The sequence below is a fragment of the Phoenix dactylifera genome, chromosome 3 (assembly GCF_051530095.1).
Source record: "Phoenix dactylifera cultivar Ajwa chromosome 3, Ajwa_hap1_PhDact_Kaust_v1.1, whole genome shotgun sequence".
Classification (NCBI taxonomy): Eukaryota; Viridiplantae; Streptophyta; class Magnoliopsida; order Arecales; family Arecaceae; genus Phoenix; species Phoenix dactylifera.
The window spans coordinates 41,806,902-41,911,943 of record NC_143192.1 but is presented as its reverse complement, the minus strand read 5'-3'; the positions used below and the strand labels follow the sequence as shown (position 1 = coordinate 41,911,943).

General features: G+C 39.7%; 7 protein-coding genes and 3 non-coding genes across 17 annotated transcripts; 7 read left to right on the top strand and 3 right to left on the bottom strand.

The window, feature by feature from the left end:
• Positions 1 to 2,022: 2,022 nt before the first annotated feature.
• On the top strand, positions 2,023 to 10,680 carry LOC103718489 (DET1- and DDB1-associated protein 1). The gene is made up of 4 exons (XM_008807343.5): positions 2,023 to 2,309; positions 6,894 to 6,954; positions 10,235 to 10,296; positions 10,382 to 10,680. The coding sequence occupies exons 1-4, from the start codon at positions 2,223 to 2,225 to the stop codon at positions 10,469 to 10,471; spliced, it is 300 nt and encodes a 99-aa protein (XP_008805565.1). The 5' UTR covers positions 2,023 to 2,222; the 3' UTR covers positions 10,472 to 10,680.
• Positions 10,681 to 17,070: 6,390 nt separating this feature from the next.
• On the top strand, positions 17,071 to 35,384 carry LOC103718488 (CAAX prenyl protease 1 homolog). Of its 2 annotated transcripts, XM_008807341.5 has the most exons (15): positions 17,071 to 17,375; positions 20,203 to 20,350; positions 20,601 to 20,685; positions 20,775 to 20,870; positions 22,722 to 22,787; positions 22,936 to 23,034; positions 23,231 to 23,344; positions 23,570 to 23,680; positions 24,635 to 24,697; positions 30,361 to 30,453; positions 31,017 to 31,130; positions 32,976 to 33,047; positions 33,190 to 33,255; positions 34,031 to 34,156; positions 35,211 to 35,384. In XM_008807341.5, the coding sequence occupies exons 1-14, from the start codon at positions 17,345 to 17,347 to the stop codon at positions 34,148 to 34,150; spliced, it is 1,278 nt and encodes a 425-aa protein (XP_008805563.2). In that variant the 5' UTR covers positions 17,071 to 17,344; the 3' UTR covers positions 34,151 to 34,156; positions 35,211 to 35,384. The 2 variants fall into 2 exon arrangements, with proteins under 2 accessions (XP_008805563.2, XP_008805562.2); XM_008807340.4 differs by lacking the exon at positions 35,211 to 35,384 and having other exon boundaries at positions 34,031 to 34,548.
• A 2,021-nt stretch (positions 35,385 to 37,405) lies between these two features.
• LOC103718486 (pentatricopeptide repeat-containing protein At1g11290, chloroplastic-like) lies at positions 37,406 to 40,322 on the top strand. Its single transcript, XM_026809027.4, has one exon. It carries the CDS (start codon positions 37,576 to 37,578, stop codon positions 39,664 to 39,666), a length of 2,091 nt encoding a protein of 696 aa, XP_026664828.4. The 5' UTR covers positions 37,406 to 37,575; the 3' UTR covers positions 39,667 to 40,322.
• A 4,938-nt stretch (positions 40,323 to 45,260) lies between these two features.
• On the bottom strand, positions 45,261 to 49,153 carry LOC103718485 (putative serine/threonine-protein kinase At1g01540). Its single transcript, XM_008807337.6, has 7 exons — positions 48,063 to 49,153; positions 47,361 to 47,465; positions 47,096 to 47,218; positions 46,231 to 46,401; positions 46,014 to 46,143; positions 45,717 to 45,926; positions 45,261 to 45,569 (listed from the first exon to the last, which is right to left on the bottom strand). The coding sequence occupies exons 1-7, from the start codon at positions 49,034 to 49,036 to the stop codon at positions 45,468 to 45,470; spliced, it is 1,815 nt and encodes a 604-aa protein (XP_008805559.5). The 5' UTR covers positions 49,037 to 49,153; the 3' UTR covers positions 45,261 to 45,467.
• A 2,009-nt stretch (positions 49,154 to 51,162) lies between these two features.
• On the bottom strand, positions 51,163 to 57,974 carry LOC120107193 (2-C-methyl-D-erythritol 2,4-cyclodiphosphate synthase, chloroplastic-like). Of its 2 annotated transcripts, none has more exons than XR_016399900.1 (4): positions 55,321 to 55,741; positions 55,086 to 55,216; positions 51,931 to 52,217; positions 51,163 to 51,387 (listed from the first exon to the last, which is right to left on the bottom strand). XR_016399900.1 is itself a non-coding variant. In XM_039120367.3 (4 exons), the coding sequence occupies exons 2-4, from the start codon at positions 55,667 to 55,669 to the stop codon at positions 51,984 to 51,986; spliced, it is 714 nt and encodes a 237-aa protein (XP_038976295.2). In that variant the 5' UTR covers positions 55,670 to 55,928; positions 57,610 to 57,974; the 3' UTR covers positions 51,801 to 51,983. The 2 variants fall into 2 exon arrangements, 1 of the variants encoding a protein (XP_038976295.2); XM_039120367.3 differs by lacking the exon at positions 51,163 to 51,387 and adding an exon at positions 57,610 to 57,974 and having other exon boundaries at positions 51,801 to 52,217; positions 55,321 to 55,928.
• Positions 57,660 to 67,322, bottom strand: LCBK2 (Diacylglycerol kinase family protein). Of its 3 annotated transcripts, XM_089929688.1 has the most exons (13): positions 66,925 to 67,322; positions 66,767 to 66,843; positions 66,296 to 66,349; positions 66,122 to 66,181; positions 62,181 to 62,258; positions 62,025 to 62,071; positions 61,885 to 61,925; positions 61,191 to 61,275; positions 60,989 to 61,103; positions 60,756 to 60,878; positions 60,570 to 60,670; positions 59,642 to 59,721; positions 57,660 to 57,974 (listed from the first exon to the last, which is right to left on the bottom strand). In XM_089929688.1, the coding sequence occupies exons 1-12, from the start codon at positions 67,073 to 67,075 to the stop codon at positions 59,649 to 59,651; spliced, it is 1,005 nt and encodes a 334-aa protein (XP_089785814.1). In that variant the 5' UTR covers positions 67,076 to 67,322; the 3' UTR covers positions 57,660 to 57,974; positions 59,642 to 59,648. The 3 variants fall into 3 exon arrangements, with proteins under 3 accessions (XP_089785814.1, XP_038974625.1, XP_088574583.1); XM_039118697.3 differs by lacking the exon at positions 59,642 to 59,721; XM_088718457.2 differs by lacking the exons at positions 59,642 to 59,721; positions 66,122 to 66,181; positions 66,296 to 66,349 and having other exon boundaries at positions 66,925 to 67,206.
• Positions 67,323 to 72,834: 5,512 nt separating this feature from the next.
• LOC113463489 (small nucleolar RNA Z199) lies at positions 72,835 to 72,914 on the top strand. The gene has a single exon (XR_003387778.1). It is a non-coding gene; the product is annotated as a small nucleolar RNA Z199 (small nucleolar RNA).
• Positions 72,915 to 73,018: 104 nt separating this feature from the next.
• Positions 73,019 to 73,097, top strand: LOC120107196 (small nucleolar RNA SNORD18). The gene has a single exon (XR_003387777.1). It is a non-coding gene; the product is annotated as a small nucleolar RNA SNORD18 (small nucleolar RNA).
• Positions 73,098 to 73,203: 106 nt separating this feature from the next.
• On the top strand, positions 73,204 to 73,298 carry LOC120107198 (small nucleolar RNA R64/Z200 family). Its single transcript, XR_005509102.1, has one exon. It is a non-coding gene; the product is annotated as a small nucleolar RNA R64/Z200 family (small nucleolar RNA).
• A 10,812-nt stretch (positions 73,299 to 84,110) lies between these two features.
• LOC103718482 (protein SPIRAL1-like 5) lies at positions 84,111 to 96,159 on the top strand. 4 transcript variants are annotated; one of them, XM_089929687.1, is made up of 4 exons: positions 84,111 to 86,679; positions 95,141 to 95,339; positions 95,421 to 95,698; positions 95,784 to 96,159. In XM_089929687.1, the coding sequence occupies exons 3-4, from the start codon at positions 95,477 to 95,479 to the stop codon at positions 95,856 to 95,858; spliced, it is 297 nt and encodes a 98-aa protein (XP_089785813.1). In that variant the 5' UTR covers positions 84,111 to 86,679; positions 95,141 to 95,339; positions 95,421 to 95,476; the 3' UTR covers positions 95,859 to 96,159. The 4 variants fall into 4 exon arrangements, with proteins under 4 accessions (XP_089785813.1, XP_088574582.1, XP_088574580.1 ...); XM_088718456.2 differs by lacking the exon at positions 95,141 to 95,339 and having other exon boundaries at positions 95,424 to 95,698; XM_088718454.2 differs by lacking the exon at positions 95,141 to 95,339.
• Positions 96,160 to 105,042: the final 8,883 nt, after the last annotated feature.

The window sequence follows — 105,042 nt, the reverse complement described above, 5'->3', positions numbered from 1 at the left end:
CCAAATTGAGCATGATTTGATAATAAATATGGGCTCGTTTGGTTCGCGGAAAGCATTTTCCTTTCTAAAAATATGATTCCTGTAAAGCATATTTCTAGGAAGAAGATGCATAGAAAATTACCTTTGGCATATTTGGTTGACCATGGAAAAGTGACAAATTTCCAAATTGCTTATGTTTGGTTGACCATCCATTTTCCTAGAAAAATTATGTATAATTTCTATTATACCCTTAATAAAAATTAGATATTTAATGACTCTTTAATGCTGAAGGGCTTTTTTGGAAAAAAATAAAAATAGAGTAACTTTTCTATGTTTTTCATGGGAAAGACTTTTCCATGAAATGTGAGAAGCATATTCTCATGGGAATGCAACTTTTCTGTCTCTCTTTTTTAAAAACTCCAACCAAACAAGAGGCATTTTATTACTTTCTCGTTGACCACTTTTTCCTCTTCTTTTTTCGCAAACCAAACGAGCCTTATATAGCTTTCATTACCAATTGGTTAGGAGTTGTAGAGGAATGTTGAAATATCCGTTCATTGCGGGCCCTCCAGAGGAACCAGGCAAGACATGCCATGAGGTGTCTCAACCCTTTCTCTGCCTGGTTGCAGAGAGCTTGCTCCAATTCCGGCAAAGAATTAGGGTGAAACCTGACCCCAGTTATGACAGTGAGTTGCTGCCATCAGGCTTTTGCAAAGGAACATCTCAGCATCACATGATGGCAATCCTCTACCGCAGTGGTACATAGATCACAGAACTGATGCTCTAGGGGAAGAGTATACATAGCTGCTCCTTACAAGGCAACCTTCTCCACAATAGCTTCCACCAAAATGTTTTTGACTCTCATTGGCACATCTGACTTCCAAATCCATTTAAAGGAGGTGTTCACAAACGATGCATTTGGCTGCTTAAGAATTGGATACACTTCTACGATCACACCAAAGACCCTGTGCAATAGGAATAGTGCAAATCTGTGTCATCATATCAACTGAGAACAAAGAAGCCAACAAATCTCCATTCCACATCCAATTAGGCGTTATAAGTTCTTTAACTAACAATGTGCCATGGTCACTATCCATGTTAATTCTTTTCAAAAACAATATCCATCTTAACGAACGTAGGCCAAGCCACTAATGGAGTTGGGGCTATCTTTGTGCCACGGCCCTTTGAATGCTCTGTTATCGTTTGTGCTTCAGACTAAATCTTAATTTATAGAGGAGCGGTGAGAGTCAGGACAAAGGGATTTTAGAATTTTTCTTGAAGGTCTTGATTTTGATCAGGATTTCCTTTGTCCCAGTTCGTGGCTGAAAAGCTATATTTAAATATACCCAAGCGATACATTAGAAATATGATTCATTATGAATAATTTATGGAGAGCAATAATTCTAATAAACACCTCGAAAGCATCAATTAATATATATGCCCCAATCGATTGCCTTCTAATAAAATATTGACATTTATAATAGCAAGGACATCGAGCTCTAATAAAATATTGACACATCATTCACAATGGCAAGCCGATGTGCGCCGGTGCAAGGCAGCTGAATGATTTCTTTTCACGCTTTTCTGCGTTTTATGGTAACCCTTGGGGAAAAAAAAATATATAATAACCCATCCAGTGCTGCACCAATAATTTGGCAAAATAAACCGTTGGATCCCGAAAAGTCCGCTTCGAGATTTGTGCAGCGGATGAAGAGGAAGATTGGAGTATTCCGATAGCTGTGCAAGATGCGATCGAACGGTTGATTCTTTCTCACAAAAAAAATAAAAAGACCGAGTGATGGTAAACACGAAGAAGTGCGTACTTTGACGCACTAGTTTTTGGACACGCAAGATCACACCCATCCACTAATATGACATCCAGGAAAGACAGCGTGGGTGAGGCCCGCCTGAGGTCTTTCTCCGTTCTTCAAAATTGGTGCAAATAGATCCATAACTAATCACGAGAAAACCGCATGGCTGTCCTTAGTTTCATCTGGTCCCTTCTTTCCCTCTCAGGTCTCATCTTTCCCCTTTATAAAAGAGTTCTTGGAGGGAGAGAGTTTTCTCCTCTGTGGGCGAAAGCCGAAAGGACGAGTAGAAGGACTAAAAACTCGAGCGCGAGCGAGCGAGAGAGAGAGAGAGAGAGGACCTCGTTTCTGCTCCCAGTGCCAAGCCCCATTAGTTCTCAAAAGGCCTATATCGCCTGAGCGAAGTTAAAGGGTGCTGCCGTTGAAGAATCGCAGATGGGGTCTCTGCTTGGCGACTGGCCCTCCTACAATCCTCACAACTTCAGCCAACTCCGACCCGCCGATCCTTCTGCCCAGCCTTCCGTAAGCCCTTCCTCTCTATTTGATCAGGATTGTTTCCCTCTGTCATCTTTTTTCTAGACTTCTTTCTCTATTTGATCCGGATTGTTTCCGTAAGTTCTTCCTCTCTATCGAACCGTTTCAAGATTGCTGTGTTGCATCAAATTCTTTATTTGGGGCTCTGTTTTAAACCTTTTTGGCAAATCTTGTGAGGTTCTACTAGAAAACCTTTAGCCGGCCGTGAAGGTTAGTCGGAACCGATTTGGATTCGATTGAAGAAGCTTTCCTCTTGGATTCAGATTTATTTGTACTTTGCAGGTAGAAATTATATTATGTTTTGGAAGAATAATTAGAAATTGCATATTGAGCTTCAATCAGAGAAGAAAAAGGTTGAGGAACAAATAAACGAGTGCTGGAACAAACAAATGTTCGATCAACCGAATCACCAAAAAATTTTCTTATTTAGATTCCTTTCAGCTAGTACTGATAATTTTTGCTTTTCTGGTAAAGCTGAACATGGCTGCATGTAAGCATGCGTGCGTGTGTGTTTTGATATGTATACATCAGCCCCCAACCATTGTTTACTATCTTCCACAAGAATTGCTCTATGCAAAATGTGGACATGGAAACTTCTCCTTCTATGCTGCTTTTATGTGGCGCGCATCCTTATCATGGGGTTTTCTCTTGTGTGCCGCTTCGAATATGATTTCTGCTTGTTACTAAATGAGTACAGCCTATGCTAATAGTAATGCCTAGGCTTACTTTGATAATGATCTCACCATCTGTTGTCTTTGGTCTCATAAAGCTATGATTTGGGAATGTTAGTAAACAGCCCAGATCTCACACCCCTCGAGATTTCATTAGGATCAAGTCCATGAGATATTAGTGTCAAGAGCATGCAACAATTTGGATTTGATCCAGCTAAAGAGCTTGCTTGCTCTCCAAACTCCTTAAGCGAACATTTTAAAGAACTTTAAGAGTCATTAGAAAGTACCTAGGTGTCATATTTAGGGTCTTTTGACTCCTAAATTATGATGCCTTTACTTACCTTTTTGGTTGTTATTTTTGAAGTTTTGAATGTACTTGGAGTTTTAGGTTGATTATGAGTTCCTTCTTGAGCAAAGTTTGTTGGAAGAGTCTTGAGAGACATAATAAGCAAGATTAGAGCCCTTTTAGGATTGAAAAATACTTTCACGGTGCTTGTCAAAAAGTATCATGAAGAATCTAGCTGTCGTTGCAACCTGACACATTCAAAAACCCAGATTTTAAAGTGCCTGGATAACAGTGATTTAAAGGTGCTGTGTGGTTGCATGATTAAGGACAAAGTGATAGAGAACCAAATGAGATGGTATGTGTGTGCACAACAAAAATATGAGGAGTCTTCGTAAGGAGAGTTGCTTGAATTCATATTAGAGGGTCTAGAATGAGGAGAGGAATACCTATGCTTACATGGTTCGAGTAGCGAGAGTGCATTCAGAAAATGCTTATAGTAACACTGGAGGACTATTAATGTGGGTTTCTTGATTTGTTGGACACTTGAACCCTTCATCATAGTCCTTAGCACCAAACAATCCAACTATCATGTCATCACCATTCATGTCAATGTTATTACTTCTATGTGAAAGTCATTAATTCTCACTCAACGTTTTGCAAAGTGATTAATAGTTTTATCAAACTAGAGAACTATAGGGCCAACTAACTATATATGATCGTACATCTTTGCATGTTTAGAAAAAAAAAAGATATTAATATGGCCCACGTAAGTTTTCTTGAAGTTTCTCAGTTGAAATTCCTTGAGAAATCTAGACACCAATCGCTAATGTCGCTTAACACTGCAAAAGATTGTGCTTAATAGGAATAGTTGGTGAATGAGATTAGTCTTAGTTCTTAGATAAGCCATTAGAACTAAATGGTCTTATAGTTAGAACAGATGAAGTGTTAAATTAGCTTCTCATTTTCAAGGTGCCAGGTAAAACCCTTCTGGCAATGAAATGAATAATGCCACTACTCTTAGCAACTAAAATTTTAGCTGCATTGACTGCTTTAAGGGCGAATCATCAGATGCTGTTGAATCGAGAATTCAAGTTAATTGGACGGATCTAGAGAAGCAAAACATGAGTAACATAGAGAAAACCAAGGTAACATTTGAAGTATAGGTGCAGTCAATGGCAATACTACTAGCACTGAGCCAATGGAAAGTATATTGCCCTTTAGTTTCATTACATTATGCTGCCCATAGGTTAAGTGAGTTAGCCAATAGAAGATTCCATATGAGTAAATGACATTGCTCAATGTTGTGTGACTTGTTTCCTTTTGCAAGAACACCAGTCACTTGGGCTTTGGAAGGTAATTTTTTGTGGTAAAAACTCTTTTTCTTCTACTTAGTCATTATTTAGTTTAATGTGTCTGTTTTGAGCATCAAGTAGTGTACTATTAGAAATTGTTAGAGCACTTAAAATCGTCATTTTATATATGACTAGGTGAGGCAAAACCATCATCTTGATGGACATGATGGTAGAAGTTCAGCTTAAGTGGTTTCAATCCTAGAACAGCTCAAGTTATGTGGACACTAGGCATAAGCATATATGATGTAACAGATAGCAATAGAAGTTGATTTTGAACATGTAATTGAGTTGCCACCAAGGTAGTAGCCTGGTGGTAAGGGGGCGATAATTCCGCTCAAGTTGCCCGGGTTCGAAACGCGCGGGCGTCGATTAAATTAGGGGACCGGATGCCCCACGCCCGGCTGGCTTGTTGGCGGTTATGCTTTCCTTCCACTTGTACCAAGGTGGCGCTGGGGTGACGTACCCACACGTGAGGCGGTGAACCCAGTGGGGTGAGCCCACGGGTCGGGGAAGGCACGCGAAACCTGCGACCTGTATCGAACATTCCCTGGTGGAAGGGGGGCCCAGTAATGGGGCTGCTACGCGGGTGGGCTGGTCCCTCCCCCTCTCCTCCTATTTTTGACCAAAAAAAAAAAAAAAAAAACATGTAATTGAGTTTAGATGACTAAATGCCTGGTTTCATGGATCAGGCACGGCATTAATTAAATACAAGCAATATGCCCCGCTATGTAGGGGGAGGAGGAGGAAATCTAACAGAAAATAGTAATTGTAACTACAACAAAAACACCAATATTAAGAATTGAAATAAAAATTAGAGAATAAATAAAATAAAATATCTTGCCATATTGAAGTGTTAAGAATAAAAAAAATAATGGTACTTAGAGCATTGAATAAAGAGTAAATAAAAAATTAAGTTTAAAAGAGTGAGAAAATTGAAAACAAAAATCATATAATATAATTTTTATAAAAAAATTCAAATGAATGAGAGAACTTAAAAAACTATAGGGGCTCGTTTGGTTCGCGGGAAGCATTTTTTTGATTCTTTTAGTTGCTGATTTATGGATCGGATTTCATTCGACCCATGGTTGGGAACTAATGATTGGTTCGGTCCACAACGATTTTGGATTGGTTCATAACGATCAAATTATATCTACTCCTAAGAATATGATTCCTAGGAAGCAGATTTCTAGGAAGAAAATGTCTAGAAAAGTACTTTTGGCATGTTTGGTTGATAATAGGAAAGTGACAGATTTGCAGAGTGCTTATGTTTGGTTGACCATCTATTTTTTTAGAAAAGTTATGTGTAATTCCTATTATACTCTTAATAAAAATTAGGTCTTTAATGCCTATTTAATGCTGAAGGATTTTTTGGGAAAAAAAATAAAAATAGAGCGATTTCCGGCCCATGGGAAAGTAATTTTTCCATGTTTCTCATGGAAAAAACTTTTCCATGAAACATGGGAATCATATTTCCATGGGAATATAATTTTTCCATCTCTTTCCTTTGAAAACTCCAACCAAACAAGAGGCATCTCATTACTTTTCCGTTGACCACACTTCCCCCCCTTCTTTTTCCGTGAACCAAACGAGCCCTAGATTTTCTAGGAGGTGGGGAGGGGGGCGGTGGTTTCACCAGTTGGACAACAGAAGAAAAAGAGAATTAAGTAGATGATGGGGAAGAGAAATAAGGAGTCTTCATTAATTGAATCTATTAAAATGCTGAATCTAATAGGAAGAAAGTTAAGAAATGATTTAGAGAAGGAATGAAACTGACATGGCATGTGGGTTTTTCTATGATTTTTAACCATTGTTATGGTGTTTGGATACAGGGGAACTTTATATGTTGATAGAGACCAATTGTTTAGGGCATCCTGGTTATGCCATTATTAATTTTAACGTGGACTGAAGTGGGAAATGAGCAAGGAATGGCTCTTTTAGGGTGTTACTGTTCATATTTTCTGATATCCAATGCTATGTATGTTAATGGAAGCAATTTTCTAGTCAAGATGTTTCCAAGTTTAGTTCCATACAGTGGACATTCCTGACTTGTCGGTCGTCATCCCACATAATGATATTAACAATTTCTTTAATTGCATGTAGGGTGTACTGAAGGGGCTGTTAGTCATTCTTGTGCACATTATTCACATACTTGGCTGTTGATCTGTAACTTTTGTTGCTAGACTTAGAGATTAAATTTTTTGCACAACCGTTCAAAGAATTTTCTTTTTGTGTTTTTCTGTAACAATTTCATGTATATTTTCAGAAACTCACGCCTGTCACGTATCATCCTACTCATAGCAGGACTCTTCCCCCGCCTAATCAAGGTAATTTCAATGATCTTCTCAGAGAATTAGCTATTAGTGGCTCTTGTTTTGAGACATTGCTGCAAAAATTGATTTTAGATCCTATCTATTTAGAAAAAAAATCATGCAATTGCTTATATATCTCAACCACCATGACATGTAAAATATCTAATTGCCCTTGTCTTTGATTCCAAAAAAAAAAAAAAAGATACAATAGGATACAAGTGCTTTTATTGAAGCACCTATTATTTGTTTTTTTTTTTTTTGGGGGGGGGGGGGGGGGAGGGAGGATTGCAAACATGCTAACTGTCCAAAGTAGTCTATGTTCAGATGATTCATGCTTCAACAATTAGATGCAAATCTGTCTCAATTAACCCATCTGGCTCAAGGGTTCGTACTCCCCACATGGAACTAACAAGGGAAAAATTCTTCTTTAAAGAAAAAAGACTTCTTTTTTTTTTTTTGCTTAAAAATGCATGATTGAGTTGCCTTCAGCATCAAGGTCCTGAAAATCCTAAAAAAAATTTGCATTCCTCCTCAGCTTTTTGGCAGCCTCTCTTCCCAATTGTCAAGCCAGTCCACTGGGTTGTTTCCTTTTGCGCGAGTATGTTATCTCGCCATTAAAAACTGAGATTAAACTATCTGAATCCATTATTAACAACCTGCAGGATATTATTCTTAATAATTTGCATCTGCAAAAAGAAGACTATCTATTATTGAACCTGACTTTATGCAGATGTTCTGCTTTCTCTGTGAAGATGTATGAGACCTACTTAATTGCCCTAGCCTTTGCCACGTGGATTCTCACCTCTTAGCTGCAGTTCTGGATCTTTTTGTGATTGTTTCTGAGAGTAATACCGGATGCTCTATGGTTTTCCCCTTGAATACATAATGTACCAGTCTTTTTTAGCACAGCCTTTCATTTAACAGAAGCTTCTTTTTTGGTAGAAAGGGTTAGTATATTACCATGTAGTTAACTTTTGATATACTGAACCATTACTGTCAGCTGTAATGAGAACAAAAAGCTCCTCTGATATGGCTTACTCCCAAACTAGCTTCATTCCTTTTCTCAATCTAGATACCTTTAGCATATTAGCATTCTTCTTCATTCCTTTTCTCAATCTAAGAAAGTTTGGGCTTGGCGAGCGAGGCATTCGCTACTTCCGAATCGGAGTCTGAATTTTCCTTCTTTGGCACTCCCAGATCAGTTACGTCGATCGGCCATAGAACCAGTTTTTGATGAGTGATAGGTTGCCCCAAGTTCTATTCCTTCCTTAATTCAAGAAGTTTGAAGTTGAAATGGTTGGACAGAAAATCAGCTTCACATAGGATCGTGCCAGAATTTATGCGCTTTCGATTGAAAGCTCCTTCACCATTGGCACTGTGGGCTCATGTCAAAGCGATTGAACTGCCTTAAGAAAGGGCTTTAGCGCGGAATTGCCGTATATAAAGATATAGGTATACCCCATAGCTCCAACCAAGACATTGTTAAGCTAAACCTCGAGAATCAATTTCGTATGCAAACAAGGTATAGCAAGGGGCATGTCTGATGAAAAGTACCATCAGTACGTAGATGAGACGACACCCCCATCGCCCAATCATGCAAAGGCTAGCTTCTTAGTCAGCAGCATATGCGGTAGTAGTATCAGCACATCCAGTAGCATCCCTAGCTTGCTTCCGTAGCCACCGAAACAAGTAGCCAGATATGTATGGAAGATCCAAAGCTAGCATGAGTAGATCCAGGTCTAGATTCAGTCGTTAATCCAGCTGACCAAGCCAAAGCTTCAGCAGTGGCTTTTGTCTATTCCGCCGATCCAGTCGCAACACTGGCTGTAGCGGAGCATACTGTTTATTTATCTGCATTTCCTTGCCTTGGGAACTGCTATGAATTTTTGCTCTCCCACGGTATACACGATCCAAAAAATCTTTTTAACTGATCACATACTTACCCCCGAGGTTGCAAGTACGTACATGAAGAGCAAGGTTTGATTTTCCAGAGGTAGGAAGATGGAAATTCTATCCCATGCCAGTTTCTGGAGGAAATGTTGTTCAACATTACTTGGATGTAGTATTAGTCTAATGATGACGGATTAGATTACATTATAATTTATTTATTCATAAATAATTCACGTGCACTTCACATGCCCCAAACTAGTGTTCTAAGTATTCTGTACTTACTCTCCTATATCAGTGCCTTAACTAAAAGTTCTCTATGGGAATATATATCTTCCAAGCACATGTTCCATCATATGTTATCCACCATTTGGAATTGCATTACTCTCCAACATTTGACTAGGCAGTGGAAAGGTGACAAGGTTGGGCAGTGGACCTGCAAAAAAGTGGAGATTCAAACTTTTGTGCCCATGTAGATATTTTTATCAGGTATTTGGATAGTATCCATGTCCTCCAACATAGCTCTGAGAGATATTTCAGCTAAGCTGCATGTTCCTCTTTCTAGCAATAAAGAAATAGCCATTAATCGAAATTGTAGCATTTCGTCAGTCTAGGAGTTAGATACTGCTCCTATTTCCAATACTTTATTCATCTTCATATTGTTATTTCTGATTAGGACAGAAGGGAAAAAGGGTAGGGATTTGCTAATGTAGGTTTCAGATATTAAAAGAGGTCATCCATATGTAGATCAGGATCCTTGTTTTTCAGAGACATTGTTCCCCATCCAGGACTGGCTTCTCTCCTTCTTGCGGCTTTTAAACAATTGCTTGGATTCAGAAACATTGACTGGAGCAACCTCGTGTTTTCTTATTGTTATCCATATTTGGATATACTAAACTCATCCCTATTCTTCTGGGCACATTGACTTGCAAATCTTCATTCATTCTGAGATCTTATGTTACATAAGGTCAACATAACTAGGACATTCTAGTTTGACAGAGCACTAAATAATGAGAATATAATTGCATTTTACATATGCTAACCTACCTGAGCACAGTCAAGCAGCATGAGTTGGGCAGACTGCCTAGTTTTGCTGAGCTAAGCCTTGTGAAAGACTATCTCCAATATCTTCCTTCCAGTTTCAATCTTCTTCTGCCTGGATCAGTGCATATCCAGCTATCCTATCCCAACACTCACATATGTCAATAGAACTCAATTTTGTTGCATGCTCACATGTTTACAACAATTCTCTAATATTTAAAAATTACTACGTCGCTGTTAGCGTCAGAGCTTTGAATTTCATCATGATCTCTGAAATTTGAGGCATAATATTGATGTCATGTTGTATTACTGAGCAGATATTTCCCATTTTAACAGTTTTAACAGCCTTTTTTGTCCCTCTTTGTAGTCATATCAACTGAAACCAGAAATATCCTTTTGAGACAATTCTATCAGAAGCCAGAGGAAAAGGTGAAGCTACATCTTAGATATTCTTTAAGCACATTTCTACATCTGCTCTGTGTCCTTAATTTCTCATGCTTTATCTATTATGCAGTTGAGACCAAAAAGGGCTGCCTCGGATAATTTGACTCCTGCTCATGGCTCCAAGCAGCTTAGAGGTGCCTTTGCAGATGGTTCCAACTAAGCTTCATCACATGGTCTAGGTTTTTTTTCATATGTCCAGTGTGCCTACTCCTACCTTGATATCTTCATCATATAGCAGTCTTGATGACCATTCTTTTTTTTTTGGTCGATGGATGTTGCATGCTTTGCAGGCATGTGGTGTATGTGAATAGTTATAGTTTCTGAATGGATGAATTAATAAACAGGGAAGTAGAATTCCCATTTGTGATATGTTGCACATCTCAGAGCATTCCAGTGTATTTTTTTTTTCCTTTCTTAGATTGAATTTTAACGGGTTTTTGGTTGTATACCACTTATCGGCATTTAATTTCCATCTGGAAGATCCTTCTAGGCTGTTATGACAATGGCTCATGTCCATGATACTCAGCAATATTCGAAGTACAAGAAGAAATGGTATGTAGGTCAAAGAGGAAATAGGCAGAGGAAACAACTACCCAGATTTAATCTACTAACATTTCATGGTACATCCTTTATGGAACCAAAGGTTAAACCGGAATACAGTCTCGAACTTTTGCAAAAGATTGTAGTAGTTTGATGATGCGGCTGCATTGTTGAAGTGGGGTTTGCCCAATGCTCATACCCCTGCTTGGGAACCGGAGATTTTGGTTTCAATGTGAGGTGGGGCATCTCTAAATGTTAGTTGGTATCCAGGCAATTATTATAGTCCAAAAGCGACGGCACTTGAAAGTCATTGGAAGCTGGATGTTACGGTACAAGGAATTATCGGATAGGGGTTAGCACTTTGTTTCCATTGATGCTTGTCTGCTAAAACTGGGAACACCGTTAGTGGCCGTTCTGAAGGAAACACACATTGATGAAAATTATAATATGCCTTAGCAATTGCCCAAAACTAAAAACAAGCATTCTCCACTGTAACGCACGCATAGGAAGAAAGGCACCAAAATTCCTTCAAGGAAGCATTGTCCTTGAAGTTGATGATAACGCAAAACATAAATCATAATATAAATGCAGGGAAAATAAAAATGCAATCGTCATGCTCGTGCCATATACATAAATAATTAAATATTTTCAGTAACGTACCAATAATTATAAAAAATCGTTATTTTTTTACTTTTTCTGTGGCACAGTTCTCAACCAATAAAATAATATAGTATATAATAAAGGTATAGCCTTTATTCGTATTCGAGATACTGATATTGTTAAATTTTCAGCCTTTGGCAAGGTATGGTAGCCACTGAGATGTTAATTACAATAAAGATTGAACCAAATGTATGATTCCAGCAAAGCACCACCACAACAGTGCATCAGACAAGGCATACTAACTCTTGGATACATAATTTTTGACGCTTGCAATAGTTGAACAAAGTATGAGGATCTGTATGGATGCGTGTTTAGTTTCTTATTGATTATGCATTGCATAGATCTTGGTATTTGTACAGGACTAAAGAACCTAAATAACACCTTCCGTCTGGCTTTTTTGGGTGAAATTCTGGATTGTGACAAATGATATCAGAGTGGACTTGACCCATAGCCTATATGAATTAGGAGACATTGTAACACCGATTCATGAAGGCTAACCATAGATTAATCGTGGTGCTCGTGATTAGATTTTGAATAGATTTAGATTTTTAACGTGACGAGAATGCTAGAGCTTAAGTAAGAAAATATGTGAGAATCCGTGCGGACATGCTTATAGCCCCCATATCGGCTATGCACCGGTAGACCTTGGGTACTTGTACAAGGCCAAGAAACCTAAATAATATCTTTTGTTTAACTTTTTTTTGGGTAAAATCCTGAATTGGGACACAAATTTGATGAGATTGAAGCTAATAAAAACCACAAATGCCTACCAAAATGCAGCCCAAACTTTCGGCGGAGTGACATCGTGTGGTTCCTCTTCCAGGTTGCCCTACGAGATGGCCTCCCGTTGTGATGCATGTGGCCTTTGCCACGGAGACCCCGGTATTTCTCGCCAGTCCACGGAGTAAAACTGCTTATAAAATAAAATATTTATAGGTTCCATCCTTCAAGGATTAAAGAGAAATGAGGTACATGCATTACTTTAGCCCAAAATACAAGGACAGATGCATAAAATAAAATGGTAACGGATATTAATTCTGTGACATTTTGTTGGGTTGAGTCATCTAACCTCGTTAACCCAGTAAGAATTAAGCACCCTCAGTCCTCCGAACATACGACCAGCAGCTATCCCCTCAGAGACTGACCTCAAGTTTCGTCTCTTTATATAACTTCATTCGTGTAATGCTCTGGTTCTTGGGCTTCCCACAAACAATACCCTTTGGGAGTGCGACTGCTTTCTTTCTGCCTCCACGTCTGACACCTGTACATATCCCTGCATGTTATGGAACAGACCAATTAAAAAAAAAATGAAAAGGAGGAAATCCTGAAGACCTAAAATTGCAGTCGATGACAAATATATCTCAAGCAGAGAATAGAGTACGTACAGGTTTACTCCAGCAATAATAAAAGAAAAGTGCATGAAAACAACAACCATAAAACATATATTTATGGAGAAGAACTGCAGTTTTCTCAAAATTTACTTTTAACATAAGGATGACTCTTAAATCTCATCTGAAGATGAGGGAGTGATATGAGAAAAGAAGTCCACTGGCTTTTGATTGTTGCTTAATGTGGTCCTCTATGCTTGTTACTGGGTGGCATTCAAATTTGAGAAAACTGGAAAATGGAACTGCTTTATATGAAAATTTAAAACCTGTGACTACTGCAACAGCCAATTGTCGATAGCTCCTTTTGATTAAGTTACATCATATGGAATACTTACAAATCGAAACTCCATCTCTAAATAGACAACCTATCAGAATTGTGGCTAGCATGCAAGTAACACACTGTTGGTTTGACACCCCACCTTGTTCTATCATGAATTTTTTTTTCTAAGCACATTTCTAAATTCTACCTGATGTCTTGAAGATAGAGTTGTCCGGAAGAATTCTTTTACTTTGATTCCAAGACATCATCAGATAAGACTGGCAATTTTTGGCTATTTCATTTTAGGCACCTCCCTTGCAACAATATGTGTCCACCTTCAGTATGCACTACCAAGCGTGTTATCCCTTGATCCTAACCGAAGTGAGCAGTGTCTCATGTCGTTCAGGGCTTCAACAGTTATCTCCAAGCAATATGCGTCCTCATGCAAGCTGAAAAAAATTATATTATATGTTCTTGTTGTTGCTTCATAAAGTCTTCTTCTTTTCCATGCAGTACCGGATTTTTATACCATTACCATAACCCTCAACTATTTGTGATCGGTTCTATAAATCATTACTGACCAATTATTTCAATAAAAAAATCTGGAATATAAACAATTTATTTTGGATGGATTAAAACAATAGTTATTTTTATTCATTGATCTAAAACCTTTTCTTTATACATGGATTTCATAAATTTACAAATACTTACTTTTTAATTGTTGGGGGTACATGTGCATAAGCACATGCCCTCTAAGTAGCTAAGATATAAATACTCCATGCCGGATGTTATTAAGCAGTCTCCTGAAAAAGGCTTGGCTTTTTTAGCAGTGCCCACCCATTCTGTCTCGCCTGCCTTTCCGTTCCTTCGCAAAGCGCAAGATATGCTTGTCTTTTCTTCCCCAAGAATTTTGCAATCTCTATATCATTCATTTTATGGCTTCCGCCGGTCACCAACTTCGACATGCTTGTCTTTTCTTCCCCAAGAATTTTGCAATCTCTATACCATTCATTTTATGGCTTCCGTTGGTCACCAACTTAGGCCTTTACGACTTGCTGAGACCAGATTGTCTTCGTTTTAGTCTAAGGGGTTGGCGGGTTTGGTCCTTAGAGAGCCTCCTGCAAGCCAACCAAGCTTCTTTAGGAGTAGGTCTTTCTAGCACAAGCAATTTGTAAAAATAGGTAGTCCTTGCTTCTGATCTTCAAGCAGCTAGGAGGAGCTAAATAATAAAGAAAATGCAGCTAGGAATTTAATGCCAGACACCGTGATGGTTGATATAATTTCAACATTTGGTCAAGTACATGCTCTTCCATCTGTTTTTGGTAAAAAGAGTGATGGCTTACATACAATCTTATGAGAGAAATACATAAAAATCCTCACATACATCCTCTGTATCTCCTAGTCCACATAAGCTATGAGCCGAGTTCACTTTGATACCATTTATAACAACTTAGAATCTCATCCAGAAAAATTAATCGAAAGTTATTTTTGAAGTTTTTTAGTCCTATATAAGTATTCAAAAATTCTTCGGCAAATAATCGATGTGAGACTAAATATACGTCCGTATGGATGCTCACACAAACTAACTGGAAAAACTCTCAGTGAATGCTTTATGCTTATGAGATCAGCTGCCCACCGCATGATATGGCGATAGGAAAAGTTTGGAAAAAAAATGGCACATATAGTTCTAATATTTCGAGGTACGGGATGCTAAGAGGAGCCATTGCCATTGATCCAAGCCACCGCAATTTGCAAATCTCTCTCTAAAATAATTCTGTCATATTGAAAATTTATCACGGCTGATCTCAACCCATACCAAGCCCCTATTACTTCCGCCGTAGGCAGTGAATCCATTGAAAGTGGGAACTGCAGCGGCTGGAAGAGCTTGGCCATCCTCATTCCATCTCTTGGCGGCTAATGAGATCGCGTTCCCTAAAACTCTTGACCCGACGACCCACAAGCGGGCCGGACTGAAGGTAACATCCGACCGCGTGCATATGAGCCAGAGTTGGTCTGAGCGGGTTCGCCTGCGTTCACGTCCGCTAGAATTTTACGCCGGCTGTTTTGAACCCGGACCCTACTTTACGATCACCATCGCTTTCCCTTCAATCATAAAAAAACAAGAAAAGAAGGGGTGGTTCTATATACACCCCCCCTATTGCTCAGGACACCCCCCAAAAATTAAAAAAAAATTAAATACTCTCTACACCCCCCATTTGCTAAGGACACCCCTAAAAAATTAAAAATTCCTAAATTACCCCCCACCCTCCCCACCCCCTCACCTAAATTGCTCTCTACACCCCCCAAACCCCCCCCACCCCGCTCTTCCCCTCCAAAACACCTCGCCAACGCCCAAAACCCCCCCGTTCCCCCTTCTCCCTCTCGTCGCCGGCATTCTCCCGATCTCCGACCACCTCGCCGGCTTCTCCCGGAACCACCTCGCCGGCTTCTTCCGAAATTTTTTTTTTTCACGGTTCGTGCTCCGTTCGGCACTGGATCGCCGAACAAAAGGCTTCTGTTCGGCTGAACAGTGCCGGACAGAAGCCTTCTGTTCGGCACTGTGCAGCCGAACAGATCTGTTCGGTTGAGGGTTGCCGAACAGAAGGCTTCTGTTCGGCACTGTTCAGCCGAACAGAAGCTTCAAAGATTCAGCCGAACAGAAGGCTTCTGTTCGGCTGAACAGTGCCGAACGGAGCACGAACCGGGAAAAAAAAAAATTTCGAAACAAGGTGGAACACGTACCTTTGCGGCCGATTCTTCGTCCCAAATCACTAGTTGCTTGTCCATGCTTCGAATGGGGCTTAAATCTCCTTCAAAGATCGCCTAAACGATGTAAATGGATCGAGGGGTTTAAGGGGGGTTTGAGGGGGGGTTTTTTTTTTCTTTTCAAAACGAAACGGAGGAGGAGGAAGGGGGGGTGTACTGAGAAAATTTCAAGGGCAATATGGTAATTACACTAAAGGTTAGTTTGGGTATTTTTTTTTGGTTTTTGGGGGGTGTCCTGAGCAATAGGGGGGGTGTATATAGAACTACCCGAAAAGAAGGGGTGGTTCTATATACACCCCCCCTATTGCTCAGGACACCCCCCAAAAATTAAAAAAAAAATAAATACTCTCTACACCCCCCATTTGCTAAGGACACCCCTAAAAAATTAAAAATTCCTAAATTACCCCCCACCCTCCCCACCCCCTCACCTAAATTGCTCTCTACACCCCCCAACCCCCCCCCCACCCCGGTCTTCCCCTCCAAAACACCTCGCCAACGCCCAAAACCCCCCCGTTCCCCCTTCTCCCTCTCGTCGCCGGCATTCTCCCGATCTCCGACCACCTCGCCGGCTTCTTCCGGAACCACCTCGCCGGCTTCTCCCGAAATTTTTTTTTTTCACGGTTCGTGCTCCGTTCGGCACTGGATCGCCGAACAAAAGGCTTCTGTTCGGCTGAACAGTGCCGGACAGAAGCCTTCTGTTCGGCACTGTGCAGCCGAACAGATCTGTTCGGTTGAGGGTTGCCGAACAGAAGGCTTCTGTCCGGCACTGTTCAGCCGAACAGAAGCCTTTTGTTCGGCGATCCAGTGCCGAACGGAGCACGAACCGTGAAAAAAAAAATTTCGGAAGAAGCCGGCGAGGTGGTTCCGGGAGAAGCCGGCGAGGTGGTCGGAGATCGGGAGAATGCCGGCGACGAGAGGGAGAACGGGGAACGGGGGAGGAGGGGTTTAAGGGGGGTTTGAGGGGTGTTTTTTTTTTTCTTTTCAAAACGAAACGGAGAAGGAGGAAGGGGGGGGGGTGTATGAGAAAATTTCAAGGGCAATATGGTAATTACACTAAAGGTTAGTTTGGGTATTTTCTTTTTGGTTTTTGGGGGGTGTCCTGAGCAATAGGGGGGGTGTATATAGAACTACCCATGGAAGCCGTGAGGCCCGTGAATCGTTTCCCCGATTGCCCCTCTCTCTTTCTCTCTTCCCTTCTCACCCAGTTGCCGAATTTGAGGGCAGGAACAAAGAACCCTCGTCGTCTTTTTGCTGTTCGCCCTCCTCGCCGGCGCGCCCTATTTCTCCCTTTCTATGAGACGCCACACCGCCTGATTTCTTCTTTCCGCCCTCAAATACCTCACTCCCCCCCTTACCGTCGGTTGTGGAGCAGCGGAACCACTGGTAGTAACACACTGCACTGATCTTCTCCTCCACCATAATGGCTCTTCCTTACTTGGAAGCGGTTTTGGGTAAGTTTTTCTTGCTCTTTATCCTTTTTTTTCTTCTTTCACCTAATCTTTTCTCCCTTCGTTGATTCATCCACTGGTTGATGATGATGATGATGATGGTGGTGATAATGGTTTCTGTATTCTTGATTTGATTTTTCTCTTTTCTTGGGTTTTGTAGTTTTTGTCAGGTAGTGCTTTTGGGGTATTGATTTAATTTGTTATGAATGTATGAATTTATCTGTTTTTCCGTTATGTTGTTTTGTCCGTCTCTTTCAAGAAAGTTTATTTGGGGTTTCATAAAATGATGGTTAAGAAGCTGTTGAAGGATCTTTCAATAATGTGAGCGAGTGATGAACTATGTATTAACTCCATCAATCACCTGGCTCAAAGAATCTCCTTTGTATTGGCAGTTTGGCACCGTCGATCACCTGGCTTAACGGGTCTTGCTGCTGAAACTGTTGATTTACTTATGTTGTCTTTTCTTTTCTATTGTGGTTTCCTAGGCAGTCCACCTAACCATCTCAGTGGGGTTTTGCACTGTTTAATTTACCTGGTACTCCATCATAAAACACACACGCACATGGTTGAAGTGGTTAGGGTAGGATTCTGCCTAAAAGTAGTTGTGATGGGTAAGTGAATGATGTCTCGAGGTCGGAATAATGCTACGAAAGGTACTAAAACAGTTGAACCTAGCTGTCACTTACTAATAATGTACATGGGACTTTCAATCTGATGATCATTAAGTTCTACATTCTTGTCTGTGTGGTTAGTTAGAGTTTAGACATTTTTCTTTATAAAAAATGGCATTCATGGAAAACAATGTTTCATGCAATTTAAACAATAAATTTTAAGGAAAAAAAGACTTCCATGAATCTTCAAACCACTTTTCATTGTCAACAATTAAATTAATTATTGCAGCAAAATTATAGAATAAATAACAAGCTTGTTTTTTTAATAGATTGTACCCTTTCAATTTAAATTGTGAACTGAAGCATTATATAATTTACTAGTAATTTATGGAAGGGATCGAGCATGATTGTCTTATGTTCCGAATGATAATAAGATTCCATGACATTTATTGCAGAATTTTTTTTGTTTTGCTCGACATGGATTTTTTTTCATCATGATGGCATGAACTCATTTGATCTTAGTCTTCTTTGATTTTTAATACTACACTACTTTCTAATATTATTTGTTTTTTAGATCATGGTCCACTTCAATTATTATCCCACATAATTTCAAAATATGCATCCATATAACACTCATAATAAATAAATTAGTAAAATTATATGGTAAAATCAAACGAGCTTGGCCTCTGAATTTATGATGGACTAATGGGATCATAGCCAACCACAAATATCCCTTTCAATTTAGTTCAGGTAGTTCTTAATTTTCCTTCAATTAGTCACATGCATCAATAGATTTAACATAAATTGAAAACAATCAGATTTTAAATTAGCCTAGTCCCAAACATTTCATGTAATCATAGCTATTCATCTGTACTCTGTCTCAGATAAGTCATGTCGATCCCACTCCATATCAGTCTATTCTCCAATCTGTTGGTGGTGGCAGTCCTATTCCCTGTCTATAAGAATGGAGATAGAGCAAGAAAGGGACTAGAGCAAGACAGGGAGAAAGCTTGTCGTTGGGTGGAGAAACGAATTCCCTGCTGCGATGGTGCTAGAGATGGGGGAATGTGAAGGACGGAGGCAAAGAAGTAGAGCCAGTGGAGAAGGGTGTTCTTGAATAGAGGTAGGGGAAGAGGATGGGGGAGCATGAGCAGAAAAGTTAAGGGAGGAGAAACCAAGCATTAGTGGACATTACTTGACTGTTTACAATTTGCTTTTCTTAATACAACGATCAATGGTCTTTAAAAGGAAAAAAAACCTAAGGGCCTCTGTTTTTTCGGTCTTACTTAGATCTGATGGCAATAAATTGCATGAATAAAAGTTAGAAAACTAATAGTAACGGAGCCCTGGTGCTAGAAATTTAATATATATTTTATCTCAATTACTTTCATCTGGACTTTTCCTTAAATTCAATGGAATAGAATCTTGACAGCAGTACTATTGATGCTATTGTATGTCATATCTATGCGCTATTAGATAGTGTACATATATGTCCATGTATATGTGCGCATATGTGTTGTAACATAAATTTGACATATTACTACATGGATATATTCTTATCGTGGTTTTTTGTTTGAAAGAATATATGTGAAACAACATATTTATAAAATATAAGAACTATAAGATACATTTTTAACAAAATCTTATGGAACTCTAATCAACAGCCTTTTAAGAAACTTTGACCAATTATGTCAGAAAAGCAGAAAGAACATTATCAATTTAAAAGAATATGAACACATCCTTTTTCTAGGACAAAATTTGACTGCCATGTGCTTTCTACTCTCTGTAGAAATATGATAAATTCTAATCTGACTGAACATATTTTCGAACTTATGATGATGCTTTCAGATCATCATTGACAAGTTCAAGTTCATATTTGAGCTACTCAAATTACAGGCACTATGCAGTGAATGCTGGCACCAGTATAATATGGTTGTACAATGTTGTCTCTGCAATATGTTCTCTTGTGTCCATATGGTTATTATATATGCAATCACCTTTCCTTTGGTTCCTTATAGAAGGTAAATAGCAATGGAGCAGGTGATTCATCATTTATGGTGTTTCATGATAGATATTATCTAGAAGTTGGAAATGTTAGGTTCATAAAGATTAAAAAACTGACATTAAAAACTTGGGACAGGATTTGATGGTTGTGGTTATGGTTCTTGACTTCAAGAGTTGTCTAGCAAGTATCTTAGAGAATACATATCTTTTTGCAGGCTTTATGATCTTAATGTACTTTTTGGAGACCTATTTAGACATTCGACAGCATGCAGCTCTCAAGCTGCCCAGCCTACCGAAACCATTGGAAGGTGTGGTTGGTCAAGAAAAGTTTGAAAGGTCTCGAGCTTATAGCCTCGACAAAAGGTTTGGTTTCTTCATTGATGATTATTCTCTTTTCAGCAGATCTGTGTTTGTGTGTGCTTAATGGCTGATCTTTTAATAGCATTTTACTCAAATGAGTTATGATTCTTGAACTAATTCAATAACCATCGCTTCTTCTACTTGAGAATAGGGTTTTGATGCGCTAAATAGTTCCCTTCATTAAATTATTATGATTACTATTATTATTATTATTATTTTTAGTTTCTCTCTTCTTATGTCTTTTGACTTTCAGCCACTTCCACTTTGTTCATGAAGCTGTGAGTATACTGATGGACACCGCAATTTTGTATTTTGGCATATTACCATGGTTTTGGAAGGTAACTTAGCAGGCCTTGTGAATGTGTGTTTTAGATTTTTCACTTCCCAAATATTCATAATTCATTTTGCTCCTTCTTTTTTTTTGCAGAAAACTGGAGACTTAGTGGCATACATGGGCCTGAATGCAGAGAATGAAATAATACACACACTTTCATTTTTAGCTGGTGTTATGGTTTGGTCACAGGTCTGAATGAATTTTTCCATCTGAAAATATTGATCTAAACATCATTTTATTGATGAAACATCATTGGTGTCGTGTTAGTTTCTTATTCATGCTTGGTTAGAAAGTAACTTTGCACCTTCCCATATATTTTACTCAATGTTCATGATGTTTGCATTCATTGTAATGCCAAATTGATAGGGCGTCCGCGAAAATGTTCATGGGGATAATAGTTTTATTATAGACTTATTGAGAAAAGTAAACTATTGTGGCAATTACCGACATCATCAAGATTATGAGTATGGATCCTTCTTGCCGCCGATTTGGTTTGAGAAACCTTCTTTTTTTGCCAACTCATCCTTTATCACATTTTTTTTATCTGCTTGACATGTGTAATAAAATCTTTATGTGCTTTCTTATGTCTTCCTTCATGCAATTGCCTAGGATTATTCGTCTACTTGATTTGTTTTTCCTTTCTCGCTTTTTCTAATGAAAACTTAATTCATAAGATAAATGTGCAGTTAGACTTAAAAAAATAACTTTCCTTTTATCATATATCTTTGGCTTTGACCATTTTGCATTCATTCAACTCAGAATTCAGATCACTATATTATGCAGAAGTAATGTAATAATATTATATTATCTATGCCAGCATCCGAGCATGTGCAATGTAAAAATAAAAATAATGTTTATGATTATAAAACTAAAACAACTCTTCACATAAAATTTTGAATCCATTGGATGCTTTGTGGTTTTCTTGTTTCTCCTGAGTGGTTTCTTAATTATGCTTTATTGTAACATAAGATAGGATTGCATTGAAAATATTCCATCTATCAAAATTGTTGAATTATAGAAATAAAACAGCTCTTCACATAAAATTTTCAATCCATTGGATGTTTGAGGTTTTCTTTTCTTTTTACCTGAGTGGTTCCTTAATTATACTTTATTGCAACATAAGAGAGAATTACAGTGAAAAGATTCCATCTATCAAACTTAATGACCAAAATGGCCATTAAATTTAGTTTATAAAACTTGTTAGAAAATGATATATTCAAAAAAACTTGCCAACAAATGATATATTAAATAGGAATATTAACAGTTATGATGTGCACGCATTGAAAACTTTCTGCTAATGCAAGAATCCAACAGAACTTCCTTCCTAACAGCCTCCTCATCTATGAAACGCTCGAGCATCCTTGAGATTTTTATTTTTTAACAATAAAGATCCACCTTTGACCGTTAAAATTAATTTATTGGTTCGAGATCTGTTTTTAGTTGTGGATAACACCTAATTCATGTGCAGTGGAAAAAGCAAATTTTTGTCAGCAATTATCCAAGAATTAGTTAGTTCTGGGTTCTCTGGAAGTATGTGTGTCAGATGAATGTACAATTTGTTGAAAAATGAATACCCTTGCATGGAAGCGTCACCTAGTTCGACTTGTATTCTTGACAAGGATATATATATTGTATCATATCCACAATAGATAGCATAGCTGCAAATTTACAGCACGACACAGAGACATGCATTTATGTTAAGTTTATGCCAATTTTTATTGTTAGAGAAGAATCATTTTATGTATCTTATGTGGATTGATGATTAATTGCTGAACTTCAATTTTGTTTATTGTGGAATCATGGAAATGCATCACATATTGTCATTGTAAGCATCAATTTGGTTCCTTCAGGTTATCCTCATTGTACAATTTTTTTCTTTTCGTTTCGCTTCCTTGGCATTTTATGTATGTTAAAGTTGTTTTCGTTAATTATGATGGTTGAGACTTGAGAGTTATAAATTGTATGGCGAAGTTTCAACTTATTTTTTATCTTTTGGGAGTAATGTTTTTTTAGGCTGACAAGTTTCTTGCTACTATACAGATCACAGACCTGCCATTTTCTCTTTATTCAACATTTGTGATCGAGGCTCGTCACGGGTTTAATAAAGTTTGTCCACCTTCTTCTTTCTCTTCATATCTATGCTGCACTTGTTTCAAATTCTGAATTTCTCTAAAGCAAGCTTCTGCCTTTGGTTCTTCCATTTTATCTTTATTGACTGTTTTAATTCTTAGCTGTCTTATTGAATGTTCAACAGCAAACGATATGGCTATTCTTCAGGGATATGTTTAAAGGAATTTGCCTTTCAATCTTACTTGGACCACCAATTGTAGCTGCAATTATCGTCATAGTACAGGTATGGACATTCTGGTATTGACTACTCATAATCTTTGGATATACTTGTACATCCAAAGATGTTTCATTCACCTGCTTATTATGTGGTTTGCTGTGTCCAGAACATTTTACTTCAAACTTTATTTCTTCTGTATTAATTTAGAGAATGATCTGCAATATGCATCATTTTACTAATTCTCTTTCCTCTATTGCTACAGAAAGGAGGTCCTTACCTGGCAATATATCTATGGGCTTTTATGTTTGTGCTCTCCATTGTAATGATGACACTGTATCCCATTTTAATAGCTCCTCTGTTTAATAAATTCGCTCCTGTGAGTATTTGGTTTTCCACACAGCAAATTATTTACCTCATTTTTGCTTTTATATGTCAATTGAGTTTTATGCAATATAAAAAGGAAAATATATTATTTACCCATCTTTCCTTGCATCTCCACAACCGATATTTTCGCCATTGTGCTTAAGTGGGTCGATATCATATCTTTCTGCTCACTACAAAGTGCATATTCCTCATACTTTTATGCAATTATGCTAAACAGCTTCCTGAAGGAGAGCTTAGAAAGAAAATAGAGAAGCTAGCAGCGTCGCTTAAGTTTCCATTGAAAAAGCTCTTTGTTGTTGATGGATCTACAAGATCAAGCCATAGCAATGTGAGCATTTTTTTTCTTTTTCTTTTTCTTTTTTATAAAGTTTGATTTCATGATTTTTAATAGAGAATTATTGATGAAGTAGTATCCTTATAATTGATGATTACTGTGATTATTGATGATTATTAGTATAATCTTATGCTGCATAAAAAATTTATGGAAGATGGCTAAACATGATAATTGTGTGAAATAGGAAAGTAATTCAGTTCTAATTTTTTGTGTCAAAGAAACATAAAAAACCACAGGCAGGCACATTTAGTCATTGAAAACATCATCATCATTCTTGTTATTGTTCTCATCTTGAATATCTTCCATCTTTAAGCCAAATTTACCAATTTGGTATTCTCTGAAGTCTGAAAAGTGCCCAGATACTTTATACAATCAGCCAATCCAACAGGAAGTTATAATTTATAATTATAAATTGATCTTATTGCACTCCACGCTCTGAATGATTTATGCTATACTCAATACTATTTCTTTTGCATGGCAAGTTCTCACTATTACGCATCATTAACTTTGTGCAGATGTCACATCTGTCCATTTCATCTGTTCTTGTTCAGTTCTCTGTGCTGTTAACTATGTTATGGAACAGCTTCTAATGGGGAAGGTGCCAGCATATCCTGCTAGAAAAGTCTCTTGGTGGTGGTACTAGATACCTGGCCACAAATCCCGCCTTTTCTAGGGCTTTAGGGGTGAGAGGGTTTTTCAGGAGAAGGCTCCTCCCTCATTGTAGAGCCACAAACTGCCATTATGTCTTAACGATCATCTTTTGCTGTCATTTTATTGCCCATGCATTGGCATTTCTATGTAGTGTTTTCACTGCTATCTGTAGTGGGTTTCTTTTGTATCATTTCTATGAACTTATGTGTGGTTTAATATATATATATATATATATATATATATATATATATATATATATATATATATATATATTAATTATTATGTTTTATCTGACAGGCATATATGTATGGATTTTTCAACAACAAACGCATCGTTCTCTATGACACATTGATTCAACAGGTTTGCTCTAATCTTGCGAATTATGTGTATGCTTATTTGAGGTTATATAAATAACAAAATAACATTGCTATAATAAGATGACTATCGAGGTTTTTGTTTGATATACATAAAAACCTTTATGTCCGGTCTTTTTATTACGAGTATATATATGCATTTTATTCTTTTGTATGATATCTTCTTAATTTGGGTTACAAGTCATAAAGTACTTATCAGAAAAGTTTTTTTTTTCTTTAGTTGCTGCAACTTTTTGTTTCAGATGCTGCAATATGTGTCCCATTTCATCCTTGAGGATGCGATATAAACATTTATTTTCTTGTACTTGCTTTCGCTAATGGCTCACCAATTTTAATTTTAACAATTTATTCTTTCCTTTCGATAGATACTTGTTCACACTAACCATTAGGTAAGTTGTTTCATGATATTATCAAGTAGGACTCTCTTAGTGCAAATACTTCCCATCCTCTCTCTCATCCCATTCTTGCGTAGGCATGTTTTTCTATCATCCTCCTGCTTGCGCAGCTTTGTAACCAGCTTTTTCTCTCCACTGGAAAAACTAGTATAGTATGTGGAACCTAATGTTGGCCAAAACACCTTGTCATTCACAGTTTGTTTTGCAATTTCAAAGTTATTGCTATGATAAGTTTTAGGGTTTTAGTGCAACATTTAAGGACTAAGTAGAGGGTACAAGTTTTTGTTTTCAGGAAATCATTATTTTCACTAAGTTATTATCAGTAGAATAGAGGAATTAAATTCTTTTTGAATCAAAGTATTTTAACATAACTCTTAGGAACATGGTAACCTAGGTTTTAACCTTTTAGATTCACAATGTATTGCTCTAGGCTTGTTATGATGCTTCTAACTCAAGTGACAACTTTGTGCTGAGTGCTGACTAGTCAGTCAAATTGATTAAGTTTATTTTCAGTGATGGTGAACTCCCAAAGCAAGACCTGCCTCATTTGGCTGTTCTACATTCAGTATGCTTCTTCTATCCCTTCAGGCTTGTGCAAAAATAGGTTTCTTTTATAAAAACCGCAGTTACATTCAAGAATGTTGACCTAGAGTATGTAGGGTGTGATTTAGGTTAGAGAATAAGATCAACTTTGGTCCTGTGGCTGAATTCTGTCAGGCTGAAGTTTGCTGGATTGAACATGTTAAAGAAATTACTATTGATATGCTGGGTCACAGCAGGAGGGAGAAAGTGTCTTTGAGGTTGACAATGGAAAATTAGAAAGTGATAATTAGTATAGAGGAGATATTAGAGAATAGAAGGGAAATTCTAGGAGTAGATTATGTTGGAAAATAAACTTTCTAGCAATCTCAAGATGTTTGAGACTTTGAGTAATATTTGTATGTGGAGTCATCACCATCAAGAGACCTACCATCGTCACCACAAAGAGAGAGAAATCCAGAGAGTGCAGTTAAATTCAATATTGAGCATTTGAAAATGAGTGGCCCACCCTTAGGAGACCCCATTCAAGGTGGCCACTGACATGACTGCCTCTTTTCATTTAATCTCTTATTTACATGCCTAAATAAAGAGTTTCTCTTCTTAAGTGCTAGTGGAGGAATTATAGTGAGAAGATGGCACTTAGATAGTGGATCTTGTTGCTTGAGAATCATAAAAGGGGCCATTCAGTAAGCTCCTTTCCATTGTAACATAAGCAAGAGCGAAGAAATAGAATAAATATAAAAGATAAAGCAAAATTTTGAAATCAAAAGGGATTGAATTTTATTTGTACTGTGTCTAAAATGCCCATAATGCCTTCACAAGAACGGAAGAGACCATCTATCGGTTGCACTTTTCAAATCCAGCGAATAACCTTCCTTAAACCAACAAGCTGAGTATGCTCTTCCGTGAGATGTTTCTTTTCTTTCTCAGTTAGGCAGCAAATGAAAGAAAGACAGTGCAGGTTGGGGAGAGAATGAACGAATTATACAATTATGTTGATTATGCTGGTTGGAAAGAGGGAACATTCGTTTAGACTGTTTGATCAACTCTGATTTCAGTCAAGTAGGGTGGTGATAGGCTGGATTGGGTTCGATTCAAGAAATTTTTTCTTGCATGCTTAACTTTTATCCTTGTCCTGCTTGTCATTTGGTTGGAATTTCTTGACCAGTAGCAAAAGCCATAGGTCAATTTCTTGGACTCCACCTGACATGATCTAGTAGTATCTTACATCATGTGACACAATCTAGTATTACCTTACTTCAGCTTATGGAAGAGAGACTCATGAGAAGAAGAGGCAATCTAGTATTACCTAGCTATTGGACTAGCATCCAATGGCCATAAAAGCCTTCTACACTGATAGATGATTTTAGGCCTTTAGTATTTAGAACAAAAGCCAAGGAAGAGGGAGCAATAAATGGGAAATAATCAGATTCTTCACTTTACTTTTCTTTGAGTTGTGGGCTTCAACTAAATCTTGATCTCTCTTTTTTCCTCTGCTCCTTTCTCCTTCTGGGATTGATAGAAACCCTCTTATTTTGTGAAAGGTGAACTTTATTTTGGAGTAGGCATCTTTGAGTAGAAAAGTTATTTATGAAAAAATAATCAATCAAATATTAATTGCCTATGAGACATCATGTGCATATGAAGAAGTGGTCTAGTATTACTTAGCTATTGAACTAGCATCTGATGGCTATAAATGCCTTCTACCCAAATAGATGATTTTAATCTGTATATTTAGAATAAAAGCAAAAGAAGAGAGCACTAGATGGAAAATAATCAGATTCTTCACTTCACCTTTCTTTTTATTGTTGGGCTTCATCTAAATATTGATCCCTCTTCTTTTTCTTTGCTCCTCGCTCCTTTAAGGATTGATAGAATCATTTTCACAAAGATGAATTATATTTTGGAGTGTTTAAAAGGGGCATCCTTAAAGTTATTTATAAAAAATAATCAATCAAATACTAACTGCCTATGAGATGTCATGTGCATTTGCAAGTGCTTAACACTCAGATGGTGAATTACTGAATTTAATGTGCAAAAGGAAGAACTCTAAAGTCTGTCGATAGAAAACGAGTGCCACTTCATATTTATCGTTGAATTTTATCTTGTCAGAGAACGAAGCATCTTAAGAAAGTAAGCCTTCTTAATGCATGTTAGCAAAAAAATGGGTCATTACATTTGTTGCAGGAACTTGTCAAGCAAATGGTACCATTAGCACCTCAAACTCCACATGTAGACTTCCTCATTGCAGAAGAACAAAAGCATATAGCAGTTACCATGAAATCTATTATATCTAGAGAGACCAACAATGTTTTATAATTTGTATCTCCTCTTAATCCTTTTGAAGTATCATTATAATATGATTCAGTACAAATTGTGCCACTATTAAGCACATTATTGGGCATAGACTTCATGCACACATGCTAGATAATAAGATGCACCAAAACTATCACATAGACACGTGGACCGTTGACTAACATTAACACCAAAAGAATTTTTATGTTAGATGCATACAGGACCAACAAAATGGGAGGGCAAGGAGTGGTGAAAGCAACTCCCAGGACTTGGGAAGCCGAATCTCCTGGTGGAGTGGAGGAAACATCTATTAGGACTTGGAACCCAGTACCTTTGAGTCAACGTTGCTGCATTATTAGCGTTATGCTGTTTTCTCTGTGTTGTTGCATGTACCCCCATGATCATCATCACAAATGCAAGTCGTACAACAAAGAGCCAGCATGCATTAGACTTGGCTACTGTGGAGAGGTGCTATGAAGCAGCGAACTATATAATGGACTCTTTTAGTGTCTTACATGAGAGTTCCTTTTTTATTTTGTTTTTCTAAAGGATATGCAGATAAAGAGAATAAGCTGCATGATATTTTTATATCCTTGCATGCCGTGGTAGAACAATAACAAAACGGTTTGAACCTATTGTTAGAAGTGGGATTTTAGCATCGTAAGAAGCCATAAAACAGAGTTCTTGAGAATAGAAAGCTAGTTGCTCATCCCATGAAAACAAATATAAAAAGTGATGTCACGTAGCAGATGCATCTCATGGGACCTCTAAGAGCTCCAATTATCCACACTCAATGCAGCATTGCCACAAAAAAAGGGAGAAAAAATTGCATGTTGAGAAATAGGTGTTATTATTGATGAGGGTGAGCATAAAATGAACACGCACACATGTTGGGTGGCATCTTCATTTTTGGATTGAAACAGGTTTAGCTCGATATATACTCCATGATGGGAATTTAACAGCCTGTGTAAATCTCTCTCATTCCATGTGTGTGACGAAAGCAATGCAATTTGTGAAGGCTATTAGATACTACTCCATGCCATGTGGCTGTCATCCACATCATGATCGTATTATGATGTGAGGTAACTTAATAAATAATAATACCACATGCATTGTACGTATCATGATGACAATTATTTATGGAATCATGTACCACATTGCATGATCGTAAATGATGTGATCGCTATTGTCCATCAATGTCTCCTTTCAATTGGATACATCACTGTGTTGGGATCATGGCCATCAATAAAATTAGTCATGCATCTCATGAGGGATGAGGACACTGTAGGGGAGCTGTTGGATCCATGACCTTGTGGTGCACATGGACAAACATGAAAAGAAGATGCTGTCATCATGATATTTGCTGATCCTATGTTCATCTCATGCCAGTGCCTATCAACATCTCAACTATGCCTCAACAAACGATTCTTTTTGGCTTTCTTTGCATGTAAAATTTCCACGTGGTATGGACTATTATAACTCTTGATGCTCCGATGTGATTCATTTGGTCATTGCCACTCTTAATCTCCACTCTTCTGTGATGAGCAACTTGCTTTCTATTCCCATGAGCAGGGAACATTATCAGAGTGGTGGTGCAAGATCTAAACTTTCTTCACCATTCCATATAATTCCAAAACACATTATATGTCAAGTGTGGCGGACTTCTTTTGGACAGATTGGCGTTAGGGGAACTATAAGTTATTTTTTTTGACAGAAGGAGAAAAGCAGACCACCCATTTCCTTTTCTTTGTCAAAACTTAACTATGAAGTGCCTAGTCTATGTTAAGAATTCACGATACTAGTTAGCCATATGCTCCTTTGTCCCTTTTTTATTTTTTAATTTTTTTTCTTGGTATTTGCACTATGTGTCTGCATATTATAACTTGACCAAAACGATCTCACAAGATAATATTCATGCTTGTTTCCAACCAGCATGCAGTAATAGAAGTATTAGGACCTTCATATTTTCTGCTGCAGATATATAATACCAGCAGTGCAAGCTGGTCCTCTTGTTTTAAGTATGTTAGCTTGCAATGGCAGTATGCTGATTGTGATGCAAGTGTAGAACAATTATCCATTTCAGCTGATCTAGGCTTTGAAATGTAGTTGTATGTTTATTGGATTATAGATATATGTGCAGTGCATATGCATGCATGCATGCATGTGTGTATTTAATAAGCATCAACTTTATGCACTTTAGGCTTCTAAGTTATCCCAACATTTTCAGCAACTGTTTCTTTTCTGCAATTTAATGTTATAGCCATTACCTTGCCAAATTCCGTATCAAACTTGCAACCACATTTACTCTTGTAGTGGTGACAAGCTGCATGTGTGTAGTTGAAATGCCATTTCCGTTCCTCTTTGGGCACCTGTATATCATTCAGATTACTGAATCCATATTCATATGACTTTTTTGCAGTGCAAAAATGAGGAGGAAGTAGTTGCAGTTATTGCTCATGAACTTGGACACTGGAAACTCAATCATACAATGTATTCTTTCATTGCTGTTCAGGTAATCCTGTTAGCTATTCGTTATAACTTCTGCACTATATCATGTCTAATCATGCTTCCTAGAATGAATAAGTTTCATGTTCAGAAGATGGATATAATATCCTTCCAAGTCTATATACAAACTTTAGGTGATGTTAATGCATGGATAGATACTAGAATGAAGTCATGCACCAAGCTTGCAATTATCGAGTATCAAATTCATATCAAATCACTTGATCCTTCTATGTGCAGACACTGGTATCCGTGTCTTTTGTAGCTTCGGTAGGCAACAAGTACATAAATCTCTACTATTTACTGTAGAAGTGCATCAAAGAGGTATGCACACACATACATACATAAATGCAGACATACATTCATGCATATATACATGCTCACATACGTACATGCATGCATACATGCATACATACATGCATGAATAAATGCATGCATGCATAAATACATATATGTATATATTTGTCTATGAGACTTGAAGAGCACTGAGTTTTATACTAACTAAAACGCAGTTGTGAATATTGAAAATTTACTTATCCTCGTTGCAGAAGTTAATTTTTCATTGTTGAGCAGATTCTTACACTTTTGCAATTTGGAGGATATACTCTTGTAAGGAATTCAAAGGATCTCTTTCAAAGTTTTGGCTTTGATACTCAGCCAGTACTTATTGGCCTCATCATCTTTCAGGTACCTCCTTGTTACTTGCTGTTCTATTTATAAAGTAATCATTGGCATCCTTCTCTTTGTTCTTCGTAGATTCAGTTCTACATGCAAAATTTATTTTTTATCAGTTTATGTTTCTTTTAGTTAGTTTCTATCAGAAGTTATTTTTATGACTTTTCATATCTACCAGTGCATGCCTTTATCATTGATGATAGTTTCTTTGTGGACACATAATATAATGATTATAAATTCTCATTTACTGGATTAAATGAGTGAAAGATTTTTTTCCTTGAACATGGATTATTGAAATTTTTCGATGTCACATGACTCTTTATGATGGGTCAGCTGAAAGTTATGAATTTCAAAATTTTTCTTGTGATGCGGTAATATTGATTGGAATGCCCTGTTGTTATCATGATTTCACTCTCGGTACGGACTTTGTACCGGTAGCTTGCTAGTATTATTGGTCAGTTCGGTACGGAACACCTCTAATACCAACATAATCTATTGTGCTAGAGGTGCGATAACATCTGTAGCATGTTTCTGTACGATATCAAGCCTCCATAATGTAGTAGTACTTTATCGGGTCGATATGGTATACATGGCATCGAGCGGTATAGGTTGGTGCTGAAAACTTTGGTTATCATAAAAGAAAGCTGGATTATCATTCAGTCATGCTGGAAAGGTGGTATATTGCTGATTATTGGTTCAGAGAGAGAGAAAGGGAGGGAGAGAGAGAGATTCTATCAAATTAATCAGATTCCAGGTTCTACTTTCTACCACTTATCTTTATGGCTTTTCTTAAGGAACAAAATCCAATATATTGAATTTTCTGTCCTTTTTTATATGCCTTGCACTAGACCAGCTCCCACATATCGAACACCCTTCCCTTTATCAGACCCAACCACTGCCATGCCCACCCTTGCCTTTGTCCGTTCACTCAATCTACCACCGTACCCCATTCCATCCCACTTTTTCTATTTCTATACCACAACCATCTTTCTTCAACCACTACTACTGTCCATAATATCAGATCCCTTACTAGTTCATCCACCCATCCCATTCTAAGCTCACATGCCGGTAACCTTTCCTTATTTTTCCACTCTTGTATCCTAGAATTATCATCAGTCGTCTTTAGCTTCCTTGCCCGTTATAGTTGCCTACCCCCTTCTATAGATCCCTTGCATGTGTTGGTGTTGGATAATGGTCTATTAGGCATGATTATGTTGGTTACTGCAGATGGTTCAGAATAGTCAGGGAAAGGAATGTGTATAAAGAGGTGGGTAAAGGAGGATATTTGTGTGCTTCAGTGACAACAATTGCAATTGGGTCAAAATGGGAGATGAGAAAGAGGGAGAAAGATGAGCCAAAATGAATCGAATGAAAAGGTTGCAGGGTGGAGGGTTGTAAAACAACGTTTATTTGTATTGAATCTCTTGGATTGCATGATCTAATGGCCTTTGGGTCCTATATGTACTTGGCAAATTCGTTTCTTTTTGTCCTGTTGCTAGCTGACTGAAGTGTTTCTTCTGGCTGTGACTACTCATTGTCTTATCTCATTACTCATCTTAGAATTATCCTTCCAAAGTTTCCCAAGTCAATCCTGCACTCTCCTAGTCTGTAATTTAGTGTGCTTTATTTTCAATTGGCAATGGGTGCTAAGGTGCTCTTTGTATCCTATATAGTCAATTTAGTATTATCTATAAATAGCTTCATGCCTTTCTATGTCTTTTGTTGACTCCTGACTTGTTTGTCAAACAAAAATGCTGTGCAAGTTGATTTTAAGCCAATTCACAGCTTGTTGGTTTGAAGGACATGTTACGGTAGTCCTGTTCAATGCTATTCTAATCCGATGGTTTTGATTTGCAGCATACTGTCATACCCCTCCAGCACCTTGTCAGCTTTGGTCTCAATCTTGTCAGCAGGGCTTTTGAATTTCAGGTATTTTGCGGTCTAACTTTCTTTGCATCATTTCTCAAATCTGTTCAGCAGATGGATTTAGTTCTCAGACGGGCTTATAGTCCCAAATAACTTATTTGGTTATCATATTTACACCAACCCATGGGACTACTATGCTTTCCAGGCTGATGCTTTTGCAAAGAAACTGGGTTATGCCACAGCACTTCGAGCAGGCCTTGTGAAATTACAGGTTTTTTTTTTTATTATTCATATTGTTTGCTTCAGTTAAAAATTAATTACTTCCGAATGATCTAGTACCTAGTCCTCCTGTAGGCCATGACAGTCAAATTGCTATCTTTCAGTTATTTCCTGCTCTTCTAGTCCAGATTTGCATCCATTCCTGTTGAACAAGGATGAGGAGTGCAGGTGGACTGTACTGATTCACTTTCAATCTGAAACTGGTCTTGTATTATTCCGGTCCAAACCCAAACTGAAGTGGATTGAATTAGGCTTGGATTCAAAAACATGACCCTTTCCAAATTTGGATTGAATTTGGATCACTAAATTCCTAATCCAATCCCAAACTGACCAAACTATTCCAAACCCAGGATAATATATATTTCAGAAATTAGAACCCTCATTGAATATAAGAAATTAGTTTTCTTTTCTAGTATAGTTACTCAATAAATTGTGTTGTCAATTATACATATATGGCTATCAATCAAAACTTATGTAGAATGTGTTTTTGATAATGTATACATTTTGCTTACTATTATATAATTATGGCTTGTGTTTTGAATACAAGTTGACCTGAAAAATCCATTGGATTGATAAAATTAATATTAATCCTGATACAGTCCGAAGGGAATTGGATTGGGTTTAGGTTCTATGTTTTGACCAGATTCATAATATGGATTGTATTTTGGTTCTTGCGGCAACTTGATACACTCATCTATATGCATTATATATTCACAGTAATTGACATAAATAATTGTGTTTGTTTTCATTTTTGTTATTACTTTCAGGAAGAGAACTTATCTGCCATGAACACAGATCCATGGTATTCAGCTTACCACTACTCCCATCCACCACTAGTTGAAAGACTCGCTGCTCTTGAAGAACCTGACAGGAAGAAGGAAGACTAGTCTGAGGTAGGTACCTGTGATCTCATTGTCGAACAAGAATACGTCATCTTGGTGGGTGTACAATCCTGAGTATTTTACGGAAAGAACAGCAATCATGTGCTGGAGGTCGGGCATAAATCATTCTCCACTGATGTTGATTTAGAGGAAATCGACCTATAAGAGCCTCTATCAGGAATGTGTTTTATAAGTATCTTCTCCTGAATTTCACTATATTGCTTCTGACGCATGCCATACTTCCCAACTAGGATTCTGTATATGAAATTGCAAATCATTTTCTAATACATGTACCTGCACACTCTGATCAGAAAAGTAAACTCAGCTGCATGCATGTAAGTGAGCACATCTATATACTTAAATTGTTAAATGATTTGCATATTTGATTTTTTATCTTGAAGAAATCATTAGGTGTTCTAGTGCTACCGGGTTGATGATTTTGCTGACATGTTCTTTACTCCAATTTTAGAGGCCTTTGTGATCATTGAAGTTGCTTCTTTACTCCATCCACCTGCTAATTCTCGATTGCAGTTGAGTTGCCCTGACAGATCATTTTGCTCTAGCACATTTGAAGGAATATCCAGAAACCCTTTTTAAGCCTTGCATACTATGTTAAACAAACATCATTTTAGAAGCGTTGTCTCCAGTAAGTAAATGGCTTTGAAATGACTTGAGATTCTCATTTCTAAACTATCCTTGCTGAACTGGGACAAACTAACCTTTGTAAAGGGCTGCAATGAGAATTTGACAATTGGCATAGATGAAATTAAAGAATTTATTTCCCTCAAAAAGAAATTTAAGAATTTACTGTGCACTAGTCACACTAGCTTTGTATCATTTACCAGATTGTGGAATATTGGATGGTTTTGATCCCTTGAACTCAAGGTTTACCATGAAGAGACCTGACGAACTTTGCCTGCCATGAAATAAGGAGAGTTCTAGTCGTGATCGTATGCTTATTTCTTCACTACAAGTTGTGCCATGCTTATCATTTTTTTCTGGGTTATTTGTATTTTCTTCTACTGTCTTGTTATTGAAACGCCATTGGTGTGCTTATTTATATCAGGTTCTAATATTGGTGATCATTGCCTATGGAAGAGCAGCCAGCAATGATGCTTATTTGTGATATATATAAAAAGAGACTGCAAGAATCTAACATCGGTGATCCAAGCTGTCGGACATGATCCATTTTTGAACTGATTACACATTAAATAATATGATTTAGAGATTCTTACCAAAATATATATATATATATATATATTATTTTATATTATTTAAACTATTTTATTTTTTATTACTTAGCGAATTTTTAAATCATACGGTTTCTAATGTGTAAATAGTACAAAAATAGTAAATTATATCTAGTAGTTTGAATCATCGATGGTAGTTCCTTATCATCCTATTATGATCTGACCGTCACTCACTCTCTCTCTCTCTCTCTCTCTCTGTCTTAGTTATATACTTTTCTTCATCCAATTTTGATGTGATGTTGCAAGATATCGAAGGGGGAAAAAGAAACTTCAGATTGGAAAGAATTCATTTTGGCATTATCTCGTCATATGATTTGGAAGTCACGGGCTATAACGCTAGAAATCTGTCCTTGGTTAAATGATCTCTTACTATTTGAAGTTATGGAACTGCCCGTCTACAATCACACTCCCTTGCATTATCTCTTCCTTCTAATATGAATAAAACCTTTGGAGCTTGATATTTATCATGAAATTGCTGCCCACTTATTCAACAAGGTCTTATCAAAAAAATAGAATTGTTTGAGATGAAAAAAAAGCACCATCAAATTTTGGGCTTTAAGACATACAAATAATTTTAAAAAGCATATGTTTTATCATAATAGATATAGGCTTTTATTTACGTGATTCAATTTTAGGATATACTTTTTGATAATAAAATACTAATTAGCTATTGATGCAATGGCTAGTAAACCTTGAAATAAGAAAGAAAAATAAAATATATGACGATCTTATTAGCTTGTGATTACAGATGAAGGTGAACTAGATAATATTCGTTTGGATCCATTTTTGTATCCGAATCAATTCGAATATGGATAGAAATTTGAGCATCCGACTAATATCCATATTCGTAGAAAAAAATGAATATGGATATGGATAAACAATTATCCGATCCGTATTTGAATATCTAATTTTACTTATAACTCTATATAATTTTATATAACATCCATAAACTTTTAAGAAAAATATATAACTACATTAACATACTATTAATTTGATTTACTATTTATCAAAATAATATTTTAAATTTTATGATCATAAAGTTTAATTATCTATATCCATTTAAAATAAATATGAATAAGAATTTTTCATCTAACTAATATTTATATTCGTATCACTATTCGTCAAACAAAATAAATATAGATAGAGATATACTAGTATCAAATCTGTATTCAATCTGGTTTCAGCCCTACTTGTGATCATTCAATTATTAGAATGTTATTTTATGAATTGATATCAATTAAATTTGAAAATCATTAAAATCATATGTTATGTGGATTTAAAAAAATATTTTATAATCATAATGTATATCATGGAAGGAGAAGAAAAATACAATACTAGTAAAATCTAGAAGAAAAAAAAAAGAGAAGATATTTAAAGAGCAACCAGCATGGCTCAAGTTTTCTTCATCGACATGATGTCAACTTCAACTTGTGCACCCAATTGATGAAAAGTTGTTAATACATCAATTGTATCCTAATCACATGTTCTTTCTGTAACCTATATTTTATTTTGGATTCACTAAAGTTGCCTAGTTGGTGGGGTTGTTTGGTTGGATTCTACTTCATTTTTCAGAAAAGATATGGTCATTAAATGAGCTTTTCGAAAAATTTCAGTAGGCTTGCTCATCCACTCTCTAAATTAACTCCTCTCTTAAATAAATAAGCACATAATATTTCACTTTATTCTTATCTTTTTAAGATTAAAAAAAGAACATAAATCCACTTATCTAAAGAGGGGGTAAACTTATATAAATATTAGGAAATATTTGGAGAATTTTTCATTGGCATTTTAGGTGCCTGATATAGTATATAAATTTTGCATTAAAGAATTCACTTACTCATTTTGCTAGAAAAGAATGGATACAATATATACCCAAAGGATGGATACAGGTCCTTCAAAATGGGTCGGGTCGGGTTGGAATATGGGTCAACCCGACCCATTTGCAGCTGGGAAAGTAATAACGGGACGATACGCATAAGTCAGGGTTTTTATTCTGTAATATAACGGAGTACGGAGGCTGCGTGGCCGTCATAACGACCGTAATTTTAACGATGCTCGGAGGTCACCTTCTTCCCGCCTGCATCCAACTCCATGAAATTTTGCGATCAACTTCCCCCCTGATACGGTAGAAGTTCTAAAATACCAATAACATCCATTTCGCTTCCCCCTAAAACAAATCCAATGTCACCCATCTCTTTGCAGCTCCCGCCTTCTCCTCCTTCCCATTCCCGTCCTCCGTCTCACCCAAACAACCTCTTCCTCGACTCAGCTGCTGCCGTCCATCTCCTCAACTCCTCCACTGCCCAAAGAGATCTGAGGCTTACCACCTGCCTTCATGCTGGCCTCTTCAAGTCTGGCCTCCATTCCAACCTCTTCGTCGCCAATTCCCTTCTCGATGCCTACTCCAAGTGTGGCCGTCTGGACTGCGCCACAGAGCTTTTCGACCGAATGCCCCAAAGAGATGTAGTCTCTTGGACCTCCTTGATATCCGGTCACTGCCACAATGGAGCAGCTCATGCCGCTGTCCGTGTCTTCTTGAATATGCTGTCAGAAGGAGCGGCCCCTCTTCCTAATGAGTTCACCGTTGCGGCTGTCCTTCGGGCTTGTGCGCTGCTAAAGGATGAGAAATTGGGGAGGATGATGCATGGTTTCCTGATCTCTAATGGGTTTCTTGGGGATAACTTTGTACTCAACTCCTTGATTGATACTTACTCGAAGTTAGGGTATATAGCGAGCGCTGAGAAACTTGTTAATGGGTTGATCTGCAGGGATGTGGTTTCTTGGACTGCGGTGACCTCGGGTTGTGTCCTCCATGGGATGTTTGAAAAGGCCTTGGTTTTGTTTATAACGATGTTGGAAGATGGCATTCGACCGAATGAGGTGACGATGTTGAGCGTCATTCAGGCTTGCTCGTTGATGAGTGATTCGAGTTTGTTTGGTTGGGTTCATGCTTTGGTTATGAAATTGGAGCTGGATAGCAATGGTTTGGTGGTAAATTCTCTTGTGGAGATGTATGCGAAGAATGCGTTGGTGGCCGAAGGGATAAAGATTTTCTTTCGATTCTATTTCCCAAATGGAGATGTCTGTTCTGATCCTGATGTTGTTGCTTCCCTTGTCCATGGTTGCTCACATTCAGAATCCTTGGAGCGTGGGAGGGAGATCCATGCATACTTGATTAAGATGAATTACTTCCCATGCACTATAATTGCGAACTCCCTCATGGGTATGTATGCAAAGCACGAGCAGGTCGAGTCGGCCCATTCGATCTTCAGAAGAATGGAGAACAGAGATATAATATCTTGGAATACAGTGATCTCATGTTTTGTGAAGAATGGAAGCATTGCAGAAGCTTTGCAACATCTCAGTGAAATCCACGGCACAAGTGGAGGTGCGCTAGCGCCTGATCATGTAACAATGTTGAGTTCAATACAAGCATGCTCTGATATAGCATCGCTCCAACAAGGCCAGATACTACATGGATACGTGATTAAATCAGGCTTCGATCACGATGTATTTATCTGTAATGCTCTCATAGACATGTATGCAAAATCAGGCAGGATAGACTTAGCAGAGCAGATCTTCAAAGATATGGATATAAGGGATCTTGGCTCCTGGAATTCAATGATTGCAGCTTATGGGATCCATGGAGATGGTAATTCTGCCCTCAATGTTTTCGCTGAGCTTAAGAGCAGGGGAAGGCATAAACCAAATGGTCTAACATTTGCTAGTATTATTTCGGCATGTGGTCATTCGGGATCGACAGTGGAAGGCTTTGAGTGCTTCAAGAGCATGCATAGGGACTTTGGTATTGAGCCAAGCATGGAGCATTATGCTGCGGTAGTGGACCTTTTGGGGAGGTCTGGGAAGCTCGATGAAGCAGTGGAATTCATTAAAACTATGCCCATTAAGCCTGGACCATCAGTGTGGGGATCCCTTTTGGGTGCTTGTGTGCTTTATGAGAATGTTGAGATTGCGGAAAGAGCTGCGGAGGAGCTTTCTGTTTTGGAACCAGATGGAAACGTCTGGAGGGTGGCATTGTCAAATGTATATGCAGTGGCTGGAAGATGGGGAGATGTGGCGAGGTTGAGAGCTGAGATGAAGAGAGAGGGATCGAGAAAGGAGGCTGGATGGAGTTATGTTGAGGTTGGAGGAGGCATGGAGAGCTTTAGGTTTGTAGTGGGGGATACAAGACACCCACAAACTGAAAGGATTTATGAAGTGTGGCACAGTATCAAGGAGCACATGCTAGATGCTTGTCCAAAGGCAGTTTGATGGAGTTGGATGGTAAGAATTGCATGCAATCAAGTTTTGTAAAATTTAATGAAGAATTTAAACTAAACATTGTCAAAGTTCTCTATCATATTAGTGATGGAAGGGGGAGGTGTTTTGGTTGATTGAAGAAATGAAGATTGGAGTGGTCGAGAAAGGAGGACATGGCACCATTGAGGTAGAGGAAAAGGACACATGCGTGTTAAGAAAGGGAAACTATAAATGATAAAATGTGACTTAAAAAAGGATAACTTAGAAGAGAGCTTTTCATCACCATCCTTGGAATAGATAATCATCCAGACTACATGAAGGACCGAACGAATTCCACTTTCGGTTTGGACAGTTTTGAAAGTGTAGGTCATGTAAATTCAGATTCAAGCACCTAAATGTTACATGGGGTATGCCAATATTTTTGTTGAGAAGTTGGCAGTTTGTTCCTTGTCGATGTTTGCTTGACCACCATGCATGCATGATGCATCGTTGTACTGACTAGTGAGCTCTGTAGAACTTTTTGATTTGTGTCCATTCTCCAGCCATGCTGATGCTGCCCTGAGGTAGCTTTGGTTTAGTGGACCTCTTGTCTGCAGATAGTATGATGGTGTTTTGTATGGTTGCATTAGAAGCAATTTATGGTTATTGATAATGCTAGATTTCTATTATGGTTGGAGGCTTGACTGTTCTATTCTTTTGTGGATAGGTGGTCAGTTAGGATGGCAAATTGTTCTACACTCAGAAGGATATCATGACCCAGACCTAAAACCCATTGATCATGACTGCTGCCTTCATTTACACGCCTCCGCGCCTTGAAATAACCCTATCCTACAATTAAAACGGGTATAGCCTATCGAAAAATTATTAGATGGACCAGGTCTAGTGGACCGGTTCAAATCGTGGGGCACGTATAAGGTGGATAACAGGATAAATTCTCACCCCCCCCCCCCCCCCCCGGTTTTTGATCTTGAATAGTTTAAATACTTGGGGCACATGCGGATGAATTCTCATCCCTTTTTTGATATTGAATAGTTTAAATACATGGAGAGGTAATCTGGCAGGTGACTATTGGAGTGGTGCACTAGACCTGGTCCATCTAACAATTTTTCTAGCTTATAAGGTATTATAACTGGTTCATCATTCATATTCTTATTGCCTACATTGCGTTCACCATATGGTTGTGCATGCAGCCAATGATGCCTCCTTAATGCTTGAATCTCGGTGCACCATTTTAGAAATTAGTATCGTGATTAGCTGCATGCATGGCTATGCTGGTGCACTTGGTGTAGGCAATAATTTCTCAAATGGTGGACAGATTTCTAGTAAGCTGAGACATCATGTGGCAGTTTCACTCTGTGGATCTGGAATCGTAGAGGATCAAAATTGACGAATGGATTTAAAACAGTGGCACTTGGACAACTGCAAGTGTTTGTGGCTTATGGCAGTATCCCGGGTAATAGTAATGGGAAGGTTCCTTCCTGTCGTGTCCTCTCGGATCAACCATCAGAGTACTTCGTGCACCTAATTATTACTTCAGAGTCTCTGTCGTCATAACAAATGGATGATTTCGTATATATTGTCGACAGAATTATTGCCAATTTTATGCTTCTGTTTTCCGTGATAGGAACAATTTCTACTTCGTCAAGCTATATGTTGTCCACAGCGTTGTTGTCAAGGGCATGCTTCTATTGCCTCGATTCCAGCAAGCTATTTTTTTATAATAGTTTTGTCCCCCTACCCTGCGCGGCCAAAAAAAAAAAATTGGTTATCATCTATAGAATTTATAACCAAAAAAACGTAGTAGTTCGTGTCAAGGGCTAAAAGAAGTAGTTCATTACATATTTATTTATCCATCTCTTGTTTGCATGTGAATAAAGCATGCTTACAGATATTTTTTTTTCCCCGTGCAATGAACTGCTTATTGGAAAACTGTCAAAATTGACCAATTTATATTCCCAAAATATGGAACCAGGTGGGAGATGTAGAACAAAAATCATGTGGCAGGATTATAGAATATCGTATCGGACAGAATTCTTATTTTGCTATATTTTCTCTAGCATTCATGTTAAAGTGAAAATTCAAAAATCAAATAGAAATAGGACTCCTACTACTAACGAAGTCCATCAACCTTATAATTTTTTAAAAAAATAAAAAAAAAATACACGCGCCTAGAGAGTTCGTTCATGGAGAAAGATTGTCTGCACCATTCTTCTTCCTTGTTCAGTCTCTCCATTTATCTTCTTCTTTAGAAAGACTGTCTATCCCATTCATATGGTCTTCCTTCTCCTTCTGAGTCTCTTTCTCCTGCTACAAATTTCTCTCTTTTCTAGAATCTTAGCACCCAAGATTTTATGGAATTTAATGAATGATATGTATATAATTTCTTATATTAGACAAAGCTAGAAAAATGTATATTGGTATTGATGAGTACTATGTTCTGAAAACTAGATATCAATTTATCTAGAGGTGTGTATTAGCTTGCGAGATGATTAATTTGATCACCTGACCATATAGTGAGTACTGGTAAAAAGTATATTTTGAAAACTGTGTCAATTTACCGAAAGGTATGTATTGGATCACTACTAAGTATATATCAAATAAGCTTGCAATCTATATCAAAAAGTCGACGAGTGTGTATATTCTAAAAATAATGTATTAATTTATCTATAAGTATGTATTGGCCTGCGGGATGATTAATTTGCTTAGTGTGTATTATCTAACCATGTAGTGTATATTAGTAAAATGCATGTTATGAAAATTTTATATCAATTTATCTGAATGTATGCATTAGATCACTATTAGGTGCGTATCAAATAAACTTGCAGTATGTATCAGAAAATCAACGGGTATGTATCGCCGGTCATGTAGTATGTATTTATGAATATGATATTCTAACAACTGTGTATAATTTGCTTGAAAGTGTGTATTTGTTTGCTAGATAGTTAATTTGAAGTGTATGCCATTTGACTGTGTACTGTGTACCAATAAACACTGTTCTAAAAACTATATATCAATTTATCTAGATGTGTGTATTGGCTTGCTAAATAACTAATTTGCTTGGTTGTATCACTTGATCATATAGTATGTATTGTAATTTTTTATTTTTTTTATTTTTTTAATCATAGGACTAATGACTCCATTGGTAAAGAAATCTATGACTTTTGGGTTTCTTTTTTAACATGAGTAACGGAGAAGACGTGGCAAAATAGGAAGCCTGCCCTATTCTTTTTCTCTAGTGCCTGCCCAATATATCTTTTGTTCGGAGAAGCATAGCAATAACGTTTCAAGATCTTGGGGGAAACATATGGGAAATGTACCCGAACATTTTAAAAGTAAAAGCAGCCATTATTAACTAGTTCTGCTTAGGAAAAAAAAAAGCAAGAGATAAAATATGATTATCAGATCATTATGTTTTCCCCCTCTCTTTTTTTATGAAGATATTTTCCTCATGTTGAACATTGACCTTTCCCATGTTCTAAATTAAAAAATTCTGCTTAACGTTGTTCTCCCACTTCTAGACTGCATATTACCTCTCAAAACAATTTCGAAAGTTACAACTATGGAACATAGTAAACATACTTAATTGTTAGCATTCTATATTGTAAGTTTCCCATATCACAAAAAGGTGACCAAAGGTTACTGTCATCGTTTCTAGCACTTCTTGTCTCCATGGAAGTTTCCTTTACATGTTATTACTTGCTACAATCTTTTATAACTTCAGTGAGACAATGAATTAACCCTACCAATAATTATCCATTATTTTTTTAACTTCCTGTGGCCAAATGTGGGTGTTGATATCTGAGAAGAGAAATTAATTAAGAACCATCAACTTCTCTAAAGGGGAAGCCAAAAAAACCAAAAAGGAAAACCATTGACAGTGTTATTATTGTTGTTCAGGGTATATCACTGCAATTATATCACCAGCAAGATGATAGCATCATCACACCGGCTGTGTTTCTTGATTAACATACTGCTGACTCGGGGCTATCAGCATTCATTTGTAGTACAAATTTATCTTCTTGATTTAATGATGATAGCAGCACCACTCCCAATTGATTCCCAAGAATTCTTCTTATTTCAATATCATCATCGCCAGTTGTGACGGAGATCGCGAATTTCTCGTAAGCATCATCCAATCATGAATATGTTGAAACCTCAGTCTCTGGGACCGCAGGTTGGAGACCTCTTCGATCGCCATGTTTGCATGAAAAACTGGAAGCCAAAGTTTTCCAATAGAATTACTAATCTCACTTTCCGTTTGGCAAATCTCGTGACAGCCCGAGTCTCATCCTTTATGTTCTCTTCTTTTTGTCTCTTTTCTCTGTAACGCGCCGGTTGGTCCCTACTCAACCGAATTAGATCTGGAACTCCCCCCACCCTCCTCTCTTTTTATTAGTATTATTTTTTTTGCCGGTCCGGCAACTTTCGCCTTCTACTGTCACAGGAACATGTGGGACTTCTCACTCCCCCCCCCCATTTGATCCTAATTTATCCACAAGTGTCGAAATGTCTTCAACTCCCAGTTAAATCCCCACCGGGTGTACCCGAGGAGCATCACGTGATTGCATTTACCGAGGTTGGTTTATATTTAAAGAACCAGTGCTGTGCTTTTGTCCCATCTTGGCTGTGGAGTTTCCTGAGGAACGCTAGCTTTTTCCATAATTTTGGAGCACAATACCGTTATGCATTCGAACCCATCCATCGCAGATAAGGTCGAAGTGGGAAAGATTCTCCATCCAGCAGCCTCGACTGTAGTTCTGGTGGTGCCGGAAACTGTGGGATGCATCATATTATAGAGAAAAATGTTTCCAAGCACATGATAGGATGGCAGTGTGTATTAACCTTTCCACTAAACCATGAGAAGAACACAAAAAGTTTGTGAGAAATGGAATTACCTTCATTTTTCCCAAAAGAACAGCAACAATAATAGATTTTTACAGTACAATATAATACACTGATCCAGGTATTCATAGCGTACAAGTTGTCGGTAGCCAATCTTAAGAAAGGTTAATAGTGAATGACTCCACAAGATACATCTCAAGAGAGGTGACCTAAAATATACTCTCTCTACTAAGGCTGAATGAAAGGGAAGGTGCTTCTGGTTGAAAAGTAGATCGACCAATACTAGTCGGAGGACTAATATGGAGGGTGCAGTGGAAATGTTAATCATTTTGTTACTTAAGGCCAATGAAGCAACCATGCATGGATACGATCCAGCCAACAGATACAGATGGATTTTAAATGTAGAAGGTCCAGGGACAACATGTGAGCACACATGCAGCCATTTATCTGTTCAAGGTATTCAAGCATAAAAGGACCAATTCAGTTAAAAGGAAATGAGGCATAATCAGAGAAGCCATTTATAAAACCCAGTGGCAATAAAACCACATGAAGAAACTCATTGTATTGAGAAAAAAAAAATCAAATCAAATCAACAGCATCTACTTGTTGATCATCTATATTCCATATTACTGCTATAAATGATGTTTCTTGAAATAAGGGCACAGAAAGACCACTTGGAAGCAAGAGACAAAGCCATGAAGGACATTTTAGGTTCCAGTGGTGAAGAGGCCGCATGCAGAGGAGACCATGACAAAATAAAATTCGAGTCAGACAACATCCACTTGTAGATACAAGCTGAAAGATATCATCAAATATTATTTCCATAATTGGATGTCCTCAATAAGAAATCATTTTCTCAGCACAGTTCTGAATGCAAGATGAGAATGTAACGTGAAACGGACGAGAAGGGAAGAATTCCATTATTGTTGCAAATTTACAAGCTCAAATTGTCAGCCACCTACTTGATCCTGTCATCGCCAGCTTGTCTGATCATGCCTGCGGAAGCTTCCCTCCTCTCTTTGGTTGTACCGGTCTGATGGCTGAGAAGATGCTTCTCGCCCGAGTTTACGATCCTGTGACAGGGATGCAAAAAACAAGGAGGGGTCAAGCAGTGAAATGATTTAAACGATAGCCAAAGCAATGTTTTCTGAGTATTCTATTGCAAACGATTGAGTGGAATATGGAGCTGGGTCAGATCCATGAAAATAGATTGGGCATACATCATGAAATAGCAACTCATCCATTTCAAGCATATGGATCACATGTCCCATTTTAGGCCGTTTTTGCGCATCAGGGTCGACACACCGCAGGGCAACTAGAAGTGCCCGTTTGAGTGCTTTGGGAGATGGCTTCTCTGGCATCTTAGGATCCACAACCTGCTCAGTTTTCCTGCCTCCGACCATGGTCTTCAACCATTCAACCAAATTCACCTAAGAACAACACAAAAGGTTCAAATTTGGCTCAGTTGTTTTAACAGATGATAGCTTGGACAGATCAGTCTGGTGGAAGAAAGTAACCTCCCCAGATGGTCTTGTGTAATCCACAGGGGCTCTCCCAGATATGATCTCCATGACAAGCACCCCAAAGCCGTAAACATCACTTCTCTCATTCAGCATCCCAGTGCTAGCATACTCAGGTGCCACATAGCTGCAATAACCAAAGAGAATAAGGTCCCATAAATCTCTAAACACCGCAAGGAAAATGTAAACATATTGATTAGGAATTCAAACTAACCCAAAAGTCCCCATGACGCGAGTTGTTACATAACTCCTCTCAGAATACAAGAGCTTGGCAAGCCCAAAGTCCGACACCTTTGGATTCCACTGCTGGTCAAGTAGTATGTTGCTGGATTTGACATCACGGTGGACAACCTTTGGTTCAAGCCCCTCATGAAGATAGGCCAACCTGTAAGCCATGCCATCAATATCTTAAGATTGATGGTTCAATCTGACAACTCAATTGAACTCAAGAAAAAAAAATTGAATGATTATGACAGAAAAGTTTGCTCGCAAAAGGGAGCACCATAAAGTGTAATAATTGGATTGGCTTAATTAGTTATCTATAGATATTCAAAGACAAAAATAGGCTATCATTTAGAAAAAGGAGGCATGCTTTATGTACACAACCATGTAGGTTTTTCTCACCTAAACGCAGCACGAAGCACATCCTTCCCCTCTTATGTGCAAGCCCCATGTGATATACAAGCTTGGTCATTGAGGCTTATGCCTCATGTTGTTATGACAATGAGTATGAGTGCCATGCCCTACAACTTCACCTTTCAAATCTAGTACATAGTGCCTACAATATACTTCATTGGGTCATCTATATCCATTTAAATAAGTACAGTATATGATTGTTCTATCAAAGTATATGTGGTAAGATAGCATATTAGACAGTCTTTCTGATATTTCAGATATTTCTTATAAAATGCTCGTGGTTAATAACCCACTCCTCAATTTAGACTTTTTTTCAGTATATTGGCAGTAAGCTTCCTCTGTTAATTTCTATAGACAAAATTTTTGAAGGAAAAATTCTGTTGCTAATTTGATTCCCTAGTTGAAGATAAAAGGAAACAAATATCATGGAAGAAATGCTGTACCCTTTTGCCGTTCCCAGTATTATCTTCATCCTGATATCCCATGTTAGCGGACTCACTACTCCGACATCCCCATGAAGCCACTGATCCAGATTGCCATTGTCTACATACTCATAGACAAGCATCCTAACCAAAACAGAAGGATGTAGATAATCAATTAAAATATTCGGTCCACAGATACTCCATCTTAAACATTGCACCGAACTGCTTCGAGAATTTAAAATAATTTTAACAAAGTATGATTAGCAGATTGATCCAGGTAGAATACCTGTAAGCCCCCTCAACACAGTAACCAAGCAACCTGACCAGATTCTTGTGCCTAATGCGCCCAATTGTATCAACTTCTACTCTGAACTCCTTTTCTGCTTGACCCCTGAGAGAAGAGAGAAAAAAGAAAAAGGCCTTTTCTTTTTACAGGTCCTCAAGAAATTATGTAATTACACTACATTGAATGAAACCATACCACTATGTGCTGAGAGGCATCAATCACTTCAAAGAAAATTTTATGACAAAACAATTCGTCGAAAAGTTGAAAGAGAACAAAAAACTCAGCATTATTTTTAAAAATATATATATATCACAAACCTGCAAGCGAAATGGGGTGAATCCCAATCTTTAACTAAAAATCCGCCACCTAAGTCTAGAAACCAACAAGTTACCGAATTTTCTAGATAAACAAACAAAACAAGCAAGGTGACAGAACACCTAAGACACATAAATCTAGAAGTGAAATGTCAACAGATTTCCAAATTTATCCTAAAATTCATAACCAACCAAACTGTGATTTAGAAAGCAACAAACTACCGATGTTTAATCTACATAAATAAAGGAAGAAAGGGTAAACAATTAACTGAAAATTTTCACTTTCGAGTAAAAGAGAGCAAATTTCAAATTTTTATCCTATATCCACCAGCAATTGCAGAGATTCGTGATTCATCGATGCATATGTGGTTTTTATAAGTGCACGAACCTATTATTGAGCAAGTTCTTAACGGCGACCATGGAGTTATCGGCCAGGAGCCCCCGGTACACGATCCCATAACCGCCCTCTCCGATGACATTCTCCTCCGCGAACCCGCCGGTGGCACTCTCCAGCTCCCGCAGCGTGTACCAGTGTCCCCACCCCAGATGCGACACCTCCGGTGGGCCCCCGCCCACCATCGACGGCGTCGTCCCCTCCGTTGTCCCCCGGCTCTCTCCACTGGCCGTCCCCGTCGTCGACGACGAAGGTGGCGCCGGCGCCGGCGGCCGGTGTTGCTCGGCCAGCACCACCCGGTGCTCCGCCTTACCGCCGATGTCGATCTGGACATCGGCGAGGGCGGCGGCGGAGGATGGGGCTCGGTGGCGCTGCTGGTGGTGGTGGACGATCTCGGGGATGTCCTTGGAGACGGGCGGGGTGGGATCCTGGAGGTGGAGCTTGAGGGGTTTCCCGGTGGGGGCGGCGGGGCGGCGGCGGCGGGCGGTGAGGCAGAGGGAGAGGAGAAAGAGGACAAGGACGATGGCGGCGCCGACGCAAATGCCGATCACCACCCACAGCTTCAGCCCGAAGATGGACGTCGGCTTTGCCAGCTCGCTGTTCAGAAAATCGCCGTTCCAGAACGACATTCTTAAATTATTCTCTCTCTCGTTCAATGAGTTAAAGTAACAAGAATGAGAAAGAATTCGTGGAAGGGATATGACAAAAAAAAGGAGTTTTGGAGAGTGAAATGGAGACTGGGGAGGGAGACGGGGAGTATGCGAGAACTGAGGGCGGAATGCTGGTGGCTGACGAGTGGAGAAGAAAATGGGGGCAGTTAAGAAGAGGAGGAGGAGGGGAGGGTGCAAGAAACGGCATCTCTCTTGTTTCGCTTTTGGTTTTTTGGCTTTTGGTTTTTCGAATGCAGGTGAGGGGGGCTGACTGCTGACGTGCGTGTCCAAAGATCCGGCAAAGCCGGTTAACGACATAATTTACTGTGGGGAATTTTGAGAGATTATGCTTGTACCAAATTATTATTATTATTTTGGACAAATTTCATGTCTGGAAATTATGGAGATCTCTCCTAGATATCAAATAATTGGCCAATATGATAAAATCAAGATTCGTTAGCAATTTTTGAGATTTGATTTTACTATTTTTATATCTAAATTATTTTAAAAATAGTAAAGAATATTTGATCAATATGTTGAGATGTTGAATTGGACAATATCCGAGAATACATTAAAATTGATGAAGATAGAAAAGGTCTAAGATTTGAGATATCTCGATAGGTTCATGTATTATGAAGATGATACTTAGGTACATCATCATTTTAATGCTATCAAATTGGTGCTAAGTGGGTTGTTGGTTAGTGGTGCTGGGATCTGGTGTTCAAATTATTTGTGTGTAGAAAAAAAGGATAGATTTGACCAAGATAGCAATACAAGTTTGAGACATGCATTCCAAGACACGTGACATGTTTTATTATCAAAGAATAATCATAGCAAGTTGACTAAATTTTGAATGGAGGATAGATATCAACATTTATCACTCCTATTGTACATATGTACTCCAAGTTGGCAATCAATCTCCACAGGAACTAGTCTTAGGAGGCTCCAGGTTCTTGAAAAAGGCTCATGTGAGACTTTCAACCTTTATCAATAATACTCAATTATGCACTTCTTTACCAAAAATTAACATTAAATTCTCAATTTTCGATAATATATAGCTTTTCCTTCTTAATTTGCTTAAAATGAATAAAAGATTAATGTGTGGTGGAAGCAATTTGTTTGTTTCTCCTTTCTCTCACTTTTTGTTTAGCCCATGACAATGGCTCTTCCTCCAAACCAATCAACTATTCCAACAAACTTGGTGACTAATGCTCTAACTTTTTCGCTCAGTTCAAGCAACCTCAACACCCAATTCTGCTTGTGTACCAATTTGAGCAATACCTAGTTTTGGCATCTCCTCTAGTCCTATTAGCATTGTCCTGTCCTAGCAAGTCATAGTTAAGCAGTGGAGCTTAGAAAGAAGATTCTTTTAGAAAAATTAAGAGATCTTATTTTGCTGATACAACTTTAATTTGTGATCCATATTCTCTGTCTTAAAAGTGACATCCTTTAGATTGCGCCACTGTATTCATACGTGCTTTATTGACAGTGGCCAATACTTAGATATACATTGATATGAGCTGTAGATACACCACCATTCTTTTACTTGGTTATGTATTTAATTTAACTGATGCTCTCGATCTTCATTGTTCAGTTGATCGCAAAGTTTTATTTGGTTGATACATACATCACGTTATCCTTCACTACAGATCATATCCACTTGGTATTATAAGCTCTAGGTGTCTGTACAAGAAACTTCAGATTGAATCCCAGTTCTGTCAGGGTTAAAGGGTTCGGAGTTATCAAGAAAGGATGTTACTAACCTGAAACTTTGTCTATGGAACTCAACTACACAAATATGGAGCAGCGAAGGGCAGAAAAATCTGCAGATGTATCCTAGAATGGATCACTTGAAAACAGGACATAAAAGTTTTAAAGATACCTACCACAGCTTGTAGTGCATCAGAACAGCTTGCAAGCAATGTCAAATTTAGAATTTCTTTTTTTTTAAAAAAAAAAATCCATCTTTAAGTACAAAATGCATGCTATTTTGGTCAGACGTGCATCTTGGCATGATTTTGCAGGTAAGCACAATATGTAAGATCTAGTGCTTTGATCTTCTCCTTCAGCTTGGAATGATGTTTTTTATGGGAATCTGAGTAATCCAGACTTGCAAAGCAAAGCCAGTTTCTAGATTTATCAAATTATGGCTTTGGAATCACTTTCAATAAAAGGGTTGATTCCTGTACTTTTTCTCTCATAATTTGAGAAAAAGTTGATATCATATTTAAGCCATCCAGGATACCTTCAAGCTCAAGCAAATTAATATTCTGGCACATTATCTGCTTGAAGGTTAGACACATATTATCACCCCAGTATTCAGCAGTTCATGCCTGGAATGGGATTCAGAGAAAAAGGGGCACTAAAAAACTAAAAACGAAAAAAGAAAAATGGCTAGAGTAGAGGTTTAGGATTAAGATTGCAGTCCCACTTCTCAACAAGAATAACACTAACTGGCTTGTGATTGCAGGAGTACAGAGTTCATAGCTGAGGACTTATTCAAACAAGAATCCAGTGTCTAAATGACGTTCCTGATTAAAATGTTCTAGAAATCACTCATATCTGTAACATGCCGAACCATACTTTGACTAGAGAGAAGGTCATAAATGTTATGCCAGAGGATTTACCACTGTAGATGCCTGATTGTTAGGCTCCCGTCCCTTTAATTCCTGAATTCAAGTCCAACAATCAGATTTGAGTTACGGTTCCTCAGAATTCATATAAATAGCTTGAAGTTCCCTCGTGAGTGCATATTCATAAGTGCTGAATTCCCTGATCATCACATAAGCAGTTGCTTCTGATAGGCATCTCTGGATCTGATGTTTGGAGGAGCTAATATTCTCATGCTAAAATAGGAGGAAAGAATATTTGAGTTCTTATCAACAAATGCACAGGCAAGCAAATTGAGATTAAGGAATTACTTTCTGGGGGCAAAAATAAGTTCAATCAGGTACTTTTGTTATAGCTCTAACTTACTGTCAGGGACAGCCTGTCAGAAGAGACTAAGAAATCAGTATGGCTGATTACTTTTAAGTTAGGCTGACAATACCATGCCTCAGATTATTCAGGAACAGGGTAAAAGTTAAGAAGCAAAATCATTCAAGCTATTTGATTCAAGAGTTTTAATACAGTAAACATGAAAATTTTCTGAGCAAACAGAGTGATTCATGATGCTTCTTTACCATCAGAGCAAGGGCAGTAGCGTCCAATACCTAGTATATGACTGATAAAAACATGCAGCATCTTCCCTTGTTATGCAATGGCATCACTTCCTCATCAGAAGAACCACAGTATGCGCTGCTATACTTCTATTTTCTCCAAGACTATCAACTTTCTCGTGTGTTTTTGCTTTGAGGTTTATGACTGATGGGTTGGCTCCAAGCAGATCACATAAGTTGGTCCTGATGGCCTCCTTATGTGGGCTCAGCTTTGGCTTTTGCAGAATTAAAGTGGCATCCAAGTTTCCGAGCTCGTAACCTGCCTCATGCATTAGCTTTACCTGGCAGGGAGTCGTATTAGTGAGAAACAATATTTCACCAAGTTATTTTGATTGTTTGACTAAGAAGAAATAAAATTTGATAAGAAGATTCAGTAATTACTTCAGTTTTAGATGAAGCCATGAAGGTAAGGGGTCAAATACTGAAGGTGGAAACAAAGATGATTACAACAATACATGTGAGCATCCTTTTGGCGATGGCAGAAAAGTCTAAACTGAAGCATACGAGAAAATAAATACATGATTTGCGAGATTACACAAACAACATTGATCATCAATCGGTAGTCTTCCACCTAGCGGGAAAGTACACAGTGAGAAATGACAGCTTTAATTCTTTCCAGATAAGAGAACACGAGTACCGTGGGAGTCCTGCTGAAGCAGTTGATTGACTGCTTCAGTTATTAGCAGTTTCCTAATGCTCCCAACTCACATGCACCTTTTCATATTCAACTCAAAAGACCCCCGGAAGAATTTACACAGTTTCCCTTCAATACACACAAAATTATACATTCCCACCTCCCCAATCTGAATTGGCAATGCAAAGCAGCACATTTATGCCAGCCATAACACATAGCAGGCAAAAGCCCATCCTAGGAATTAATGACTACTAAGAAACATTTCACCAACAAGCATGTACAACCATAATCAAGCTCTAGAACAACCGTCTTATGGCATCTTAAGAGTGTCCTTGTGCACGAGGCTCCCACCACTACTGGGTCTAGGGAGGTCAGATGTACGCAGTCTTAGCCTCACTTGTGAAGAGGCTATTTCCGTGTTTGAACTTCTGAAGCCCAAGTCACGTTGGAGCAACCTGACATTGCGCCAAGGCCTGCCCTCAAATGTCTTACTGTTTCTTGTTGCCTTAAAATAATGCATGGAATAGTTTACCATTTCATGATCAGTTTTGGTCATTCCAGGTGTAATTAAAATAATGTTGTCTAAAACTTATTAGTTGATGTAAAAAATAATATACACTGTATGCAGCTTTTTCTTTTGCCTTTTCACCCGTCTCTTGGAAGAAAAGTGGTGCAAATAAAGCCAAAATCATCTGGTTGAATTGGACCTTAAGAGCTCCAATCTGAAGAATAGGAGCTCAGAAAAAGATCAATTTCACCCTAGAGAAGCCCAAACATGCAGATATGGAACTGTTCATATGTTTCTGACTATTAAAAATGCCCAAACACGCAGATATGGAACTGTTCATATATTTCTGACCGTTAAAAAATATTAAAAATAACAAATCTTCTTGGATATTTTCAACGAATGAAAAGTTATTAATATGAACACCAATAGTTATGCTTGAAACATTAGAACACTTGCATATAAGCTCAAACAATAGTAGCAGATGAGAACATATTGGTGGTAGGAAGAGTGAAATATAGAATTAAATAAATTTCATATACAGTTTGAAGCTTCCCTTGAAACTGAACCAAAACTATCCCTTAAAGTGGTTTGATACCTTTTATTGAGCATTATTTAGTTGATTATCATATGTGTATCATATCTTCATTTCTTTAATGCTAGAAGCACTTCTTCAACTTAGAGATGGATTTTTGCCACTTTCAGTAAATCAAAAGAAGTTAGGAGTTGGTTATAAGCAATTCAAGAGAAATATAATTGGCCTCCATGTAAAAGACCTTTTCAGGTTTCTGAAAGATTTTTTTAAGGGGAAAGTGGAGAAGGCTCTATGCAGTAGATAAGCCACTCACCCACTATATTTGCATTATTTAAGTTCTTATGAATCATGAACTTGACCCTAGCTTAAACCAAAATTGTTTACCTCATTACTAGCTATGAATGCCATTGGATTGAATGCCAGTGCACTCCCATAAATTGCACCAGAACATGCCCCAGAGATTGCAGTTCTTAGGAGAATTAACAAGTGCTCATCTAGATCCACTAAGGTCTACACCTAGATCCCCCAACTCATGCACTTGCATTCAGTGGTGATTGTCGGTAGCAAGCTAAAACTTTTTTAAGGTTGCCCACTACATGTAGAACGGCATGCTCCTCGGTGTAGATCGAACATACCAGTTCATGATCCAAAATAATCACCAATTAAATCAAGCAATGGTGGTGGAAGAAAAATTTGGAATAGAAACAATTTATTCAAAAGAAAATAAAGGCCGAAACAATGAGTTCAGCTCCCACTCTTAAAGATGCCTCAACTCACCAAAAAGAATTCTCTTACTATTCCTCATGCAAATCTCTCCCCCTCTTAATAAAACCGAACTCTCTCTCCCACTACAAGACAAAAACACCATCATCTCCTACTAAAAGGAAAAAAACATCACTATGACTGGATCAATACAAGACTCTTCTACATGATTTTACTCCTCAACATGGATCTCTATGACCGGATCAATTCTAGCGTCATGCTTGTGTGTGTGTACATGAACGTATATGTCTTTATCTGTGTACCCACATGTATGCATGCATACATGGATTTCTTCACAAAATAGTAAGTTCTTCTATGCAAACATTTCATGGAGGTTGAAGCATTGGACACCTTGAAACAGCTCAACACTCAATACTGGAGTGTAATGAATCATGCCTTTGAAATGTAGAAGAATTGACAATACAATACAAAACACAAAACAGGATAATGCTAGTCAGGTAGTAAATTTCTTTGGGTCAAGCAGGGGACCGGATCTATTCAACTATATATGGAAAAACCATGGTCCGTTACTGCAGGTTGCACAAGGTGTCATGAGCCTTTATCTGATCATTAACAGACAAATTCAATTCAGATTTAGGACAACGCATTCCGCATGCAGTACTAGAAGCAAGCCACAACTCTAGCACAGAATCATCACATCAAGATTGCAACAAAATTCTATGGTAAAACCAATAAAAGGAATGGAAACTCACAGCTTCTCTCACGAAGACGGAAGAAGCCGCACCCCTCCACTTTGGGTCCGAGTCAGGAAAAATCTGGCCTATATCGGGAAGCCCCAGCGCCCCCAAAATCGCGTCCACCACACAGTGAAGCAACACATCCCCTGCAACAGAAGCAATCAATAATAAAAAAGCCATAATCAAAATCAATCTAAAAACCCTAAACGAATCTCACCCCCAACTGTAACCAATAATTTGTGCTAATTACCATCGGAGTGGGCCTCGCACCCCCGGTCGTGAGGTATATCGATGCCGCCAATGATCAGAGGGAGACCTGGCTCGAGGCGGTGGAGATCGAATCCGTGCCCTATCCGGAAAGGGAGGGCAGGAGGAGGAGAGGAGGGCTGAGCCGCGGGTTTGACGGAGTCCTGCTGCTCCACCGAGACGGCGGCGACGGCGGTCAGCGGCCGGGAGTTCGGCGGCGGACGCCGGAGGGATCGAGGAAAGGCCGAGATGGAACTGGGAAGAGAGGTGGCGGAGGGAAGAGAGAGGAGTCGTCTTTGGGCGGGTTTGGAGGGGAGGATTGGGGAGGCCAAGAAGACGGAAGAGGAAGCCATGGTCGAGCGGTAGGAGCCTGAGAGGGAGGGAGAGAAAAGTCGCAAATAAGGGGGCAGGTGGTATATTTTAATTGTGGAGGCGAGAATTCCTTCAAGTTTTTCTTTTCTCGGTTCGATATTGCTGTCGCCGGTTCGGGGGTTCGCCCGGTTCACGCCTTTTACGGGACGTGGTCACCGCGCCTTGAAGTATTGGTCAAATTGGACGTGCAGACATTTCAGCTTCCTGATTATTTTAGCTGCACATTTTCCACGTTCGCCGCTGGAAAACAAACATGGATGTCACTAATTGTTACTTGTTAGCAAGGTATGTTTGAATGTTTGACCAATATAGCTATAAAAATTCTTGCTATATTTCATATATATATATATATATATATATATATATATATATATATATATATATATATATATATATATATATATATAACTTGTACTTTGCATGGAATACTGTTCTTTTTTTAAACTGTTATTAAAATATAATACAATAGAAAGGGTACAACTCTTTAAATTTTAAACCAGTAGATAGCATGAAAAAAAAAAGATACAATTAATCTTGAGGGAGAAAAAATGAATTTGATACAATGAACTAAGACTCAAATATTGAAAGAGCATAATTTCTCGAATCTAAGCCAATCAATCAAAACCCATAATAATTTTTCAGTCGCTTGGATAGAAATTTGACTGAATATAGCAGCAATTTTAACATTTGCCAAGTTAAAGCTTTCGTCATTAATACTAATATCCATATGACAAATTTTATATATATATATATATATATATATAATATATATATATATATAAATAATATATATATATGTATGTATGTATGTATGTATGTATGTATGTATGTATAATATATTATAAATAAAAACTTTTGTAAATAAATAATATTCCAACTATCAGCGCCAGATAGTAACTGCCTCATTATTTTCAATAAAAATAAATAAAATTGGCATAATTTTTGTGATTTTTTTTAAAAAAAGGATACATATTGGGAGGTTTTGCAAATGATTTTTCTCTGGATAAAAACAAGAAAGACAGATAATGACCTCATATATTAAATATATAAAATATATGAATTATATGGATTGAATATTCAATATATATATATATATATATATATATATTATTGTGTATTATCCATATATCATTAGATGCAAGAAAGGGGAAGGTTGTTCAAAACTTTCTAAATATATATAATCTTTAAAAAACAAGAATTGATCTTAGTTTCTAAAATTAATAATTAAATATTTTCTATCCAGAACTCACGAAGACTTCGCAGCAGAATTAACTTTCCCCGTTTACACAGTTACTTCTAGCCTCTCAAAATTATGCTGAAGTTGGGATTTCCGTCCAGATATCTCATGCAATCAACAACCAAAACAAAAAAGAGGACACTTTCTACGCATGTAAGTTTGGAAGGGTGGCTGAACTTCATATTTTTTAAGAAGGGTGCTGAAGTTTGGACGTCCTCTGAACCGATGGCTGCCAAATGCCGCGAGCCAAGGTCGCAAGAAGCCACCATGTTCTTTCCCATTGGTCTCCGGTGACTCATTTAATTTACCCTCACCATCTACCCAAAACAACCTCATCCTCGACCTCTCGGCGATGGCTAACAGCTCTCTGCCTCTCACGCATTTCCGACCTCAATTTCCGCTACCGTTACGGCGCCTCTCGTTGGACAAGGCCGGCTCAACCTTAGGCGACTGAAGTGGTTGCCTAAGACTCCGGCCCACATATACATTTCTTATAGGGAGTTCAAAGATAAGCATCTAAATTCATTGAGGCCCCTAATACATCTGGGGGCCTTAAATGCTACGTATCTCAACGTAAGCAAGAATTTGCTTTACAAAATGTTCTCCATTCAATGTGCCAGCATGCTATCAACGAGCTTATAATTACATAGTATCTCCATACCTAGTGCTTGCCTTTGTTCTTACCTTGCTAAACAGTCCAACCACCAGAGAAGCATTCGACAGAGGCACATAGGTTTGGTAATTCTGTAACAAATATGATATCCATATCAAAACATCATAGCTATTTCCAAAGCATATAAATTCTCAACATCCATCAATTTGGCATAAGCTGACCAGTCTTACAATTCTAAATAAGAGAGAGAGAGAGAGAGAGAGAGAGAGAGAGAGAGAGAGAGAGAAACTGCAACAGATGGTTCTATTAGCTGAAGAAATTGATTGCAGCAGGTAGGATTGAACATTTTGTTGGAAGAAATCCTAAATGTTCCCCATCAGACTGAACATAGATGTCATCTCTGCACATTTCCTCAGCAACTTCAATGGACTTCACACTGCACCCACAATGGCATCAGATGGATGTATCATCAGGTTGAAATGTTGGATAAGCAGTCTAATTCAAAGGCACCCAAATGTAACATTAAGTAGAAACGGACAAATCAAATGGAGGCACATAAGCAAAAGCTATCAACCAAAAAGTAAAGAAACTACATCAGTATAAATGTTGCATCATAGCTAGACTATAGTTTTTTGAATCTTAGGAAATACATTCTACCATCCCTCCCTCACTCCCTCCAAAAGCAAAAGCATCAAAACGATTGAAAGAAATTGCCTGAATATACATAATGAATCATAACTGCATCCAACTACAGTTATTTGAATCACAGGATACGTTCGTCCAACTATTGAAAAAAACAATGAAAGAAAAAAAACTTTATATCCCTTGTCTAAGAGAAAAACACTTCATCCCTTGTCTATTGTACTCTAAGAGTTCATCTGATGTACACGCCCTTTAAATATAGCTTCATAGTTTTTTTATCATTTGTCCGACATCACCATTTCCACTAAATTCACCATATGATATTAGAATCCAATTAGTCTGATAGTTTTAGAGCAAGCACATTTTCAATTATATCACTGTTATATCATAATTACAATCATAATCATCTAGCATTTTTCTAACTATTTGGTGTCTGCTTTATGGATCCTCATTTACCAAGTATTCATATCTAGGGCCACCTTTGATGCTATACTTCCTGAAATTTTGGCCGTGCAACATATAATAATAGGTGCAACAAGCATAGACCTTCATTTCATCAAACTTCATTTTATTATGCTGAAAATTGTAAAGGGGTCGAATCAGAGTATCAGACATCATCAAGCTCATACATAGAGGCAAGTGTCACACCTTTTGCGATACATGCTGAGATTAAAAAGCTAAAATTGCACTTGGCATCATTGCCTGCTATTGTATTTTGTCTTTGTTCTCTTTTTTTTTTTGGTTGGTTTCCAATATTCTGAACATAAAAACATGTTTGGTGGCCATAGTTGTCTCTCATTTTCAAGGGTGAGAAACAAATGAACATGTTTGGTGGTAGTGGTGGTGCTGGCAACAGTGGTCAGGATGGCAGCAGCGAGATAGAGTTGGAAGGAATGGTGGTCTTAGTTGCAACATTGAAGGTTGCTAAGGTGCAGGCGGCGGTAGTGGTGCTGGCAGCAACGGTGGCAGTTGCCACCATGGTTTTGGTGGTGATGGCAGGCACAGGTTCTTATCAATGTTACCTGGATTCTAGATCCACTAGATCAGTCCAGGTCAAATACATATCCATGAGTCAAATGTCTCAGAATTTTGGATACTGACCAAATTCCTGCATTGTAGGTTTTAGTAGCTTTTAGTGATATATAGGTTGGTCTTTCAAGCAATGAGTTCAACCCCCCACAATTGCATTGGAAGTAAGATTTTACTACTTTTAGAGCTCAAGATGCATCCAATAAAAATAATTTTGTGAAATACCATATACTAAAACACCTTAACAAGCAATACTTCTAATTGTTGTCCATTATAAAATATTTTTAAAAATTGAATTTATACTTTATTTAAAATATAACATAAGCCACAACTCTTTTTTCTCATTTACTGATTTAAAGACTTGGATACATCTCAGAATACTAATGTTGCATCATTTTGTTTTCTTTGTGGCAACATTAGTTGAGGAAGTACCTGATGGCTATTGCAGGAGTGGTGGCAGTGGCAGTGATGACCGCAAAGAGCTAGTGTGATAGTGGCAATGCTGGTGGTGGCTGAATGATGGTGATCACAGAAGCATGTGTTAGTGGTGGATATCAGTGATTGCTGGTGACTGTCATAGTGGAGATGGTGAACAAGTGGTGGTGTTAATAACAAGACTATGGTGGTGGTGGTAATGGTGGTGATGGTGGTTGTGGCAATACTGGAGGCATGATAGGCGTATAGGGATGTGGCAGTGGCCAAGATAGTGGCAACAGCTTGATGTTTTCTTGTTTACTTTAAAAATTTCCATTCTAAAAAATCTAGAAATCTATGGATAATAAAAATGAATACCAAACATTTTTTCTGCCTCATGTTTCCTCTCAATACTGAAAAACAGAAGAAGAATACCAAACGAGGCCTATATAACTAGCAAGTCAATATTTGTCAGTAGAAATAAAATAGAAGAAACAAATATTTGTCATTATTTAGAATAAATAAAAATAGACCTCAGAACATTATTTAAAAGAAACCCATATTTGTCAAAGTTGATAAATCACTAAAAATGAAGAATATCTTTTTAAATCAGGAGAATTTTATGTATACTCACTACTTTACAGGAGTTGCCAATGAATAAATAAAATTTAATGAGAATAAACTATATTCCCATGCATAGGTTGCTGTAGGTGCATTTTCAATAGAAAGAACTCTTTCTCTCATATTCTTATGAACTCTGAGATCAAAACATGTTAATGTTGTCAAGGTGATAAAAGACAAGCTGAAGTTGGGAACTACAGATATATAGATATGATTGTCAACCATAACAACAAATAAAGTCTCAGAAGAAATATTATCAAGTAGAGAAAAAGTACTTCACTGCAAATCATGCAATACAAGACAAGAGTTCATGTGAAAAACTTACCTTCTTGAAGAAACATTTCTCTCTGATAGATGTGTTCCCTTGTACAATTTATGCAGTTTAAGAACAAAATCATACCATTTGAAGTCTTGAAGAATCACCACCTAAAACATGAAACATTAATCCAGTTAACCTATGCCTTATAATCAAGTCCAAGATGAATACGCCACCATCGCAAAATTGAAGCACCTCTAAGTTTCCACTGGAAGGATCAGCTGTTGGTGTTATCTTCATGCCACCACCAAAGAATTTGGCATTTCCTATGCAAAGGGCGGTGACTTTATGAAATACTTCCCACTCTCCTCCATTTACCTATAGTATAGCATGTTGTAGTCTGTAAAATTGCTGATCCATGTAGATAGCAAGTCATCATGCACAAACAGCATAATGAATTTGACAATGTATTTCAGATTAATACTGACCTTGACTTTTAGGTCCCAGTTAGTGTGTCCAATGAATGCTCTCAAAGCCCCAAAAACATAACACAGATTTCCAAATCTTTTAAACTTAGAAGCATAATAACCTGCTTTTGCACTCCTGCAGAGAAGCTCAAGAAATATAATTATTTTTTTATCAAAAAATTTATCTAATCAAATACTTTGTGAATTAACCTTATGTTCTTACAAGTGAATATCAGCAACATTAATGAAGAAATGTTGCTCTCCACTTTGTCCAGTAATAATGCCAACATCTAGTTTTGATTTAAATCCTGCATAATTGATGTCTGCCGTGAGTATGCAAGATGAAAAGAAACTCGAGTTCAGTTTGTTTTAGTCTACTACACCAACTTTGATATACAACATCGATACTATTGTTACATTATATTGAAGCCTGATGATTTTTAAATTGCATAACTTTAGATTAATACCTAGTCTCTCTTAAGAATAAGAATATAAAAGTTACACCAGAAAGATAATCAAAGCGTATGTAGGTTTTATTACGGGGGACGTGCAATAGCTAAGTTAGTCTTCTAACGCATACAAGTCAATGTTTGACTAAGAAACCATAATATGAACCATTTAGTTGCTACTAGTGAGCAAAGAAAGAAAGTACATGTCTAGGTTGTCTTTTGCTTTTTGAAATCTTAAATCTCTTTTCACTAAGTCAACTTGACATAAAATATATGTATATATATCTATATGGGGATAAAGCTGCTAAGTAATGTCCATGGCCTTGATAAAGTCAAGTTTTATCTTTGGTAATTGCATATATATACATAAAATAAGAAAAAAAACATTTCATTAAAAAATGAGAGTGCAGTGGCTATAGAAAATTAATCAAACATTAAACCTAAAAGAAGTAGCATAAGTGGAGGAACCTCTCACGATCCGTTCTACCGCTTCATACGGATCATTTTTCCTGATTAAACAAACCACACAGGAATTGTCAACAGTTAATAACAGCAAAAAACCAATATACAACTGTCATAGATATGGCAGATATGGAAGGAAAGCAGACCAGCCAAATGTCCTAGCAAAATCTGAACCAGTCCCAAGAGGAATGAGCTGCAAAAGAAGAGTTTAATCAAAAGAAATATCCTACTGACTACTTACAGTGAAATAGTCAAGGTTGTGATGCAGATGAGATGATTAAGTGGAACATAATACAACTCACGCCTAAAGCAGTTGAATGTTCAGGCCTGCGGTCAAGAGATGGGACCAGATTTCCTGCCCAAAAGAAGCCATTTACCACCTGAATTCCAAGAGAAGGCATCCAAAAATGATCAAATTATCCAAATTATCTCACTAAAGCTGGTAACTTTGAGTGTCATGAGTGTGACCATAGAGCTGAAAAGTATGTGAAGTTCAAGAATTATACAACTGAGAAATCTTTTATGTGTCTGTCTGCATGTGTGTCGAGAAATGAACCTCTTCAAGGTCAAAGACAACTTCCTATCAGGAAAGAAGGAAACCAGGTTTTGATACCTAACAAGCATAGTGTGACCATGTCCTTGATAGAATACCAACTATTCAACTTTATTCGAGAGCTCAGATATGTTTAAAAGAATGATCTTGACCACCAAGACTTGTCCTCAACATAGGAGGTTGGTATTGTTTGGATGTGCTCAGGAATAGGCTATCATAATATTACTTCATTATGATTCTTAATTTTTTTTCTGACTAAACTAAATTACTGGAAAACTGTTGCATCCAGTTCCTTTTTGGTCAGTTTAAAGGAACCAGCAATGAAGATCCTGAAAAACAATGAAGATTTAGACCATTTATGTGTGTTTTGTTTCCCCTTCTGGCAGAATTTCTCTAGGCATCTAGTGGATTGTACTCCTCTTTACTTGCAATAACAGGATTTCACCAAATTCCATAGCACTTATCATGCAGCCACAAACTATGATAAACTACCAACATGATAATCACAGCCAGGCTACAGTGGGTAATGTCGGACATCCAATATCTACCAAAAAAATGTCAGACATCCAATCAGTTGGATAACCATATAGCTACGTCTTTGATTGTATAGTCTGCGACTGTATAGTTGTATGCACTACAAAGCAGTGCAGTTTTGAAACGTAGAGATTGTCTAGAGAAGATCATTAAACTAGCTTTTCGGAGTTTTGCTAACAAGTTGGGCATTTGAACAAGATATGACATAGCCAAGTGACTTTTTTTACTTTAATATGGTTGTTACATTAGCCATAAGTGTCAATGTTTATTTTGGCATTCTTAGCAGGGTAAAGTTATAATACATGCAGGGTGTGAAGAAAAAACTTTACACCCACCACTAGATTAAATTATAGTAGTTGAAAAAAAAGGAACTTTAAACCGTTGGATGTAATTTAGAAGGCCTAGAATATCTACTTACAAAAAATCATATGCTTTGGAGACTAGTAGCCTATGCATCAGGTCATCCCAAAATTAATGCTCTATATCGTTTCATTACAACTATATATTTGGGATGACTTTGATAGGTTAGAGATTTCCAGATTATATGATTTTTGTATGTAGACATTTTAGACCTCTTAGATCACATCCACTGGTTTAGAGTTTTCTTTTCCAACCCCTAACATTGAATTTGGTGATGGTGTAAAGTATTTTACTTACACACTGTGAGTAACACACCCACACCCTTCTTAAGTATCTTTAAAAAGATTCTTTACAGCGCAGGTCATGAGATTCAAGTCTCATTACTTTTAAGTACTAAAAACACATCGGCCTAAAGGGTGTTTTTAGACACTTCAGTGAGGAGTTACACTTTTTTCCAACATACCATAGAATGAAAGGCAGGTTTTCCAATACGAATCACTAAAAACCAATCAATTTAAAGTAATATGAAATTCTTATGTTTAAAATGAATGTATTCTGTCAAAGTCTGTCAGCTGTTTGGAGATTGAAGTTTAATACTCTTTATGATTCCTAGATTGCATCAACCCAAAGTGAATAGGTAACATGGTCATAAGGAAGTTCCAAAGAAGTAAACTTATATTAAAAAGTAAGAGGAGGGGAATGTTTTAGATCACATGAATTGAAGTTGCGAAAAAGGATCTGCTAAAGCACAAAATGACAGCAGTTGTATCTAAAGCCATGCATGAAGAGAGCCGTCCATGAATAACTTGAGATTGGCTCATTTAGCAGCTGATTCAAGTTCATTCAGTTAGAAAACAAGCTAGGATCAAGCCAAATTCTAAAGCTTTGCAACAAATGAGTTAACCATGAACCATAGTGTGCTCACAATAATAACTATATGCTAGAAGCTTGGCTTGGCTTGATAGCAGCCCTAGGCATATCCCTGAATAGGAATGATTGGTAAGCAAGTACAAAGCCAACCTCAAACAATTCAACATAAGGCTTGATGGATATGCTATAGCTTTCATTCGAAGCAACTCTTTAGGGTAATGATGCATTATGGTCATATATTTCCTAGTTCCAACCTTTCTAACCATTCCATATCAATAAAAGCTAGTCAACGCCACTATTATCTTTGTCAATCAGAAATAAAAGACCTTTCTTATCTAGCCCACCTAAAGCATTAACATAAACATATGTTTTTTCCTTGCTAACTGATAAAATTGGCATCCCATAGCAATAAAACTACTAATTTTTTTGGAAAAATCATAAGAAATATGTCTCTCAAATGTATGGATCCGCAGTTCCATACCAAGCCGTGCCAATACTTGGCATGCACCAGAACAGTTTCATGACAAAGACTGGCATGCAGCCAGTATCATGCCAGTACCACTTGCCAGTAAGGCATCTTATAGTGCCTATCATGCATGCCATGCCAACTAGCACTTAAATTCATGCTATGCAATCAGCCTAAAGCTAATGGCATCAGCCATAGTTGGTCTCTTTTTCTTCTCCCTACCATATCAATCATGTAGGGCATGTAGTAGCTTCATGATCAAAAGCTTTGGAACAAGTACAGAACATGAGTTTCTAAGTAAACTCAACCTTTAAATTCAGCACAATGCCATATCTAAACCATAATGGAGCTACGAGATGAAAAGTTAGTCCTTACTAACCAAAGATGCTTCCAACCTTTATAATTCTACTATCATTTATGTCCAAAATAATGTGTCAATACCAACATTACTTCCTGCAATAAATTTGCATATTTTATGCATTATTTATATTCCTACATTCTTTCAAGCCTATGCCAACCTGAGACAGCCACTTCCTAGTAGCATGAGCTCAAACTATTAAGACTAACAAGGTAAGTCAGCCTATCACCAATTTTCCTTCAAGCTTTGCACAAAGCTCTCCTGGTTAGGAACTTAGTATTAGGGTTGATCCCAAGTTAAGCTTGTAAAGTGCTATTAAACTTTGACAAATTATCCCTTATTCAATAGAATCAATTTCATAAAAATGAGAAAAAACCTGTCAATTCATGTGATCCTTCAGTCTTAACCATCACAATACATTTAAAGAAGAAAAAACAAAAGGTGAAGTTCTATTAATATTTAAATGTTACAATGAATAAGCATGCATCTTCTTGGTTCCCATGAGTATAGGAAATCCCACTTCCCAACTATACACCCTCTCATTTCATGCAACTTAACGATCAAATGTATCATCCCCAAAATAAACTTATGAAGATGCTAATGTCCGCTTAGTCAGGCTAGCTATCTGGGTATTGCAATTGCACTAGTTAGGCAGCCAACTAAATTTTTGAACTATAGTGACAAAGCAAATGTGGGACATAGGAAACTGCTGTCATTGTTGCGAACTCATAACACTCATTAGAGAGCATTAGACGCATGTACAAGAATTCAAGGATAAATTTCAAAGCCTTTCTTGTTTACCTTATTACAACTTTTTAGTTAATTGCTAGTGCATCTTATATAATCTTTAGGCCTTAGATGTAATAAATAATAGAAAATGAATGACTGACTATATACTTCAGTGAAGATTTAAACAGACAATGAGTGACAAATGTTTGGCAGAACCAATACATAACATATTGGTAGTTACGATAACAAAAGTCACATGTAATCCTTCAACATTTGTTTCATAAACCTGGTTTTAAGATCACAATACATGCACGGAAAGCAGGACAAACATAATATCTGATTGAGGTATGTTACATCATGGGCATATTCTAACCTCATGAAGTGTACCGTCACCTCCTACAGCTATCACAGCATCCGCCCCTTCCCTTATTGCCTACATCGCTCAGCCACAGATGGACATAATTCAGAACTTCTCAAAAGCATGTATACGAAATAAATTTTAACAAAAAATAGAATCATGTATCATACTTCCAATGAAATTTTCTACCTCCCGTGTTATGTCCATGGCATGAGAGGGACCTGAAGTTATCGACTCGCATATCTGGTCACAGCACATATACAAGCAATGGTACAAAGATAAGAATAAACATAAATGGCACTTGATAAGTGAAATTATACTAGCAGTGAATCAACTAAAACATCACAAGGATATCTATGCAAGTCAAGGCCTGAATCATCTTGGAGTGACACAGGTTAAACTTTAGAAATCTTAATACACAAAGGAATTAAGGTAATTGCATAATGATCAAACACGATCACAGGCAGAATGAATGGGTCAGGTGCCGAACATTTGGTAGGCAAAAATGAAGTAATAAGATCTCACACCGTCAAAAAATTAAAATAAAAAAAGGAAGCCAAAGCATCAAAATCAATCAAGAAAGATCAATCATCTGCTTGTGGGATGATAACAGTTCATCTTCAAGATCAAATAAATAAACAGTTAAGGAAGAGAGCTGACATTGCAGTGTCCGCCAAGCCGAGTCCTGAGATAAGGAAGCAATTTCTTCCACTCCTTCCCGGTCCGGCCATTGGCACCTGAATCCACCCAACGATTAAAAGAGAAGAAATAGGAAAATAGAACAGAAGAGAAGAAAGAATAGTTGATGAGAGGAATACCCTTGGGGTTGACTACGAAGACGAAATCTCTCCTCGAGTGAGAGGCGAGGCCGCTTGTCGCATCGGCAGAGAGATCGAGGGCGCTCGACTGCTCCGCTCTCAGCGAGAAAGAGGGCTTCGGCATGGTCACCGCCGCTATCCCGCACACCATTCTCGAGACCGAGGAGAGGAGGTGGTTTATATAGAAGAGGGAAAGAGGGATGGCTGCCGTCGTCTTTTTCTTGCGAGCAGTTATGAGGCTTTGGGCTGTAGGCCTAAAAAAGGGGCTGCGGATTGAGTAGGCGGTATCGCTTCGCAGAGGATGGCGGTGTCGCTCGGATAGAGCCTTGGGTGCGGCCCTGCCACGGAGGACATTCTCCACTCTTTGTATCTCGGAGCGCCGGTGAATCTTAAAGTGACAGCTGCCAACGGAATAAGCGATAAAAGCGTATTTGGCGCTACGGTCACTGATTTTTAGCATTTGTCTGATTTATTAGGGCCCGTTTGATACTGTTTTTGTCTGTGCTGTTGTTTCCCTGCCAATTTTCCAACGCCTTGTGGTTGGAACGCCCGTTTGGGTTGAGATAAGGGGCGAAACAATGGTTAAAAAAAATCTGTACTCCATATTAAAAGGCAGTTCAGTGTTTTTTTTTTTAATCAAAATAACGTTTCAATTTATATAATTGTAAAAAGTAAAAATCTGCTAAATTATGTAAAAGTAAACGGTACAAAAGGTGTGGAATACTAGCTAAGCTTGTCTAAATGACCTTTTCGAAGTGCCGAGCGACATAAGAGGCGACATAGTCTGCTACATTTCGCCTTCCGATATACATGAGCTATTCGGAAGGAGGTCAACTCACTTGCCAATATGCAGGTATCTCGTATCAATGGATGACCATCTCTGTACCTATCCGCTCTCTGAATCCAGTCAATCACCGTCGAAGAATCACCCTTGAGGAATAAGCTGTCGGCTCCCAGCACCCGTTTTGTATAACAAATACTCTCCCATGCTGCTCGTAGTTCCGCTCCCACTACAGTCAGACCTAGTGTGCTTCGCCCTCCAACTGCTATGAATCTGCCCCTATAGTTCCGGATCACAAAACCCACTTTCTCATAGGCGCCATCACCCACCATGCCTCCATCGAAATTCACCTTAAGATAACCAGGAGGTGAGGGTACTCAAAATAAGTAGATAAACCTGGATGCCGAGACAACGGAACAGCTACCCCAGATATCCCTGGCCCTCCCAGATGAGGACGACGTAGCCAACATAGTAACCTCTGTCGCACCCTGCATGGCTCTGTCAAGCACAATACATGGGGACGATCTCTTGCCCTCAAACAGACGGTCGTTCCTGTCCAATCAGATATGATAGGCCAAGTAAACAACTATGATCCCCATCTTTGCAGTACTCGGCCTTCAGAGGGAATCTCTCAGATACCGAAGCATATCCTCTACCAACTCCCACGTCGAATGGATTGGTGAACATCTCTAGGTATGTACGGCTGTAGGGCACCGAAGAAGTACATAGTTGATGGTCTCTTTAGCATCCAGACATACCTCATAGAGCGAGGTCATTTGCATTCCCCATCTAGCAAGCATACTTCCGATCGGTAGGCAGCCCAAGCCACCTTCTGAAGAAAAAGCGCCACCCGGAGATGCACCCTCATCCTCCAGATCCATTTCCCGTCAATCCGTCTATCTCACTCCTTATTGGTCCATGCAATTCAATGTTCGTCCTTTTCTTTCGCCTCATGATTTTTCCTATGGCCGTTCAATCGAGTATGCGTAGATCTTGTTAGATTTTTGGTTAAATAATGATTTTTTCATACTTTAAACACTTATATATATATATATATATTTATATTTATATTTATATATATATTAAGGTGGGAATATGGCTCAGTTGGTGCGTTATTTTGTTTTGGAGGAGGTCATGGGTCGGACTCTTCATTCCCTCGATTTTATTCTCACATGGAGGATTTATTCACGTTTGGCTACTTCGTTGCTCATCCGGGGCCCCTTGCGCTTGAGCTCGTCCGAGGTGGGAGGGTCCCGCCTCGCGACACGAGCCTCTGAGGTGCGAGGAGCCGAGGCACTTTGCGCTTGTGCTCATCTGAACCACCTCGCGCAAGTACTCGTCCGAAGCGCGAAGAGCCGAGGTCGTATCTCGCCCGTGCTCGTCCGAAGCGAGTGGGAGCCGAGGTCGCACCTCGCACCAGAGATGCGAGGAGCCGAGGCCGAGGTTGGACCACAGGTGCGATGAGTCGAGGTGCGTGGGTTGTGCCTCACACCCAAGGCGCGAGGAGCCACGTCGCTTCCTTGCTTGCACCGCTTTGCGACCGACCTCGCATCCGCTGGCCCTACTCCCAATATTGTTTTTCAAACTTTCTCACCAGTTTTGACCATTAGATTGGTTTTTGATTGCGTCTATCCCGAAGAAAACTATAAATAGATCTCTACGGATTCGACAAAGGATAGGATCGAAAATAAAGAACTTTTATTCTCCCTTTCTGCTATTTTTCTTACAATCAACGGGCTTGTTACATACTGATTCTGGTTCGAAGGCTTCTTTGATCCGTGAAAATCATTGAGGCCGAAGGAACATTGCCAGAGGCTGTTGTATCTCAGGAGTAAAACGCCATCCAAGCCTAGTGTACTGTAAGGCGGCGAAATCTACTTCAAGGAAAGTGACCAACATACTACGCCTCAGCACCTCGGGTTCCATTTTTTCACTTTCTCTATTTATTTTCTTCAAGCCTATTTCTGCCTATTATTTGTTGAAACAAAATAGTTTAGATTTTAATTTTTTTGAGACAGTTTCTTCCTAACAGATCTCCAGCTATAACTAGCAAGAAAAAAAATATGGCGCTAATTGGTCTTTGGCTTTCACGATGTGTCTATTTCTAGGGCTGGCCAATCGTGTCCGCACAAATCACCAAAGGTGGATCCAGGGTGGTGGCAGCGGGCGGCTGCCAGTTGTTTGATATGTCGGTTTCCGAGACGGAGTTGCGGGCTGCCGGTCAGGTCTCCGACATGCGTGGCAGGTGCTGCAGGGCAGTTCGATTATTCTGGAAGGTGATTCAGCCACGATTATCGGATAGATTCAGGGGGGCCGAGGGGCGAGAGCACGGACCACCTCCTGATCCGGGACATAGGGATGATGATGAGGGATGGAGTGGCTTTCCAGGTCAAGCATGTATTCAATAAGCCAACGAGGCAGTCGACTGGGTGGCTGCTTACGCGGCCCACCACTCAGGGTATACTCTGTGGTCAGGAAAGGAAGAGTTGCCACAGGCACTCCGTAAGTTTGTATTTTTTGATTTTATTGAATGTATTCGTACATGCATTATATGAAGTACCCGTCACAAAAAACAAAAAAAAAAAAAAGAAAAAAAAGAAAGGTGAACTCATGGAGGAAAAAAAATATATCAGCTATTGTGTTAATAGAAGACTGAAAAAAAAAGGAAAAATGGCATCAGATGTCAACCGAGCAGATTGCCATAGTGGGCACGTGGGGGGAGGTGGGCAAAGCATGTCTTCGTCTCCTTGCATAATTTCCTGCTGCTAGGACATATGGGCTTGTAATGCGTTGATGTTGATTCATTAACCATCCAAGATACCCTTGTAATCAGTATCTCTATTTAAGATAAATAATATAAAGTCCAATAAAGTTTTCAAGAAGGCTAAAGTCCTCTCTAAATTCAGATCCATGTCTTTTAACTACAACTATTGAGCAGGACTAATGCATACCAGGATGTGCACCAGGTAGGATTTAGTGCATCATAAGGGCTCGTTTGGTTCGCGGGAAAAGAAGGGGGAAAAGTATGGTCAACGGGAAAGTAATGAGATGCCTCTTGTTTGGTTGGAGTTTTCAAAGGAGAGAGAAGGGAAAGTTATATTCCCATGGGAATGTGATTCCCACATTTCATGGGAAAGTCTTTCCCATGAGAAACATGGGAAAGTTACTTTCCCATGAGGCGGGAATCACTCCATTTTTACTTTTTCCCAAAAAGTCCCTTCAGCATTAAAGAAGCATTAAAGAGGCATTAAAAACCTAATTTTTATTAAGGGCATAATAGGAATTATATATAACTTTCCTAGGAAAGTGGATCGCCAACCAAACATAAGCACCTTGGAAATTTGTCACTTTCCCATGGTCAACCAAACATGCCAAAAATACTTTCCTAGGCATTCTCTTCCTAGGAATTTGTTTCCCAGGAATCATATTTCTAGGAAGGAAAATGCTTCCCGCGAACCAAACGAGCCCTAAATGGTAGTTAGGTAGTTTTGATGGGATTTAGTGCACACAGTATAAGTATTAAGGTACATAAAGCATTACTCATTATCAAGAGACCCTGCCAACTTGGTACTCCAGCGCTTCATTTTATTTCAATAATCAAATCCATCAAAAAGCAAATTACGGAGGTTGATAACAAGTGTTGTGTCCTTTTGTTAGAGATGCATGTGTAAAGACTTTGTGTATTATACCATTAGATCAAGCTCTAAATTCATTATGTGCCATAAATTATAATCATTGCCAATGAAGCAATAAAACATTCGGCGATATCTTTTTTATCGTGTTCTGTGTTCTATGTGTAAAATATAAGTATTTTATTTAGTGATTAAAAAAATAGTTGTTTTTTTTTAACTCACATTTTATCTAGTGATGATAGCTAAAGACAAATTCAAATCATGCTGCAAATAGCAGCATGTCTATAGTTCAACTTATCCCCACTAACTAATGTTTGTTTTTGTCTCGAAAAATCAACGTGTTGGATCATCTTCTCCTCTAATTTTTGCAGATATGGATTGAAATCTAAAATTATGTAGGAAGGCCTACAAATTTTTTCATGGTTTGCAATTATCGATCATCTGAATTTTTCTTTTTTTTCATTCTTTCTTCTTGCTCTCTGCGTACTTTTAATAGTTTTTGTTACGAAATATCTAATGTAAAGAAACAAAAGAAATGCACAAGGAAAAATAAAAGTGCATTTTCACTTAAATAAGTAAAAACATTGAATCAATGGGATTAACAGAGTCCCATTTATTCAAACACGCATCATATTTGCCAAAAATGGGTGGCCATAACAAGAAAAAACTGGAAAATGTATCCTTTAAAAATTAGGATTGTTTACTATCGAACTACAAGATTAATACAAAGGAATCAATTAGGCTAGAAGAAGGCGATATAATTTAGATGGTTGTGGGTCAGATTGGATCAAGTTGTGGTTGGGATGGGAAAAAAATTTAAAAAAAAAACCTAAATTCATACTTAAGCTACTTATAAGGTTGAAAAACTGAAGTCATATTCAACATATTTATTTAATTTGGACACATACCGCACTTGCCATCCCAATTAGCATGTTATCTATCAATTATTTATCATGGCCAATAAAAAAATAAAATAGGGCCAACACTAAGGATAAGGGCTGGGCATCAAAATAATACGAGAAAACTAGCAATTAGAAGCTCAATGGGTGCTATGGAGCAAAAGAAACGATTTTTTTTTTTCGTACCCCTAAAACTGGTTTCTTTTGAATGGGTTTGGAGACGGGTTGCGGGTTTGGATCCAGAAGCTTCGAACCCAAAGCCCGGTACCATGGTACTCTCGTGCACGGCACGTGTCAGACCATATAGATGCGCCGACTCGCCGCTCGTGAAGCCAGGAAACTCGATCAGCGTCTAGGGTTTTAGGGTTCCCGAGATTGGCTATAAAAAGGTTACAGGGGCGGCTGCTCCCACTCAACTCTCCTCGATTTCGTCCCTCGCCCGGCTTCAGGGGTCAGGCTCTTTGCTTCTCTGGCTCTCTTCGGGGAAGGCCATTGCCCTGGTTTTGTTTCCTATACTCCCTTCCTCTCCATCCTTGCTCTGTTTTTCTTTTATTCGCTTCCTGGAGATCGAATGGTTTATTTGCGATCCTAGAAATAGGGATCAAGTGATGAGCAAACTGCAACAATATGAAGCGCTAATCTATGCTGTGATTCTTAGTATTTAAGTCTCTGATGATCCCTTCCTCTGTTTTATTCGATCTCATCTTCTTCTTTTTTATCTTTATATTTGTTATCGTGTTCTTTTAAATGTTTCGAATCATCTATTGAATGATTTCATCCGTGGGAGATGATGATGAGAATATATTGGTCCGTGTTTCTGATTTTACCGTGACTGATACTTTTTTACCAACCTCTGATCCCACACAAGGAGAAGAAAAAAAAGGTTCTCAAACTCCTAATATTATCTACTTTCTCTGTAGTTCCTTTTCGTATTCTTTCTTTGTAATATTTCTAATTGTTTTAATTTCTGATGCTATGATGATTTATGAAATACAATCTTCGCATATCAGACTTCAGAGATGCTTATGCATCTATGAGAAGATATTTCATTTTCTGAGCAAGATTTCGTTTCTCATACCTCTTCCCGGCTCTTTGCTGACATGGCTGGTGCTTTAATCTTAAAGCATCTATTTGTTTGGCTCTCTATTTTTAATTCATGGGGATGACGTTTTGGATCTAGACGGGGGTGAGTCAGATCCACTGGTTCGCGAAATTTTTATCATCGGTTTACAGTTTAATGTCGGTTTCCTGGATTTGTGTTAAATCTGTAACAAAGATTTTTTTTTTTGCTAAAAGAGTAATCTGCTCCGGAACCTGCTAGTCTGTTAGGTGAAGATGTAATTAAATGTTTTTGTTTGGTTGTTGCGAGAGTGAAAGTATGGGAAAAATTTATTTTTGTTCTAATAAGAAATTTCCGAAAAAAATAATGGGCTAGGTGTTTGTTCAGTCTATGTGTATGTCTCTCTTCTAAGATGGCTTACTTTTGAGAGAAATTTAACAAATTCGGAGATAGTTCATCGTATTCATTTTTAGACAATGTTGTAGGAAACAAAAAATTAATTGTTTTTTTCTTTTCATTGATCAAAATGATTGGTGGGTCAGTTTATGGGACAAGTCTTGGGGCAAGTCTTGTGGGATAAATGGTTGTGCATTCTTCTTCATCGGCATGGCATTAGTTGGGCTCACAAAAGATATTATAAAGTTATTTTTTGTGAATCCTGTTAATGTCAGTGTATCATTATCTCGTGAAACTTGTTCTATAAAATGATCTACCTTACTTGAAGCCAGCTTATTTGATTCTTTGCCAAACTATTGCGCTTCATGAAATAAACAATTGCAATTCAAAAATATTATAATGAAAAAACATTTCAAAGCAGATTATAAACAGTGAATCTATAAATTTACTTCCTTTTTGTAAAAAAAGAAAATCAATTAATATGATTCGGCATTGACAATGTCCATCTTCTTATGAAAATTTATGAATTTTATGTTTACGTTTTATGCCTAGTGCTTGGGTCATTATTATTGTTTTCTCTATTATTTTCAGCTTGTGGTTTGGTTTGGTCCTTTGTTTGGTTTGGGGGGGGAGTTCAATTTGTTGACCTTTATGATCAATGTTTGGGGAGTCAAATTAGGTAGGATTCGAGTTTTGAACTCAATTTATGCACAAAGCAGCTTTTAAGTTTTCTTGGCTTAAATCATATAATATATAGATTGAGAATCTAAAATGAAATAGAATGTTTCCTTATATTTATGAGTGCTCATCATTTTATTTGGCTACCAGTGTTTTATTCATATGATCAAGGCATGCTTGGGATCCACCAGTTTGGGAATTCTTTAGTATTATGTTACAGTTTAATGTCTTCCGCTTGCATTATATTGAATCTATAACATAGACATTCTGGACAAGAAAGATTATGGAACTTAGACTGCCAGAGGTCTTTGTCTTTAATGAATTTTTATTCTAAGTGAAGATGGAATTACATGTTAAAGGCATTTTTAGTCTAATAAGAAAATTAAAAAATGATAAAGGAAATAATGGGCTAATTTTTTTTGAATCTATGTTCGTTAATCTTTCCTAAGGAGCTTATTTTGATAAAAAAAATAGCGATGTTGAAGGTGCTTAATACAAACCAAGAAAACTTGAAAGCTGCTGCTGTACATACATTGTCTTTGTCTTTAATAAAATTTTATTCTAAGTGAAGATGGAATTACATGTTAAAGGCTTTTTTTGTCTAATACGAAAATTAAAAAAATGAAAAAAGAAATAATGGGCTAAAATTGTGTTGAATCTATGTTCGTTACTCTTTCCTAAGGAGCTTATTTTGATAAAAATAGCAATGTTGGAGGTGCTTAAATACAAACCAAGAAAACTTGAAAGCTGCTGCTGTGCATACATTGTCTCATTTCGCTCTTCATTTTGTTCTTTATCAGTACAATTTTCCAGTAGTTATTCAAATCGCCAAAAATCAGTTCTACAGGCAAGCAAATCGAACCAAAGCACAAGTTCAAAATAATCCAAACACTGATAATAACTTGAATGCAAACATATAAACAATGACTGTAAAATTTTGTTACACAAAAACTGAGACAAACAGAAAATGTCTTTTTTTTTCTCATTTCTGGAGATTTAACAGCCACTAGCTCTTTTATGTTTCGTCATATTGTATCAGATATAATTGAAGTCACAGTTTCAGGAGCTGCCCCCTGGTAATGCCAAATAAGAAATCTTGATTGAATCAGTACAGGGCAAAATTAAAAAAAGCATGAGAGAGATTTTGGACTATGGTAGTCTACTTGCAGGCTATCACTAAGTGTCACGCCCCGGATCCGGATCCGTGACACGGCCGTGCTATTGTCGACTACCGTCCACAATAGCACGCAGCCTCATACCTGGGTAACAGGGTAGTCAAACCAACCGAATCTTTTCATATGAAAGCATTCTTAGTACAACATGCTGGTCAGTACCCAAATACAGAGCTTCTATGTAGTTTATGTACACAAAAGTATACTTGCTTTACCCCAAAAGAAAGAAGCCCTGATACCAAATTAACGTGTCTCTGGCAGCTATCAGTGGTAAGGATCTGAAAGAAAAAGTAAATGAACGGATATGAGCTACACGGCTCAGTAAGTAATCATACATAATCTTACCGGATCGAACATAAGGGTAACCATGTTTATGCAGGGTTTGAGAAGATGACATGCATATTTATCTAATCATCATCATGGCATAATATGTATGCAATTTAAAGGAGATAGTGGTTATAGCAAAATACAACATTTCATAAGGATATATTCAAAAACCCGTTATAAAACAATGTATGCTTTGGCCATGCACGTTCATAGATGTCACGGCCCGCCTGCGCAGGGCACGTGACTATCGGGCCCACATGAGGGGGAAACACGGGGCTCCCCTGCCAGATGTTGGCCGGTTCCGGGGCTTCACGCAAGCGTCCTTCACCCCTCACCGATTTTGCTTCTTCCCAAAAACGCATCTGCAGGATTTGGAAGCACCCGCCTCATATACCCAGGCTCTGAAACGAGCCTCATGATCATGCTTCAAATATCATTTTCATAAAGTATGCATATGAACCGTGCCCCCGGCATGCTGTGGTCGTGCTCTTAAATGCTACTGCGAAGTCATTCTTGGCCACTGGCGAGACCGGCTCAGTTATTAGGCGGCCACTGGCGGGGCTGGCTCAGTCATTCTCGGCCACTGGCAAGGCCGGCTCAGTTACATTGGGTCAGTAGCTCTTAAGAGTAAATAATGCTTCGTATAGGTAGTACCTCATAGATGCTACGGCGAATTCATTATTGGTCACTGGCGGGGCCTGCTCAGTTATTAGTCGGCCACTGGCGGGGCTGGCTCAGTCATTATCGGCCACTGGCAAGGCCGGCTCAGTTGCATTCGGTCCGTAGCAATAGGAGTTCTTAGGTACCCCTTTACAAGCAATATGCCGCTAGAGCAAATCATTATCATTCTTTACACTCATGCTAATAAAAATCATAATATGGAATTCAATTCATTTTGCATCTATCACAAGAGCTATGAAAACATAATATGTGCACAACTATGAATTATGTGACTGACATGTACCACCCATGTTCATATTTCATAACTCATATCTTAGCATGTAATGTAATCCCAGTATTTTGTAGGCATAACGGAATATAAAGCATATATCATCATATCTTGTGTAACTAGAGCATGTCAGATACACATATCGTTCTTAGCCTACAGTACATGCATAACATGTTAAATTTCATGTATGATCCATAAAGATTAGAGCAGGCTACTTACATACATGATTCACAACAAGATTAAAACAAGTTACTTACCCATCATAACATATCATGCATGAATAACACGTTAAAAACTTAACAAACATAGTAACATGATCCACAATAAGATTAAAATAGATTACTTACTTTCTTTACAAATCATGTATACAATTCAAATTGTATGAAAAATACTGGTTCATCTTATAAAACGTAATACAAGATCTACGATAAGATTAAGGTAGATTACTTACTTTCTTCACAAATCATGTATATAATTCAAATTGTATGAAAAACACTGGTTCATCTTATAAAACGTAATACAAGATCTACGATAAGATTAAGACAGATTACTTACTTTCTTCACAAATCATGTATACAATTCAAATTGTATGAAAAACACTGGTTCATCTTATAAAACGTAATACAAGATCTACGATAAGATTAAGACAGATTACTTACTCTCTTCACAAATCATGTATACAATTCAAATTGTATGAAAAACACTAGTTCACCTTATAAAACGTAATACGAGATCTACGATAAGATTAAGACAGATTACTTACAGTGATTCGTTTTCTCCCAAGTTTCTTACGTCCTGGTGACGGATCCTGAGTCACCTAAAATCACATTATAATAAGCATATTATTTCCTTTTTACTTGTTTGGATCCTACCCGAAATTTAGCCCAAGTCTAATGTGTTCATATTGGAGCCTTGATTGGGTCCATATGGGTTAATTGGCCTTCTAATTGGTCATTAGGCTTAATCCCAAGTTTAATTGGGTCTGCTGGAATTAACTCCACTCAACTAGGTTCGGACCCAAATCAATTTGGGCCTAATTTGGTTCGGATTTGACCCAATTTGTAGTTTGGGCTCGTCCAGACTTAGCCCAACTAAATTGGGCTCGGGTTTAGGTTCAATTGGGTTCAGATCCCACTCAATCCCTCATCCGGGTTCACCCAACTAGATTGGGTCCGGTTTAATTGGGTTTACTTAACCCATTTCGATTTTTAGGCTTAACGGGTTGTGGGTTCGGATGCGGATCCGACCCGCGAACCCGTTATCCGGGTTTTCCCCCCCTTCCAGAGGCTTCGCCTCTTCGTTTCCCGGCTCCCCTCTCTCTCTTCCGGCCGCTCTCTCTCTCCCTCTTCTCTCATTCGTCTCTACCGACAACCTCGGTTGCTCCGGCCGGTCCTTCGGCCTTCTTCTTCTCCTCCGGCCGGATCTACGGTCTCTTCCTCCTTCCGACCTTTCCCTCTCCTTCTCTCTCTGTCTTTCTTTCTTTCTTCTTTGTTTTCGCCGAACCCTAGTTTCCGGCCCTTCGTCCCCCTCCGAAACCCACTCTCCTCCCCTTCTTCTCCTGCGGCAACCGGGGAGACGAGGCTCCCCCCGATCCACCGACCGAGGTGGGGGTTTCCCCCCCGGTGCACCGGCGGAAGGGAAGGCCAGCCCTTCCTCCCTCCGAAGTGATGCCGGAGAGGGGAAGGGCTCGGAGATGGGTCGGGATCCGGCTATACCCGAGAGCCTCCACCCGCTCCGTCCACGGCAAGGCATGGCCGGAGGGGATGAAGCCTCAAGGTCCGGTGAGTTCATTTTTCTCTTTTTCTTCTTCCCTTCTTCCTTTTCTTTTCTTTGGTCCTTCCCTCCGGCACCACCGCCTCTTGCCGGAGAGGAGGCAGTGGTCCGGCTGGGGCTGGCGGCCTTGTGGCCACGCCGGTTGCCGGCTCGACCTGACTGGCGGCCCGGGGCTGCCCCCCGAGCCCTAGAGTAGCCGCAGCCGAGGCTGCGGTGCCCTGCAGGCGGCTCGGCCCGAGTGGTCATCGGGCCTGGCCTTGGGCCGCGGCCGTTCTCAGGCCGGTCCGGGGTCTATGGGTCCGGCCCGTGACCCTTCTCCCTTCTGCCGGTCTCCTCCTCTCTGTCCCATAGTTGAAACAGAGGGGAGAATACCCCACAGAGGGTTTCTCCACTCCCTAAAATTTTATTAAAAGGGGCCACTTACCTGGATTTTTGCTGGTTGCCGTTGGGCAGTTCTCCCCCTGGTAGTCCCTCCTTCCTCTTGGAGCTTCAGGGCTCCTTTGCCTTCGGCTCCAAGGCTTCGGCTCTCTCACTCTCTCGTTCAGTATTCTAGGGGGTCTGTCACTTGGGGTTGCCGGCAGAGGCTTAAATAATTTGTTTAGAGGATGAGACCCCCCCTCTGAGAGGTCCCATCCTCTCCACTCCTCCCTGCTCCGGGACTGGCCGCCGCCCTCCCTGTCTCCGGCGCGCCGGCATCGGCTGCCAGCAGGGGGTGAGGTAACCCTTCCCTGTCGGTCTTATCCCTTCGTTTTTTTTTTTTAACCATTATAATAACCATTATAATAATACTGCCCACAGTGAAATTTGGGCCCAAACCTTTAACTGGGCCTACTTCTTATTGGGCCTAGTAGGTTCTGGGCCCGGACATTACACTAAGTATATTTATTGGTAAAGGATACAGAATGCCTTCTCTGGTAGATCGCTATCGAGAATTTACATAGATTATGGATCTCAGAAGTGTTATAGAATCAGAACTTGCCCTCAGAAATGGGATATGCAGAAATGCACAGGAATACCCCCATAATAACACATCAAGTAAATAACTGTTAGTCACATATTTTGAATACCAAAGCCTTTTGTGCTTCAATTATACCGGCGGCCGAAATGGTGATGAATTCTCCAATCGCTTGCCTTGAGGACAAATATAAACTCATATCATTAAAATAGCATTCCAGGGCAGAAAACTCCTCCCTCGTATGAAGAGGCTACTTCCATATTACAATTTACAAATATGTAATCCATGTCATATTAGAGCAATCTTAGTATTGCACATAGACTTACCCTCTTATCAGCAATTTGTTGATAAGAAAACATTTAAATATACAAAATCGTTATAACCACACTTCTAAGGAAAAACAAATAAAATATAAATAATCGGTAACAATTTTAAGACTTCAATGGTGTTAGATTGAATAAAACATAAATAAGAATAATTCATGAAAAAAAATATGAATGGGTACAGAAGAAGTCAAAATAATAATCACAAATTGATTAGTGTTGGGAGAAAAACCCCAAGTCATACCGCCACGGAGGCGCTCGGCCAAAGGGCGCCGACCAGAAAGGCGCTCGGCCAAAGGGCGCCGGCCGGAAAGGCGCTCGACCGAAGAGTGCCGACCAGCAGGGTGCTCGGCTAGAGAGCACCGACCAGAGAGAGTGCCAAGAAGAGGCGCCCAACCAAAATGACCAAGTAGGGATGCTCGGCTAGAAAGAGTCGACCAGAGGACGCCGACCAGAGAAAGCGCTCGCCTAAAAAGCGCCGACCAGGAAACCAACCAAAGAGCGCTAAGACGCTCGCCCAAAGGGCGCCGAGCAGAAGTACTAGAAGCAACCCCGCCACAGGGCGCCCCATTGGGCGACCAGCTTGGCTCGGCACCCCCGCCGAGCCGATGCCTTAACCAAATGTTCAACCTGCCGCTATCTCCAAGCCATCAAGGCATAAGATCTCCGCAGGTATTCGGCACGACCTGTCATTAATGCACGAGACCCCCCCAAGTCTCTGATGCACTCAGTCATTTAATGAACACGGCTCAAGACGATCTCCGGATCACTGAACCATCAAAGCGTATGGCTCTCCCTGACCGCCGGTTCATTCGGTAATAAATGCACTTACCATCCACGGACCCCAGGCCCACCACGGCCGGCGGTTCAACCACTCCAACAGGTCCGATCGACCGTGACAACTCCCTGGTTCCGGTCTGATTCGGTCCCATTCTCCACTACGCCATTAATGGGCCAAATCGTGCCCAATTATGACGAAAAGGGACAAATTCCCCTGCCACCTCCCAGGTAACGTAATCCCCTTCTATAAAAGGGAACCTGGGAGAAGGGAAGGGAGGAGACCCCAGGAGAACCCTCCTAGACCGGGAGGAGAGAACACAGCACAGACACAATTGAGGAAACTGATCCTCCTCATCTTGTCCAAATATTTCCTCTGTCTTCTCCACACACTCTCTTCCCTGCTCTCTCCACATACTTGCCCCCTCTGACTTAAGCATCGGAGGGCCGGCGCCGGGGAGCCCGGCCACCGGTTTTTCTTGCAGGACTCGCACCCTCCAGGAAGACGCCATCAGCCGGCGCACCGCCGACCACCGTCCCTGCGGCGGAGCCCCTCCTCCCCGGACGGGACAGGACGCCTTCTTCACCGCTCACCCCACTCTCCACAGCCTCCAGGAGGACGCGGCCAGCCGGCGCACCGCCGACCACCGTCTCTGCGGCGGAGCCCCTCCTTCCCCGGCTTCGCGGCGGCCCCCGGGTCCAATTTCCAGCAACAGTTGGCGCTAGAGGAAGGGCCCGAGTTCGCTGCCATGAAGCTAAGAAGCAAAGGGGCTTCCAACGCCTCTCGACGTCAACGTTCGGAACTCACCACCTCCGGCCGAGTCAGCGCCTCAAGTTCGACCGGAGCAGTTTGATGCCCTGGCGCAGCAAGTGCAGGCGTTGGCTACTGTTGTCCAAAGCTTGCAACCCAGGGGCATCCCAACGGCACCGCCTCCTCGGGCTCCAGTCCAACCGGAGCCTCCTACAAGCGGACTTCCCCTTCGAGGTCAGGACTCTCAAGTCCAGGCCTCCCTCTGGAGAGAGCACCCAGCCAGAGGCCACAGAGGCTGGCCACAGCCTTCAGAAGCTGAGTGGGTTCCAGGGCAACCTGCGCTCGAACGAACCGCTGCAGCGATCCTCCAGAATGATGAACTCGACAAGGAGGTCGAGAAGCTGGAACGCCAAATCCAGGCACTCCACGGGAGGAAGTCAGGACATAACGGCGACTTCGAGTTCAATACGAAGTCGCCCTTCTCCCAGGAGATTGAAGATGAACCGGTCCCGCTACGGTTCAAGATGCCCCAGGTGGAGCCTTACAACGGCAAGGCTGATCCCCTGGACCACCTGGAAAGCTACCGGGTCCTGATGGCCCTGCAAGGAGCCTCGGAGGCCATGATGTGCAAGGCCTTTCCGGCGACACTCCGAGGACCGGCCCGGCTTTGGTTCACCGGGCTGAAGCCGAGTACTGTCTCCTCTTTTGAGCAGCTCGGCAGACAGTTTGCTGGCAATTTCGCCGCCAGCCAGCCCCAGCGGCGGACATCCGACTCCCTCCTAGACATCAAGCAAAAGGAGGGAGAATCCTTCAAGGAGTATTTGGACCGGTTTACCGCCGCAACATGGGAGGTCCGGGAGCTTGACCAGTCCATCGCCATGTCAGCACTAAAGACTGGAGCCCGGTCTTATAGATTCCTCTTCTCGATCGAGAAGAATTTCCCTGCGGACCTCACTGAGATGTTCGCCCGGGCGCGGAAGTACGCCAAGGCGGAAGAAGCCGTGGCAGCTAGGCGGGGCGGAACCGAGCAGAATCCCAAGAAGAGACGCCGCGAGGAGCGCGGCCAGCCCAGAAGCCCGTCTCCACGACGGGCTAGGAATCCACCCCGCCCGAAGAGTCCACCCCGGTTGAGGGGACCGCCACAGCAGAGGTCACCACTCCGCCCGAGGTTCCCACTGCAGGCCCGTGCACCCGAAGGGAGGTATGAAAGATATACTCCCCTCAACGCTCCTCGGGCTGAAATCCTCATGGAGATTGAGAGTCGGGATCGCATCCGGCTCCCACCTCCGAAGCCAGACACCAGAATCCGGCGTGATCCCCGGAAGTATTGCCGCTTCCACCGGGATCACGGCCATGATACCGAGGAGTGTTACCAGCTCCGAAATGAGATCGAAGCACTCATCCGCCGAGGGGTGCTCGATCGGTTTGTGCAAGGCCGGCGTGAAGGGAAGAAGCCAGCCGAAAGAGCAGCACAGCCTGAAGGTTCGAATGCCAACAGGCCCATCGCCGGCGTCATCAACACTATCCGAGGCGGGGCCTCGGCTGGAGAAGCTTCGGAGGAAGAAACCTCCTCAAAGCGCCTGCGCGCCTCTGAAGCCATCTCCTTTTCAGATGATGACCTAAAGGGAGTCGAAACTCCCCATGATGATGCCGTGGTCATCTCCATGATCATAAATAGATTTGATGTAAAACGCATCTTGGTCGATAATGGAAGCTCGGCGAATGTTTTGTACATTGGTGCATATTGTAAAATGGGGATGATAAAAGAACAGCTACGGAGGATGAATGCTCCGTTAGTTGGATTTACTGGAGATTCAGTCCCAGTAGAGGGCGAGATCGACCTTCTGGTCACAGCCGGGCTCGCCCCTCGTGAAAGTACCGTGGGTATGAGCTTCCTTGTAATACGCCTGCCCTCGGTTTACAATGCCATCCTTGGAAGGCCAGGCCTCAACGCCCTCCGAGCAGTGGTCTCAACTCACCACTTGCTCATGAGATTCCCCACCAGCCAGGGAGTCGGCGAAGTTCGAGGAGACCAAACGTTGGCAAGGCGATGCTACCTGGCAACCCACGAGGCAAAGCGACCAGCTGAGGTGCTTGCCCCAGCAACTGACCAGCCCTCAACCGAGGTTATGGAGGCACGGGTCAACCCTCAGAAAGAGCGGGTAGAGCCTGGTGAGTTACTGATCCAAGTTCCCTTACGAGAGAACTTTCCCGAGATAACCGTGCAGGTCGGCTCCGGCCTCGACGAGCACGAGAGGGGCCACCTCGTCAACTTTCTGCTGGACAACATGGATGTTTTCGCATGGTCGCCTGCAGACATGCCGGGGATAGATCCCGAGATCATGGTCCACCGGCTCCAAGTAAAGCCAACCAGCAAGCCCGTGCGGCAGAAGAAGCGAGGCGCTGCCCCTGAACGACAGCAAGCAGCAGCCGAGGAGGTCAGCAAACTCCTTGAGGCCGGCTTCATCCGGGAGATAGCCTACCCGGAGTGGCTCGCCAATGTGGTCCTCGTCAAGAAAGCCAGCGGGAAGTGGCGTATGTGCGTGGACTACACTGACCTGAATAAAGCCCGCCCGAAGGGCGATGTAAAGCCACTCCCCGTCTTCCGGATTCGACTTAAAGATAAAAAGTCGCCGGAAAACGTTTACAGAGGCCGGAATCCCCTGCAGTAAACACAGTGACAGGAAGCCCGTCACTGTCCTCCAGGCATTCGGAGTAAGTTGCGCCGGAACCAACTGGCATACCGTCAGCAACTCATTCACGAAGCCGTGAAGAGGAAATCGGAGGCCGGCCCAGAGTGATTCCAGGTGCACTCCGATCCGGCCTACCGGAGGATCGGTTATCCGATCCCTTCGCCTGGCGGGCTCGAAACGGAACCCGTGAAGAGGGAAGAACCACTCTTCGGTCATTTCGACCTCCAGGATGCTCATGGTGGACTCGACTTCGCTAGGGAGAGAACCCATTGCGAGAAAAAGAAATCAAAAAGAAGAGGGACCTGAGGGAAATGCCGGAGAAAAGGAATTTCGGTCTGAGGAAGACGAAGGAAAGCTGGAAGCAGAAGGCAATAGAAAGAGGACAAGGGGCCAGGGGAGAGTTTAAATAGACCTCCCCAACGGCCCAGATCAGCGAGAAAAATGCTGTATCCTGTTTAGATGGCGACGCGTGTCGGTCCAAAAGACAGAACGACGCATTTAATTAGGGCTAGCGCTTCGGACACCGAAGCGCCTCATTGGATCGTGCGGCCCCATCATGAGCCCACGACGTGAGGACGCCTCGCAAAAAGTATCCCAATAATGAGACTTTTCGGGAAAGGAGAGACGCCGCCTATTAAAGGCACTTCAAAGCGCTCGATAATTCAAAATGCGCAATAAATTAGGATTTTCGGAATCCGTAATGACCCAACTGAAGCTACTTCCTACGCTCCAGCTGGTAGCCAACTGGAACTCGGAAGTCGGGGGGTAGTGTTGGGGGAAAAACCCCAAGTCATACCGCCACGGAGGCGCTCGGCCAAAGGGCGCCGACCAGAAAGGCGCTCGGCCAAAGGGCGCCGGCCGGAAAGGCGCTCGACCGAAGAGTGCCGACCAGCAGGGTGCTCGGCTAGAGAGCACCGACCAGAGAGAGCGCCAAGAAGAGGCGCCCAACCAAAATGACCAAGTAGGGATGCTCGGCTAGAAAGAGTCGACCAGAGGACGCCGACCAGAGAAAGCGCTCGCCTAAAAAGCGCCGACCAGGAAACCAACCAAAGAGCGCTAAGACGCTCGCCCAAAGGGCGCCGAGCAGAAGTACTAGAAGCAACCCCGCCACAGGGCGCCCCATTGGGCGACCAGCTTGGCTCGGCACCCCCGCCGAGCCGATGCCTTAACCAAATGTTCAACCTGCCGCTATCTCCAAGCCATCAAGGCATAAGATCTCCGCAGGTATTCGGCACGACCTGTCATTAATGCACGAGACCCCCCCAAGTCTCTGATGCACTCAGTCATTTAATGAACACGGCTCAAGACGATCTCCGGATCACTGAACCATCAAAGAGTATGGCTCTCCCTGACCGCCGGTTCATTCGGTAATAAATGCACTTACCATCCACGGACCCCAGGCCCACCACGGCCGGCGGTTCAACCACTCCAACAGGTCCGATCGACCGTGACAACTCCCTGGTTCCGGTCTGATTCGGTCCCGTTCTCCACTACGCCATTAATGGGCCAAATCGTGCCCAATTATGACGAAAAGGGACAAATTCTCCTGCCACCTCCCAGGTAACGTAATCCCCTTCTATAAAAGGGAACCTGGGAGAAGGGAAGGGGGGAGACCCCAGGAGAACCCTCCTAGACCGGGAGGAGAGAACACAGCACAGACACAATTGAGGAAACTGATCCTCCTCATCTTGTCCAAATATTTCCTCTGTCTTCTCCACACACTCTCTTCCCTGCTCTCTCCACATACTTGCCCCCTCTGACTTAAGCATCGGAGGGCCGGCGCCGGGGAGCCCGGCCACCGGTTTTTCTTGCAGGACTCGCACCATCCAGGAGGACGCCACCAGCCGGCGCACCGCCGACCACCGTCCCTGCGGCGGAGCCCCTCCTCTCCGGACGGGACAGGACGCCTTCTTCACCGCTCACCCCACTCTCCACAGCCTCCAGGAGGACGCGGCCAGCCGGCGCACCGCCGACCACCATCCCTGCGGCGGAGCCCCTCCTTCCCCGGCTTCGCGGCGGCCCCCGGGTCCAATTTCCAGCAACAATTAGCAATCATGCGATGAACTAGAAAAAATTAGACTCAAGTTGTTGAGGTATGTGGTATGTATGTGAAAGTAAAAGCATATACCATCTGCATTGAGGGAAGAATTTCTTGATGTTTAGTATGCATAATATAGCTTACACCTGTCTAATGCCAAGAAAGCAGCATACATGTACGAACGCAGGCAGGCTGCAAGGTCAAAGGTGGACATCTGTCAGAATTTTTTTGTCCTTTATTTAGAAAAACATTGGAAAAAGCCCAATCCGATTCGTCTTATCACACTGGCTGGCTAGCAGCCTTATCATGGGTAATGTTAGTGATGTTGTCCGCTCGTTATAAGCCTACCGTTTTTGTATAGAATAGAAAAAATTCCATTAGAGAAACGGAGATCTCCTCATTCCCCCTCCCGTCTTATTCCAGTTCCTCCTTATCATCTCCTCAAATTGTCTCACTTTCCTCTTGATCCTGATGCAGGGGCCATGATGGGCCCAAGTACACTGGTGAAGCAGATATTGTTCTACATTGCTGCGATCAATCAGAGGTTTGAGGTATGATGACACATGATTAGATCTAGATCAATCAGAATTATCTCTATACTTGCAGATATTCCTCTGTTAGTTATCTCTTCTCTGGGATATTTAGCGTTTCAGCTGAAAGTTTTGTGGTTGTTTAATGTCGATTGCTAGATGATTTTAAGATGTTAGTCTTAGCTTTTATTCATTCTTTTTTTCTTTGTTTTCTTTCTGCTTTCCCATCTCTACAACTGTCAATGCTCAGCTCACTTCGATCCGTTTTGGGTGAAAGAGCTAGGTTAGTTTCAACCAAAGGTTCATTAACTGATATAGATACTGTATGGAACTATTACTATGTTGTGGTAATATTACCCTCTTCTGGCAATCAAGAAACTCATCAAAAATGCCAAATTGCTTGTAATAATAATACAAGTCGCCGAATTGCTAACTTTAAAGAATGTGATCGGAAAATGGACTCTGCCAATAGAGCGATTGAGTGAAAAAAATTAAAAATATGTAGCTTATTGATCATAAATCGGTTATTTTTGCCTCGCCCAAGTTGGGTCTCACTTGGGTCGTGCGTAGGCGAGCCCAATCCTTTCTTCCAACACTATATCTACATGCTACTACTCAGTCCAAATAGAATAGAACTATTATTAGTTTAGAGTGATTTTATATGAATGAATGGCATTATTTGAGGACATAACGCATCTATAAAATCATATCTTTAATATACATAATTTGGAGCTATATATGTCGCACCACAATCTTCCACATTATATGACAATTGACAACTATGCATTTACGATGTAAAAGGTAGGCAGCAATGTACAAATTGCAAAAGAAACACTCAACTTGAAATGTCCTGTGCTATTAAATGGAGCACATTGAATGATCATAGGCGAGAATGAATCTATATATCAATACATGGAGAAAATATATCATATTTGCATCAGCATTATAGCATAAATAGGTTTTCCAAAAAACACACTTAAAAATATATTAAATGAAAATAAATGATCAAATAGCTTACACTTTACGAAGACAAGAAAATCGCAAAATCTGAAGTAACTATCATTTAACATATCATGAATCCATTTCCTAGAATGTTAATCGATCCAGTTCCTTTTGTTTCATGTGTTCTTGCTTTATATATATATGAACTGTACGAAAAAAAATTCAATGCATGAGGCATTCTAGCATTCATTCAACAGCATCCTCACCTTACAATGTCAGTTAAATCTCTATCCAGCTAGATATAACATTCGGACATGCATTTCTAGTAAAGTCACCAACTTTTAATTTCGGCTTCGTTCTTCTCAACCGATGAGAAAATGGGCACAGTTCAGATAAGAAAATATCATATCACTATTAACTCTTAGGTTAGCATGGGAAAATGGAAGAGGATTGCAAAAATTGATTGCAACCATACTTTAGAGAATAAAACATTCAGATAAGAAAATATCATATTGCCATGCAACCAGCGCCGGCTCGAGCCCTAGGCGATCGAGGGGGTCGTCTAAGGCCCCAGGCCAATGGAAGGCCCTCGGGAAGCTGACCAAAAGGAAGCAAAAGCCCATATAAAATGGGATCTGGAGCTGGCTACGAGTCTTCCCCCTTGATGGAAGGGAGGTGGAGAGTTTCCTGGCCTGCAGAGGGGCAATTTGGGAAGTTGGGGACAATAGTTTTGTTTTGGGTGGGGAGAGAGAGAGAGAGAGGAGGGATTTGGTTGGCTTGATAGACGCCTGAAGCCACTCTTATCTTTCATCCCTTCTCTTTTTTGGTTTTGGTCTTGGTTTTCCTTCCCTCACATTACTCCTGATCCAGCTGGGCCATCCGGAAGAAAGATAGGGGGATTGGAGATGGACTTCTTGGAGGGTGGAGATTCTTTTAGTTTTCTCCTCTCGGTTTCTTCTCCCCTCTTGGGTGGTAGAGAGAGAAAAGGAGGGAGGGGGTTGAATGGCTGCTGTGCTGTGATGTTGCAGTTGCCGCTTGGGTACTCACTTGAAGGGGAGATGGTGGGATGGGGTGAATTTCCCATAATGACCCTACTTTCTCTTGTAGAGAGGTTCCTTTGGACAAATTCTTTTCTTTACTTTGACCATGAAGTGCCATGGGATGACCTTTTCATGGTAAATAGTATTGCCAAGCATTATCTCAGTTATTTAATTAGTTTCATAGCCCTTCATTTAAAGTAATTACTTTTATGTGTTTCCATTCAAGAATTATATTAAATTGAAAAGGCTTCTTGTCTATATTTATTAGATTCATGTATCTTTGTTGAAATAATGTACTTGATAGCTATCTATTTTTATATATTTTTTTAAGTATTTTATATTTATTAAAAAAATTATTATTAAAAAAGAGGTCTCGTTCATTGGATTCGCCTTAGGCCCCAGAATGTATTGAGCCGCCCCTGCATGCAACATGAACATCACAAAAGGTGATGGAATTTAATCAAGCGGTTCCTTTGCTGGCCGCTCATTGACGAAGGTGAGACCGAGCCCGATCGACTTCACGGTTTGTTAGGGAAAGGTAAGAGAGGAGATAAAAGGCTAAGAGGGAAAGGTGGTGGTTCCCTGCTGCCTTCTAGAGGCCAAGTGCAGTCGATCAATTTCACGATTGGTGACAACTGCAGGGTTGGTGAAGTCATTCGGAGTTAGGTTCCAGAGGTCTCGGTTCAAGTCCCATTCCCGCAGAAGCAATAAAAGTAGGTGGAATTTTGATTCCATATCTTCTCTGTGATGGTTTAAACATCCCAATAGCTCATTCATGTCAAATTTTGATGAATGGATGTTTAATATAAGGTGGTGTGATGGTGCCGTGATGGCTCCATGGGGTGGTGATTAACTTTGCCGTACGTAAATCTTGAGATCTACCATACATGACATGTTATTTCACACTTGCAACATACCTAAAATTGCTCCTTTCCATCGCTCTGCAGTTTAAGAATATGTGGGACCTACAAGAAAAAAAAAGAAGCTATCCATGATTCCATGTTGAACATCTAGCCGCCAAAGATCTTCCATATGTTGGTGCCTATTAGAATTCATTTGGTTCGCAAAAAGAATTTTTCTTTGTTCGGAGTTAGGTTCCGAAGGTCTCTGATGAAGTCCCATTACCGCAGAAGCAATAAAAGTAGGTGGAATTTTGATTCCATATCTTCTCTGTGATGGTTTAAACATCATAATAGCTCATTCATGTCAAATGTCGATGTATGGATGTTTAATGTAAGGTGGTGTGATGGTGTCATGATGGCTCCATGGGGTGGTGATTAACTTTGTCGTACACTCGTACATAAATCTTGAGACCTACCATACATGACATGTTGCCTCACACTTACAACATACCTAAAATTGCACCTTTCCATGGCTCCACAGTTTAAGAAAATGTATGACCTACAAGAAAAAAGCTATCCATGATTCCATGCAGAACATCTGGCCGCCAAGACCTTCTAGGTTGGTGACTATGGCTGTCCAAACTTCCCATCCTCAAAGGTTTGGTGCCTGGAGCGATTGGCAGCATCCTTATGCTTGCGTTCTCTGTGGTAACTTTGATGAAATCGCCGGCGACCTTGTCCTGAACAAACAAAGTTCAAGGAATATAAAAAGCGTTGGTTTGCATGCACAGAAAGGCAAAATAATTAGCGTGGGCTTGTGAAGGTGCCATGGAAGCAAATGTAGACAGCCCTTCGCATCTATGGAGATGGCTCTAAATGTTGTTACATACAAAAGTGGAGTGACCGGAGAACAAACATTTCCAAGTCCCTCGTGTCTAGTATCTTCAAAAAGCTACGGCAATGAATGATGGAAGAAAACTTGAATTAAGTGGTGATGTTGGATAATAAACCAAATTAATTTTTTAACTCAGTTGAGTCAACATACATGTCATCCTACAAGGCATCCTATGCAGCATGGTCAAAGAGTCAATAAGTCAATAATCCTAGTCAAGTATCATGGCAGGTAAGGAGACATATGAGTTGAGCCATTTAATAAAGTGAATAATATTATTGGGTACCTTTGAAGTTTCCAAGTAGACATATCTTTTAGAGTTTCTACAAGGTGTCTCCTAGAGTCTATGAATAATTTAATGCTAGTACTCATGATGTATCTTTAGTGTTTCGAAGAAGTGTCTCACAGGGTTTAATCTAAGTTCTAATTATTATCTTTTTGGAGTACTAATTATGGATAATATGACAATTTCTAGGATTTTTTTATTTGAAAAAATGATTGCAGGGAAAAAAAAAATTATATTTGGTTGGTGAAAAAACTATGCTGAAAAATGACACGGGAAAAAGATTACATTGTTGCTGAAAAATGACCCTACCTAGGCGTGCCTATTACTGGCCGGAGGCTACGGGTGGCAGAGTGCTCCGGTTTGGTGCAGCGAGTCCAGAGCAGGCTGGAGGGATGGAGGGCGTTCTTATTATCCATGATGGGGAGAGTGACACTGGTCAGGGCAGTGCTGGGATCTCTACTGGTGTATCTCATGGCCAACACAGTGGTTCCCAAGACGATCCTGTTAAGGATCGAGCGCCTTCTTCGGAATTTCCTGTGGGGGTCATACGGTGGAGGTCACGGAGTGCACCTGGTCGCTTGGGAGCAGGTTTGCCGGCCCACCAGTGAGGGTGGTCTGGGAGTGCAGTCCCTTATTGAGTGGCGCGAGATATTCATTGCTCGGCATGCAGCTCGGTTCATATTAGAGCCACACGGCCTCTGGAGTCAGGTGATGACAGCCAGATATGGCCGAGGGGCTTCAGGGGTGGCACAGCGGGGTCGCCGAGTCTCCTTCATGTGGTGTGAGATCGGGAGGTACCTGCCGTCAGTATCGGCACACATCAGGGTTCTGATTGGCGACGGCCGGAGTATTGATGTGACTAGCGACTTATGGGTGGACTCCTAGCTTGGCCTTGAGCTGTTGGCCAACTATGTTTGACACAGAGGCAGTTGAGGGGTTACGGGTGTGCGACCTCCTTGCACCAGGAGGGGCAGTATGGGATGAGGCCAGACTCAGGCTATTGTTCGGGGTACACCTAGCTGCGAGGATCCGATCCCTCCCGTTACCAGGATGCGGGGGGCCAGATGTCAGGGTGTGGGGCACCTCGAGCCAGGCCAGTGTCAGGTAGGGAGACCTCACGCACGCCATTCAGCCAGGGCACGAGCCGGGGCCGGACTGCACTTGGATTTGGAGGTCCGGACTTCACCCGAGGGTCGCTCTCTTTCTATGGAAGGTGTTCTGGAACCGACTTCCTATGAGAGTAGAGCTGAGCAGGCGAGGTTGGGGGGTCCCAGCTGAGTGCGGGACGTGTGGAGCTGAGGAGTCAGCGGACCACGTGCTCTTCCAGTGTACATGGGCGAGGTCGACATGGCAGTGGGCTGGGATCCCGCGGGGGGCCCGGAGTGAGCGGCTACAGTTTCTCAGGGTGATACGGCAGTGGTTAGCCAGTTTACGAACCCGCGAGGAGGGCATTAGAGCTACTTGCACAGCACTTCAGATCTAGCTGGCAAGGAATGCCCGCACCCTCGGTGAGCGCAGGGTGTCACCGAGGTTTGTGGCAGAGCTCGCTCGAGCACAGGCCTCGGAGTTCAGACCCGTCCATCATACAGATAGACCTTTAACAGCTCGGGACACCTGGGGTTCCCCCCTGCTTCGGCAGCCTCTCAGTTGGTGTTTTTCACCTGGGAGCCCCCACCCCTGAGCTTCCTCAAGGTCAACTTCGATGGGTCGGTTCTGGATGGCGGCACGCGAGACGGTGCGGGCTTTGTCTTACGAGGCCCGCATTCCAGGGTAGTGGCCGCAGGTGGCTGTCAATTGTTTGATACATCGGTGCCGGGAGCAGAGCTGCATGCAGCCTGGGCAGGCCTTCGACATGCGCGGATAGTACTACGGGCCAGCTCGATTATTTTGGAGGGTGACTCGGCCACTGTTGTCCGATGGATTCAGAGGGGATTGGGGGGTGAGAGCACAGACCATCCCTTGATTCGCGATATTGTGATGATGAGTGAGGGAGGGGCCATTTTGGCCAAACATGTATTTAGGGAGGCCAATGGGGCAGCCGATTGGGTGGCTGGCCATGTGGCCCACCACTCGGGGTATGCCCTCTGGTCGGGGGAGACGGAGCTGCCATTGGCACTCCGTGAGGTATTGTATTTTGACTTTATTGGGTGTATTCGTACCCATTCTGTATGAAGTACCCGTTTTCAGCAAAAAAAAAAAAAAGATTACATTGTTTGGTTATATATAATCTTGTATAGAATACTGCCAAATTTTCAACAATACTCTTGAATAAACAATTCAAATAATAATATTTTTTCTTAGTTCATTTGTTGGCCATTCTTGGCATGCTTACATAAATGCTATCAATATTGGTTATTTTGAATATTGATAAATATTTTTAAATTAACTATGCATATATTAGAAAATATATTTATTATTTAAATAAGTTTTACCATGTTTTGGTATATAAATAAATATAATACTTATCAATAAATCCTACGTTAGATTTATTGATAACTCATATTTTTTTAATCATTTATTCATAGTTAATATTTATAAATAAATATATTAATATATTAAATATATTATTATTTGTAAATATTATAATAGACATATATAATATTAATATAACATTGATACAATTAATATTAATTGTGTAATATAATTAATGTAGCATGATTATAATATATGTGATGGTATTTCCATCAAGAAAAGATATTTTCAAAATTACTTTCACTCAGTAATCCAATATAGAAAAATAAATTCCACCCCTTAGTAGTATTTGTTTTATCTTGTCTCTTAAGAAAATAAGCATAGGACCTACTATTTATTCTACCATCTCTCTCATCCATTTTTTGTACCAAATATAGTAATATGATATGGAATTTATTTTTTCATGCTAGATTATTTCTAATCTAATGGGCCCTTAGATATAAGTACATTATGTAAGAGGTATATTGAGACTCACTGTGTAACCATATAAAGCCATGTAATGGCTCATCTTGTAAGTAAGAAGAACTGATCGAATAAAACAATATTATGATGTTATACTGCATCTACCATAGTACCACTCTTTTCCACCATGTCAATTATAGAAATATTAGATGCTTTCCACTGCTCCAAACGTGGTATCATCAGAGCTCAAATGTGTGAGCCTGCCATACATCTAGAGGTAACACAAGGCATAAGTCTTCTAATTTTATTACTTTTACTGTCATTATTATTATAATGGTTGTTGTTGTTGTTGTTGTTATATCGTAATCAGCATTATCATCATCATTAGTCTGAAGAACCAGCCAAAAGTTGGCAAATACTTTGGCAAAGTCCGCAACAGTTGAAAATCCTATAGATAGCCACCTCACAGCGCCACACCCTTCCCGCAGTAATGCCTTTTCTTTTTGAAGGAGCAAGGTTATGTCTTTTCATAACAAAAGTTGGACCACGAAACCCACCTTATTCAGACGGAACGGGGCGCCCTACCCAATCCACCATTCTCCAGCTGCAGCCATTTTCAGCTTCGCCTAAATTCTATGGCCAAGAGGGGGCCGAGCTGTTACTTTAGGTCAGTCATGTCCAAAGAACCCTATGTGGTGAGGGCCCGTTATGGTCCTTAAGATGCCTTTCTTGTTTTCTTAAAGCTCCTCCGATGATCATGAATATTTTATTTGATGTAATACTCTGAAAAAAATTTAGTTGGGTGGTTACTTAGCCTAAAGTATACATAGGAAGTTCCAAATTCAAAGATTAAATAGCATAAATAGTTATCAATTGGGTGTGCAAGAAAAGCTGTCATTGGAGTTTAGCTCCATCAAGAGCACAGTGGATGTCTTCTCCTAGAGGCCCAGCGATCCCATCAGACACTGACATCTAACCAAAATGTTTCCCTTGGCAAGCTGAAGAATCAAGATAAGCATAACATGTATGTGGACTCTAGGCATGAGGTTGTGCAAGCATGCATTGAATGGAGTCTTTTCTCTCTTTTCTTTTTATTAGAATAAAATTGGTGCTCATAATTAAGATGTAAGTTCGCGTAGAAGGTGTTCAAATTCGACCAAGGTAGCGAAACGAATCCTGTTTAACACATTCAATATGCATGACTTGCACGTACATGTTTAGGCTTCATGCATCATGTTTAGGCTTTCACAAGAAAATTTGAGAGTGGGAGCAGTATAACGCATTAGTATGAATTGGGATGCAGAAGTCGCGTATTCTATGGGTGTAGTATAACTAATATTCAACTTGCAACAAAATTGTTTATGGGTTGACAAATATATATGCACAACCACACGTGCAAATCATATAAATGAGAGCACATTTAACAATTCTCATACACTAAGAATTTGAGTGCAAAAATTCTAATTGCAAACATCTCACCATTCCATGGACTCGCAACCATTGAACATATATACTCTTTGCTTAATTCAGTCAAAGTGCATTTCAAATTTGATCTTGTATACTTGCTAATAGGCTTTGTCTATTGATGCATGGCTTACTAATGCAGCTCGAATGAATCATTAGTTCTGCATATAATGTATCGTGAGCAACTGAGCATAGCTTCCATTTGATCCCAAGTCCCTTAACACCAGAAGTTTTAACTCAGAAGGTTTAGGATACGAGATGTACTGCAGTGGAGAAAGTAACAATGAGGAATAAAAAATGGATATTTTGCATGTCATGATCCGCATGCATTCTAGCATGAGGTATCTCTCTCTCTCTCTCTCTCTTTCCTTCCCACCCCTCCGGTCTTCTATAAATACCGTGAATCTATGCCACCTTCTCAGCAGCGCCGGGAAGACCCAGAATAAATAGACTCATCCATCTCACAGAGTGCTACAAGATGAGTAGAGGTGGGAGCTTCGGGGGTGGAAAGAGCTCTCTGGGTTACCTCTTTGAATCGGATGAGCCGGCAATCTCGCCCCCTGGATCTACCAAGGCTACCGAGCCTCCATCTGATGAAGGTAGCAAGAGCAAAGCAGCAACCCAAGAGACTCAACCAGAAAAACCTGTCTCCAACAACTACCACAGAGCGCAAGGCCAGAACTCAGGGAACTTCATCACTGTTAGTAGTATTACATCCCTTATGCTTCTCTATTTCCGTAGTTCCTTAATATGTGATAGCACAAAGTTCTCATATTCTTTTCCAGGGTCGGCCCTCCACCAAGGTCCTCTCAGCTCCTGGTGGAAGCTCGTCTCTTGGCTACCTGTTTGGGGATAAATGACCTGTGGTTTGGAGTGGCTTCATTAGTGGTCTGAAATAAGGGCATCGTGAGCCCGGCTGTGAGTGGATTTTATGAAGGTTATGATGTCAAGACTATAATAGCTAGGTGACAGGTTCTCTCTTTCAAGGAGGATTACATGGTTGTGAGTCTCCTTACGCTGCTGCAGATGGTGAGAACTAGGAGATGTTTATAGCTTTTATTTCTTTTCTGGAGAAATCCATCCATTGCGGATGAGGTTTGGCGGACACCTAGTTGTATACTACTATTACCTGAGTCTAATAGCTGTGTGCTGCTTTGAGTAGTATTTGAAGTTTGGTACTGCTGTTTGTATAGTTTGCTCTACATATTAATTTACTAGATCTCTTAATTTGTGTATATTCTGCTAATTGATCTGAATCTCTAGGGAGCCAAACAAGAGATGTTGGAATACGTAATGGTTTAGTAAATAGAACGATGACTGTAGAAACTTGATGGCGATCTTTGTTCAGATTTCGATTGAGGAAGTATCAGCGATTCAAAAATGACAATTGTTTTGTTTGCAAAACAGATATACAATTGTATACAGACCATAATTAATGCTTCCATAGAGATAATGTGATAATTATGAAGTTTGGAAACTGGACAATTTTTGATTGATCCAGTTAAGCTTCTCTTATCCATGACCTTGACATTATTAAGAAGCTTTAATAACTGAATTACGTTCTTATTTGGGCAAAATCATTGTAAATTAAAACTTGGTATCTCCTTTTGTCTTTTTGCACTCTCTTGATACAAATAGGAATGTTCTGGTCCGATAGGATATAAAAAAGGGTAAGAGATACCGCTCTCAAAAAATGAAGAATAAGGAGGAGGAGAACAGCAAGATCGAAGATGAAGTTGTTGGTAATGTGAAGATTCTCCCCCCCGCATCATCTCTGTACCAACACATGATTTTTAAAATTTATAAAGAACAATATGCTCACCAAAGACTGTGTCAAGAAATATATACCTAAATAATGGATGGAAATAAACACCGATATCCTTTATTGTAGCCAATAAAGATATGCAGTAAGGATCTTTCGGAGAATTTATTCTGGCCAAATTCATGGATAAAATGATAGCATCTGTGGCCAAAAACTCCAAGTGATGGATAATCTGGCTCATAAACAATAAGAAGCTTGAATGGTTATCCATATTTAATATTAGAGAATGCAATTTGTTTATACCATGAATAGCAGTAGTAAAGGAATCCGCTAGTAATCTTTTTATGATACCTTCTTGTTCTGGTGTCTTTGCTAAACTCACATCCACCATTACACTGGAAGATCATGATAAGAACATCAAATTATGTTTAGACCATTTTCTAAAAACATATGAATGCAGGAAATTTACATGTGTTTTGGTGGATATAATAACCACACATAGTAAGTAAAATCGTCAATTAATGCCGCATAATATCTGAATCCTTGAATAGAAGCAACTGGAGTAGTACCATATAGATCACAATTAATTTCATTAGAAGAAGAATCTACTAGTATAGCCAATAAAAGAAAGTTTGTAACTTTTTCCAAGTTCACAACTTTCACAAACAGAACTTTAAGTCCAATTAGAAAGATTCATGCAATTTGATTTATTCAAGAAGGCTATTTGCATATTCAAGCCTTTGGTGCCTGATAAAAAATAGTGCTGCTTTTGGTGCTCCATGAGAGTAGATTCTTCCATCTCTAGTTCCAGAAGCTACCATCTTCCTGGTTATTACCTTTATCTGAGAACTTAAAAACACAAGAATTTTTATATGCAAATTGCCCTATTGATAATAAATTCCTTTTGATTTTAGGAACTAGTTGAATGTTATTAATATGAAAAATTTTCCCTCCACTTGCTATGATGGCATCACCAATATGAGCAATATTCAGATGATTTCCATTCCCAATAATTATTTTTATCTGTTCCAAATTAAGGCCTCTAGGACTAAAATATACCTTGATTAATTGTTATGTGAGAGCTTGCATTTCTATCTGGAAGCCACTCTAGGTCTTGTGTATTTGCAATAGTTATGGCTGCCAGTGTTGATGGATTTCCTTCGGCTTGATAAGCATGATTGAAATGGTTCCAGCAGTTGAGAGTAGTATGGCTACGTTTGGAATAAATCTCACATCCTACTAGTTGGCTTGGATTTGTATTTCTAGGTTTGAAGCCTTGACCGTAACCACATTGATTGCCATGAAGGGAGTTATCATCTTTTATGACATTTTCTCCTTGACAAGCACTTCCAGCCTCCTCTCCTTGGGCTGCTTATGTGAATCCATGCCCTTGAGAAGTAAAGGGAAAAAGTATGCATGCTTCCAACTTCGTGTTCCGTTGATCACTAAATATCATTTACTGATTAATCGGTAAAAATAGTAAGTAGTCATAAAATGTGTTCTTCATAGTTCCCTGCATATATTTTCTTTTTTCCCTTCATTTTTTTATTGCATATCTTGGAAATAAGCAGTGCTTTTCTAGGGCTTGTTTGTAGTCTTATGAAGAGAGGAATGTTATCATGAGTGAGACAGAATGCTTATGGTGCTCAATCCTGGATTATCAATGCGCTGCTTGTCTGATTTAACTGACATCAGTTCGCAGGCAGGTGCCAATGGTAATTATATATCAGTTAGATTTTTTCTAGTCAGTAATGCATCAATTATCAAATGGTGGCATCTACCTAAATTAACCTGTTATGAAGGAAGCGAAGCCTTGTGAATTCCTATTTGGAAATTATCGTATTATGACTATCTCAAAAAATATCCTTGTTACTTGGACTATCATTATATAAAAAAGCTTATTGTTACCAAGTGTATTTCTCCCACCATGTTATTCCGGAAATTCTCACATAGTAGGAGTATAAACTCAACGAATGATCATGCAGGTGATATTTATCTCACTATCTTGGATAGAGCATTTTATGTATGTTTCCATAGTCTCTAGTCTCTAGTCTCTAGACATATGTAATTGATCAAATGTGATGATCAACCCATGTCCAAGAACTAGAAATAATCATTCTTATACATTCGAGTTTCATTTCTGAAAATGAGTGCAAGGCTTGATCTATGTTGAAGAAAACCTGATAGTGAAAAGAAGAATTTCAAAAATCAGTTATGATGAAATCATTCTGCAACGAATGCAAAATGTGAAGCAAACATCGTCAGAGACTCAGAGAGGTTGCTTGTTCACTGAATGTGAGGTACCTTCGGAGCATAGTTATGCTGCACAACTCCAGAGTGAACTACCTAAATGAAGAGAACTATTTTTTTTGGAAATGATGGTGATGACGGCCCAGAATCTTAGGCTGAAAGTCTGGAACAATTCTCTCAAATGACAAAGACGGAGCTAAATTTTTGTGTGAAATCTCTTTTAAATGTAACTTTGTGCCCTATTTGTAGAATCACAAGCTAAAGATTTGATGGGCATGGAATAATTAATAACACTTACCTCTCTATGTATAATGCAAAGGCAGTGGTGATGATACAAAAAATCTCACATAACGGCATTCTTTTTATAATTGCTCCATCCATTTACTATCTATACGTTTTCCAGGACAAGCTGTCAATTAATGGAGTTATTGACAGGGTTCTCGGGCTTGTAATATTATGAAATGACAAATGAATAGAAGTAAGATATAATTTGTGAACTTACGACGGATATGAACGAAGGATCTATCTGTCACGCTCCGAATTCAGTTCATGACACGGCCGTGTTATTACCAAGTTAAGCATATAATAATACGCAGCTACTTTAAAACTTCAAATTGTAAACAACTATATTCATGAAAGTCATTAAATGTTCATGTATTAAAATCCATACAAAGCATCTAAAAACAATATCAACATTTAACATTCGTCTTTCCCATAACCCTGGAGCATGTTACGCTCCTTGTTCCTAGCATCTCCTATTCATATGTAAAAACATAAATAAAATGGTGTGAACTATAAAGCCCAGTAAGTAAACAAGCATAATCTTATCGGATCAAGTATAATATTATGTATGCTAATGCATTTTTTTGAAAAACCAATAGTTGTAATAAGAAAGCATTTTCTATAATTAAACCAGTCATAAAACTATGCATGTCCATTCATGTAACTTTATAAACATGATTATGCATCACAAAACTTTTGCCATTATTCCATGCTTCGAAATCCATACTCTCAGATGATAGTGTAACTATGGCCGCTCTTATTCCCATGGCAAGGCCTTTACCACTATAGGGTCATCTTCCAGTTACTACCCACTGGCGGGGGTCGGGTCGTACAGCCAAATTATTTTTACCCACTGGCCACTGGCAGGGGTTATACATAGCAATCTGAGAGTTCTTAAAACATATCATGCTTTTCATAAATCTTATTTCATAGAAACATTGGAAAATGGATAATGACATCATCATAAATAAAATTCATGATCATGCTGAAAACATTGATTTTCGTGCATCTTTCTACATCATCATAATCATGTGTACATAATATAATAATAATTATGATGGATGCTATTTATTCAAAATCATGCAACTATTGCTAACACATGCTTGATCCTAATTTTGTAGAAACATAAATAATCATATACAATTTCATAATCAAGTAATTACAAGTATTTGATAAACTATAAGATTATATCAGGGTTACTTACCTTAGTTTGCCCACCAACCTTAGGTTTGAGTGCCAATTCTTCAATTACCAAAAACATCATTAAATTACTTGTCAATTGTACGTTAACTTCATTTAATTACAATTTTTCTTAATTACCCAGTTTACAATCCATCTATAGAACTCAATTTCATTCTTAGGTCTCTAACCTGGTTCAGTTTCTGATTTAGGTTTATTCAAATCCTCAATTTGGGTTTGACCTAATGTCTGATTTTGGTCTAACAATTTTTTGGTTCAGGTCTGACCCAAGTTTCTGGTTCAGGTCTGATCCAAGTTTCTGGTTCAGGTATGAGCCAATTGCATACTGGTTCAGATCTGACCCAATTACTGGTTCAGGTCTGGGTCAATTACATACAGGTTCAGATCTGACCCAATTCTGGTTTAGGTCTGGGTCAATTGCATACTAGTTCAGATCTGATCCAATTTTTGGTTTAGATCTAGGTCAATTGCATACTGGTTTAGGTCTGACCTAATTACTGGGTTTAAGATTATTGGGCTCAGACCAGGGCCTAGCCCGGTCTCGGGCTCCTAAAGCCAGATTTATTTGAAGCCCAACCCGAAATCAGGCCCAATTCAGCCCACCGAAATTTTTATTTTATTTCTCTTTTTCTTTTCTTTTTTTCTCTCCTTCTTTTCCTCTTTTTCTTTTCTTTTTCTTTCTTCTTTTTCTTTTCTTTTTTTTCTTCTTTTTCTTTTCTTTTTCTCCTCCCTTCCTGAACCTTCCTTTCCTCCTTTCTTTCTTCTTCCCTTCCCGAGCTCCTCTTCCTCTTCTCCTCGAAAGGCGCTCGGGAGGAGGTCGGCCCGAAGCCGGTGGCGCTGCGGCCAACCGGCGGCACTTATGGTGGCCGCGACCCAACTGGCCGCTCTCCTCCTCCACCTCCGGTGGAGGAGACGGGGTGCGGCACCCATCGAGAAGCAGAGGAGCCCAGCTGAAGCCGATGGTGCCCGCGTAGTGCACGGCCGACGTCTGCAGTCGGCTCGACGGCGTCCACAGTGCCCCGAGCCGGCGGCATCCACGGCCAACAGGGAGATCTCCCTTCGGCCCGTCTTCTCCAATCCCCTCCGGCTAAGATCAAACCGGTTCCACCCATGGAAACCCGATCTGTCCGAGCCAAGGACCCTTCCGTGATTGTTAGATCTAGGGTTTTAATGGAAGGGGGAAGTCATAATCGGGTGAAGGAGGAAGATCCTCGGTCAATGTCGGATCACAGCCGATCATTGGTTAGAACTTTCTCCTCCCTCCTCTTCATCTTCTTCCTACCCTTCTTCCTCTGTTAATCCTCTCCTAGCTAGATTAGATCTAAGCTATTAGCATATAAATCATGAATGGAGAAAAGGGTTAAGGGTTTACCTAGCTCCGATGAGCCATGAAGTATTCTCGGCGAACTACTGTACCTGCTTCGGCAGCACAGGATGGTGACGATTAGTAAGTCCTTCCTCCGGCGCCGCTGCTTCCGATCCAACTCCTTGCACAGAGAAAAAAGAGAGTAAGGAAGATAAGAGGGTGATCGATGGAGTCCCATACAGCGGACTCCAAGGCTTTTATAAGCCTCCATCCAGCTCGGACGGGTGGGAATCACGGCTGTTAGGCGGTTAAAACCGCCTCAATAACTGCCGATCTCCACCGCCCTTCTTCCAAAACCCTCCAGATGGACCACCGACTTTGGTCCGAGCCGGTCCATCTGGTCTGGGGTTTACATTACCAGACAAGAAAGGAAATATTCGGTAGAACCCAAAACCAATCACAACCCCCTTACAATAACTGGAGCCAATGTAACGTACATCATATTGGTTAATTCTCTATGCATGCGAACACAAAGATGGTCACATCTAGATATGTATCGATTGGCTCGTGGTCAACCTTTATGAATTCATAGTGCAGCATTTCCTGATCCACATACATTATGGTCCGAGTTCGCTCTGATACCATTAGGACCTTACCTAAAAAAACTAACTAGAAGGTATTTTTTTTGAGTTCCTTAGTTCTGTATAAATACTCAAAATCTTTTTGGCAAATAACCAATGTGAGAATAAACATGCTTTTGGTACGGATCCTCATATTCTCAGCCTAGGATTTGCATCATTTTTTTTAATCTTGTTTTCTTCAAACAAAAAAAAAATAGTTGCAAGTTTGGAACTCTTTGCTTAGCTATTCGATGGAGAATCTTCAAAATAATAATAATAATAATAATAATAATTCTGGATATGGGTAATAGCCCTTCTTTAAATCTTATTTGTTGGGGGGGGGGGGGGGGGGGGGGGGGGGGGGGCTTCTAAATCAAATTTGCATCCAATAAAATGCAAAATGCGACTTATGGAACAAGGTTAAGGGACAATCGAAACAGAATTAGTTCAGTTGAAAATTCCATCCCCGAAGGCAAGTCATGGGATATTGGCCCTTCCTCACTAGACCACAATTATTTAAGCTATACCACTAATTTCGAAATGATTTTATAAGGATTAGTTTTTTTTTTGGGTGGAAGGATTAATTGCTATTAATTTGTTAGACTTTTCACCAAGTTTGTTTAGGATCTAGTCAAGGTCAACTGCCTGGAATATGATCTGAAACCTATGTGTTATGATCCAATAATTTGACTGTTAGAAATAAAACCAAAATGTATAACATTGAAATCATATAAATATATAACAGCTATTTAGATAACAATTAAAAAATTTGATTGGATTATCGTAGATTCAATCCCAAGTGTAGTGCGCTTATTGGATTGGGATTTGAGATCTTTCTTTACTAGACCCAACTAGTCAATCGAATCCACTTCGACGTGCCTAATTATATTTTCTTGCATTCTATCAATCTTATTTTAGCTTTTCTTTGCCGAAACAACTCTAGCAGCTTCCTTCGTCTTAAAAGAAACGAGTCTTGGCCGGCAATGCAAATGAAGTATTTTTCTTTCTATAGGCAAAATTATAGGATGTTTTTTTACCGAAGGGAAAAAACCATGAGGTTTATTCACTAGTAACAACTGCTACCGAACTATATATATATATTATATAAACACTATTCGTGAGTCAATCCACCCAAGTCGAGTGGCCTTTCGTCAGTGACCCATTAATTGGGTCCAAAATGGCCCACCAAGCCGTCCCATCACTAAAAGTTCCATGTCCAGTTCTTACAGGTGGCTCGGTAGCAGGCTTTGGGCGGGTGGGTGGCAGTGAGTGAGAAATTATTAAATGGATCAGGTCCAATGAACGAGCCCAATATTATCTTCTTTGTATTTATTAGGGGAAGAATTCATTCTATTATCCCGAGGTTTTGAACACGACCAAAAGAGTCCAAGCGACAAAACATTTGAGCATGGGACGGTGGAGGAGAGGAGAGGAGGCGTGGACGTGTGTCATTTCCACGCCGCGTGAAGCCCGTGGACGTGGGTCATTCGACGCCGCGTAAAGCCCACAAGGAGACCTTCGGCTCCACTCGACGCGTGGCTTGGCGCCCGGTACATGAGTAGGGCGGCCCAACAACACTACCGTACCCTTGGACTTGGGAAAAACTACGAGGATAGTCTGGTCCGACAGGGCCGAAGGTGGACTGTTTAAGCTGCTAAGTTAGCCTTATTTGGCAGAACTTTTGGATGGACCAAAACATATTTTTTAATTTTTTAAAAATATTTTTGGAGGGTATAATAGTATTTAGAAAAAAAATCAAGAAAATGTTTTAGTTTTGTCAAAAAAAATGAAAATATCTATTTAGAAAAAGCTTCAAAATAAAGCTTATTTCAAAAGGTACTTTTAGCATCTATTTTAGATTTATAATTTTTTTTGGGACCAAAATACTCATCATAGAATTATATAATTATATAAGAATGCTTCTATTTTTTTTTCAAAAATTAGTTTCTAAAAATATTATATTAATAATTGTTAATATATAATGATGATAATGATAATATTTTTATCAAAATATTGTATTATACAATAAATATTATATTATATTATTTCATAATACATTGATATGTTATATTATGTAATATCAAATTATGTTATATTATTATGCTGTAGTATACAATATTAATATTAACTATATTAGAATAATATTATATTGCATTATAGTAACATTATACTATATCATATTTATGTATTAATATATATTATATTTTATTATGCCCTATTTTATAATACTATGCAATGTTCTTTATGGTCATTTTGTCATTTTAAAAGTATTGTTTTAGTTTGTTTGTCAAACATATATTAAAATTTCACATCGCTTTAGAAATATAGTTACCAAATAATAAATGGCTTTTTATAAAAGTTCTAATTCAAAAAATTGTGCTTTTGAAAGCTTTACTATTAATAGCTTTGCCAAATGGAGCTTTAATCATGTGCTTCAATGGTCATCACTAAATTTTTATTAAAACAGTAATATAGAAGCACCGTGACCCTCTCTCATTGAACTTTATGAATTAGCATGAGGTGACCAGTAATATGATGATTATTTTGTGATTAGACATTGCAACTTATCCAATATTATTCATTAATTTAATTTTTGGATACAAACCATTAATTTAATTCATTCA

What these genes read in the sequence shown, in the direction of transcription:
- LOC120107193 (XM_039120367.3), bottom strand. Translation starts at nt 55,669, where the DNA reads ATGGCTTCCTCTTCCGTCTTCTTGGCCTCCCCAATCCTCCCCTCCAAA. An exon ending in GTGCGAGGCCCACTCCGATG is followed by an intron (nt 55,217 to 55,320) that starts GTAATTAGCACA and finishes CTTCTGTTGCAG; the next exon opens with GGGATGTGTTGCTTCACTGT. An exon ending in CCGTCTTCGTGAGAGAAGCT is followed by an intron (nt 52,218 to 55,085) that starts GTGAGTTTCCAT and finishes ACTCCCTGCCAG; the next exon opens with GTAAAGCTAATGCATGAGGC.
- LOC103718489 (XM_008807343.5), top strand. Translation starts at nt 2,223, where the DNA reads ATGGGGTCTCTGCTTGGCGACTGGCCCTCCTACAATCCTCACAACTTC. An exon ending in TCTTCCCCCGCCTAATCAAG is followed by an intron (nt 6,955 to 10,234) that starts GTAATTTCAATG and finishes CCCTCTTTGTAG; the next exon opens with TCATATCAACTGAAACCAGA. An exon ending in ATCAGAAGCCAGAGGAAAAG is followed by an intron (nt 10,297 to 10,381) that starts GTGAAGCTACAT and finishes TCTATTATGCAG; the next exon opens with TTGAGACCAAAAAGGGCTGC.
- LOC103718485 (XM_008807337.6), bottom strand. Translation starts at nt 49,036, where the DNA reads ATGTCGTTAACCGGCTTTGCCGGATCTTTGGACACGCACGTCAGCAGT. An exon ending in TGTGTTGAGGGGGCTTACAG is followed by an intron (nt 47,219 to 47,360) that starts GTATTCTACCTG and finishes TGTTTTGGTTAG; the next exon opens with GATGCTTGTCTATGAGTATG. An exon ending in CGCGTCATGGGGACTTTTGG is followed by an intron (nt 46,144 to 46,230) that starts GTTAGTTTGAAT and finishes TGGTTATTGCAG; the next exon opens with CTATGTGGCACCTGAGTATG.
- LCBK2 (XM_039118697.3), bottom strand. Translation starts at nt 67,075, where the DNA reads ATGGTGTGCGGGATAGCGGCGGTGACCATGCCGAAGCCCTCTTTCTCG. An exon ending in CTTCGTAGTCAACCCCAAGG is followed by an intron (nt 66,844 to 66,924) that starts GTATTCCTCTCA and finishes GGGTGGATTCAG; the next exon opens with GTGCCAATGGCCGGACCGGG. An exon ending in AGAAATGTTTCTTCAAGAAG is followed by an intron (nt 57,975 to 60,569) that starts GTAAGTTTTTCA and finishes TTGTGGGTGCAG; the next exon opens with TGTGAAGTCCATTGAAGTTG.
- LOC103718486 (XM_026809027.4), top strand. Translation starts at nt 37,576, where the DNA reads ATGTCACCCATCTCTTTGCAGCTCCCGCCTTCTCCTCCTTCCCATTCC.
- LOC103718482 (XM_088718456.2), top strand. Translation starts at nt 95,477, where the DNA reads ATGAGTAGAGGTGGGAGCTTCGGGGGTGGAAAGAGCTCTCTGGGTTAC. An exon ending in ACTCAGGGAACTTCATCACT is followed by an intron (nt 95,699 to 95,783) that starts GTTAGTAGTATT and finishes ATTCTTTTCCAG; the next exon opens with GGTCGGCCCTCCACCAAGGT.
- LOC103718488 (XM_008807341.5), top strand. Translation starts at nt 17,345, where the DNA reads ATGGCTCTTCCTTACTTGGAAGCGGTTTTGG. An exon ending in TATTACCATGGTTTTGGAAG is followed by an intron (nt 20,686 to 20,774) that starts GTAACTTAGCAG and finishes TTTTTTTTGCAG; the next exon opens with AAAACTGGAGACTTAGTGGC. An exon ending in CAGGCCTTGTGAAATTACAG is followed by an intron (nt 33,256 to 34,030) that starts GTTTTTTTTTTT and finishes TATTACTTTCAG; the next exon opens with GAAGAGAACTTATCTGCCAT.